The following is a 144,179-nucleotide window of genomic DNA, read 5'->3' as shown; positions in this document are numbered from 1 at the left end:
CACCGGTCTAATGTCCTTTGCTCGTGTTTCTTGGCCCAAGCAAGTCTCTTCTTCTTATTGGTGTTCCTTAGAAGTGGTTTCTTTGCAGCAATTAGACCATGAAGGCCTGATTCACACAGTCTCTTCTGAACAGTTGATGTTGAGATGTGTCTGTTACTTGAACTCTGTGAAGCATTTATTTGGGCTGCAATCCAAGGTGCAGTTAACTCTAATGAACTTATCCTCTGCAACAGAGGTAACTCTGGGTCTTGCGTTCCTGTGGCGGTCCTCATGAGAGCCAGTTTAATCATAGCGCTTGATGCTTTTTGCAACTGCAGTTCTTGAAATTTTCCGGATTGACTGGCCTTCATGTCTTAAAGTGATCATGGACTGTCGTTTCTCTTTGCTTATGTGAGCTGTTCTTGCCATAATATGGACTTGGTCTTTTACCAAATAGGACTATATACTCTATACTAACCCTACCTTTCCACAACACAACTGATTGGCTCAAACAAAATAACTTTTACAAGGCACAACTGTTAATTGAAATGCATTCCAGGTGACTACCTCGTGAAGCTGGATGAGAGAATGCCAAGAGTGTACAAAGCTGTCATCAATGCAAAGGGTGGCTACTTTGAAGAATCTCAAATAAAAAATATATTTTGATTTGTTTAACACTTTTTTGGTTACTACGTGATTCCATATGTGTTTCATAGTTTTGATGTCTTCACTATTATTCTACAATATAGAAAATAGTTTTAAAAATAAAGCAGAATACTAAAACAAATAATAAAATAACAGAACTATGGTCAGAACGTGACACAGAACCCTTGAATGAGTAGGTGTTCAAAAACTTTTGACTGGTACTGTAATTCCACCAGCGGAAAGGTTGTGGGATAACTGGCATAAGTGTGCCAGTTCCACCTTTACAGATTGTCAGAGGTTCAGGGCAGGATGAAAACCCTCAAACCCTGAATCTGGACCTGCTATTTGAAACTATTAACCTTGTCCTTGGTGATGGTTTTCTATTGGGTCGAATAAAGGAACCTCCTTCCCTAACAAACCATAACAAGAGAGTTATCTGGCACTGTGTGTGTGTGTGTGTGTGTGTGTGTGTGTGTGTGTGTGTGTGTGTGTGTGTGTGTGTGTGTGTGTGTGTGTGTGTGTGTGTGTGTGTGTGTGTGTGTGTGTGTGTGTGTGTGTGTGTGTGTGTGTGTGTGTGTGTGTGTGTGTGTGTGTGTGTGTGTGTGTGTGTGTGTGTGTGTGTGATTATTCTTCAGCCTTAATCCATCACACAGGATTTCAAAACCTTAGACATTAGTAGAACTTAGAACAGTCATGAAGGACCAGCAAAAGCTCTGTTCAACCTCTTTATTTCTGCTTCGCCACATGCTTGGTTATCACTGCATTGGGCGAAATTATCCACCTGTTTTGACTCAATCAGATCAGAGGCAAATTGAGATCCTGCATGCTGGCTCCAACTGGTGAGGGGAACATGCTCAAACAGCCAGTGCTGTATTTGGGTATTTGACTACAGGTATGTCCCTGTAGTCAGTGGTGACCCACATTTTTTGCCCCAAAAAATACAAAATAAAATGTATATATATATATATACATAGAGTTACATTAGAAGTGCCCTTCCAAGAAGACTCAAGGTCATTGGCCACAGATAAAATTATGCCAAATCACGTTATATCTACAGTAGCTTTGATTGGACTGATCATGTCAACTTCTAACATTCGAAATCTTAGCTAGCCGTCATCATCATGAATCAAGTAGACAATCTTACCGGCAAATCCTTTTTCATCCTTGTCATACGAAGATAGATAATGAAGATAAATTATACATAAAACGTATCGGTGCTCAGCGGCCATTGGACATAAACATTTCACAACAAGTTAGAAATCGCAAATTCAACAATGAGTTGTTTGGAGGGAATGGGTGACAGTGACTTACTGCAAGCATTGCAACTGGGAAGTCAGACTGGGAAAATACGTTTTGAACGGTCATCCAACTCGGAATTGTAAATATTTTTCTTTGCTGACAAAATTTGCCAACGAAGGACCGCCGCGCACAACAAGGTGAGTCCTAAAATGTCTTACATGTTACTGCATAAATTATATAATACGCCTTGGGAGATATGGTCAGCTGAATGAATTGTTTCGCTGCCAGACAAGGCTCCGCTGATAGCCAGGTGTAGCAGTGGTAAGGATTCACTCCATGGTGCTGAAAAGAAAGCTCTGCTGTTGGGACAGCTTTATGTAGGCCCTAACAGTTTGGAGGGCACCGTTTGTCGCCGTTATAGTGCAATTAATGTATTGTTTCGTGTTGTGTTGTGGCATTGCTGGCATGCATCTAAAGAAAATTGAGGAGGAGTTTGCCCCTCCAAGATTTACATGCTAACATCGCCACTGCCTGTAGTCACCTGGAAGAGAGATCTATGGCCGCAGAGAGAACTGACGAGTCATCCCTCTCACTACTTCTCACAGTGTATTATCCATCACATGCAACAGGCCCTGCGGCGCTACACAATTTATAATGCCCTCAATCCCTCCTTAATGATTTCATCAAACAACTCTCAATGTTGCTGTGTCACTCCCGGTAGCAGTAAGCATGGCATTCTGCTACTGCTCTGCTGTCCCTGGTGAATATGTTCTACTATTTATGAGAGCTGTCTCTAAATGGGGTAGTCTCTACCGCTGTATAAATATTATGCTGCTGAGGTTCTGCCCCAGTGTTCAGATCATCCAGATATCTCACGCCGCCTCCCCCATTTCTACCACCACCACCCCCTGTCCATGGCCTCGGGATAGGATGTAATATATATATAATATAATATAATATATATATAATATATATATATGCCATTTCGCAGACGCTTTTATCCAAAGCGACTTACAGTCATGTGTGCATACATTCTACGTATGGTGTAGTTGCCCATAGATGCTGATCTTGTGTCAGTTTTGCGCTTCCCACCACTAATGGTTAAGGTTAGGATTGGGGGAGGGGAAGCTGATCCTAGATCTGTACCTAGGGGAAACTCCATCCTGGAAGCCATGGCCATGGCCACATGGTGCTGTGTCGATCCCGGAGAAGAGATGCTGGGCTGGGCTGTGTTCTTGTTGTCAGCTGTGCTTCCAGTGGACTGGTTGGTTCCCTCGGAGCCCAGGCAGCAGCACAGCCTCCTAGTCGTCTGTACAGGTTGCATTATTTATGGCCTTCAGTCTGCATTATTTACATTGCTTACCATTTTTACATGTTACACATTTACAGGGAGGCCTTTTTCTCTTCTCCTCGTGTGATTGAGGTAATGTACCCTTTTGGTTCGACGGTCGGTGGTACAAAGCGCAATGTCACGGCGTCAGCTACCAGGGTGGATGTGGTGGTGGAGTCTGAGGGTGAGGGCTTCACCTGACCTCACCAATCCCCACCACACCATGCGTCTGTCCCTGAGGTTTTGAGGTACCTGGGTGGCATCACTGGAATGCCTGCCTCGGTCTATATCTCAGAGTAATGATACCTGAACTCCTGTTCACTGCCTGTGACCTCAGCCCAAACACTGCCCTTGGTTTTGGAACGTCTTCTGCAGCTGTAGGCTCGTCCTCCCTGTGTTTACTCGGGACTTTCATGTTGACGGCTGCTGAAATGTGTCTACTGCCAAGACGACTGAGATTCTCTTGTCACTCTGCAAACAAATAACACAGAGGCATTTCAAGGATGTGCATGCGCACAGCTATACGTAGCTAATCATGTCTTTTTTTTTCTCACTCACTGAAGAGGGGGACTCTCGGTTTGACCTGGCGCTCTGCCAGTTATGCTGGTCATCTTTTGGCAAGGGCCTCATCACGTTCCTGGGCACACTAAGCGGTAGGTAGCTTCACCTGCCCTGACTGAGCTGGCATGAGCCACTGGCACATTGTTGGCAGTGCTGGAGGTCAGCCAGAGCAGGTTTTAATTAGACCTAACCCATCTCTCCTGTGGTTGGCAGGATCTCCCCCATCTCATGTGCCACACAACCGTGGTGAATGTGGGAAAAGCAAAGCACAAGCAAGACCTACAGGCCTATTCTAGCATGCAAATAAAGGTTCATCTGAACTATTCATATTTCTGCAATATCACTATGATATTGAATGTCAATGTTAACCAATAGTTCACCCTGGACACGTTATGTAATAACACAAAATATGATTTATATTTATAGACATTTGAATGAATAATCTCCAAATGATAAGTAATCCATTGTTTGTTCGACCCAAATCAGCACCTCCTTACTTAACAAAGGGTTTTGTGATAACATACAAAGCTCCTCCCAATCGACTTTTCTTCAACCAAGCCTTGGATTCTTTCTGTGTTGCTTATGTATGTAGTAATATACATATATCAGTGCAAGAAAATAATATTACCTTTATAGTGGTCATTCACCGTGGCAGTATCCTGGCAAGATTTTCAAGGCCTCTCCCAATGTTTTATATTGTGCCAGACCAGAGTGGTTCACTCATTGATACATCACAGACAAGGCTTTCATTAAGATGTACCCATAAAATAGTGATTAAAGCCATTTAAAAAGAGCACCATCTATGTGAAACTCAGATATGGTCTGCAATACAGGATCAAATTGTCACCGATGAACACTGGAGTTTTGGTCATCTCTAGAAGCATCCAATGGAAGACAACAAATCATTATCTGCAAAGGGGCCTGCTAAAAAAAAAGGCCTGGCCATGGAGGAGCAGAAGCAGAGCATTAATATGTCTCCCAAGACAAACAGCCACCATCTTTGAGAGCGGTCCTGCAAACATGTGAAGACAAGAGAAAGTAAGACAATTAACGCACATACCTCGCCTGCTGCTATGGACCAGTGAATACAGTGGTTACCATGACTTAATCTGTCAATGAAGTGGACTTTGGGGGACAAGCTTTGTGGTCTGATCCCTGGCCCAAACAGACAGCAGCACGTTTGTGTACACTTGACAAGCCAATTCCAATAACCAATGGCCCAGGATTGGAAGGAAGGAGAGGCCTGGGATAACACCCTCAGCACACCCTATGTCGTTGTCGTTGCCCCCCAAAAACATAATTCAAACCAGGACACCCTTTTGTGCCTGTCTGATTTTATCCATATGTTTTGGATTATGGTTCCATTGACTTTGGGGAATTTATTAAGATAGGCCTAAACATAATTTTATTCCATACTAGGATGTTACTAGTTTGGATTAAGGGTGAAATACGATTTTTTTTTCAACGTGTTTGTTGCTAAGGAATTCCCCTAGATCTAAGGCAAAAAATCTGAACCTGTATTTACAGGCCTACTCTTCCACACAGCGTAGGTGTACTGTAACAATGTAAATGTAATTCAACATTTGTATTAACAAGTGTGACAAAGTAAAAGAAAAGTCTTTGTTACTGTTAGAATTCGTGTGTCCACGTGGTTTGAAAGTGGCGTTCCACTTATTACTTTTTGGCGAATTTTGGAAAGGCGCACCGAGAGCGCGCATTACGCATGCAGCATTAACATACAATTAGAGTTTGAGTTAGACGTCATTGGTCAGTTTCGTCCATCTCAAATAAGCTTGCTTCTATGCGACGCTGTATCTAAAAGAACAATTGGACGGTGGCGCGAAAGCGTGACATGCATTCACATAGGCTATGTGTGCGCCATGGTATATGGCAGTGTCATGCGCATTTATATTTTTCATGTATTTTTATGCAAGAAAATAAACGCAAGGATTTTCACATCTACTGACATATCATATACGGCCATGGGATGTACTCTTTTGATGCAATCTCAGACTGAAACGCAATGTGTCCTGCTACTTTCTGTTCAGACTGAAAATTGATCTACAATACTAAAACTAGTATAACGGGTATCATGCCCGAGTCCAATTATTTATTCAACTGACATGTGGACATAGTTTAGCCTAAATTAGATTCTGTATCATCTTTTTTTCCCCTGACCCGTCCAATTTCCAATCCGTGATTCACCCATTATTTTTCCCAAAGTTCGTTTGTAGGCTATATCCAAATGCGCGGTTACGCACTGAGTAAATGATACATACGAGAAACAATAATACTGGGCTATATGGTTAACTAATTGTACAACTTTTTGACAACTTTCGGCTTATTCATGGAGCCTATCGACCCAGACGCTCTAATATAGACTCTTACACAGTGAAAAACTCCCAGTCAGAGACATGCATGTCCATGGGCATCCGTGCGCGCACACGCATTTTCATGCTATTTCCCATGAGTGTGAAGTCAATATGTACCTAAGTAATAATTCTAATAATTCTAGACACAACATTCGAATCACCCACACTAAGTCACATAACATAACAACATAAGCCTATAGGCTACGAGTTGGGTTTTTCCTCAACTGGGAATCGTTTTAGGAACAGAGAGAGAAAAGGTGTAATTTATGTTTTCCCATGGAGTGCAGTCCCTCCCCTAAACCCACCCTTCAGGTGGAAAAAATCTTTAAAGATTTTTTTTACTCTTTTGTGTGATAACATCAGATGGGTTTGTCTAGGCGAACCAATCAGGTCCCTCCCCTGCCATAGATCGGAGCTATAATACATAGCAGTAAACGCGGTCTGCTCGCACAAGCGGCTGTAGCTCGACTGCGCAGAGATTCCGTTGTTAATTTTCTCACTTTTTACCCAAGCAGCAACGTCTCTCCTTCGATGTGTTCCGTCATCATTTTGCAGAGGCGTTCATTTCCGCACCTGCCACGGTAGTGATCGGGGGGCACCGTAGCCTACAGACGAACTAGAGGAGGAGACAAGGACATTGTGGAAGCAGCGGCGCGAGAGGGAGGAGAAATATAGAAACAAACGGCCGCTGGTTGATAACACACTGAGTCTCCGAGTCATTTAGATTTTATGGACGAAATGCTGCTGTTGACGAGAATCGTTCTGGTCGGGTTGATCTGCTTGTCCTTGTCCGTGTCCTCTGGGATGGGCTGTGGACCGGGCAGGGGCTACGGTAGGAGAAGACATCCGAAGAAGCTGACACCTCTTGCGTACAAACAGTTCATCCCAAACGTCGCGGAGAAGACCCTAGGGGCCAGTGGCAGATACGAAGGGAAGATCACGCGGAACTCCGAGCGATTTAAAGAACTGACTCCCAATTACAATACTGACATTATCTTTAAGGATGAAGAGAACACCGGTGCGGACCGGCTCATGACTCAGGTAAAATGAACCTTTTTAATGCCTCGCATCTTTTAGACACTGTGTAACATAACCTTTCACATTGGATGCAGATTGCGCACCACAAACAAATTCAAATACATATTTAAGTCTCAAATCTGTTTGTTTTTTAGTAGATGTGTGAAAAGGTTCCTTTTCAATCAGAGCATTGCACTTTTGATTAGGTCCTGCATGGGTAAGGCTTTCATAATCAAACCAGAGACATGACATAGGCCTGCTGGCAGACAAGTGGGACACTCGGCCTTCATGATTATGGCAGTTTATTTGAAATATTTATGTGGTCCTCTCATCTATATTTGTATCAAGGCCTTGTGCAGACGCACATCGGTTGTCTATGCAATACTATAGCATTTGGATATTCCGCAATTGCACCTTTAAGATTTAGATTTCATCTCGTTTTAAATCTTTAATTTCAGTCATCTGATTTGGCATATGACTAAAACAGTGGCCTTTATGTATGCATGGTTGGCGCATTCAGACATTTTCTTGCATACTGTTATTCACCATCTATCAGCATAGTGTTTATCGGCCCATGAAGACATTGACATTTCTTTGAGAATGTTCTGAACACTATCACTACTTAAAAAATGGGTTGGGACGCGGCCAATTAGTGCAATGATATAGCAAGCTGCACCGACTGCGCCTCCGGTAATGCATTTGTTTTGGAAAGGCAGCATTAGTGGCAAACAAGCATTGTACTTTCTGTGAATCAGATTTCCCTCTGTCGAATCCTTGTCTGTGATTTCTTTATACGATTTTGGGTGGCTATCTTGCATGCATTGTCCATAAAAAAAATATCGGTCAGAAATGCAGTCTGGGCAGCATGGGTCTCTCACCTATGGGGTTACTTGATTTCCGCCAGCTGTTAGCCTATATTGGGTGTCTGTTGCACGTATTTTGCAAATGCTGTGTTACAATTTTAATAAGAACGTCTTTTACTTCCGTCCGGCCACCTAAAAATGCCACTGAACCTGAAGGAGTGTGATGATGGAGGCGCGCGCGCCAGACTCCCTGAACTGTATACCGCGACATGGGCACGAGCTTAGATTAAATATTCACCCTGCCCTGCGTGCAGTCTCAACATATCTCTAAACGCTCCCTTCCCTTCCTCTAATATAGCCTATACGTTATCACACTTCAAATGGAGGCTAGAGTGAGAGATATAACCTTCTACTCTGTCTATAGCCCTCCGGCCACTGCCAGTTAAAGATGTGGTTGAACAGGGAATTGTGCCAAAGACTCCACTTTTTGACACACTGTGCGCTTTCATCTCCATTACCGTCCTTCTTTATTGGGCTGAAAGTAGAGGATGTATGTTGGTTTTATGTTATCACCGCATAAAAAAATGCGCCAAACCATTTACAAAAATAACAACAAATTAATAGCAAAATAAGATCACTGTTTTATGCTTTGTGCTAGACTATAATTCATAGAAACGTGAAATATTTAAAATATTACATATTTGCTATAGATATAGACCAGGCAAGGCAAAAGGAGGCTCATAGACAAACATCCCCGTGGGAATATGCCCCCTCCCTCCATTCATTTAACACGACCTGGCATCCAGCCTACATTATGGGGGAGCATTTGAACTTATGACCTTTAGTCAATGAGAAGAGGACGCATAAACAAAGTTCAAAACATGTATTAAGTATGGAGTACTTAAAATATGTGTTATTTCGTGGCGCACTGCGTAGCCCCAACGACGAGATGCACCTGCAACCACGTCATGAGTTAGAGAGATAGTTACAGCCTACAAACGTAGTATCTGAATAATATGAAGAGCTAATTGTTATCATCTAGAATATGTTTGCCATCTTCTATATGGTATGGTTGTTGTGCGTAAAGGTCAATCCAGTGGGCTTGGGGAAGGCGCTGACGCACTGTGGGTGCACAGGTGCACTGGAAGTTGTAAACTATGGGATGGATTCGTAGCTGGAATAGAGCTCAGTCTCTCAATTGTTTAAAACAAAGTGCAATTTCAATGGAGATTAGACGTCTGTCTGTTGTGGTTCCCTAATGTAAATCATACTCCATTTAAAGTGATGACGACTATAAGAGCGTGATGTCCCCTTGGCTGTTCCAACTCATTTTGAGTAAGCGGGTTAACCAAGCAGCCCCCTAACAACTACAAAGACAGTTCGTTTCGGGGAAAGTTAACGAGGTCATCGCTTTACAGACATTTTTAGCGCAGTCCCGGACGTTTCTGTCGCGAATAAAAACGTCACATGGTCGTCTGTAGCGAGCACAGCTTAATGGGAGCTGAATATAGCCCCACAAACGAAGCGAAATTGAGACGGACCAGCGGGTTGTTTGCACTGACAGGTACATGATAAGTGTTTCCTCTAACCAATTCATTTGTGAGAAGATTAAGAGGCAGACTGCGGGCGAGGCTTGTTGAAAAACTTTTAGTCTGAGGACAAAGCGCCAGCGGAGGGATCCTGCTGGGCTTCACGGTGGTTGAACAGAATTTGGCTGGATTTGCGGCACACGACCCAATGAATTAATAAATAGTTTAGGCTTCACGGCTCTTGGCTCCGGCAGTCCTACTCAGAATGTGCAGGAAAAGGTTTTGGCATGGTCCCTTTGCATTTTTTTTACCCACTGCCTGCTACAAGTGCGAGTATATTGTTGTTGTTTTTTTTGACGTCTCGCAGGAAAGACAGGTTAGGCTAATTGCGATATCACTGGTAGGCTAGCCATATGACCAGCATCTGGGGATCCTTACCAACAAACCAAAGAGGATGGAAAGTGGTGGCCCATGCTAGGGATGTGGTGTGTGTGTGTGGTGGTGGGAGGGGGGGCTTACTTGCTCTATACAGATAGTTAGCCCTTTAGGGAAGAAAACCAAACCACCTCCAGTTGAGTAGTCCTGTCACGTCCCAAGAACTTGCCGGACAAGAATAATGAAACGTTCCCTCTGGTTGCGGTGAAAAGACTCTTTGTAATGTTTTATTTGACATATTGGTTAAGTGTCGAGAAGAGTTGTCCTGGAGAAGGCCAAGCATCTCCACTAAGGGTCCCTAGATAGGTTAGGAAGCGTGACGTTCCAATTATAAGACAACTGTTTTATAACTCAGTTATTCCTGAAGGTTATATCAGTTATTTATTCAAATAAAACACGTCTTACTAAAGACTCTAGCTTTCAATCGAGTTATTTATATATATTTTTCAATTCCGATGAATTTCAAATATGTCATTCATTCCTGCATTTTGTTTTATATGACAGGGTCTATCACGTTGTAGCATATTGGGAGAGAGTACACATAGGCCATTGAGCGGTCGCATCTTTCCAAGGACCAAATCTATATGTTTTAGGCCAGTGAAGCGAATGCAATGCCTTATCAATTTTTTATCACAAGCTTCTCTATCTGACATTGTGCCCTCTGACTCTGCTCTTCACACAGAATAGTCAAGCTTATTCAAACAAACCATTCACATTGTTGTATGTAGGCATATATCCAATCACATCCGTATTTAGACTCAGCTTCACCAGATGTAATGGGATGTGAAATGTTAACTATTTGAGTGATTTGTGTTATGTAATCCATAAACCAGTAGGGAGGTGGGGGTGTGTGTTCCTTGTTTCAGATCGTAAATCCTGGTCTCTGGTCCACAAAGTGCAGATATGAAGACGAACTATATAGTGTCAACTCTATAGGAAAACTGTTTTGGCCACCAATAATGCATCTGCAAAATCACAATACCTTCAGGCTTGTGAATTAAGTTTAAGATCAAGAGCCAATGAATGAATGAATATACGCTGTCTGGAACATAACACTTAAATATCATATATCAAATATGAGCCTAATGTCGTCTTACTACCCAGGCCTGATATAGCCTGCAGGAGGGTATTGGCATCTGGTGAGCATGATTAGTGAATTTGATCTATCTTAATAGACGACTACCTGTTCCATGTCCCTTCCCCCAGAGATGTAAAGACAAGCTGAACTCCCTGGCGATCTCTGTCATGAACCAGTGGCCAGGGGTAAAGCTCCGCGTCACCGAGGGCTGGGACGAGGATGGGCACCATTTCGAAGAGTCGCTACACTACGAGGGAAGGGCAGTGGATATCACGACCTCCGATAGAGACAAGAGCAAATACGGCACGCTGTCCAGACTAGCAGTGGAGGCTGGGTTCGACTGGGTCTACTACGAGTCCAAGGCCCACATCCACTGTTCTGTCAAAGCAGGTAGGGTGTCAAGTCAAAAATATGTTGGTAGCCATCACTGACATCAAAACGAATGTGAATACAATATCTTGGAAAACGTGATAACGTTTCCCGCCTCATATTGATTATACTTTTTTATTTTATTATTTTGTTTTACAATATAGTCTACTCCAGCTAGATAATGAATTAACATATACTATTGGGATGAAATAAACAACTATGATCTTATTTGATGCTATCTCGTTAGGCAACCCCCTTCTAGTTCAGAATTCCACACAATGTGTCCTCTCGCTATTGTCGTTAACACCCGTTATGTCGTGGTCTTTTATCCTTTCATATCCATATTTAATATATAGATGTATATGTATTTCATAGTAGTTTTCTCATTTATATGGGTATTTGCTGCTTGTTCATTGTTAATGCATATCATCTATTTTATGATCTTATATCGCCCCACACTGTCTCTTCGATGGAACCACGACCATTTATTACACAAACACATATTCCCACACTCATAAAATGTCATTGCATATATGGAAAAAAAAGTATTTTCATTAAACTGATAGGCTATGGAATTCAAAATCACTGCACGTCAATAGAAGGCCATTTGAGTTTAACTAAATACATTACATGTTTAGATGTGTTGATTTGTATTATTTGTCGATCGAAATCATCTATTCTAGGCCTATGTTTGCGTCAGTGTTGGCCGTCAAAAATGTGTAGCCTAATGAATTTGACCAAAATAGGCCTACTTTAGACAAATCTTTTGGGTTAAAATCATCTCTTGATTTTCCTAAAAACCTTATGGAAATCAACGTAGGCCTATTCTACCCGTGGAGCGCATATTCGTTTAGAATTTAATGGAAAATCTTATATTTAAAATGCAACACACACGTGTTGAGATCATATAGTCCGTGTCATTAGGGGTCATGTGACTTTACCAAAGGGATTTGGACTTAGCAACGTTGAATTCGTTAGGGGCAAATCTGGTTTTCAATTGTCACCTTATTTCATGCCTCGGAATCTTAAAAGAAGATTAGATGCATAAATTCAGAGAGGGACGGTTCTATTCTGTGGATGTGTGTGTTTACTGACTGTGATCCTGGAGATCGGAATGTGAAGAGTTCTCCCAGTCCCAAGACCCGAATTATTGTCATCAAGATTGACAACAAAGCAGGGGAGAAGTGGTAAAAAGAAGGGACATTGATGTTGGTCGACTGCAAGCATTTAGAGTCTGGGTCCTCATTTAAATTCAAATCTACATCTTGAGAGGCTTGGAAAAGTGGCTCCACTGGGTAAATAGTGTTTGCGGCGCTCTTGTTTTTTTTCTGAGTAGGCTCAGTGTGTGAATTGTCACGTAGAGGTTTCTGCACCTGAGCAAATATGGGAAGAGTAGCTGGGAAAGGCGTAAATGTTCTTTTCCAAGAGTGGCTCTGTCCACAAGCTGATTTAGAATGACAATGTCAGCTCTTTATTGGTTTTTAATTAACGTTAGAGGAGCCAGGACTCTCGGTTTTCTCATCTCACACAATGAGAAGCAACCAATACGGTTTTTTGTGAAGGAGTTCCACATTCACATTATGCCAAATGAAAGCATATTGCACCATGTTTTATATGCGGGAACATACAATGTAATATCTATGATGAAAAGTTCAAATTCGTTTTAATGAGAGATATGGACCAAAATCAGCATTTTCATTCCTCTTTTCTTTAAAACGTGTGGATATAGCCAATAAAGCTTATATGTGACAGTGGTTCATTCATAGACCTATAGGCACAAAACGTGTCCTGCTTTCACGGGGAGATAAAATAGCCTAGTATATGGATATACTGTATTTTTACAATCATATTCACCATCACTAATACAATATTTTATTTCAACAGAAAACTCAGTTGCTGCCAAATCAGGCGGCTGCTTCCCAGGCACTGCTTCGGTGACTCTCAAAGATGGAAGCAGGAAGGCAGTGAAAGACCTCAGAGTTGGCGACAAAGTGCTAGGTGCCAACAGTGATGGGGACCTCGCATACAGCGATTTCATCATGTTCATGGACCAGGACTCGTCGACTAGACGAGTATTTTATGTGATAGAGACTAAAGAACCGGCTCAGAAAATTACCCTTACTGCTGCACATCTCCTCTTCGTGGTCAACAACTCAACGGATGATCTCCACAGCATGTCAGCAGTATTTGCGAGCGAAGTCAAACCTGGACAAAAGGTGGTTGTCTTTGATGGTTTGCATAACCAACTGAAATCGGTCACCGTGGGACGGATTTACATGGAGGAGCACGAGGGGTCCTTTGCGCCCGTGACTGTTCAAGGAACCATCGTTGTTGATCAGGTGCTTGCGTCATGTTACGCGGTAATTGAAGACCACAATCTAGCGCACTGGGCGTTTGCACCTGTCAGACTGAGCTACTGGCTGTCCTCGTTGCTATCCCCGAAAGACTACTCCATGCCCAACGCCACCTTACATGAGGACGGAGTGCACTGGTACTCCAAAATTCTATATCAATTAGGAACGTGGCTCTTGGATAGCCACGCGCTTCACCCACTGGGGATGTCAATAAACTCGAGTTGAAGCAAAGCAAAATAAGACAATAAACAATAGTAGAATGAAAAATACAAAGCCCCCAGCGAAGTTGGGATATTTATTTCAGTGACTTGTACATGTGTGTCCCTTTTAAAGAATGAATGGAGCCTTAAAAGTTTTCTTTGAATAATTTATTCTCATGTGAACTGGCTGGTATCACACGGATGGATCCTAAAACGGTGTGACCAGCAAAATTGTGCAGAATCTATTTTTGTATATCTCAAAGTAAACCACAAAGAAAAAGAAGACCATGTTAAAAGGAGAAAACTTCTTGACAGGTTGCAATGTTCTGTGCATATTATGTGCAACTGACTGATATATTTTGGGGATAAACAAACTTCGTGGGGGTCCATAAATTATATTTTTATACACAGAATTGTAAATTTGATTTTGACAGATCGTTACCGAATCACATTTCGTTATTTGAAATAGTGTTAGATACGAGAATATATTTTAATTTAAATAGTTGGGAAAAGTCTTGGAAATCTTGTATTGTTTTGTTTATTAAGAATTGTATTATTTTGGAAACGTTTCATTTAAATTGTCAGATTGGGACAGATATTCTGCCTCGTATAATTATTTCTTCAGCTTTTGTTGTATTTCTTTTTTCAATTTTTCTTTTAGAAAATTTGAAATGCACATTCTGACAATTCAGTAACAGTTTAAGTAGTACAGAACAAAACGTTTCGTTGAATAAATTAAAAAAGTAACTCATGTAAATGTACTAAAATGTATTTTTCTTTTCATATTTTGTAATAGGGAAAATAGTTTTATAGAAATAATATGCGGCAGATGCACAGTTTGGATAGTATATAATAGCGTTCAAGTTAACTTTCATAACAGGACGATGTGTCAAAAATGTCTAGAGTTTATTATTTATATGTTTATTACAAAATGAGATAAAGAAAATATTCAAACCTGCAGTTGTTACATGTCTTTTTCCAGTAGCTCTTGTAAATTGACATTCTGGGTCCATAAGAGAACCTAAAGACTATCAAAATGAAATGAATATTAGTTCTACTCAAATCTAGAATTCGAAATGCTGCTTCAATTGCACAACTTTGGCGCAAATCTCATTCTGACACCAATGCATTTATACACTTCCAGTTAAGCGCATTTTTGACTCAACCCATGGAATAGTTCTATATTAGCTATGAATTACGTTGAATTTTTTCTCAAATTAAATGTGAAGTTTAACATATTGAGGTAAAAGTGCAGGGATTCCTCTGCTTTGAACGGCCCAATGTCTGCTTGCGAAATGTAGAGACTCCATGTCACATTTAACGAGGTTAGCCTTTCGCAAATAACTTCTGAAAAACGTGCAGACAGATTAAACAGAACCGTGTTTGTTAGCCCTAAAACTGCTTGCAGACTGTGAGCATAGCGGCAAATCCATTTACAGGAAACGTCGTTAAATCAGATATTTGCTCAATGACCAGACTGCTTATGAAGATTTCACTGCCACACAATACACAGATGCCTGTCAATTCAAGAAACAGCGACTGTTGTTCCCAGACAATGGCGAGTTATTGGAAATCTTTATGGCTGCAGTCTACATCGCGCCGAGGAACCTAGTCTACACTGTTTAGAATTCAAGATTTACTTTACACATGGTCATACAACTGAAAAATAAGTTGGCAAATGATTTAGTTTATATTTAAGGTAAAAGCTATCGAACACGTCAACCTTCAAAGTCTTTGTTTTCTGGTCATCATTACTCATTCGATTATCGATATTCATAAAATCGATATGATTGGGCACGACTGATAGGAATGAAATCCGCAGATTTAGACTCGACACAATAAAAACGGTCTTTTGTCAATATGTTAACGTGTACAAGCGCGACACCACGTGGTTCAGGCATTTTAAATGGTTCCGTACACAGGCGACAGACAGAGATGACGCTCGATTCCCATTGCTCTCCATGAATTCAATCTGGGGTGCAACACCATCACGATTAAAAACATCACATTGACCTTCTCAAATGTCTAAATATCCTGTATTTAATATTCCTATAAAGGAGTGAGTAGAAAAGATGGAAGGAATATAACTTTAGGTAAATTGGTAGGATGTCCCAGGAGACTAAACTGTAGGTGAGATTGCTGATGCTACATTTCTGGTTATGTTCTTTACAAGGCTCTAGCTGAGAAAGGGGTGCAATGGTAATTTGGCATGCATCACATATGATATATATTTGACACAAACTGTGCCTTCAAAGTATTTACACTCCTTGACTTTTTATAAACATTTTAATTCCAATGTGTAACAACAAAATGTAATTTTCTTTTTCCCCCAATGATCTACACAAAATACTCAGAAAAATTGTAACATTTTTTAAAGATGAATGAAAAATAAAACACTAATATGTTGATTAGATAAGTATTCAATACATGTAAGAATCACCTTTGGCAGTGATTACAGCTGTGGGTGTTTTTGGGTAAGTCTCTAAGAGCTTTGTACACCTGGATTGTACAATATTTTCCCATTATTATTTTTAAAAACTTGCCAAGTTCTGTCAAGTTGGTTGTTGATCTTTGCTAGACAGCCATTTTCAAGTCTTGCCATAGATTATCCAGCCAATTCAAGTCAAATCTGTAACTAGGCCACTCAGGAACATTCAATGTCGTCTTGGTAAGCAACTCCAGTGTATATTTGGGCTTGAGTTTTTGGTTATTGTCCTGCTGAAAGGTGAATTTGTCTCCCAGTGTCTGTTGGAAAGCGGATTGAACCAGGTTTTCCTCTAGGATTCTGCCTGCATGTGCTCAGCTCTATTCAGTTTATTTTTATCCTAAAAAACTCACAAGTCATTGCTGACAACGAGCATATCCATAACATGATGCTTGAAAACTTGAAGAGTAGGACTCAGTGTTGTTTGGTGTTGGATTTGCCCCAAACATAATGCTTTGTATTCAGGATAAAAAGTGAATTTCTTTGCCACATTTCTTTTGCAGTATTCCTTTAGTGCCCTGAGCGGTTTCCTTCCTCTCCAGCAACTGAGTTAGGAAGAACACCCGTATCTTTGTAGCGACTGGGTATATTGATACACCATCAAAAGCATAATGATTAACTTCACCATTCCCAAAGGGATATTCAGTGTCTGCTTTTTTTTGTCTTTTTTTACCCATTTGCCAATAAGTGCCCTTTTTTGTGAGACTTTGGAAAATCTCCCTGGTCTTTGTGGTTGAATCTGTGCTTGAAATTCACTAATTGACCAAGGGAGCTTGCAGATAAATTAATTGTATGTGTGGGGTACAGAGATTGGGTAATCATTCAAAAATCATGTTAACCACTATTATTGCACACAGAGTAAGTCAATGAAACTTATGTGACTTGTTAAGCACATTTCTACTCCTGAACACATTTAGCCTTGCCCGAACAAAGGGGTTGAATACTTATTGACTCAAGACATTTCAGCTTTTAAGTTGTAAATAATTTGTAAACATTTCTCAAAACAAAATTCCACCTTGACATTGTGGAATATGAATGTGTAGATCAGTATCACAACATCTAAATTGAATCAACTTTAAATTCAGGCTGTTACACAACAAAATGTGGAAAACGTCAAGGGGTGTGAATACTTACTGAAGGCAACTGAGTTTACAAAACATTAAGAACACCTGTGTTTTCCATGACAGACTAACCAGGTGAAAGCTATGATCCCTTATTGATGTCACTTGGTGAATGAGCAAGACAAAATGTTTAAGTGGCTTTGAATGGGCCATGGTAGTAGGTGCCAGGCGCACCAGTTTGTGTCAAGAACTGTAACGCTGCAGGGTTTTTCATGCTCAACAGATACCCGTGTGTATCAAGAATGGTGCACTGCCCAAAGAACAATCAGCTTGAAACAACTGTGGAAAGCATTGGCGTCAACATGGGCCAGCATCCCTGTAGAACGCTTTGGACACCTTGTAGATTCCAGGCCCCGATGAATTGAGACTGTTCTGAGGGCCAAAAAGGGGGGTGCAACTCAATATTAGGAATGCGTTCTACAAACACACCAGGTGAGGAAGGTAGGTAACACTTGTTCACATGAAGGAGGTATGCATTAAGGCATGCATAACACCTTTTACATTGCAGTTTTATTCATACAAAATTCATAATACATTTATTCAACATCATTCATAAAAGGTCTTCAAAATATTCATTCTCTTCATTAGAGTACAAAAAAGTTCCGTAAATAAAATAATCTGGTAGGATTAAGCCATACGGTTTGCTGCTGTTACTAATTTTGTTGGGTCTCTCGCGTACCGTACCACAAGACTGTGTTAGCCTGCTGAGTTCAAGGGTAGGGTGAGGCATTCATTTGTGGATCTAATATAAGGCTTCAGGTCTCAGCTAAATTTGCTTAGCACAGCATTACAACTGCAAACAATTGCTCGGGTGGCATCCAGACCTGGGATCAAATATGATTTGAAATCTTTCAACGACTGGGAGCTTTTCAATGAGCCTGCCTGAAGTGCCAGAGGGTCAGGTGGGGTTTGCACTTTAGTGACTATTCCATTGCGCAAGGCAAGCTCAATCACAAGCACAGCTAGCTTATGTATTTGAAAGATACCATACCCAGGGCTGGTGCCATCCCCTACTGCCATGTTGGCCTTGAGCACAGCATTTACCCTCTTAACTGTTATAAGGGTAATGTCTTTAAGGGATACTTCAGGATTTTGGCAATGAAGCCCCTTTATCTACATCTCCAGAGTCAGATGAACTCGTGGATACCATTTTCATGTCTGCGTGCAGTTTGAAGGAAGTTGCTAACTAATGTTAGTGCATTGACTGGAAGTCTATGGTAACTGCTGGCATTCTGGTATATACCATAGCCTTTCAGTCATTGCGCTAACATTAGTTAGCGACTTCCTTAAAACTGCACCCAAGAGACATAAAAATGGTATCAATGAGCTCATCGGATTCTGGGGAAGTAGATAAAGGGCATTATTGACAAAATCCCGAAGTACCCCTTTAAGGCTGACCCTGTGCTGCTCCTAACTGGTTATGTGAAGTGTGTCAGGAGGTTGGGTACTGTGACACTAAGAATACACATTTCAGTTGTTAAATGGATGAATAACGTTTTATTTGAGGGGACTTATGAGTTATGTTGAATTCATGTGTTATGAATGATACTTGATACTGTAACAATCAAAGGTGGTTGATATAGGTGCTATGTATACCCCCTTTATATAAAGTGTTTAACGAAATGTAACATAAAAGAAATGACTTTCAGAGGCTGATCACTAAATACTAAACTGAGGTATCAAATCCTCTTGAATAAAGTGCGGTAGGCATATTAACCTGAATCAACGCTAATAAAAAGGTATACAGTGGGGCAAAAAAGTATTTAGTCAGCCACCAATTGTGCAAGTTCTCCCACTTATAAAGATGAGAGAGGCCTGTAATTTTCATCATAGGTACACTTCAACTATGACAGACAAAATGAGAAAAGAAAATCCAGAAAATCACATTGTAGGATTTTAAAATGAATTTATTTGCAAATTATGGTGGAAAATAAGTTTATCTCAATACTTTGTTATATACACTTTGTTGGCAATGACAGAGGTCAAACGTTTTCTGTAAGTCTTCACAAGGTTTTCACACACTGTTGCTGGTATTTTGACCCATTCCTCCATGCAGATCTCCTCTAGAGCAGTGATGTTTTGGGGCTGTTGCTGGGCAACACGGACTTCAACTCCCTCCAAAGATTTTCTGTGATTTTCTGGATTTTCTCTCTCATTTTGTCTGTCATAGTTGAAGTGTACATCTGATGAAAATCACAGGCCTCTCATCTTTTTAAGTGGGATGCACAATTGGTGGCTGACTAAATACTTTTTTGCTCCACTGTATATAGCCACGATTCCCCTTTTCCACATTTGTTTTTAACATTACAGCTTTATTCTAAAATGGATTCAATTAAATGTTTTCCTCATCAGTACACACACAATACCCCATGATGACAAAGTGAAAACAGGTTATACATTTTTGCAAATGTATAAAACATAAAAAACAAATACCTTATTTACATTAAGTATTCAGACCCTTTGCTATGAGACTCTAAATTGAACTCAGGTGCATCCTGTTTCCATTGATCCTCCTTGAGATGTTTTACAACTTGGAGTCCACCTGCCCAAATTGTCTGTAAAGCTCAGAGACAGGGTTGTGTCGAGGAACAGATCTGGGGAAAGGTTCCAAAACATTTCTGCAGCATTGAAGGTATCCAAGAACACAGTGGCCTCCATCATTCTTAAATGGAAAAAGTTTGGAACCACCTAGACTCTTCCTAGAACTTGCTACCTGGCCAAACTGAGCAATCGGGGGAGAAGGGCCTTGGTCAGGCAGGTGACCAAGAAACCTCTGTGGAGATGGGTGAACCTTCCAGAAGGACAACCATCTCTGCAGCACTCCACCAATCAGGCCTTTATGTTAGAGTGGCCAGAAAGAAGGCACTACTCAGCAAAAGACACATGACAGCCCACTTGGGAGTTTGCCAAAAGTCACCTAAAGGACTCTCAGACCATTAGAAACAAGATTCTCTTGTCTGATGAAAACAAGATTGAACTCTTTGGCCTGAGTGCCAAGCATTATGTCTGGAGGAATCCTGGCACCATCCCTATGGTGAAGCATGGTGGTGGTAGCATCATGCTGTGGGGATGTTTTTCAGTGGCGGGGACTGGGAGACTAGTCAGGATCGAGGGAAAGATGAACAGCGCAACATACAGAGATCCTTGATGAAAACCTGCTCCAGAGAGCTCAGGACCTCAGACTGGGGTGAAGGTTCACCTTCCAACAGGACCAAGACCCTAAGCACACAGCCAAGACAATGCAGGAGTGGCTTCGGGACAAGTTTCTGAATGTCCTTGAGTGGCCCAGCCAGAGCCCGGACTTCAACCTGATCAAACATCTCTGGAGAGACCTGAAAATAGCTGTGCAGCGACGCTCCCCAACAGAGCGTGAGAGGATCTGCAGAAAAGAGAGAGAAACTCCCCAAATACAGGGGTGCCAAGCTTGTAGCGTAATACCCAAGGCAACAAAGTACTGAGTAAAGGGTCTGAATACTTCTGTAAATGTGATATCAGCTTTCAATTTGTGATCAATTTGCTAACATTTCTAAAAACATGTTTTTGATTTGTCATTCTTGGGTATTGTGTGTAGATTGTTGTGGGGGGGGGGAAACAATTACATTGATTTTACATTAAGGCTGTAACGTAACAAAATGTGGAAAGTCAAGGGGTCTTGAATAATCTCCAAACACACTGCATTATGGTCAATGACACGCCGACATTGCTTCTCCTGATAGTTATATATTTCTTAATTCCATAATTGTACTTTTAGATGTGTGTATTGTTTGATATTACTGCACTGTTGGAGCTAGGAACACAAACACTTTGCTACACCCGGAATGCTAAATGTGTATATATGTGACCGATCAAATTTGATTTGAAGTGTAATGCTGTACATCTTATACTGAGCAGAAAGTAAGACCAAAGGAAGACTAAAATAAAAATGGGGGATGGAGGGGGTAAAGAGTAAATGCTCCTTAAGTCTCCAAAAAGAGGTAGGGCCACTGCAAGGTTTCTGAAGTCTGAACACTGTTGCAACACGACAAGGAATTTCACTTCCTTCTCTCGAGTCACCTACATTATGTGTTGTTGTTGATATTGTGAGGTGGAAACTTGGGAGGGACAAAGTGGCACGTCTCCTCCAGAGCGTTGACCTTGGGTCTCTGGCAGATACAAAAGTTGCAGAGTGAAAGCATTCCACAGAGCAGGTAAATAAAGCACGCTAATCCCTGCGTGGGCCTCATGTCTGACTGCTGCCTGCTGCAGTTTGAACAACAGTTTCAACAATCGGTGACATTTGCAAACATGAGCAATCGTCCGGCATTTCTGAAAACACAACTTGGTTTCATAGGGGTTATGTTGCCGCAATGGCAGATTGAATTATGGCTGCTTGAAAATGGATGTTTCCATTAAAGGTATTAGTGGAAACAGTTGATGGGTTGCATCTAATGTTTCCACCAACCACTAGGTGTCTGCAACACTGTAGATGCTTGGTAGTAACTTGGAAAAAGCTACAGAGCCCCAAAAGAGCACAATGACCACAATCTTCAAAGGAAGTGGTAATAACATAGAAATATGTTTATAAGCATAACTTTAGCATATTTCTTATTGGCTTCTAGTAAGCTCTTTATACTATTACTATTATGATTATCTTCATCACTCTAGACACCCCACAGTCTTCAATCTGAAAGTTATTTCAAGAAAAACAACAGACAAAATACATTTAAAAGTGTTTATTTAGGTAAGAACCACTTAACTATTCAACCATGTACATTGTAGCTTGTATATTTTGTAAAAAATCATTTAACTGTTCAACGTGTTGCGTCAATATTCAGTGTACAAACGCATCACAGGCAAACATTTCACGGACAAACACTGAAGTTCTTAAACAACAACATTGCATCACAAACTTTGGGGTTGTACAACCTTGGCGGATCAACATGTCTTCCAACACAAATGTGAAAACATACATTTTGGTATTTTTTTCAACGATTCAAGTCCGTTTTTTTCAGTGCTTGACAATAGCACACCGCACAAGAAAATCAGTGTAGTACCTTTTCCACGATCCAACCAAACATTTGAATGCCGAGCATAGCTGGCATGAGTTGGGTGGAGTGGAAGCGAGTGGCTTTAAGTGTGTCTGATCTGTGACCCCCGGGTGTCGTCACAGAGATGTTAACCTCCATCCATTGGGCTAACAAACAAAGGTAATCCAGGCAAGGCCCCTGCTTGATACAGAGGGTTAAGAGCAGCAACAACCACCAATAACAACACACCTCAACTGAGTCAACGCCAACCTTGGAGGTGGGGTGGGGGGGGTTACAGGAAAAGAGGTTTAAATTACAGAGAAGACTGGCCACGGGTGTTTGAGGTCCAAAACCATGCTGCAAAATTGACAGAATTATCAAGATGAGGAAAAATGTGTCAATTGTGTTCTCACAGGACCTGCAAATCAAACAAATAGTGTTAGCATTGACGCAAGGTGTCAGTGGGCGGGATCCAACCTATAACGGAGAGAAGGAGTGGTTACTCAGCCGTGGTTCTGCAAAACACAAAACGGCTTTCTGGATCCCATCCAAAACACCTGAGAAGAATAACAAAATGTTAGTCGTTCCGAGATCTTTTAAACTTCAGATTGAACTTCGTCCCCAACTGTCTTGTTTTGGCCGTGGTAACATTGTAAAGCAGCATAGCAGTTCACTGGATGTTCCAGGGCGAAAACCATCGACATTTTAAAAATGAAAAATAACCAATAGCAAAAACAATAAGACAATATGAGCAGATCAGTCAATCACTAAGACACATCTCGTTTAAAATCTAAATTAGTGCAGCTTTAAAAATAAAAAAATCATCAACATTAAAACCGCTAAAGAGGAGTGCTCCAAACCTGATGACATAAAAATCATTACGTTCACCATAAAGTTCATGCAAGTACATTGGCAATAAAAACCTTAGAAAAAAGGTACAAATAGGTCCAATATGAACCTGTTCTCCGTTACCAGACATAACTTATGTCGTATACTAATGTGACTTAAATGGCATAGCCGATACTTTCTTCTTCTTCTTTTTTTTTTTTAAATCCATAGGATTCAGAATTAAAATTCAATACAGTTAGAAAAAGCAAACAAAAGGAACAAAACAAAACTAGGTCAGTTGAGTCAACGTGAAACCACGAAAGGGGAACAGCGACAAAACAAAACCACTTAAAAATTGTACTCAGCATCGTGTACCCTTCTACGTCTTGCAGAAAACCACAAGATCTGGACTTACAGTTAATACTATCGGCATTTAAAATACGTTGTAAATTATCAGTGCTGAGTGTTGGAGGGAAGAGGGTAATTCAATATATACTATGAATAAGTATACTCAAATAATTGACTACAATAGATTCCTTGCCACAAATAATGGCATATTATTGTACCAAATTGGTATGTAATGGAAATATGTAGCCTACGTTAAAAAGTACCTCGTCTTACTGATACACCTAGATCCCAAGGTTCATTACGCAACGAGCAATTGTTAAAGGATTTGGTAAAACACAGCACAGGGAGGGGAGTCAACGCATGAAACAATACCAGGGGGATAAAAACTAAACAATACCTTGAGAAAAATATTAGATCACAATGAATGACAGCTTGCATCAGAACTGAGCTTCAATCGTAAAGCACAAGACACATAGACATTAGACACACAGACAAAGTTGTGGGCTGGAGAAGTTAAATCGGCTTCACATACCCATATCTTCATGGTATATATATAGGCCATATTTTATTTATTTCCCCTTAAAAAAAAGTCTTCAAATATCTACGAACAGAAACGGGGTCTCTTCAGTTTTGGTTCAACACACAAACGAAACACTAGTAGAATAATTCAAGTCTGGACACATCAGGTTTTTTTTTTATATAGTTATATATAAAAAGTGAACTTGATACAACAAAGCACATAACGAGAACTCAAAACAGCGATAAACATTCAGTGAAAGTTCTACTTGTTTGGTGTTATGTACATTACTAATACACTGATAATGGTTGCCCCCACACCTTTCCGAAGCAGAAAATGTATTGCTCTGAACGACTTGAACGAAAACATACAAAATAACGCAATTACACTGCGACTGTTCTATTCTCATTTCTTATTACTCGAGGTTTGCCACTTTCGGAAGCAAGGAAATGTCAACAATATTTTCTAAATAAAAACTTCACTACACCTCCAGCAACACTGGAGTATGTATACGTTACGTTGTCTTCAGAAGTAAATTGGACTTTGTTGCACCAGATACCAGGTTTCCGTAAACCTGAAATGGATCAATACCAAATCAAATTAACTACTGAAGGAAGGGAACATCCTCATGACATCAAAAGACCTGTGTGTGCGTTATGTATGCATGCATGTATGTGAAAAAAAAAAAACTCAAACGTCCTCTTTCCTTTTGCGGCTTGGTGTTCTTATCAGAATGCTAAAACTACAATGAGATTGTCAAGACTGCTACTGCATTTTTAATTCTGGCCAAAAACAAAAACAACAAACCAGTATCCTTGTTTTACCATTAAATCAAAAGTGAAGTTTACTATTAAATTAAAGCTCTATATGAATATCAGCTAGTCAGAAAGTCATGCAAACCAGACCAAACCAGGCTTCCAACTGTTCCTAAATGAGCCATATCAATAGTTTTCAGAATATAAATCGGCCAACAACATTCATTGTATCAGTGATCCAACACAGATAAATATGAATTTATAGCAACTCAAACAAATCTGCTACAATGTCAAATATTGTACCCTGCAAAAATCGGGAAGCTTCATAAGGTCTTTATTTTTCCAATTAATCTGTGAAAGATATTGTCGGCATAGTTTTATAGCCTACCGGCCATACTCAGCATTTCAATCATTATCCCAAAGGACCATTATCCCAATCGAAAATCTTTAAAACAGAACTTGTAACGATAATTTATTCTGGAGCACACCCACTAAACGTGAGATGTACCAATGAAATCAGAATATGCTAAAAAAAATGCATCAGAAAAGTAAAATAATGTCTAAAACCCATTTTGAGATCGCACCAATGTAGGCGGGCCTATTCGTGTTTAACCAATTAAAAGACTAAATAAAAATCTCAATGATCAAGTAACGTTACCGGCCAAAATGGACTCTTCAGAGTGAGAAGGAAAATGAAACCAGTCTTTACCAGTGAACGTCATTTAACTTTAAAGTGCAGAAGAAAACCTAACGTATAGACACTATTATCCACGTTATCCAGTCTTAATGTTAGGAACAAGATCTTACTATATTTTGTATGGCCAGTCAATCTAGATCCTATTCGAACAACCTTGGAACCATTACCTGGTGCATGTGTACGTTTGAATCATCCCCATCATCATACCCCCAAACTGCATTTGACCAGAATTTCTATTAATGGCTTTAACACGTTCCTACATGTTCTCCACTAGGCAGTGCCATTTACCCAGAAACTAAACGCCGCTTGAGGAAGGGGTCTACCCAAAAAGCCACCCCATAGTGTACACAATCATTATCAAATGCTGCCATCTATAGGAGGAAAATGGCACTGCCAGAAGGAAAATGATGTAGTGGCAAGCCTCGCTCCTCTTCTACACCTGCTTTGTTCAAGTAGCTTTCCTCGAATCCAAAACACCTGTTCAGAAAATGAGCAAAATCTTGAGGTACAGCGTAAAACAATAGCCTATGCACAGACAGATCTCCAAAACTCTTCTCTCAAACAGTTGATATCGATGGTGTTCACAACTGAGCCGAGGATGGGAGCAACCATTACCCAGTGTCAACCACTACCTCTTGTTGTCGTTAGTGCCCGATGCACAAACCTTTTACTCAAACCTTTTCTCATATCTCACATTTCTTCTGTCACAGTTTGAACGTCACCAGCTCGGCGACCATGAACATATTGTCACATGAAACTGGCATTGAACCTCCCCCCCTTGACAGCAATTCAACTATGAGAAAAAAAACATGCTGCTTTGTGCTGAGGATTTCCACAGTAGACAGTCTGCAGGCGAGGCGGTTGGGGGTGCTTGTTGTGAGGAGGATGAGGGTACGGTGTAGGTTAGTGTTCCATAGGGACGTGGTTACATTGAGCTGAAGGAGCTGTACACGGGGGCCTCATGGTTGAATAAGCATCTGACTCGACGTCCCCGCACCGGGCGCTCGCCGCCTCCCTCTACCGCTCGCTTCAGCCGTCAATCAGTGACACGTCAATGTGCGACAAATCTATCATATGCCTGTATGGTTACAAAAGGAGGATGTCTCGTTGAGTAAGCTTTCTAATTTGGCGTTAGGTGTAGGCCCTATTTTTAGAGAGATGACCTCATTAGGATTTGTGGGTTTTAAAAAAGGGAGAGTGAAACAAAGTGGTTTATTTACCTGTTGAAGCTGACTTGGAAACTCAGGGCATGTTGGGGATTGTGAAATTTGGCAATAGCTTTCCTCTGATGGGGCAGCATTTTGAACATCTGCAGCCAAATAAGCAGAAGAAGGGAAGAGCATGCGTTTAGAACAGGGCAGCTGCTGCTACTCTCATCTCAAGCTTCTCTCATCCATATTGGGCCCTGGTTGAAAGTAACACACTAGACGTGGAGAAAAGGGTGTGTTGTTTGGGACACAGACATGGGGGGGGGGGCATACCTGGATGGGGCCGATGGAGTTGAGCAGGTTTTGGAGCTGCGTATCCGTGGTGGATGTAGACAGGCCGTCTATGGACACAGTGCAGGCCTGGCTGTCCCCCGTCCCCGCCCCTCGCTGATTCTGTCTGGTGGGCATCAGGCGCCCACACCCCAGCTGACCCGCTCCTCCTGCCACCGCTGCCCCTCTGGCTCTGCCACGCCCACACCCCAGCTGACCCGCTCCTCCGGCCCCCGCTGCTCCTCTGGCTCTGCCACGCCCAGGGACAACCACCTGTACCAGGCAGGGAGGAAAGCAAAGGGGGGCGGCTTGAACCTCTTATGCAAGCATTTTGATGTTTTAATTCCGTATCCAGACGAGTGGAGACGAGATGTCTGACACATCTACCAGGGTCTACTGTCTTTCAGCATGAGTGAAAATTCAACAACCGGATGGTTTTCCACCCTTCTATTTCCCCAAACACCTCCAGGCTGCCGAGCTGCTTTTTCTCGATTGACTCATCATATTTCTACATACGGCGTCAACGTCAAGCCATGACGACTGCTGCCTGCGCGCATCTGCTGCATCGAGGGCGAGACCCCAGAGTACAGAGAAGAGAACCAGCCAGGCATCATGGTGGCTGACTTCCCCCGGTCAGCGTCGCCGAGCTGAGGGTGTCTGCCGAGACGGCGGGCTACTGACAGGCGTGTAGAGATGCCAGGAGACGCTGTGTAGCATCTGTGTCACGCCGACTCTCAGCTTGTCAACATTACAATACCTGGCATACTAGCCTGGCACATTACTAGAGCTACTCCAAAATGGTAAACCTACTAAATGGCAGGGGAATGCCAGAGGTATAAAAAACACAGCGAGAATAGCCATGTGCTCAGAGGATTTCTTACATTTATATTTAAGATGAAAGACCTAGGTACCGCTCCTATCCCAAAACACAACACCCGTCCTTAACAAATATGACAGTATCAGACAATTTTGTATAATTTCATCAGAGGAAACGCATGTTCTGTCCAAAATGGCACCCCATATGGCTCTGGTCAAAAGTAATGCACTATGTTGGGAATAGGGTGCCATTTGGGAAATGTTACATTTTTATGTATTTTGTGTAGTGGTGGAAATGGGGCTAAGTGTGAGGAGGGAGAACAACCTACCCTGTTTCCCAGGCCCCCTCTGTCCCCCTGTGTGACCAGGCCCTGTATGGGCTGTCCTCCGGGGGGGTTGGCCAAGGTTATCTTTCTCACTGGGCCCTGGCGGAGATGGGGGGCTGGCCTGGTAGCCTGCTGCTGGATGGGGGCGCTGATACCACTCACATCTGCTCCCTGGAGATCACACAGCACAGGGAAAAATAAATAGATTGCAGGGCTGTGTCCCAAATTGCACCCTATTCCCTATATACAGTGCGTTCATAAATTATTCATACCCCTTGCCTTTTCCCGCATTTTGTTGTTACAGCCTGAATTTAAAATGGATTCAATTGACATTTGTCACTGGCCTACACCCAATACCTCATAATGTCTTTGACATTTTTACAAATTAATAAAGAATTAAAAGCCAAAATGTCTTGAGTTAGTAAGTATTCAACAACTTTGTTATGGCAAGCCTAAATAAGTTCAGGTGTAAAAATGTGCTTAACAAGTCACATAAGTTGCATGGACACACTCGGTGTGCAATAATAGTGTATCAACAAAAAAATATATTAAAAAATTATTGGATGAAACATTGAATTTGGCACTACTGCTATTAGCCAACAGAAACGCATTGAATAACAGATTCAATACATGGAGTAACATATGGTCCCAAATAATATCAAAAAGAAGTGTCTGTCAGTATCCTAGGACATCTACTTTGTACAGTTGTGGCCCACATTTTTGAGAATGACACAAATATACATTTTCACAAAGTCTGCTGCCTCAGTTTGTATGATGTCAATTTGCATATACTCCAGAATGTTATGAAGAGTGATCAGATGAATTACAATTAATTGCAAAGTCCCTCTTTGCCATGCAAAGGAACTGAATCCCCCCCAAAACATTTCCACTGCATAATTTATAAGTCGCTCTGGATAAGAGCGTCTGCTAAATGACTTAAATGTAATGTAATGTAATTTCAGCCCTGCCACAAAAGGACCAGTGATTCTCTCGTTAACACAGGTGTGAGTGTTGACGAGGACAAGGCTGGAGATCACTCTGTCATGCTAATTGAGTTTGAATAACAGACTGGAAGCTTCAAAAGGAGGGTGGTAATTGGAATCATTGTTCTTCCTCTGTCAACCATGGTTACCTGCAAGGAAACACGTGCCGTCATCATTGCTTTGCACAAAAAGGGCTTCACAGGCAAGGATATTGCTGCCAGTAAGATTGTACCTAAATCAACCATTTACCGGATCATCAAGAACTTCAAGGAGAGTGGTTCAATTGTGAAGAAGTGAAGAAGGCTTCAGGGCGCCCAAGAAAGTCCAGCAAGTGCCAGGACCGTCTCCTAAAGTTGATTCAGCTGCGGGATCGGGGCACCACCAATACAGAGCGTGCTCAGGAATGGCAGCAGGCAGGTGTGAGTGTATCTGCACGCACAGTGAGGCAAAGACTTTTGGAGGATGGCCTGGTGTCAAGAAGGGCAGCAAAGAAGACATCAGGGACAGACGGATATTCTGACTGATATTCTGCAAAAGGTACAGGGATTGGACTGCTGAGGACTGGGGTAAAGTCATTTTCTCTGATGAATCCCCTTTCTGATTGTTTGGGGCATCCAGAAAAAAGCTTGTCCGGAGAAGACAAGGTGAGCTCTACCATCAGTCCTGTGTCATGCCAACAGTAAAGCATCCTGAGACCATTCATGTGTGGGATTGCTTCTCAGCCAAGGGTGTGGGCTCACTCACCATTTTGCCTAAGAACACAGCCATGAATAAAGAATGGTACCAACACATCCTCCGAGAGCAACTTCTCCCAACCACCCAGGAACAGTTTGGTGATGAACAATGCCTTTTCCAGCATGATGGAGCACCTTGCCATTAAGGCAAAAGTGATATAACTCAGTGGCTCGGGGAACAAAACATTGATATTTTGGGTCCATGGCCAGGAAACTCCCCAGACCTTAATCCCATTGAGAACTTGTGGTCAATCCTCAAGAGGCGGGTGGACAAACAAAACCCTACATATTCTGACAAACTCCAAGCATTGATTATGCAAGAATGGCCTGCCATCAGTCAAGATGTGGCCCAGAAGTTAACTGACAGCATGCCAGGGCGGATTGCAGAGGTCTTGAAAAAGAAGGGTCAACACTGCAAATATTGACTCTTTGCATCAACTTAATGTAATTGTCAATAAAAGCCTTTGACATTTATGAAATGCTTGTAATTATACTTCAGTATTCCATAGTAACATCTGACAAAAATATATAAAGACACTGAAGCAGCAACCGTTGTGAAAATTAATATTTGTGTCACTCTCAAAACTTTTGGCCAAGACTGTATACATTACATTTAAGTCATTTAAGTCAACACAAGTCATTTTTTTCAACAATAGTTTACAGACAGATTATTTCACTGCATCACAATGCCAGTGGGTCAGAAGTTTACATACACTAAGTTGACTGAGCCTTGAAACAGCTTGGAAAACTCCAGAAAATAATGTCATGGCCTTAGAAGCTTCTGATAGGCTAATTGACATCATTTGAGTCAATTGGAGGTGTACCTGTTGATATATTTCAAGGCCTACCTTCAAACTCAGTGCCTCTTTACTTGACATCATGAGAAAATCAAAAGAAATCAGCCAAGACCTCAGAAAATATATTGGAGACCTCCGCAAGTCTGGTTCATCCTTGGGAGCAATTTCCAAACGCCTGAAGGTACCACGTTCATCTGCACAAACAATAGTACGCAAGTATAAACACCATGGGACCACTCAGCCGTCATACCGCTCAGGAAGGAGACGCGTTCCGTCTCCTAAAGATAAACGTACTTTGGTGCGAAAAGTGCAAATCAATCACAGAACAACAGCAAAGGACCCTGTGAAGATGCTGGAGGAAACAGGTACAAAAGTATCTATATCCACCGTAAAACGAGTCCTATATCAACATAACCTGAAAGACCGCTCAGCAAGGAAGAAGCCACTGCTCCGAAACCGACATAAAAAAGCCAGACTACGGTTTGCAACTGCACATGGGGACAAAGATCGTACTTTTTGGAAAAATGTTCTCTGGTCTGATGAAACAAAAACAGAACTGTTTGGCCATAATGACCATTGTTATGTTTGGAGGAAAAAGAGAGAGGCTTGCACATTCAAGCACATTGGTAGCAGCATCATGTTGTGGAGGTGCTTTGCTGCAGGATGGACTGGTGCACTTCACAAAATAGATGGCATCATGAGGTAGAAAAATGATGTGGATATATTGAAGCAACATCTCAAGACATCAGTCAGGAAGTCAACCAAAATTCACCCAACTTATTGTGGGAAGCTTGTGGAAGGCTACCTGAAACATTTGACCCAAGTTAAACAATTTAAAGGCAATGCTACCAAATACTAATTTAGTGTATGTAAACTTCTGACCCACTGGGAATGTGATGAAAGAAATAAAAGCTGAAATAAATAATTCTCTCTAGTATTATTCTGACATTTCACATTCTTAAAATAAAGTGGTGATCCTAACTGACATAAAACAGGGAATATTTACTAGGATTAAATGTCAGGAATTGTAAAACACTGAGTTTAAATGTATTTGGCTAAATTGTATGTAAACTTCCGACTTCAACTGTATATCTGAGAGATCAAAGAAATTATTTATTTATCCCTTTATTTTAGGCACTAAACTCCATATATACTTCCATTCATTTTTTAAACGAGTACCAGGGACCTTATGATAAGTCTTAGGAGTGGTCATAATAGTTTGCAGCCCAAACCGTTAGATGTTTTTGTAAGAAGAACGATTTTCGGGATGTCTCATGGTCTGACAAACATCGCTCTTAGCTCTGCCACCTTTCACCGCAGATGTGGAAATGCAATATCGGCAGATGCGGTGGATTGAAACGCAGCCCAGGCAACAAAAAAAATCAGTTATCTTTAGCTTAAACAGACAGATTTTGATAATAATGTCTTGTTATCATGTTAGATTTCTGTAGGGGCGCGGAAATTGTAGGCCAAGGGTCAACATGATTTTTTTGTGACTACCTCATCTCTGTAGACCAGGGAGGTTTTGCTATGGTTGGCTAAGAAGGGAACCTATTGGTAGATGGGAAAAATAAAAAGCAGACATTGAATATCTCTTTGAGCATGGTGAAGTTATTTATTACACTTTGTATAGTGTATCAATACACCATGTCACTACAAAGATACAGCGGTCCTTCCTAACAGAGTTGCCGGAGAGGAAGGAAACCACTTAGGGATTTCACCATGAGGCCAATGGTGACTTTAAAACAGTCACAGAGTTTAATGGCTGTGATAGAAGGAAACTGAGGATGGATCAACAACATTGTAGTTACTCCATAATACTGACCTAATTGACAGTGTGAAAAGAAAGAAGCCTGTACAGAATAAAATAAAAATGTTCCAAAACATGCATCCTGTTTGCAACAAAAGTAATACAGCAAAAAATGTGGTAAAGCTTTGTCCTGAAAACAAAGCGTTATGTTTGGGACAAATCCAATAAAAGTACTGAGTATCACTCTCCATATTTTCAAGCATATGGATGGCTGCATCATGTTATGGTTATGCTTGTAATCTTTAAGGACTGAAGAGTTTTTCAGGATAAAAAAAAGACAGAATGGAGTTAAGCATAGGCAAAATCCTAGAGGAAAACCTGGTTCAGTCTGCTTTCCACCAGACACTGGGAGACGAATTTACCTTTCAGCAGGACAATAACCTAAAACACAAGGTCACACTTACACTGGAGTTGCATACCAAGAAGATAGTGAAAGTTCCTGAGTGGCTTTGACTTAAAACTACTTGAAAATCTATGGCAATACCTGAAAATGGTTGTCTAGCAATGATCAACAACGAATGAGAGAGCTTGAAGAATTTTGAAAATAATAATGGGCAAATGTTGCACAATCCAAGTGTGGAAAGCTCTTAGAGACTTACCTATAGACTCACAGCTGTTATCGCTGGCAAAGGTGCTTCTATAAAGCATAGACTTGGGGGTGTGAATACTTCAGTAAATTATATAAATCTGTATTTCAATATCAATACATTTTCTAAAATGTAATGTTTTTACTTTGTCATTATGGGGTATTGTGTGTAGATGGGTGAACAACAATTATATATAATCCATTTTGAATTTAGGCTGAAACACAACAAAATGTGGAATAAGTCAAGTGGTATGAATACTTTGTGAAGGCACTGCACTCCTTTTGACTGTAGTGCACTACCCATAGGGGGCTCTGGTCTGAAGTTGTACACTTTGTAGGGAATAGGTTGCCATTTCGGACATATACCCTCTGATCGATTGCCTTTCCACACATTTCTTGGTTTTAACACACAGTTATACAGTGTATTGTCCGACTGGAGTCCTAAGTCCTTGAAATCAACACAAGTGCCTGGCGATGCAGAGAACACAGACCGATCACAGATTCCAAAATGGACCGCCAAAGCAATGTCTGAAGCGAGTCTGGCTTCCCCGTTCACACCTCACAATACCCATGAAGACATTAGCTTTGAGGTGGAGCAGTGTGGGCCTCATGCTGTGAATGGATACAACACGGAATGGTGGATGGACACACTCGTTATTAAATAGAGTTACAGATAGCTGGGGCTGTGCAGCCTACGATTACCATGCTTATACACACACGACACACAAACACGCACAGGCTGACACAGCTGAAAGGTCGTCTCTCGTCTCCTCTCTTATTCTAAATCGTCTCCTCTCTTATTCTAAATGTGACAGATCAATACCGGGGAGGGAGAGAACGGTGGAGAGAAAGACAGCAGTGATATATATGACTGACCCGTCTCTTGCCCCCCGGCAAATGGATTAATCCCCCTATAGAAATCTACCGCTGCTGATTGCACCCATCAGATGCTAAGCTGCATTACAACCGAGTGACATGTTCCCTGTCCCTTTACCCCTCCCCCTCTACTCCCCACCCCACTTGCTTTTGTGCCGCGTGTTGCATTGTAGGGCCCTGTTCTGTCTGATGAAAATTTAATTTCCCCCTTATCTGCACTGCCTAAGCTATACAAATCCAAATCCCTCAAAAGTGGTGACTCTTTTTTTACACACAGGTATTATGGCGCAGAGCCGCCCTGTTAAAGGAAGATTAATTGCCACGTGTCGGGGGTTGACGGTTGACGTTTCTATAGCTCACACACCTGAGAGATGGCTGATGGAGAGCGCGAGAGGGAGGGAGAGAGAAGGAGAGAGCGAGGGAAAGAACATCGTCAGGCTGCCGTCGATGACAGCGGAACAATATGGAAGAGAGAGCATCAGGAGAATCTGCTTTTCAGCACAGCTATGGGCTCCCTCCCTCTCTCTCTCTCTCGTTCTCCCTCTGAGATGCGGCACTTCAGATAGCACGGCACAGGTTTCTATTAACGCGGCTGACACCCAGTTATCTTAATCTAAGGCAGCAGAGAGAGAGAGAGAGAGAGAGAGAGAGAGAGAGAGCCTGCGATTCAGCCTTTACAGCCTTATCCTCTGGGATGGCGGCAACGCAGCTTACTCCAAAATACCATCACATCTCACAAAGGCCTCAACAACAAATATGAATGTTTGAACACAAAGCCATTTCCAGTTTACAAACGAGATGAATTCATAATTAAGGCGGCGGCAGTGACTTGATCAAATGAGAATAAAATGATTGACGCTGACAAAGGAGGGATTGAATCGGGGACACACAGTTGGCTTATAACGCTCTTTTCTGTTTTACACTTCCAAGTTCCCTTGTCTTTATCTTTTTGCCTTTAAAAGGACAGACACCAACCTTTGAGGGCAGTGGACTGGTGTCGCTACCAAATAAATGCGATAAATGTCAGATGAATGCCAGACAGTTTATTGACTGGCGCCTTTCATTGTTTAAAAGGTAAGATTGGTGTGGAAGCACCTAATCCTCAATACCACCACTCAAACAAAGGGAATCAGACACTTTGGATCCATTTTGCCAAAATGAAACCGACAGAGATATGTCATTCCGAATAGGTTACAAAAAATGAGTTCCTCCTAGGGAGTGAGTGACATTTAAAAGTATCTGGAAATTCTTGAGTTGAATTCAAGGGAACAAAGATGGAGGGTGGAGGGACAAAGGCACTAACCAAACAATAAAGATACCGTTTGTTTAAGGTTGTAAAATTCCAGTACATTTTTCCAAATGTCCATGTTTTCCAGATATAATATAATAATATAATAATATAATAATAATAATATAATATAATAATATAATATAATAATAATAATATATGCCATTTATCAGACGCTTTTATCCAAAGCGACTTACAGTCATGTGTGCATACATTCTACGTATGGGTGGTCCCGGGGATCGAACCCACTACCCTGGCGTTACAAGCGCCATGCTCTACCAACTGAGCTAAGGATTTCAGATTTCCCTTCTGATTCCATGAATCTCAGAGAATTTTGCAATCCTATATTTGTCAAGTCTAAAAACAAATGAGCAAACCAGACACTCACCCCTCCTAGAAGCTTGACAACTCTAACTTTCTGTGGGATGTGTGGCCCCGCTCTGTCTCCACTATTGGCTCGCTGCATCACAGTTCTCTTCACCCCTGACTTTGGCCCCAGAGCCTGGGCCTGGCCTGGACTCAGACCTGCCATCAGGGCTCCCTGCATGGGCATGTTCCCCAGGGCAGTGGGTCCCCCTGGTCTGATAGGGTTCAGTTGGGTAACGTTCCTCCTCTGCTGCTGATTTTGTTGCTGGGCCTGCTGGGTAGGGTTGGAACCGGGGCCCGTGTTATGCCCCTGTTGGCCCCCCTGCCAGCCTGGCACTGGGGCTTGCTGACCCGGGCCCTTGGTCATCTGCAGGCGGGTCTTCACGTTCTGGCGGAGCGCGGGGGGCGTCGGTGGAGTGCAGTTAGGAGGGAAGGCTGTAGAACCTTGCTGGGGCTGTTGGGGTTTAGGTGGAAACTGCCTCTGCTGCTGTTGTTGTGGTGGGTCACCCTGGCCGTTGATGCGCTCCAGAAGCTCCTTCTTGCGAACGCCGGCTTGCATCTGCCTCCTCATCTCCTTCCTCTTCAGGATCTCCTCCCGGAGTCGCTTCTGCTCCTCGATCTTCAGACGGTACTGCCGCGTCTCTTCGTCCTCATCAGGATCCTGCAACCAACCAAACACTATGAGAAACATCACACTCACACTCTCCATGAGCTAGTAACATGGGTAGCATCCCCACTGGCACCCTATTCCCTATATAGTGCACTACTTTTGACCAAAGTCCTATGGGCACACAGTGCCCCTCAACCTATTCCCTTTATAGTGCACTACTTTCGACTCGCGCGGGTGCACTATAGGGAATAGGGTGCAGTCACAGAGCTGTAGTGACTACCACTGGAACCGTCTAAATTGGTGTGACATTCACAGCAGTAATGAGAAGCGATACCCCAGAGAAATATACTGTGATATTGATCCCGTTTCCAATGGACTCCCCGGTGAACGAGTCTCAACTAATTTATAACCTTATGATCGGGCCATTAATAAACAGAATAGCATTCACTGCCCCATCTAACTGAACACGGCGGGCATAGCACGGCTTAATATGTCAGGTTACTGAATTTTACAGGCACAATGTGTCAAAATTCTCAAATTATCGCCACGCCTTAAATGTGATGGTAAAAAAATACAAAATGATTGGTGAAACTGAAGAAGCCACTTTCTCAACTATACTGAGTCACACATGAGAATCCAAGCCGTTTGCCTTTGTTTCCCCGTTTTGGCAATGACCTCAACGCCGTTTTATTTAGACACTAATTTTTTGTGCGTCCCAAATGGCACCCCAATTCCCTACATAGTGCACCACTTTTGACCAGAGCCCTATTTACACCATGTAGGGAATAGGGTGCCGTTTGGGGCGCACACAAAAGTAGTGTCTAAACAAAACGGTGTTGAGGTCATGGCCAAAACGGGGAAACAAACATGTGGTGCAGGACTGACCTGTACTGCTATGTTTGGCTGAGTGCCTGTGGAATCCCTGCGAACCACCGTTCTTTCAGGTGGTCCAAGTAGCTGTGCTGCAGCCTTGTTGGCAGCAGTAGGGTGGGCTCTCCCTCTGCCACCGCCGGGGACCGGCCAAGCGTTCAGGCTCGGTCGCACCCCCGCCTGCATTGCCCTGGCAACGGGCCTGATGTTGGGCGCCGAGGCGGGGCGGACATTGTTCATGTTTTGGTTGCCAGGTGCCACGGGGAGCTCGCGGAGGTTGCTGTTGCGCTGGGGAAGGACTTTCAGTGCAGGAGGGTTCTGTGGAAGTGGGGGGGGGGATTTATATTTTGTTAGTGTTTTGATCACAATCATATTCTAAAATCACTAGCCACTTCCGAACTGACATCAGCTTGATATATCTATATAACCAATGTGATTTTTCTTCTTCTGTGCACATAGTTTTTTTTATTGAAAGCAAAGCACATTGATTCCTTCGAAATCAGTTGGAACGTGTCATGAATCCAAATAGTCCTACGACCGATAGTAGCTGCTCACCATACGGGGCCTGATGGGGGCGTTCCGTTGCTGTGGGTGGGGTCCGCCAGGGTGCGTCTGTCTGGGGCTGCCGTGCTGCTGCATCTGGTGAAAGAGGGGCTGGCCCTGCCCACCGCCGTGGTGCATCATGGGGCCTTGCCGCTGCTCGTTGGGGTGGAGCTGGTGCTGTGAGTGGTGGTGGGGGGGCGGCTGAGACAGGTCCTGTCTGTGGTGCTGCTGTTGTTGTTGATGGGAGAGAGGCAAGTCGTGATGCTGGAGGTGCGAGTGGGGAGGGCCGTGCTGCATCAAGCCCTAGTTTTAATTTCAACGCAAAAGGACAAAGCGGGCAGAATGAGTGATTCTGACAGACAGGGTAAAAAATTGACTGTTTTGACTTACAACTTGAAACAATAAAAATAAATCAGCCACACTTCTAAAGTTCTCATATGCAGGCGATTGGAGCTTCTGTAAGGAGAAACGGTTACATGCATATGATTAACCTCCAATCGGTGTCCTCATATAGCCGCGGCAACAGAGGTAGAACAATGAGCCGTACACTAGAGGGCACTCTTGTCTGCGCCTCACCATTCATACCGCATGGGAAGGTCTCTCTGAGAAATATTAGCTGTTTTAATGACTTTTTCACTAAACAGGGAATATTCAACAAGCTGTTCCAATATTTTTATAACTGAGTAAAAATGGTACGAAATTCATGAATTTAGAATAAGGACCATATTTCACATTTGATATGTATCCCAACAGGTATTGTATAATTGTTTTATTTCTTTATTGAACCTTTATTTAACTAGGCTTGTCAGTTAAGAACAAATTCTTATTTACAATGACGGCCTAGGAACAGTGGGTTAACTGCCTTGTTCAGGGGCAGAACGACAGATTTTTACCTTGTCAGCTCGGGGATTCGATCTCGCAACCTTTCGGTTACTGGCCCAAAGCTCTAACCACCTGCAACCCCATAATCACTAATTGTGAAGAAGCTTGTAAAAACCCATAGTATACAATATAAACTGAAGTGATTTCCATCTATGCCCAGTAAATACTTCAGCAATAGACAACACATACCCAGTTGTGGACCAATCCCTGAATCATTCCACTCCACCTTGCACAGGCAAAGCGCAGGCCACCGCCACACACATTCATTGGTAGAAGATTCACTTACTCTCATCCGTACCTGCATCCCAAACTGGAGCTGCTGCAGGGGGAAGGGCCCGGGGGGCACCTGCTGCTGCTGAAACCCGGGCTGAATGTGGCCCATGAAGGGCCTGGTGTTGGGGGGTCCACCGAGCCCCGTCAGGCTGGCCATGCCCTGGTGGCCCTGGGGGTGGCCCTGGGGAGGCAGGTTGGGTCTGGGGGGCTCTCTCTGGAACAGCCCTAGCTGGCCCCCTGGACCCTGGCCTGGCTGGTTGAACCCTCCTAGGCCTGACTGGTTGAAGGTCATGTGGCCCTGGCTGGGGATCTGATGGTTGTTACTGTTTATGAGTAAGCCAGGGTTCTGGTGCTCGAACATGTGCTGCTGTTGCCCAGGGAACCGCCCTGGGTCTATAGAACAGGAGGGGAAGTAGGAGGGAGGAAAAATCCACAACAGAGACGTCAAGTTGTTTGCTGCGTCGCCACATTTCCCACTCACTTTTAATACATCAGACAGCGACTGCCTCGAGTCTTGGCTGCATGGACTAAGGCTGAGGGAAGCAGCACACATAGGCCTACATCTCTATCAACAGAAAATAACACAACACCAATATTTTATTCCACATAAGCAGTGATTTAGAAAATGTGTGATACGCTTGTATATTAGGAGCCCCGACTCATTCGAAAGCATGTCGGTGCACATACATACAGTTGCCTTCAGAAAGTATTCACACCCCTTGACTTATTCCACATGTTGTTGCGTTATAGCCGGAATAGAACATGTATTAAATTGAGAACCTGGCCTACACAGAATACCCCATAATGTCAAAGTGGAATTATGATTTCCGGGATTTCTACAAATGAATTAAAAATTAAAAGCTGAAGTGTCTTGAGTCCATATGTATTAAACGCCTTTGTAATGGCAAGCCTAAATAAGATTGCACACAATAAGTTGCAAAGACTGACTGTGTGCAATAATGGTGTTTAAAATGTTTTTTGAATGACTGCCTCATATCTGTACCCCACACATACAATTAGGTCCCACAGTCAAGCAGTGAATTTCAAACATAGATTCAACCACAAAGACCAGAGAGGTTTTCCAATGCCTCACAAAGAAGGGCACCTATTGGTAGATGGGGAACAAAATCTGACATTGAATATCCCTTTGAGGATGGTGAGATACAGGTGTCCTTCCTAACTCAGTTGCTGGAGAGTAAGGAAACTGCTCAGGGAATTCACCAATGGGCCAATGGTGACTATAAAACAGTTAGAGAGTACAATGGCTGTGATAGGAGAACACTTAGGATGGATCAACAACATTGTAGTTACTCCACAATATTAACCTAAGTGACAGTGAAAAGAAGGAAGCCTGTACCGAATAGAAATAGTCCAAAACCATGCATCCTGTTTGCAACAAGGCACTAAAGTAATTCTGCAAAAAATGTGGCAAAGTAATTCACTTTTTGTCCTGAATACAAAGTGTTATGTTTGGGGCAAATCCAATACAACACAATACTGACTACCACACTCCATATTTTCAAGCATAATGATGGCTGCATCATGTTATGGGTATGCTTGTAATCGTTAAGGACTGGGCAGTTTTTCAGGATAAAGAAGAAACGGAATGGAGCTAAGCATAGGCAAAATCCCAGAGGAAAACCTGGTTCAGTCTGCTCTCCACAGTGATTGTTCCTGACATAAATCTGACATAACTCTATGGCAATACCTGAAATTGGTTGTCTAGCAATGATCAACAACCAATTTGACAGAGCTTGAAGAACAAATAAAAAAATGTACTCACATCTGTAATCGCTGCCAAAGTTGATTCTAACATGTATTGACTCAGGGGGTTGAATGCTTATTCATCTAATCAAGATATACAGTATTAGTACTTTTTTAGAAAAGTACCAATTTTTCTTCCACTTTTACATTAGAGTATTTTGTGTAGGTCGTTGACAAAAAAAATCTAATTAAATTCATTTTAATCCCACTTTGTAACACAACGAAATGTGGAAAAAGTCAAAGGATGTGAATACATTCTGAAGGCACTGTATAACATGAATTTAGTTAATGGAACTCTGCAATTACGCTCGCAGCGTACCCTGAAGGTATACTGCTAGGGGTTAATGCCCAGAAGGCTTAGATATGCTAAGAGAGACGATTTAACCCCTTAAAGGCAGGGAAGGATGCGTGGGTGGGCGAGCTAGGTGTGTGTGTCTTGGTGAGGAGGTTTGCATCCCAAATGGCACCCTGTTACCTATATAGCGCACTACTTATGACGAGGGGCCCTGGTCAAAAGTAATTCACTATATAGGGAATAGGGTGAAATTTGGGACAAGAGTAGTGCACTAAATAGGAAAAAAGGGTGCCATTTGAGATGCAGGCTGTGGTCTTACCCCCGATAAAGAAGGGCTCTCTGTCCTGGGGGGCGGGGGGAGGCTGGTTCCTCCAGGGCTCCATGTGATGCGGGGGCCTCTGGCCAAAATTACCAGGCATGTGCTGCTGCTGGAAGTCCCCTGATCCCTGTGAGGGGGAGAGGTGCACACACACTCATACATTGAATTCCACATTGGGAACCACAGTAATCACAAACTAATTAAAACTAATGAAAAGGGTGCATTTCGGGTAACAATATTATACTACAAAGGGAGCGAGTGCTCGGAATTGATTCTCATTAGGCACAATGTTGACTTTGGTAAAAATGTATCAATGTTTACACCATTTTGTGAGAAATACCATTGAGAATAAGTGAGAGTAAACCTCTAAATTCACTAGTGTTCATTGGCATCCTAAGCATCATGACAAAAAAATCTGCCATCTTGGCCAGGAAAACATTCATTTGAGAAACGGCTAAAAAAATCGTAAACAATCGTATAACACAATGGATCTCTGGTAAACCTGCACTAAAGCCTGCATAGAACTTTGTTGACGGGACCTGCTCGCGTTTCGGGAACATGGACGGCAGAGCATATTGGGCTTGTGTTAGATCAGTGCTAATTTCTTTGTTTCATCTACCCATTGTGTATGTACAACAGCTTTCCACACAGCACAAAATCCCCCCACAGTGCTCTGTCTAGTCTACCTTCAAGGAAAAGCAGCAGATAACGATCCCATAATCCCTACTCGGAATAAGATCCCCAACCCCCACCCCCCCCTCCCCTCCCCCACCCATAGCCGGTCTCTCTTTTATTCGCTTAAACATCCGTCTCTGTTGACAAATTAACCTTCAACTCAAAACGTGGCAATTCCACAACTGGGTTGCTTAGGCCTCCATCCTCCTCGCTCCTTTGTAAATTACTTAAAATGCTATCTAGGCTTAATCCACCTTGATTCGCCGGTAGACTGCCGGCATTTAGAAATGGATAGAGGAGCGTTTTGAATGCTGGAAGGGAGAGAGAGTCGCCAAAGTTGCTTAACAGAAAGTTAATCAACGGGGCTTAACGAAGCAGAGGACGAGAGGGAGCGGATCATATTGTTAGTTTGGACATTATCACTCTGTTCCAAAGGTCAGTCCCGTTTGCACAATGGAGACTCGGTTGCCTACATAATACCTCTGGAAATTTGTATGAATTTGATAACGCGGCTCATCCGCACTGAGTGCTAATCCTTGATAAACAGGCTGAGAGGTGCTCAATGTGTAACTGATGCTGCAGATATCCCTCTCGGAAAGAGGAGGGCTAGCTAAAACAAACGTCATACAATGGACCGGGTCATATGTCAAACCATTCACTGAGAAATGGAAATGAAGAGGATTAGAAGTGGCATTTGTTTTGGTCGGTCCCTCTTTGGACATATTGTCTTGTACAAATTTCACATTGTTGCCACTGTTTATGGAGGAATTTCACATGTAAAGGACAATGGTACTGTTGACCAATGAGACTAAAAGATATGTTAGACAAGTGCCTCCACCATCAGAAAGAAATTTGCCCTGATGTGACTTCAATGTCACCTTTTAATGTCATCTTTGTAGCTTGGACAATGTGGAACCTAGGCTACTTTTATGTTTTCAATATCTAACCTGATGATATTACAACATATTCACATTTGGAACAAATGGCAAAATATATTATATTTTAACCAACAGTCCCTTGATATGCTGGATAATATTTTATGCTAGACTCAAGAAATGTACATTTGGGCCAAATTACAAACCTAAAAATGTATTCTTGACTAGCAGTTTCTATCGCCATAGCCCCTAATTAGCTCTTAATTGGAACCTCAGATTAATATTTCATAATACATTTTCCAAATGTTTTATAGAATGATATTACATATTGGGGGGGTAATGTATGATAATCATCCATAATCTGCTGCCCAGTGGTAAATGGATGTTGCTGGGTGTTTTGTCACCTGCATTTCAAATCGTGTCCCTGGCAACAGCAGCCTAAATGTGAATGACAGCTGGGGAATCCAACACTATGCTAGGCATCAGCCCAGCCTCTACCTCCAACTCTGATAATTGTGAAAAACAGCTCTGCTACACACTGGAGCCTCTCTGCTATCAACGTACACCACAATCACAGACAGGAAAGGAGACGAGGACGATTGTTGTTTGAAAAACACCAAAATTGTACTCAGACTCTAAACGCGAGATCCTGGCTCATTTGTTAACAAGGTTTATAAGTACACCTTTCGCCAAATGCAATTGGATGCATCCATTTGTCAATGTCTGATTTGCATTAATCCATATAAAACGCTCTTCCCGAGAAGGTGTCAGTCAGCACCAGTGCCACCTGATGCCTGGGCATCAATTAGCTTGACACCCTGTTCTCTACATCAGTGGTTCTCAAACCTCTCCTCGGAGACCCCCAGTCCTTACCACCCCTACCTTGTCACAACACAACTGTTTGGCTCAAACACATTAAGAAGGAAAGAAATTCCACAAATGAACTTTTAACAAGGCACACCTGTTCATTGAAATGGCTTCCAGGTGACTACCTCATGAAGCTGGTTGAGAGAATGCCAAGAGTGTGCAAAGCTGTCATCAAGACAAAGGGTGGCTACTTTGAAGAATCTAAAATATATTTTTATTTGTTTAACACTTTTTGGGTTACTACATGATTCCATGTGTTATTTCATAGTTTTGATCTCTTCACTGTTATTCTACAATGTAGAAAATTGTAAAAATAAAGAAAAACCCTTGAAGGAGTAGGTGTGTCCAAACTTTTGACTAGTACTGTATTTCATTTAAAAAAAAGGTTCTCTAAATATGCGTTATATACAATGAAAGGTTAAATACACTGCATTTCAAACAGTCAGCAATAATCGAATGAATTCAGGACTTGTGAAGTTATACCTAGGCTAAATATACATATTCCACAACCATAAGACCCACTAATAAATAATTACAATATTTCATGAAAATAGTTACTTGCTTTTTTTTGTTGCAATAATACTGGATCTTGCTTTCAAGTCCATCTATGAAAAGGACCTTTTTTGTTCCAAATATAACCATGCATAATGCGCATTTACCAATAATGACTTCTTGTAGCAGGTATTAGGCTATAGAAAATGAACACAGGTCTCATCAACAACCTCTCAAGCCCACGTGCTAGTGATTAGCCAGCTAATCTTTATATTTCAAGTTTAGCCAACTTGGATCTATTTGCTTGCTAACAAGGTTGAACAGTTGAATTGTTATGAACACACACTTCTGTCCATCTCCAACTGTTTTAAAAGCCTGTTAGCCTGTGCACTTTGTTCAGATGCTGAAATCAAGTGGCCTAACTTATTTCTCAGAACGACAAAGAGTTGCCAATTCCTTATATGATTGTGTTGATGCTAATTGCACATTTACAAAACACAGACTAGACAGCTAGTATAAGAGTCTATGGCTAAAATGCTGCTAACGTACCAATTCCACATGCGACAAACTGAGCATTCATTTTCCAGAATCGATGTTCAATGATACTCTCGTTTTAGTAGTGCCTGCTATGCGCGCAATTTGAGTAGATGAGACATGAAAAGGGTGAAAGGTTAACTTAGTCCGAATGTGTTATGGTGTCCATATTACCGATTATTTTGGACCAAACCTCAAATGCAAATAGCGAGTTGAAACCGCTTGCCTGAGAGGAAGATGTGATCTCAACTTTGCTGGCATGAGAGTCAGAGGGAGGGGCTTGGTGTGTGTGTAAACCATAGAGGAAGAGGCTAAGGGAGAGGTTTCAGTCTCGCTAAAAATCTGTCCAAAATAAGACCAATGTATTTCTATGGGATTATTTTGGACCAAAGCTTGTCGCCTGCCTTCCGGCCTTTGAGACAACGACTCCCATTGTTAGGGCGGTGACTTACATTTCTTAATTATATACAGATCTATGGTGTAAATTGGGAAGGTACACACAGCACAGAGGCACGAAGGAGAGGAGACCAAAAATACAACATGAGAACAAGCTGACAAACACTCATAAAAATGAAAAATAACAAAACCTCAAAACCTTCTTGCAATAGAGGCATTTGGAATATCGCGCAAAAAACATACATTTGAATTAATCTGATATAATCGCCCAGCACTAATGCAACCTGAGTAACTTGAGGCACAGTTGGCTGCCTGGCCAATTCACTTCCCCGCCAGTCCTGTAATCACTTTAAAGACATAACTTTCTCTGTAATGAGTTCTATGTTACTCTGGCTGCGTTTAGACAGGCAGCCCAATTCTAATATTTTTCTTCATGAATTGGTCTTTTGACCGATCACATCAGATCTTTTTCAGATCTGATTGGTTAAAAGATCAGATTTCAGGTGCCTGTCTAAAGGTAGCCTCAGAGGTTCTTCACTGACTCCAGTTTCCAGTTTCCTTTTTTAAACTAACTGAATACCTATTTATCCCTTAGTATTAAACCAAAATTATGCTATTGGGTTGTTTTTCTAATTCAAAACAGCCTTCTAAAGGTCTGTTCTACTTTGTGCCGCAAAATTTCCCTAAAAAGTAGTATTTTCACTGGTGGTAGTGGGCTGTATCCCGGGCTGTATCCTGGACTGTGACCCTAATGTTACCCTATCCCCAAAATTAGTCCACTATGTAGGGAAAAGGGTGCCATTTGGGACATGCCCCTGATTTCAGGATTCCATTGTGAAGCCAACCACATGGTTTGAGCCCTAGCACATCCATAAAGAGTGCTAACTAATTTAAGCCTCAGCTACCACAGCCCTCCAAGAAGGCCAGCCACGGCCAAAAGCCCCTATCAACCATTTCCAGTTGTGCAGACAGACTCGGTATGAGTGTTTACAGATTTGCTCCAACAGTATTTGGACCAGAGCGGGTATCTAATTGCGATAATGATATTTCCCTCACAGAGGCCCAGCGCTAACCGTGTGATGGGGGAGTGTGTGTAGGAGCAGCTGCTACTCACAGGGAACCTCTGAGGACTCGCAGCAGGTCTGGGCTGGCTCTGGGCAGGAGGCATCAAGGGCACTGCAATCAGAGAGAGAGAAGGAGTGGTGGTGGGGGGGAGCAAATGATGTATATGGGGCAGAGAGACCAAAGGAGGAGGGGTCAAGAGAGAAATGAGAAGAGGAAGAGAGAACGCAGGGGTGGGGAGAAGGAAGGTTAGTCCATTAGGCACCTCTGTGTGTACTAAAGGCTGATTCACAGGCACGCATCTTACATTTCACCTCCGAGATGGGCTCACATTTATACACAGCTGGACAGAGGCAAAAAGGAATGAACGAACATAGTGAAGCATTGCGGTTGAAGTTGTTTAATGGACAAGGAGGATGGGTACTTTTGGCTCTGAAAGAGGCCATTTCATCACACAGTATGAGGCTATTTGACTTCAGTAAATACTCCACGCATCTTCAATTCATAAATCAGTTTGAGTTGCAACTGGTAATGGCAATTCATTTTCCACAGGAATTGAAAAGGACAATTCGTTGCAAATATGGGTTAAGGGACATATGCCAACCTCTGGTAAACACTCCCGTTATCCTGTCCACCCCCCTCCCCTCAAAACACACACCGACTGTCTATCTCTGTTACACACACCCCTAGTCATGACTGAAGGCAATCCCTGATCTTTTCACACACAGAGACCCACACACACAAACACCGCACCAACACATTTCAGTCTGGACAGACAGGGAAGATAAACCAAACTCAAGGAATGGAATGGAGATACCGCCAAAAAACGACAAGTAAATAAACCTATTACTGGCTGAAAGCCCTATTCACTTGTCACTCAACCCAAACAACAACATGACATTCTAATCCAGACACTTTTCAAAGCAGTGCACGGATAACTGCCAACCATACGGCAACGTACGCCTTTGCTTAGAGGTAAATATTCAAAACATTCAATGGAGGTGCTATCCTTACAATAAGTCCAAAACGTAAAGAAAAAGGACCCCGTGGGCCACTCAAATGACACACTATTCCCTAAATAAAGAACTACTTTTGACCTGGGCCCAAAGGGAATATAAGGTGCCATTTATGACAACATCAAAAGTAATGCACTATATAGGGAATAGGCTGCTACTTGGAACGCAAGTGCAGACCTACCTTGTGCAGGGGAGGACGCTGGGCCCCTGAAATGGGGATTGATGTGGATGTTCTTGGGTTGCTGCTGCTGCTGCTGCTGTTGCTGGTGGGGGTGGTTGTGTGAAGGAGGGGGACTCATCATGCGGGGAGGCGGGTCCATCTGGGGCCTGACTGGTGCCCCGTGTGAGGAGGGAGAGCTACGGTGGGCCATGTGCTGGGGGATGAGGGGTTGCAGGGGCTGCTGGGCCAGCGAGCCCCCACTGTGCTCCTGGAAAAGAGGCCCTCGGGGGCCACCGGGGCCACCCTGGCGATGGTGCTGCTGATGATGAGTTTGGTGGTGAGGGGGAGGCATTCTGGCAGGAGACTGCTAATTGGAAAGAGAGAGAGAGAGAGAGAGAGAGTAATGGAGAGTGGGGGAGATAGAGGGAAGACCAATACAACAAGTCAGATGTGTTGAGTATACAAAACATTACGAACACTTGCTCTTTCCATGACAGACTGACCAGGTGAAAGCTTTGATCCCTTATTAGTGTCCCTTGTTAAATCCACCTCAATCAATGTAGATGAAGGGGAGGAGACAGCTTAAATAAGGATTTTTAAGCCTTGAGACAATTGAGACATAGATTGTATATGTGTGCCATTCAGAGGGTGAATGGGCAAGACAAAATATTTTAAGTGCCTTTGAACAGGGTATGGTAGCAGACTGGTGGGCTTTTCCCACTCAACAGTTTCCCGTGTGTATCAAGAATAGTCCACCACCCAAAGGATATCCTGCCAACTTGACACAACTGCGGGAAGCATTGGAGTCTACATGGGCCAGTATCCCTGTGGAACGCTTTCCACACCTTGTAGAGTCCATGCCCCAATGCTTTGAGGCGGTTTTGAGGGGTGGGGGGTGGGGAGGGGTGTATTGCTCAGTAAATTAGTTAAATAAAGACACCATTAATCCTTCACCAAGACCTATATGTTAACTTTAGCTCCTATTCAATTACCTGTTGGCCAGTCATATATCAATTCTAAACCAAGTTAAGATATTTTCAAAGATTTTCACTGTGAGTGCCATAGAACAAATCTACAGGCAAAACCCCTCCAGTCATTCCCCATATCATTGGAAATTTCAATGATTGACCACCATCGGCTTCTTTTGTCGGTTCAAAGTTACATCGCCACTAACACGAATGCATGAATGTCAGTTGAGCGTTCCCATACCTCTTAAAGAAGCATGTTTAAAAGGATTTTCATTTTTCATTTCATAGAGAGATATATGACAAAACACCTTGAGTGATTCAAACAACGCTGTTTCGGACGTGAGTTTTGTCTGATCGATTCTTTTGTCCGGATCTTTCAGGAAAAACTGACATCTGCTATGTAACTGAGAGTCTCCTCATTGAAACATCACTTCAAAGGTAAATTATTTTATTTGATCCCTTTGCTGGTTTTTGTGAATGTTGCGTGCTAAATGCTCTACTTCACTATCACCACTCTTACACAAATTATTGATTTTCTCTGGTTCTAAAGCATATTTTGAAAATCAGGCTTGTTAAGAAAAGGATAAGCTCTATTTATTTCATTTCATTTGCAATTTTCAGAAATGGTTGCGTTATGGTAATGAGCTTGAGGCTTAATAAAGGGGGCGGATCAAAGCTGAATCAATGTCTATATTGATAGTATTCGGCATAACAAATGCAATAGCATAGTATTACATTACTCTAAAGGCGTCTGTATACATAGGTTCGGTTTGCTCCTAGCCACCACGGCTAGGCAACGCAAACGTCTGTGCTCGCATACTCCCTAAAGACCTTCAATAAAAGCGGCAATATTAATGTTGTTCATCCCTCTTGAGCAACCGTAACAACATACGGAGTAACACTTCCTCAAAATAGCCCAAATTAATCTAAAATAAATCAAGAAATCAGTCATTTAATTTTGACATTTTTCACTGAGGAGGTCTTAGTCAAGCAATTTTTCATCTAGCTAAGCTGTTTGGTGCAGTTCTTCTCAAGTGAAACAAGTCGCATGAAAACTAGTAGTGCACTGTAGACGGTAGGGCCTAACGGCTGCTGTGCTCTCTCGTCTCTCTCGTTGAAAGACAGCAAACACTTCATTGAAAACTCCTGTCCATAGTTCCCACCCCAACTTTTGACCAATCACCAACGAATGGGCGAAGACTTTGTCTACGGACTTACAGACTTGCCTCAAGAAAAAAAGTTGCGAGAACAGCTCCCTAAAACACTGCCGAACACCAAAACGAACAAAAACCTGACAAAATATGTGCTAACTGTTTCAACTGGGAAGCATGCGACAAGCTTAAGACAAAAACACCACCGCTTTTTTTTCACTCATGTGACTCAACAGCGCACGCCACTAGACAAAATACACAAGTTGGCTATGCTGCAATTTGTTAACACCGTCTGTTCTAATATTCGCTCGCTATACATAATTCAAAAACAACACTGTGGGCAACTTCAAAACACTGTACAAACGCAAGAAAATCTAAATGCCTATCCTCATGAAACTGATTGAGAACAAATGGTTTGAATGCAGATGCTGCATGGGCGTTTCACTGTTAAAGAATTATCATTCACGATTGACAGTGAGAAATGTGAAGGGAAGGAGGCCGCAAAATGTGTGCGTAAAGTATAAAAACGTGTGCAGAAGCTTTGGGATTTTTTAATTCCGGGAAGAAGAAAAAAATGTCTGGGAAAAAGTCTTATCTGCAGACGTGGCGTGGCCTATGCAGAAATGACATCCAATGGATGAACAACTTAGATTAATGGATTATATGCTTCAAAATATATCTAATAAAAGGCCACGAGAAACTAAATCCTACGCAAAGAACTAAATTAATTTAATATAATTCTGTCTAAATGGACTTACCGCCAACGTTTTTGGTATAATCCATATATCAACATTGATAAGGGGAGCAGAGAAGCGGAATAGTTGACTTTGTTCACGCACAAGTGATCACGGTTTCAATAGGCCATGGAGAGAACGGCATATTTGCGAACAATCACAAGAAGCCTTCATGGCTGTGCCTTATTAGTTTTGCAGGTAAACATTAGGGCCGGGACGATAGCAGTACCACAATATTTTTTCCTTGGCAAAAATGAAAACATGAAGCAAACCTTTTGCATTGTGTCGGTTCATTTTGTTAAGATTTACCTGCATGCCCATATGCAGTGGCATCATTGGGAGCCGCTGGTCATTCATTCGTCCTCTTCCTCCACCAAAGTCTCCCATCCCGAATCCGGAGAACCCCCCCCGTCCTCCTCGTCCTCTGAATCCTCCTCTCTCTCCTCCTCTTCCTCCTCGGCCCCCAAAGCGGCCCTGCTTCCTCTGGCGCTCCTTCTCCTCAAACTCCATCAGGTCGGCTTTGGCCTCTTCAGAGAGCTCTGGTGGGCAAAACACATCAGGAAGTGAGCATTACAACATTCAGGGGTAATTTCCCAGACACAGATTTAAGCCTTGTCCTAGACTAAAAAGCATTTCATATGAAGAATCTCCATTGAGCATGGTTATTATTCTAAGACTAGGCTAAAAACTATGTCTGTGAAACCAGCCCTCAAATACAGCCCATACATGCTCAAAATACATGCTCAAGATGGATTTGTTGAGCATTTTCTTTTGATCCATGTTGTGTAAATACATTTTAGAGTTAAGCTTGAAATGCTCTTCAACCTTAACCAAGTCAACCAAACAAAGCCCAAACCTCTTACTTATTACAGTTAACAAATACGAAGCAAAAATAAATTGACATTTGAATTAAGAGTTTCCTGAGTGCAAGGTTGTAATTAAATGTACCTAATGTTTCAGGAATGTTTCTTCTTTTGTTTGCTGCATCTGCCAGCCGCACAATGCCAGACGTGACGTCTTTGCGCTCTGTTTTGAAACGCAACCGACCGGACTGTCCATCGTCGTCTTCCTCCTCATCCTCGTCTTCCTCCTCCTTCACTTCTTCCTCTGGCTCTGGTTCATTTTCAGCCTTTGGAAATATAGGGACCATCTTAGTCATAAATTATGAACAACCAATCAGATATATGGACAGTGTTCATCTTGTAAGCCTACAAACTGCAACCATGAACATACGAGATGTTGATTTCACATCACAAAAGATGCAGGCCTTCGGCATGGTTTAAACCATTAGAATTAGCTACGCACACATTATTGATCATTTGCACATGTTTTTACCTAGGCAACTCCAAAATCGCCACACAGCTAGTGTCAATCAGCACAACAGCCATTGACTCAATGCAACACATCAGACAAAAAGGGTCTCTGAATATTAATGTCTGCGTCCCAAATGTACCTTATTTCCTATATAGTGCATTACTTTTGACCTGAAACTCTAAGTAGTTCCTTATATAGGAATATATAGGGAATAGGGTGCCGCCTGAGACATAGCCAGTGAATGAGGGAGACTCATTCTGTTCACACCTCCTCTGCGAGCTGAGAGTCTTCCCCTTCTTCCCCCTCCGGTGCTTCCTGTTGCTCTGCCTGCTCCCCTAGATGCTCCGGTTGTTCTCCATCTCTGTAGCTTGCCGTGTAATCATCCACCTACAACAACATGGAGATTCAGAATCCATATTCTAAATACTAGTCAGTCATCAACACAGTGCCTTCAGAAAGTATTCGTAACCCTTGACTTACTCAACAGCCTGAATATCAAAATGGGAATCAAATGTATTTTTTTTCTTACCCATCTACCCACAATACCTCAAACAGGTTTTTTTTTTTTTTTTTTTTACATTTTAGCTCAATACCGCAAACATGTTGTTGTTTTTTTACATTTTAGCTCATTTATAAAACATTTTATACAGAAATATCTCATTCACATAAGTATTCACACCCGAGTCAATACTTTGCAGAAGCACCTTTGGCGCTGATTACAGCTTTGGGTCAGTCATCTTGGGTATGTCTGGATAAGGCTTTGCACATCTGGATTTGGGGATTTTTCCCCATCCTTCCTTGCAGATATTCTCTCGTAAGTTAAATCAGTCAGTAGAACGTCCTCTTTAGTGTCTTAAGTTTTCATAACTGTGACCTTAATTGCCTACCGTCTGTAAGCTATGTGTCTTAACGACCTTTCCACAGGTGCATGTTCATTAATTGTTTATGGTTCATTGAACAAGCATGGGAAACGGTGTTTAAACCCTTTACAATGAAGATCTGTGAAGTTATTTGGATTTTATGAATTATCTTTGAAAGACGGGATGGGTTTTTTTCTGAGTTGATATGCCTCATCACAAGAGATCTACGGACAGTTCCTTGGACTTCGCTGTCAACTGTGGGATCTTATATAGACACATGTGTTCATTTCTAAATCATGTCCAAACAATGGTATTGACAATGCATGGACTCCAATCAAGTTGTATTGACATTTTAAGTATGATCAAAGGAAATTGGATGCACTTGAGCTCAATTTGGAGTATCATATCAAAAGGGGTGTGAATACTTATGTAATCGGATATTTCTATATATAATTTCCAAAAATTTGCCAACATTTCTAAAAACATGTTTTCACTTCGTCATTATGGGGTATTGTGTGTAGATGGGTGAACAACAAGTATATTTCATCCATTTTGAATTCAGGTTGAAACACAACAAAATGTGGACTAAGTTAAGGGGTATGAATATTTTCTGAAGGCACTGTAGATGAAGTATATTCCTTCTTTCTCCCACCCTTGTATTGGCTCATGTTTACTATTACTATTAATATTAGGAGGATAGTATTACACTGGCTTAAGATTACAGCCTTTGTGGGTTTAGGATAACTATATCCCCATGGAACTGATGTCTAAAGGAATAACGGTAGAGCCAAAAATACTGCAGTGTTTCCCTTCAATGAAAATATTAACTGCGAGTATAAAGGGGAAAACATTGAAATGTTGTGATGGGGGTTAGCAGGGGGGTTAGAAAGGGGGAGCCTCTTTTGAATTACCATAACAGTGGGAGCAGGCTTCATTACTATTCCTGACGGCATTTGAAATTCAATGAGATGTAAATGTTTGACATGATATACAGAAATGCAGGGGGGGGGACACACTCTCCAAATCAGTGATGGTGAAAATATCATTGAGCTAACTACTGACTACTGCACAAATCGCTGCTTTATTACACTTTAGAAGATCATGACTCAATGCCATGCAGGAACATCACACACACGATACAACAGTTGTATGGTTCCGAAACCTGTGATTGCGGTAAAAAAAAAATAATGTCAACACTAAAGGCCTTCCAACTCATCTTTGATATACCACGTGGTCGCAATTCGCGTAGTTACACTATTTTCAAAGCATATTTCCATTGAGAAGCCACTAGGTGCTTCATAACTGTCAAAAGAGGTCAGTGTGTAGGTCGCAGGCCTGTGTTTGGTGTTCTGCACCATTAACCTGCCAACCCAACACATAATATTGCAGACAAATACCCTTGGCAGCAGAAGGATAGACAGACTGACTGCCCCGAAGGGACAGAAAGGGCTTAATCCTTTAAACTGTTCCACATATTACCTCTGAATAGCACTGCAAACAGAAGTGTTTAAGCCCAGACAGTCAAGTCACCTTGTAAACATAGTTATTACACACAAAAACACAACTGTGCAATACGCACTCATTGGGGTTTTTCAAAGTAAGTATGAAGTAAAACCGTGCAACCCTACTAAGGTTAAAGGCTTAATTTTCAGTGTGGAGAAAGTAATACGTCTTTGTCAGACAGGTGTCAAGCGTCGTCACACCTTGGTAAATCGGGCCATTACAGACATCACACATTAATCTAGTCTTATCTTCATCCCCTCTTCACTTCGAGGTTTGGGAAATAAATAAACGGGGAAAATCGCATCAATCATTTCAGGACTGTATGGGGTGTCGGGTTGTCCCTAGGAAGGTCAATAATCTTTTCACCTATGTGAGAGTTTATCAGATGGAGTCGAGAGCCCGAGATAAAAGCCCCTCGCGTAAACCTCCACCGATTGGCAGCGCGTCTTCCTCGCACAAAGCGGCTCTTTAACCGGACAAAGATACAGGGCCCAAGGTCACAATGGCACCGGGCGTCACAGCCGACAGACACCAGAGCATTACCTACCTACCGCCAAACAAGCTGTCAACACCAACTTTGTCAGCGAAAGGAGAAATCAACTGGCGGAGAGTGATAATGAATCTAATCCCCCCCCACACCCCTACCCAACATGCATCCCCTTTAGCGCCCCCTGAATAGATTTGATATGTGCCCCCTGAAACCCAAGACGGGGAAATCAACGTTATCTTTTCAAGATACAATGGAGTAAGACAGAAGGAGGGGAGATGGGGGGGTGACTCACTTGAAATTCATCGTCTAGAGGCTCATTGATTTGAATGTCTAACACTTCGTCCTGGTAAATCCCGTCGCCTTCGGCCTGTTCTCTTGAGTATTCCATTTGGCCGTCTGGCATCTCCATGTCATTGGGCTGGCTGTACTCATCCACGTACTCTCCCCCCTCCTGCTGGTAGCCCCTCTCTACATCTCCTAGGTCATCTGTGTAGTCTACGGGGTTCACCTGCTGGTCAAATTCGCCTAGAGTAGCATTGAGGCTAATGCCCTGGCCGCTGAAAGGCAAAAACACACAATTATATAGGGTGTTCACTCAATGCTGTACAATGTAGAGAAAAACAGGGCAATTCAAGAAAGTGCTACGAAATTAATGTCAAAACGTAGTTTTCTTTATAAATGACATAGAATGACTCATTAGATTGATTGTTCTCTACAGTGTTGATGAAGGTTAATTTGCAGTGAACGTTGCTAGTTTAGAATGCGCCCCTCTTGGTTGCATCTCTTCCATATTTGGTGTTGTGAGGTGGTTTTATTTGGAGGTGTTTCCACTGCTTGGACCAATATAAAAATCAACTTGATACCTTTGTCATTTTCACCTCCAGATCCTTGGCTTTCATTGCCTATATTGGAGATCAATCTACGCTGAGAGGGGCCATTTCTATGGCATTTTAAAGGGAAAGACTCAAGAAATACACAATGAAAACAGGAACAGATCGTCATCACGGAGGGTGGATAATGAAATTCAGTCTGTTTTGTAAAGAAATACATATTTAGTCCCTATTTGTTTTGTGTTCAGCAGATTTCAGGGGGTCGTTGTTTCCACTCACGAACCTGCAGCCACTAGTTAGCTTATCAGTTGACGTTCAAAGTTAGAGCCGTTCTGCCGCGGACAGCGACACAGAGTTCTATTGAGTAGTTACCACTTTTTGATCATGCCTGTGATAACATTCCATTCACTCTAAACATGCTACATTCTCAGAGTAAATTGTGTGTAACCATATATGGTAGAGACATGGGGTTTGGACCATTGTTTTTCTGACAGAATTTTCAAATTGTGTGGACATATTTGTATAAACCTTAAATGCATTAATCCTTTTATGGGGGAACACCATAAATTATAAACTAAGGAGACTGCAGCTCAGAAATTGTAACGTAAAGTGTCTACAGATTAAGTTTGGAAATGCAATCAGCACAATCAGACCACGTCGATACAAATTAACTTACATGTTTTGATCTTCGTCATCGCTTTGCAGAAGGTCGTCGTTCAATTCCTCATCTGACACTTCTGAGGGATTCTAAAATCAAGAAAAACAACCCAGAACAGATCAGTATGTTCTAGCTCATGTTATTCATTCCTTGCAAGCCAAGGCTTTGGATGGCAAGGTCGACTATAGTACAACTACTGAATATCAACCAAAAGTGAAGTGTTCTTTCATTTCTACAAACCACATCAGATTGAAAGTGTAGGCCTACGTATGATCGAATCAGATTGCTAATCTCACATATTTTAGGTAAATACTTGAGAATGAATAAAATAGTTCAAATAAACATGGGGATCTCCTTCAGTCCAAAAGGATGCTTTATTCTCATGTGGTGAAGGCAATCTGGGCAGGTTAAGTGTGTTCTCACATAAAGTCCTCTTTAAATAAATAAAAATTAAAACTCTGTTCTCTTTGTATTCACACTGCCCTTGCCTTTGAATGAGGACGCAACTCTTTTGCCAGTTCATTTCACCAATTTTGTGGTCCGAGTTGCTATGTTTAGAAAGGAACCAAGATATTTGTCCAACATTCACTCAGAGCACTCTGGGACAAGCCATTTCATAAGAATATGTTATTGGACAGCTAGATATACCTACTTACATTTGGGAAGCGAATAGATTGAATTTAGTAAAAAAGTTGCGACAACAATTTTAATCAGAAGAACAACTGCAGATCAAACAATGTTGTAATTGAAAATTGTACACCCAATGTAGGCTACTGCCCTTTAAAGAGCTAGAAAGGACTTTGTACCCTGTTGTGAATCTCACCAAATATGTTGTCTTCTCACACTATTCAAACCCAACAACCGAATAAACAGTTTATGAAGCTAAAGATCACATATTGCTAACAAATAATCTGAAGTAAATCCTCCACACATAGGTTATTTTGGAAATACACTATATATACACACACACAAAAGTATGTGGACACCCCTTCAAATGAGTGGATTCAGCTATTTCAGCCACACCCGTTGCTGACAGGTGGATAAAATAGAGCACACTGCCATTTAATCTCCCTAGACAAACATTGGCAGTAGAATGGCCTTACTGAAGAGCTCATTGACTTTCAACGCAGCACCGTCCTAGGATACCACCTTTCCAACCAGTTAGATCTTCACATTTCTGCCCTGCAAGAGCTGCCCCAGTCAAATGAAAGTGCTGTTATTGTGAAGTGGAAACATCTAGGACCAACAATGGCTCAGCCTCGAAGTGGTAGGCCACACAAGCGCACAGAACGGAACTGCTGAGTGCTGAAGCGCGTAGCGAATAAAAATGGTTGTCCTCGGTTGCAACACTCACTACCAAGTTCCAAACTGCCCCTTGAAGCAACGTCAGGATCTTCATGAAATGGATTACCATAGCCGAGCAGCCACACACAAGCCTAAGATTACTATGCGCAATGCCAAGGATTGGATAAAGTGGTGTAAAGCTCACTGCCATTGGACTCTGGAGCAGTGGAAACGCGTTCTCGGAGTATTGAATCACGCTTCACCATCTGGCAGTCTGACGGACAAATCTGGCAGTCTGACGGGTTGGCAGATGCCAGAAGAATGGCACCTGCCCCAATACATAGTGCCAACTGCAAAGTTTGGTGGATGAGGAATAATGGTCTGGGGCTGTTTTTCATGGTTCGGGCTAAGCCCCTTAGTTCCAGTGAAGGGAAATAACGACACAGCATACAATGACATTATTGACGATTCTGTGCTTCCAACTTTGTGGCAGCAGTTTGGGGAAGTGCCTTTCCTGTTTCAGCATGACAATGCCCTCATGCACAAAGCAAGGAGCATTCAGAAATTGTTTGTTGAGATCGGTGAGGAAGAATTTGACTGGCCTGCACAGAGCCCTGACCTCAACCCTAGGGAACACCTTTGGGATGAATTGGAATGCAGACTGAAAGCCAGGCCTAATCACTTCACATCAGTCCCGACCTCACTAATGCTTGTGGCTGATTGGAAGCAAGTCCCCGCAGAAATGTTCCAACATCTAGTGGAAAACCTTCCCAGAAGAGTGGAGGCTGTTATAGCAGCAAAGGGGGTCCAAGCCCATTTTAATGCCAATTATTTTGGAATGACATGTTTGACGAGCAGGTGTCCACATACTTTTGGTCATGTAGTGTATTTGGTGAGAATCACAACATAGGGTACAAAATAAATTATAGCTCTTAAAAGAGCAGTTGCCTACACTGGGTGTACAATTTTCAATTACAGCATAATTTAATCTGCAGTTATTCTTCTGCTATCTATTCTGTTACCAATAATATTTCTGTTAATAGTATCTTCTGATTACAATTATTATGTCTCATCTTTTAACAAATGCAATCTATTAACTTCCAAAATTTAAGTAGCTTTATCTATCTGTCCAATAACACATTCTGATTAAATGGTTTGTCCCAGGGTGCATTGAGTGAATGTTAGGAAAATACATTTGTTTCTTTCTAAACATAGCAATGTTAATGCAAAGAGGACTCAGACCACAAAATGGGTGAAGTAAAATGGCAAAAGAGATTATTTATTTTCTTCTTCAAATTTCACCTTTATTTAACCAGGTAGGCCAGTTGAGAACAAGTTCTCATTAACAACTGCGACCTGACCAAGATAAAGCAAAGCAGTGCGACACAAACAACACAGAGTTACACATGGGATACACAAAACATACAGTCAATAACACAATAGAAGAATCTATATACAGTGTGTGCAAATGTAGTAAGATTAGGGAGGTAAGGCAATAAATAGGCCATAGTGGCGAAATAATTACAACTTAGCATTAACACTGGAGTGATAGATGTGCAGAATATGAATGTGCAAGTAGAGATACTGGGGTGCAAATGAGCGCAAAAAATAAATAAAAAAATATGGGGATGAGGTAGTTGGGTAGGCTATTTACAGTTGGGCTGTGTACAGGTGCAATGATCGGTAAGCTGCTCTAACAGCTGATGCTTAAAGTTAGTGAGGTAGATATAAGATATAAGAATTGGGTCCTCATTCAAAGGCAATGTGAATACAAAGAGAACTGAGTTCTCTTATGCTTTTTTTTCCACTTTAGAGGACAGCTTTTTTCTTTCCAAAAAGGACTATATCTACAACAACAAAAAACACCCTAAGATCCTTTTTGTTGCCCACTGTACTTCCTCCTGGCTCATGTCAATAAATGCCCTTGTGGTGGAGCCACCTGGCACAAGCCTACTGCAAAATGTAACATACCTGTGAGGTCTAACATGGCTAATTCACCTTCACTACAGCTGGCAGGCTGCATTCTTAAAATGTGTCCTAGCAGAGGCACCTATGGATGCTATGAAAGTAATCACAAACACAGGAGATGGGGAGTCCTTTGTCTTACCTTTTTGGCTGTCAGCCAATCCTCATCGAGCAAATCACCATCAAATTCACTGTAAGAGAAGAGATAAACCATGACTTAAAGCAAGGCAATGTATCTAATTTTACTATGCTATGTATTGGTCTAGTCTCTATGCGGCTAGTCTAGACATGATTCTTCATTGGAGCCTAAATTATCATGAGCAAGGCCAGCTAATAGGCTAAAGTGTGCGTCAATAACACAACATCTTTAAGATAAGCAGATGCCAATGTTCCACAATATTTACACTAGACCCGTCTCTGCAAGGCCAGATTCTAGTGACACAAATGTTGTTCTCATAGGCTGCAGTCCCTATATTGTTCCTGGGTCATGTTCAGTTGGCCCCCAAACAGGAGCAAGTACTTTAAATGGAAGCTGTACCACCTCAATTTCTCTCCTACCAGGTATGCTCATAAATCTACATCACATTCAGATCATAAACTCATTATGTTGTCATACTGTTTGTCATATTGTTGTTGGGAAAATTGTTTTACAAATTACAATAGTATACTTTTGTATATACAGTATCATCCAGCTCCATTCATGAACACACTTGGTAAACTGGGGAAAATATGTATGTGGTGACATGGTGGCAAAGCCTCTGCAAAAGATAGTCTGACTAAAATCTCTTGGCCTATATTTTCTGCATGAGTTATGTGCTTCATAGTTAAGAGTAAGGAACTACTGTACTAATATTAGGCTTGGGCGGTACACTGTATATACCGTATACTGGAGTATTTGGAAATAGCCACAGGATGGTTTTTCAAGAGTCAATACCATTGAAAATATTTATTTGGAGAAACAAAAAATGGTATCAATGTGAATATTTATAACTACTTTTTAAGTAAATACCTGCAGTCAACTTGTGCAATATGTTAGGAGATAAAGATCTCACTCCTCATTTCACCTGTCACATTTTTTATTATGAAACTTACTGGTAGTCCCAAGTCAAGTGATGTTTGTGATGTTTGTTTACAAGCACGGAACGATGAGAGACCAGAGACCAGAGCCTTGTGAGTCACTCACTGTTGTGCAGCCAGGTAATCTAGTTACAGTATGGAATTCACAACTACAGTTGAAGTCGGAAGTTTACAAACACTTAGGTTGGAGTCAGTCATTAAAACTCGTTTTTCAACCACTCCACACATTTCTTGTTAACAAACTACGGTTTTGGCAAGTTGGTTAGGACATCTACTTTGTGCATGACAAGTCATTTTTCCAACAATTGTTTACAAACAGATTACTTCACTTATAATTCACTGTATCACAATTCCAGTGGGTCAGAAGTTTACATACACTAAGTTGACTGTGCCTTTAAAAAGCTTGGAAAATTACAGAAAAGGATGTCATGGCTTTAGAAGCTTCTGTTAGGCTAATTGACATCATTTGAATCAATTGGAGGTGTACCTGTGGATGTATTTCAAGGCCTACCTTCAAAACCAGTGCCTCTTTGCTTGACATCATGGGAAAATCAAAACAAATCAGTCAAGACCTCAGGAAAAAAATGTGTAGACCTCCACGAGTCTGGTTCATCCTTGGGAGCAATTTCCAAACGCCTGAAGGTACCATGTTCATCTGTACAAACAATAGTACGCAAGTATAAACAGCATGGGACCACGCAGCCGTCATACCGCTCAGGAAGAAGACGAGGTTCTGTCTCCTAAAGATAAACGTACTTTGGTGCGAAGTGTGCAAATCAATCTCAGAACAACAGCAAAGGACCTCGAAGATGCTGGAGGAAACAGGTACAAGAGTATCTATATCCACAGTAAAACGACTCCTATATCAACATAACCTGAAAGGCCGCCCAGCAAGGAAGAAACCACTGCTCCAAAACCGCCATAAAAAGCCAGACTACGGTTTGCAACTGCACATGGGGACAATGATCGTACTTTTTGGAGAAATGTCCTCTGGTCTGATGAAAAAAAATAGAATGTTTGGCCATCCCATTGTTATGTTTGGAGGAAAAAGGGGGAAGAACACCATCCCAACCGTCAAGTACGGGGGTGGCAGCATCATGTTGTGGGGGTGCTTTCCTGCGGGAGGGACTGGTGCACAAAATAGATGGCATCATGAGGTAGGAAAATTATGTGGATATATTGAAGCAACACCAAATTTATTGTGGGAAGCTTGTGGAAGGCTCCCAAAATGTTTGACCCAAGTTAAGCAATTTAAAAGGCAACGCTACCAAACACTCAATAAGTTTATGTAAACGTCTGACCCACTGGGAACGTGATGAAAGAAATAAAAGCTTAAATAAATCACTCTCTCTACTATTATTCTGACATTTCGCATTCTTAAAAGAAAGTGGTGATCCTAACTGACCTAAGACGGGGAATTTTTACTAGGATTAAATGTCAGGAATTGTGAAAAACTGAGTTTAAATGTATTTGGCTACGGTGTATGTAAACTTCCGACTTCAAATGTAAATGTTTGCCAGCTATTAAGTTAACTGTCTAAAATGTGCTAAATGCTTTGCAGTTGTGCATTTGGTTTGCTAATTTAGTAGCTAGTTAACTAAGTGGTTAAGTCCAGCCCAAATTAAATACATAAATATCTTTCAAAAAATCTTGTTTCGTTTGGATCAATAGTCTTTCTGTCTAAAAAATGTTTTGTGTGTGCAGCAAACTGAGTAGCATTTTTTTGTTACTTGTATAACTTTTAGCTGGGATGTCTGTCATGCAAATACTTTAGGTAAGAGATGCAATGCACTCGTTAGCATTCTCTATGGGATTGCACATGTACTTGTTAGCATTACTAACCTTCAAATTACAATAGCGCCCCCTTTGTTCAGTGCCGGAATTATTGAATATCTCGGAATGGCACAACCTGGTATTAAAGTATGACAATCTGGATACCGCCCAAGCCTAACTAAAATAGCCTAATGTTAGAGGCCAATCCTAAAACTGCCGGCAGTAAAATGGAAAAGGCTGAACATGGGGAATGCTTGAATCTTCATGACAGTCATGTTACAGCAATCAGCAGATATACCTGTCTAAATCATCATCTTCGCCTCTCCTCCTGCGTGATCTCTCTGCACCTGGTTTATCATAATCTTCAAAGTCATCATCTGAAAACAAAGAAACAGGGTTGTTAAGTCTGTTTGCTGTCAGGGTCTTCAACACCAGTCCTTGAGGGCCACAAAGTTAGCACATTGTTGCTTTCTATTTGGCAAATTAAAACATGGGAAACCAGGTGTGAAGACTCTCTGGTCAATCAATAACCGGGCAGGGCACCCGGGTCTTGCACCGGGTGAAAGTTGAATGCGTTTGTTTTAGAAACCGGGCAAAATCCCGGGCGAGGGCCAGGTGCCCCGTTCAAAGCCCATGTCGGCATTTAAAAAGAAAACGTAATTAAGCACATGGAGTAATGAGTAGGATTCTGTGTTCACATGCGAAAGTGATTGTTTTTGATGAAAACGCTTTATCTGCCTTCTCAATGAAAACTAGTTTTAAAATGTAAACATATTTTTTTCTGGAAAAGAGACATGTTTCTGGACGAAGCACCATGCTGCCTTGTTGACAACATGATCGAGCAGTGCAGAATACTGTTCGATTTGTAAGTCGCTCTGGATAAGAGCGTCTGCTAAATGACTTAAATGTAATGTAAATGAGAAGGGCACTCCTTCCTCACCGCTTTGCCCTTTCACATCATGGGCCATAGACTGTCGCCCTGCGGCTCAGCATAATCTAATCCGCCCATTGATAGCCCTAGTTGTTTCATTGATCAGTGCATTCCCTTGCTCAGAAGTTGCATGCATCATCCCATGGTTGCGTGCCATGTCATTGACTATGAAGTCGGGTACCAGATTGCGATTGGTCCTTTAATGACGTGTTCAAAACAACTGGGATCTCAGAAATCAGTGATCCGACATCAGTGCGTTCAAGACAATTTGGGAACTCTGGCCTCTTTCTAGAGCTTCAACTTTCCGACCAGAAGTTCACTGAAGTCATGAGTTGACCCCCCCCCCCCCCCGATGGCGACATCAGTGATCTTCAGGTCGGAAAGATGGAGATCTAGAAAGATGCCCGAGTTTCCGAGTTGGGTGACCGTTCAAAAGAGTTCCCAGTTGTCTTGAACGCACTGGAGTTAGTCAGAGATGTCTGGATCCATGTGTTTTTGAACACTGCATACATAGCCTATAACATGTGTTGCAATCTACTGCAAAGATAGCCTGCAGAGTTCTGTCCTACTATCCAGGTCTGTACCCAAACAATTTGAACTTCTACTTTTAAAAATCCACCTCTCTAAAAACAAGTCTCTCACTGTTGCCACCTGCTATAGACCACCCTCTGCCCCCAGCTGTGCTCTGGACACTATGTGAACTGATTGCCCCCCATCTATCTTCAGAGCTCGTGCTGCTAGGCGACCTAAACTGGAACATGCTTAACACCCCAGCCATCCTACAATCTAAGCTTGATGCCCTCAATCTCACACAAATTATCAATGAACCTACCAGGTACCTCCCCAAAGCATTAAACACGGGCACCCTCATAGATATCATCCTAACCAACTTGCCCTCTAAATACACCTCTGCTGTCTTCAACCAAGATCTCAGCGATCACTGCCTCATTGCCTGCATCCGTAATGGGTCCACTCATCACTGTCAAACTCTCCCTGAAACACTTCAGCGAGCAGGCCTTTCTAATCGACCTGGCCCGGGTATCCTGGAAGGATATTGACCTCTTTCCGTCAGTAGAGGATGCCTCGTTATTTTTTTTAAATGCCGTCCTAACCATCTTAAATAAGCATGCCCCATTCAAGAAATTTAGAACCAGGAACAGATATAGCCCTTGGTTCTCCCCAGACCTGACTGCCCTTAACCAACACAAAAACATCCTATGGCGTTCTGCATTAGCATCGAACAGCCCCCGTGATATGCAGCTGTTCAGGGAAGCTAGAAACCATTATACACAGGCAGTTAGAAAAGCCAAGGCTAGCTTTTTCAAGCAGAAATTTGCTTCCTGCGACACTAACTCAAAAAAGTTCTGGGACACTAAAGTCCATGGAGAATAAGAACACCTCCTCCCAGCTGCCCACTGCACTAAAGATAGGAAACACTGTCACCACTGATAAATCCACTATAATTGAGAATTTCAATAAGCATTTTTCTACAGCTGGCCATGCTTTCCACCTGGCTACTCCTACCCCGGTCAACAGCACTGCACCCCCCACAGCAACTCGCTCAAGCCTTCCCCATTTCTCCTTCTCCCAAATCCAGTTAGCTGATGTTCTGAAAGAGCTGCAAAATCTGGACCCCTACAAATCAGCCGGGCTAGACAATCTGGACCCTTTCTTTCTAAAATTATCTGCCGAAATTGTTGCCACCCCTATTACTAGCCTGTTCAACCTCTCTCTCTCGTCTGAGATTCCCAAAGATTGGAAAGCAGCTGCGGTCATCCTCCTCTTCAAAGGGGGGGAAACACTCTTGACCCAAACTGCTACAGACCTATATCTATCCTATCCTGCCTTTCTAAGGTCTTTGAAAGCCAAGTCAAAAAACAGATTACCGACCATTTCGAATCTCACCATACCTTCTCTGCTATGCAATCTGGTTTCAGAGCTGGTCATGGGTGCACCTCAGCCACGCTCAAGGTCCTAAACGATATCTTAACCGTCATCGATAAGAAACATTACTGGTCCAAGGCTTTCGACTCTGTCAATCACCACATCCTCATCAGCAGACTCGACAGCCTTGGTTTCTCAAATGATTGCCTCGCCTGGTTCACTAACTACTTCTCTGATAGAGTTCAGTGTGTCAAATCGGAGGGTCTGCTGTCCGGACCTCTGGCAGTCTATGGGGGTGCCACAGGGTTCAATTATTGGACCGACTCTCTTCTCTGTACACATCAATGATGTCGCTCTTGCTGCTGGTGAGTCTCTGATCCACCTCTACGCAGACGACACCATTTTGTATACTTCTGGCCCTTCTTTGGACACTGTGTTAACAACTTTCCAGGCAAGCTTCAATGCCATACAACTCTCCTTCCGTGGCCTCCAATTGCTCTTAAATACAAGTAAAACTAAATGCTTGCTCTTCAACCGATCGCTGCCTGCACCTGCCCGCATGTCCAACATCACTACTCTGGACCGCTCTGACTTAGAATATGTGGACAACTACAAATACCTAGGTGTCTGGTTAGACTGTAAACTCTCCTTCCAGACCCACATCAAACATCTCCAATCCTAAGTTAAATCTAGAATTGGCTTCCTATTTCGCAACAAAGCATCCTTCACTCATGCTGCCAAACATACCCTTGTAAAACTGACCATCCTAACAATCCTCGACTTCGGCGATGTCATTTACAAAATAGCCTGCAATCCGTTTTGTCACCAAAGCCCTATATACTACCCACCATTGCGACCTGTACGCTCTCGTTGGCTGACCCTCGCTTCATACTCGTCGCCAAACCCACTGGCTCCATGTCATCTACAAGTCTCTGCTAGGTAAAGCCCCGCCTTATCTCAGCTCACTGGTCACCATAGCATCACCCACCTGTAGCACGCGCTCCAGCAGGTATATCTCTCTGGTCACCCCCAAAACCAATTCTTTCTTTGGACGCCTCTCCTTACAGTTCTCTGCTGCCAATGACTGAAACGAACTACAAAAATCTCTGAAACTGGAAACACTTACCTCCCTCACAAGCTTTAAGCACCAACTGTCAGAGCAGCTCACAGATTACTGCACCTGTACATAGCCCACCTATAATTTAGCCCAAACAACTACCTCTTTCCCTACTGTATTTATTTTGCTCCCCATTATTTTTATTTCTACTTTGCACATTCTTCCACTGCAAATCTACCATTCCAGTGTTTTACTTGCTATATTGTATTTACTTTGCCCACCATGGCCTTTTCTTTTGCCTTTACCTCCCTTATCTCATTGCTCACATCATATATATTTTATACTGTATTATTGACTGTATGTTTGTTTTACTCCATGTGTAACTCTGTGTCGTTGTGTGTCAAACTGCTTTGCTTTATCTTGGCCAGGTCGCAATTGTAAATGAGAACTTGTTCTCAACTTGCCTACCTGGTTAAATAAAGGTGAAATAATGTAAAATAATTTAAAAAACATGGCTCACATCCCCTGCATGCATCAACCAATGGTTGAGTGCCACGTCACACTCACCGACTGACAGATTTCTATTACATATGTGGTTTGCTGATACATATGCCGAGTTCAAAACAACTGGGAGCTCGGAACTCTGAAATCTCTGCCTTCCGTGTATTCAAACCAACTGGAAATAAAACAACAACAAAAAACTTGCTCCTACTGGGAAAAATCGATTTGAACGGTCATCCAACTCGAGAACTCGTATTTTTCCGAGTTCCCAGTTGTTTTGAACGCGGCAGTAAAATACCTATCCTGGTGTAAGATCCGGCAGAGGAACGCGCCCAATGAATTAATGATTTTGTGTGGTTAGCAAGCTACAACATTTTACTAACCAACAATGGTTTGTTTTAATAGTTAAAAGTAAGTTACTGTAAGACACCATTTTAGCGCGACACACTTACCATGCCTGCTCGCTAACCAGCCAGGCAGCGGAGCCTGCGTCATACAGTTAGATAGCTACCGTTAGCATTTATTTGAATCAGGAACAGAACATAGCTATTATTAACTTCCCCAGTTATGCATCTAGTTATCACATGCAGACACAGTAGCAAATTAACTTACAATTAGGTTATCAAAACAACAACAAAACACAAGCATTTCGCTACTCCCATTAAATATGTGACCATTAAAATGTGACATGGCGCAGCGAACTTGCTTTCTAGCAAATACGCTATCTAGGCATGTTTTGACGTTATCTGGCTAGCTTACTGTGGGCTTTACACTTGGTTATAATGGCTCCAAATATCCACATGCACTTTTGACCAACACACTCACTACACAGCATGAACTTGTATCGTGATATACAGTTACCTATAGATATGTTTCTGTGAATTATTGTGCGTTAGGCCAACGATGCGGCCTTTCTCTTGCAAGCCCAAAGTCTACCGAAATAATGATAGTTAACATACCTCGGGGGCTGGCCGCCATGACGCAATAATGTTCCCCGTGTAAGTGCAATTCTATATAATTGCAGAATACATTGAAATGTTTACACTTTTGTATTTAAATAAAGCTAATGCTACAGCTAACGTTGTTTACCACCATCGGCAGAGAATCAGAACATAAACATGGCGGAGGGAATGAGCGCTGATGCATTCTGGGAAAGCATACATGTTTCCCTAAAACCTGATCCGAAGTCAGATTATATTACCTCATATTTATCAAACCAATGTTGGATATTTGATAATAAACGGATCCTAAATCTGCTCTTTTGGTTAACTTCTCTCTGCAGTTCATGAGACCCAACAACAAGTATGTATGCATGATATCTAATTATATTTTTACATATTGCATGAAACGGAGTAAAAATAGTTTGGAGTACTCCTTAAGTAATTTTTTGGGGGTATCTGTACTTTACTTTACTATTTATATTTTTGACAACTTCTACTTTTACCCCACTTTTACTTATCAAGAGAACAACTGGTCATGCAGACTGCCTCTGATTTGGTGGACTCACTAAACACATGCTTTGTTTGTAAATTATGTCTGAGTGTTGGAGTGTGCCTATGGCTATCCTTAAATACATATATTAACATTGTGCTTTCTGGTTTGCTTAATATAAGGAATTAGAAATTATTTATAGCATTTTCTTTTACTTTTGATACTTAAGTATATTTAACCAGATTATAGACTTTTACAAAAGTATTATTCTACTGGGTGACCTTTACTTGAGTAATTTTCTAGGTATCTTTTCTTTTGCTCAAGTAGTGCGAATTGTGTACTTTTTCCACCACTGCATAAAACTATGAAAGTATACATATTTTCTCAATAAGAGTAGGCGATAACATGAAATATGCAATACATAGCTAGCTATACAATGTCAGTCATTTGTCACACATACTGGGCCAATTTATCCCGTTCTTCATAGAGACCATCCTCTGGGATTTTAACTTGGATAGGAAACGGACGATGCTTATCAGTCTCACTGGCAGCTATAGGAATTAACAGAGGGGAAATGTCACAAAAATAATTTGTGGATAATGGGCGTGTCACAATGATGTCACAGTGGATTGTGAATAAAAAGTGAACTATCCTTAACAAAGGACTCAGTCCCTTGGGAATAACTTGAGGTTATCAATCACTCTCAGATCTATTCTTTAGGCCAGAAACTGACTGGTGTAAACATGACCGATGTAAATCTTTTGTATTCTACTTGATGTTTTAAGATCAACAAATGCATATTTACATTTAGATCTAGTCATTATGCAATTCCAGAACTGGAGTTAATCTTATTAAAGTTATTCAAGTCCCTCCTTTGATTTTTTTTTTTTTTTTTTTTGGGGGACAAAGCCTTTCCAGTTAACGTAACAAAGGTTTTGGCATAGCATTTTTTTTTCTGGTGTCCATTCTAAAGTCTGGAGTCCATTAAGCTCTGAAGTAGGAATCCAAGCAGTTGTCTCTCAGACTCTACAGCCAGACTTTGGAGCTACTGGTAAAGTCTAACCCCCAAATTCTTCTTTGGCTGACAAACGTCAACAAAGACCCCTAGAGACACCAAAGAGAGGTGAGCAGTGAAGTGAAGCCTCATTGTATTGGCTCATTATGGGATCCTGCAGTGAGGAAGAAGCCATTTTGTAGCACCACAAGGTCAATATCTGAAAGCCAGAGCGATGGAGGGGATCAGCCATGAGATTTTTAATTTCAGAAGGTGCAAAGGGACTTTCCTGTGAGGATTGGGAGGATAAGATGTTGAGCTGGTGAATATTTTCCTGGTTTCTTATGGAGTTGTGTATACAAATATACAATATTTTCCCTATTTTTCAATTACTATGTCATTTCCCTTAGCATTGCATGCCATTTATTTTGATGTTTGGAAGGTAGACTTTCCTTCTGACACACATTTTTGGAAACATATCTGTAAATAAAGTCTTTATGCATGCAAGTACAAAAGGAAATCCTTAAGCAGTGAACAATTGAACTCTTGATGGTTGTTATCAAGGATAAGGTTGTTATACAGTAAATAAGAAAATAACTTTCAGGGTGTCCAATGAACACAGAACAACATTAGCCGTCAGCAGTAACATTGACCAAATATGGTAAAGATCCTGCTGTAAAAACATGACTTGAAAAGATGAAAGATAGCCCATATTTACACATTTCAGTTAATAATACAATTATTTAACTAATAAGTACTTTCATCATGCTCCAATCATTACATGTTTTACCATGTTTTTCTTATGATGATCAACATTATTGCTATGCATATTGATATTCATAATTGGGATACCATCTTATGAAATATTAACAACTGAACAGCTGCTTTTAAGATGCTGAGAGGTTGTATATCATTATCTCTCGATCCTGATTCTTTTTTTCCCCAAGAATTTGGGGGTTATTTCCAATAACAAGTTCTGAGGATAGCTGTCACATTCTATTACCGTGCCCTGAATGATTCTGTGCTCTTTTCCCAATCCAGCGGTTTTCCATAACAATGCAATTTAAAGGGTGGAAAGCCTGAGGCGACAAGAATTTATCCTCTTCAGTTAATAACGGACAAAAGTTCTTCCCACAACAAACCTGCCCATATGCCTTGTGTAGACCCACTTGACAAAGCCACAGCCTCATCTTCTTTGTTTTTGCATGTAAGCCATTTGTATCTACAAAGATCTAATCATTGTCAAAATAATATAAACCATCCTGAGAAAGCCCAATAGCATTGCAAAGAGACATGGAAAGAAACGATTCATTGTAACAGAACATTTCTCTATTGCGTTGTGTGAGATAACACACACACATAAACACAAAAGCATACAGTAGGACATATCTATACCATAGACATTTAATCTCATTATAGCTCTGTGTTCTACACACCGTCTACTCTGATTCCCTGAAAAATACAATCAAAGGTCCTTAATTTTGGTCCTTGTTTCCCAGGGGACCCAAAGTTGTGATGAATATGTAAAAGTGTATAAAACCACCCCTTAGACTTGAGGAAGGTGAGATCTTTTGTCCCTCAAGGGGGGGGGGGGGCTGTTCTGAAAAGACACCATGTTTATTTATTTGTATCAGTGCTTGTTTGTTTAAAGTATTCAAGTGATTGTGTGAAGTTATGGCACTGCAATAATGTATTTAGTTTTCAGTTGGTTTCATGAGTTTCGAGTGTCAGATGGGGGTCCAAGCACAGTGAATCTGACATTCCTTATGTGCATTTTTGGTAAATTGTGATCTTTGGTCAGCAACTACTGAGGTCTGAAAGCACTGCAGCCTAGTACTGAAGGAAGTGAGAGACTTCCAGTGAACGTAACAGATCCAAGCAAATTTTGATGTATACATTTAGTGTACAAAACATTAGGAACACCTTCTTAATATTGAGTTGCACCCCCTTTTGCCCTCAAAAACCGCTTCAATTCGTCGAGGCATGGACTCTACCAGGTGTAAAAATCTTTCCACACGGATGCTGGCCCATGTTTACTTCAATGCTTCCCACAATTGTGTCAAGCTGGCTGTATGTCCATTGGGTGGTGGAACATTCTTGACACACAGGAAACTGTTGAGTGTGAAAAACCCAGCAGCATTGCAGTTCTTGACACACTGAATCCAGTGTGCCTTGCACCTACTACCATACTCAGTTCAAAGGCACTTCAAAATGTTGTCCCCAGTTGCTTCAAGATGTCCACCATTGTTCCTGTAACCAAGAAAGCAAAGGACTATTGCCCCGTAGCACTCACTAATGAAGTGCTTTGAGAGGCTAGTTAAGGATCACCTCCACCTTACCTGGCCCCCTAGACCCACTTCAATTTACATACCGCCCCAATCGATCCACAGACGATGCAATCGCCGTTGCACTGCACACAGCCCTATCCCATCTGGACAAGAGGAATACCTATGTAAGAATGCTGTTCATTGACTACAGCTCAGCATTCAACACCATAGTACCATCCAAGCTCATCATTAAGCTCGGGGCCCTGGGTCTGAACCCCGCCCTTTCAAACTGGGTCCTGGACTTCCTGACGAGCCGCCCCCAAGTGGTGAAGGTAGGAAACAACACCTCCACAACGCCGATCCTCAACACAGCGGCCCCACAAGGGTGCGTGCTCAGCCCCTTCCTGTAATCCCTGTTCACCCATGACTGTGTGGATATGCACTTCTCCAACTCAATCATCAAGTTGGCAGACGACACAACGTTAGTAGGCCTGATTACCAACAATGACGAGACAGCCTACAGGGAGGAGGTGAGTGCTCTGGTGGAATGGTGCCAGGAATTAACCTCTCCCTCAACGTCAACAAAACGAAGTAGCCGATCGTGGACTTCAGGAGTCAGCAGAGGGAGCACGCCCCCATCCATATTGACAGGACCGCAGTGGAGAAGGTGAAAAGATTCAAGTTCCTCTGTGTACACATCACTGACACTCTGAAATGGTCCACCCACACAGACAGTGTGGTGAAGAAGAGGCAACAGTGCCTCTTCAACTTCAGGAGGCTGAAGAAATTCAGCTTGGCACCGAACACCCTCACAAACGTTTACAGATGCACTATTGAGAGCATCCTGTCTGGCTGTATAACCGTCTGGTATGGCAACTGCACCGCCCGCAACCGCAGGGCTCTCCAGAGGATAGTGTGTTCTGCCCAACGCATCACCACAGGCATACAGCCTGGCCTCCAGGACACCTACAGCACCCCATGGACATCAACCACCTGAGCCACAGTCTGTTCACCCCGCTATCATCCAGAAGGCGATGTCAGTACAGGTGTATCAAAGCTGGGACCGAGAGACTGAAAAACAGCTTTTATCTCAAGGCCATCAGACTGTTAAATAGCCATCACTAGCCAGCCTCCACCGAGTACCTCACCCTGAACTTAGTCACGGTCACTAGCCGGCTACCACCCGGTTACTCAATTCTCCACCTTAGAGGCTGCTTCCCTATATGCATAGACATGGAATCACTGGTCACTCTAATAATGTTTACATACTGTTTTACTCATTTCATATGTACAGTACCTTGCAAAAGTACTCATCCCCCTTGGTGTTTTTCCTATTTTGTTGCATTATAACCTGTAATTTGAATTGATTTTTATTTGGATTTAATGTAATGGACATACACAAAATAGTCCAAATTGGTGAAGTGAAAAAAAAAAAAAACTTGTTTCAAAAAATTCTAAAACATAAAAAAACGGAAAAGTGATGTGTGCATATGTATTCACCCACTTTGCTATGAAGCCCGTAAATAAGATCTGGTGCAACCAATTACCTTCAGAAGTCACATAATTAGTTAAATAAAGTCCATCTGTGTGCAATCTATGTGTCTGATGATCTGTCACATGATCTCAGTATATATAGACCTGTTCTGAAAGGCCCCAGAGTCTGCAACACTACTAAGCAAGGGGCACCACCAAGAAAGTGGCACCATGAAGACCAAGGAGCTCTCCAAACAGGTCAGGGACAAAGCTGTGGAGAGGTACAGATCAGGGTTGGGTTATAAAAAAATATCAGAAACTTTGAACATCCCACAGAGCACCATTCAAAACTGTTCGCTGCTCTGGCCCCCCAATGGTGGAACAAACTCCCTCACGACGCCAGGACAGCGGAGTCAATCACCACCTTCCGGAGACACCTGAAACCCCACCTCTTTAAGGAATACCTAGGATAGGATAAGTAATCCTTCTCACCCCCCTAAAATATTTAGATGCACTATTGTAAAGTGGCTGCTCCACTGGATGTCATAAGGTGAATGCACCAATGTGTAAGTCGCTCTGGATAAGAGCGTCTGCTAAATGACTTAAATGTAAATGTAAATGTATTAAATCCATTATTAAAAAAGGGAAAGAATATGGGACCACAACAAACCTGCCAAGAGAGGGCCGCCCACCAAAACTCACGGACCAGGCAAGGAGGGCATTAATCAGAGAGGCAACAAAGAGACCAAAGATAACCCTGAAGGAGCTGCAAAGCTCCACAGCGGAGATATGAGTATCTGTCCATAGGACCACTTTAAACCGTACACTCCACAGAGCTGAACTTTATGGAAGAGTGGCCAGAAAAAGCTATTGCTTAAAGAAAAAAACAAGCAAACACGTTTGGTATTCACCAAAAGTCATGTGGGAGATTCCCCAAACATATGGAAGAAGGTACTCTGATCAGATGACGCTGAAATTGAGCTTTTTGGCCATCAAGGAAAACACTATGTCTGGGCGCAAACCCAACACCTTTCATCACCCCCCGAGAACATCTTCCCCACAGTGAAGCATTGTGGTGGCAGCATCATGCTGTGGTTATGTTTTTCATCGGCAGGGACTGGGAAACTGGTCAGAATTAAAGGAATGATGGACTCTAAATACAGGGAAATTCTTGAGGGAAACCTGATTCAGTCTTTCAGAGATTTGAGACTGGGACAGAGGTTCACTTTCCAGCAGGACAATGACCCTAAGCATACTCCTAAAGAAACACTTGAGTGGTTTAAGGGGAAACTTTTAAATGTCTTGGAGTGGCCTAGTCAAAGCCCAGACCTCAATCAAATTGAGAATCTGTGGTATGCCTTAAAGATTGCGGTACAGTACCCATCCAACTTGAAGGAGCTGGTGCAGTATTGCCTTGAAGAATGGGCAACAATCCCACTGGCTAGATATGCCAAGCTCATACATACATGCCCCAAGAGACTTGCAGCTGTAATTGCTGCACAGGGTGGGGGAGGGGGTGAATAGTTATGCACGCTCAAGTTTTCTGTTTTTTTTGTGTCATATTTCTTGTTTGTTTCACAATAAAAATATGTTGTATCTTTAAAGTGACATGTTGTGTAAATCAAATGATACAAACCCCCCCAAAAATATATTTTAATTCCAGGTTGTAAGGCAACAAAATAGGAAAAATGCCAAGGGGGTGAATATTTTTGAAAGCCACTGTATATACTGTATTCTACTGTATTCTAGTCAATGCCACTCCGACATTGCTCATCTTAAATATCCTTCTTTAACTGGTCTCCTCCCCTTCATCTTCAATGATTGAAGTGGATTTAACAAGTGACATAAATAATGGATGGATCACCTGGATTCACTTGGTCAGTCTATGTAATGGAGTGCAGGTGTTCCTAATATTTTGTGCACTCATTGTATAAACCCTGAATTGCTGATGCTATTTTTTTTAACCTTTATTTTACTAGGCAAGTCAGTTAAGAACAAATTCTTATTTTCAATGACAGCCTAGGAACAGTGGGTTAACTGCCTGTTCAGGGGCAGAACAACAGATTTGTACCTTGTCAGCTCAGGGATTTGAACTTGCAACCTTTCAGTTACTAGTCAAACACTCTAACCACTAGGCTACCCTGCCAACGAGGGGTCTTGAAGACACAAATCAGCCATATTGGTAATCTTCAGAAGGAGCAGTCCTCCATAGGAATTAATGCAATTCTACAGTTTTTAAATTAAAACCAAGGACAAAATTACATGTATTTAAGTATTTTTGTTGTTTTAGTGGGGACAGTAAGATTAGTACTATATAAAAATATCTACTTAAAGGGAAAAAAATATATATTCATTTTTATTTTGTGTGTTTAGCTCACATACAATGTAAATGTATTCATTAAGGTGTCTGTAATAGAATATACCTGGCAAAAACGAATGTAGACATTAAAGCTGGAATATGCGAAATGTGAAACAGCACTAATGGTCGATCCATGCGCATTTGTTACAGATTTTGTTTTGTTTTTGAAAAGGATGAGCTGGTTATCCAGCAACGTAATAAAACAAAGTCGTAGTATATACTCTGCTGTTCTATCGTGCGTGCAATGATGTCAGAGGGAATAAAACAGTGTTCGTTGTTTCAAGTAATGACTTTATTGTTGTAATATTGCAAACGGACTTGGCAGTTTCAACGCAACAGATTCCAACTTTAATAAATGCATTTCTATAGCTTCCAAACTTTTTTTTTTACAATGGTGGGAGAGTACCAAAATGGAGGTGCTGTCCCTTCAAAACAGCGCCCCCCCCCATGCCGCCAGTCATCTAGTGTATGTATAATCACTGGATATTAGTCATATCTGTCAATGTGTTTTTTATATAGTCTACGTTTGACTGTTTCCCTATAAATGGGCCTAGAACCTGTGACTTTGAATAGATATTACTTACACATTGGGCCACACATATCACAAAACCATTACAGCATCAGGCAACTGTTAGTAGCCAAACAGCTTCTACAAACACAAAAACAAATCAATATGTCAGGGTCAGGATGTTCCGCGACACACTCTATTCGGTTTGTCAATATATGATAAGCTGTGTGTGAAAGTATGTTACAGAATTCACAACTGTTTTGAGAGAAATTGGTCTGTGCTGGCTGAATTATTGCATATAACATTTGCATTACGCCTACATAAACCTAACAGTTGTGGATTCATTCTGTATAGGTGCACTACATTGACAAATCTACCAAACACTTTATTTAACAAAAGATGGGCTAAATGCTTTGGCAGTTTTCACATTCATGCTATTTTCAAATTCCCAGACTATTGATTAATTTTCACCCCCAACACGCGGGTACCAGGATTTTCACTATGGCCTTTTGTCATTGGATGCCAGGTTCAGATTCACAATCCCATTGGCTCTCTGGCTGTCATTCTGAAATGTTGCTGATTTTTGCGCGGGTCGTGAACGCGCAACACAGACTGGAACGTAAAACTGCTCTGAGACTGTCTGGAGTCTGTCTGAAACTGATAAAATTGGAGAGGGAGTTAAGGCTCTAGCTATGTAAATTGATAAGAACTCATGAATTCGAAATGGGAATTTACAGTCACTCAACAATGCTAGCGATTGAATTACGACGCAATGCAAATCAATATTTAGGCTCATGCTTTGAAAGTTTTTTCAATGTTTATCACCAGACAGACAATTCATTATGCACAGGTAAGACTACCGTCTGTAGATCGCGATATAATTTTATATAAGCCTTACTAAATGCTGTTATTCATAGCTGTTGAAAAAAATATATATATGTTATTATGATAAAGATTGGTAATGCGTTATTGTAACATAAAAGTAACCAACATTACATGCTGCTAAATTGACGTCATTGGCTGTTAATTCGTTGGTATAACGCTGCGTGCGTTGTGTGATGTGAATGATGCTCTGTACAGACATACGCAATTGTTGCTTTTGGGAATATGTAGCCTATCTATCCCTCATTCTTCGTCCTTTAGCCTGCTTTGTGAATGTGCGCAGGCAACGCATCTTTGCTCTCGTGAATACCGTTATTCTTAAATAACCCTTTGAGCACCTCACGAGAGTGGCGCGCGTACCTGTTGAGCATCTTCAGTCAGAGAACGATGATAGCTTTTTTGAAAATGTTATCGGTGTGATATACCCTAATGTTACGGCAAACTAGCATATTAAACATTTGTTGTTTTTTGGATCACGAAACATTTACAACTTTGAATTAATTTGAATTCATTTAGTGTAGCTTCACTGAGCGTGTGTATATGACCACAAGAGCTGTTGTTGGCACGTAGAAAAATAGTTTACACGTAGGTATATTTGTTTTCTAGTGTGTTCTTCCCCCGCAGGTATGATCTTCGGTTCTGAAAAGAAGCCTATCAGCTGAAGTTTAAGCGTAACGTGGCATTTCAATGGAACAATTATTTGAAAGGTTGGTTCTGGTTGAAAAGTAAATAAGAGGTATGGTAAAAATGGCGTCTACCTGTTTAGGTAAGGCAGGATAGCGCCTAACCCAAAAAGTAAATTATATCTATTGCTCAAAGGACTTTTCTTTATTCACACAGTCGAGGTATATAGGTAACAAGTTGTTACTTCAGGTAGAGAGGGCCATGTAGCCCTGAAGATGTATCAAAACGTCATAAGTCTCAGGCAGTAGGTTTATTAGTCTTTTAGTCTACTGCACCTCACAAAGGTGGTTGATTACTGGTCATTCACTGGATTTGGCATAGGACACTAGAATTACTTGCATTTTTGTTGAAGAGAAGCCATTCAAAATGGTTGTATAAGACACAAAATAAATTGTGTATCCTGAAACGTTTACATGGCAAATTTTTCCATTACACATACAATTAACTTCTAAGAAATTGTCTTTAGATACAAAGGTTCTCTATCCTTTTTTTTGTTTGTTTCCTCAGTCAGAGATGAATCTTTACATGTGAAATAGACACCTTTGCTTTGTCTTGTAGTTGTATGAAGGCACTAGTCTAGTCTGACAGGGCAAGATGGCGGCTGTAGAAGTCTCAAAGCATTGTTATGTCCCTTCGCCTATTGATTCTTTGGCTAGTTGATGAATGTGATGAGACAAATCTTGGACAGACTAGAATAACACACAGTGTGGTTATCCGCGTTAGATCAGAGAAATAATTCATCTAAAGTGAGCTTTCATTGCACCAAAACTGTTTTTTGTTTATGTGTAAACACTTTTTCTGGGCATTGTTATCCAATATTTTTCCCACATCACCCTTGTTTTTGATATGCATATGATATGAATTATCTCAGTGTCAAAATATCCATAGTATTCAGTCTCACGCCTCTCGTCGTCACAGTAGAAGGGAGTGAAAGAGTTCAGAAAATGAGCAGGGCAGCCTGGAACATTGAGATCTCGCCGGCACACCCATCACAATTTTCCTCATGGCTCAAAAGGACTCATGTCATTATGGTTTGACATAACTAATGCAAGTGATAGACAAGTCTTCGATGCAGACTCTTTGACGTGCCAAATGTGCTTAATGGACACAAGATTTCATAGCCTACATTTAATACAGTAAAAACTGTACAAAAACTCCAAATGATCAGAATGAGTTCTAATGTCTAGTTAATGATGTGCGGTGGTGGGCCACTAGAGCTCTTCTTTAGACAGGCCTAATCAGAGAGATGCTGATAGATGCAAGGGCACTTTGGGTGCTGTTCAACGGCCCTCTGGGTGCAGTCTGACAGTACATGTTATTTCCGCTCGGTGGCTCTGTGATGTTTATCTGTGACTCTTATCACTGACCGGCCTGGACAGATCACTTAATTATCACCTGTTAAAGCTTGCTTTGTGTATCTGCTGTCAGACCTTGTCCTCACTGAGCCCTCATCATACTCCTTAATGGTTTTTGAAAGGTTTTAGATTGTTTTCAATGTAGCCTAACTTTGGAAGTGTGCAGCCACGCTTAAACATGCCAGCTCCTTTGATCTTTTCAGGTGTGTCCCTAACCTGACCTGTAATGGTTGACATGTACGATTTTCCAATTCCAATTAGAGAGGGAAAAAAAAATAGCAAACCGTGCCCATGGTGCTATTAGTCTGTCTGCAAGCATTTTCATGGCGGTCCACCGGAGCTGGTTTAAATTCAAAACCATACAATTTGTGTACGATGACAATGCAATAAAATAGGCCTTCTTTGGGAAATCCCTGCCATGCTCTTCAACAAACACACACACACACACACACACACACACACACACACACACACACACACACACACACACACACACACACACACACACACACACACACACACACACACACACACACACACACACACACACACACACACATATTTATTCAATTATGACTCTCAAATTGTTTTCATTTTTTCCGGTTGCACTTTAGTGAAAGCAGACCGGTACATTATGCAGTTATAATGCTTAAGAACATGTCAGTGGCACTTAAAACATGCTTTGTCCTTAATCCTATATCAAGCATGGATTATTATTTCGTTTTTCATGTTAGCAGCATATTTAGATGTTTGTTGTCTTTGTTTACAGGGGGCCCTTATGACACCTTGAACCCCGTCGATAACCCCCCCCATGTCTGTAGTGATGACACTTTTCCAGGGATGATGGTAAGATTCTTGTTGACCTGTTTTTCACTAAAGCACATTTGAGCATGTTGCAAGGAGAGAAGAGAAATGCTAGGAATGCTGTAAAGTTTTGGGTACAGAGAGAAAGTGTTATTGCCTTGGGGGAACATGAGTTTGCTGCATGGACTAATATTAACAGAAAATGAGTAGTAGCTTGCATCGTCAAATCTGATATGACGCTGAGAAATGGCACATTGCACTCAGCACTGCAGTCCATTTTCAGCAATCTTTTCTAATAAACTCATATTCTTGATCTCTTCATAAGATAATAAAAAAATGTGGATCTGAAGTCGGATAACTTTTCACCGGAGGCTTTTAAGCTGGGAAAAAATACTGGCATTTCGCTCAGAATACTTTTACTACTCTGCTATTGGTTCCCTTTTGCTTGCCTCACTCTAGTGGCCGAAGTCACGATTTATGGTCTAGCATCATGGAACTTCCTAGAGAGAATGGTGGTTCATCTTTCATGTAAAGCCGTTTGATATTTTATCTAAACATGTCTTGGGGTATCTCTGTGCTCATACAATATATTACTTTAAGTTAAGTTCGGTCATTTCATCTTTGAGCAGTGCACCACACAACAGCGACACCAGCCAATGCTGCTTTCTAAATGGCTGGTTGTTTTTCCTAATCTGACCACGTAATGACGCTGCACTCTGGAAACAGGGCGTTTCCTTTGACATTGGTCTGGCATATTTTTTAATCAAGGCTCAAGGCCTTTGCTGTATTTTAAGGGGTCTCCTGGCAGTCTGCCAGAATATGGGCCCACTTTCCTCGTCCCCCATGGCTGCACAAGATCATGAGTCTTTGCACAGCTGTACTCTTTGCTGGTCTTAGCTGTTGAAATCTCAAGGCCAGCAGCCTCCATTTTATGCTAGCGAAGAGGAAAGAGTTTGCGCTCCAGTGTAGCTACTGGAACAGGCTAAATGAAAATGCAGCACGTATAGGAATCAGGGTGATTTGTACTAAAATACGGTTTCCCGTCAATCTGCATAAAAAAAATTAATATGACAATATCCGTTTGTCAAATAAAATAAAATAAAATAGTTGACTGTCCTCAGCAGAGACTGTATATTGTTTTACATTTGACCGCGATCCAACATGTCCTATGATATTTAAAAAAATATATATATAAAATAAATGTTTATGTAAAATAAAAACATTTCACAATATAAAAAAATATATAGCGTTTTCAGTTTTCAGGTTAATTTGAACTGGTTGATCTGTTGTTTTGTCCTAAAATAAAAACGTAACCTTGATAAATACAGGTAGTGGGAAATATGTAGGCCTATATATGACCTAATTTCAAAACGTACCAAGTCGTGTTATCTTTAGTGTCAAATATTATTAGATGATGCTTATATAATACATATAAAAAATACCAAATATAATCGTAGATTTGCAAACAAATATATTATTCACTTTTTTGTGAACTTGAAGAATTGCAATCAAATTAGATTTACACAAATAAGGATACATACCACATTGTATAATATTGACTGATTATTGTAAAATATGATAGAATGACGTTACGTGACAATCGAATGTCTTGTATTTTTGTTGTTGTTTGTTTTTGCAATTTCACGTTGTTATTTGGCTGTTTTTTAAACAAAGGTTACAAAAAAAACTTTTTGTACTGTACATGGTTTGAGCTCTACTATTGTATATTTTAGCGTTCATTTTGTGTAACCCATTGAAATATTTATTGCGATTGTACACCCATCATTACTGCAAAACTCAAACGGTATATATGGGTATATTATGAATATTCTTTTGCAATAAAGGTAACTTTCAACTAACGTTTCAATCAATTATTATACTATAATAGAATGGATGTTACATGAGGAATGAATTAACACAAAAACTCACCCCCTGAAGTGGACATTTGTAACTAAACTTTTAAACCGATAAGACTATATGGCGTTGGCCTTCGAGTTGATTAGGTTTTGGAATAATATTTGATGTTTTATACTTGCCCACGTTATTTTTAAATTGCTTGAATTCACATTCACTTGTAATACGTTTTCTAAATACTATTTGTCAGCATACTTTTGAACAATCAATGAATTATCAGGTCTTTTAAAAAACGTATCCTCTGTAAGTGAGGAAAAAAATACTGTAAATGTCCTTACATTAAAATGTCTCTCTTTGTCCTGTGTATAGTCTGGATGAAAGTATTTAACATGTTCCCATATAGTAAAAACTGTAGCTACAAATTCCACGTATGACAAGTGACTTAATCTTTTGAATTGTGGGGCATAGATGACTGGTGCCTCTAACTTTAACTCTCTGAATGCTGGTCTTGGTCTACTGTAAAAAAAAAAAAAACTTTTAAAAACTTTTGTGTAGGCCGAACTGTGTTTCTATACCAAATAACACAATAAAGTCTGCCAGTGACGCGTTGAGCTGCCATGCTACTCCCTCGTCACAAAGGTAGAAAGAGAGAAAGAGGACTTTGGGTTTGTGTTGTGGTGTGGAGAGGGGTGTTGGGGGAGCTTTGAGGGCTGGTGGTGGAGTAGGAGAATCAAGCTTTAGCTTACTGTCAGGTTGTCTGCACTATAGTCCTGGATTTTCACTGTTCTCTCAAACTTCTTGACCTTCAGGCTGAGACAAAGCAAAGCCCAACACAGTTGTGCTGAGTTTTCTGCAGTGAGATTTCTGGGGTACATTGGGGTTTGGAACACATTGTATTAGATTAATCTACATGTTCTATTTGGTAATGACCCAGCAGGCATTAGAGATAATTTCACATTGATGGTTGTGGCTGAAGTATTACATAACAACCAAACACATGAAGATCTCCCACAGTTTTAAACAAGGCACTGCATAACTGAGCTTTAGTAAAATTTGTGAAAATATATATTTTTTGTACCGTACACGCCTTGTACATAGAATAAAGGCTGCTTAGTTCATAGTTAATTCTGTTTAAATACTTTATTTTGTGATAATCTTATTATTATGAATACTCTCAGGTTCTAAGTAATTTATGACAAGGTTGGCTGTGTATAAAAAAACAAACATGAGTATTACCTTCTAGGCACCTGCGATGGTCGAAAGTGTGTTTGTTTCGATAGAAGAAAATGGGTGTTGTAGTTTAAGATAACAATCTAGCTACTATTTAGCAGATGCTCTAATCCATGGTGATTTTCATTAAGTACAAGAACAGTAACTTTGTCTTTACTGTTGTCGAAAGGGCTATCCAGATAGGGCTATGGGTATGAAGACGAGACATGTCCCCTGACCTTATATTAGCATTTGTTTGTGTTTCATGTCCAAATCATCCCAACCTGTCTACAATGTATTGCGTAGCTCAATAGTTACTTTAAGATGACATGAAACGCAAATTATTTGGTGAGGGGTGCTAAAAAGTAAGCATTTGGAGACATTGGTCAGGTAAACAAAACCAAAGTAAGGATTGTGGTTTTGTCCATAGACTGCTCACATGGTAAGGAAACCGATATGTATGTTTGCCATTTGAGTGAACTATCCATTTTTAAAGTCTTGATATCTAGCACACTTTGTTACTCAATGTTTCTTCGGACATTGTAATGAAGACATTGTAATTATGCTGTATCATGTTTGCACAGTACAGTACACATTTCATGCTAGTCATCCTTTCAAGTCTGGTATGTGTGTGCCAGGATCCTGTGTGAACTTCTCAGCCTTAAAGCCTACCTTGACGAGGATTGGCTTTCTCCTCACAAACAAAGGGATCTTCAGACAGGAAAGATTAGCTGGACAACAAATATCAGTGCCAATGAAAACCTGGAGTAAAGGTGCTACCTGGGACCTAAAATGGTTCTTCGGGTGTCCCCATAGGAGAACCTTTTCAAGAACCCTTGTTGGTTCCAGAGTAGAACCCATTTGTTTCCAGGTAGAACCATTTTGGGTTCCATGTACTGTAGGACCCTTTCCACAGAGGGAATCCAAAATGGTTCTACCTGGAACCAAAAACGTTTTTACCTTGGAAACAAAAAGGGTTCTCCTATGGGAACAGCCAAATAACCATTTTGGAAGCCGTTTTTTCAAAGGGTGTACTAATAGATGTAAAGTTTTGAACATAAAGTAGGTGAATGGCTCTGTGAGCATGTCAAGTGGACTACTTGGTTTTTGTCTGGGAGCTGTTTATTTTGAATGGTAACCAAGTGAATGGTTTGTTTCAGATATTGACTGCGGCGCTCAGTCTGAATGCTAAGTGATTTCCCATGTTCCACCGTTCTAGATGCAGCTGCTGGTTTTAGGATGTGCATACACAGCATGTTCTTTTCCACCCAGCTGCGTAACAATGACAGCTCCAGCAATTTCCCCTGTTTTCATTTGACTGCAAATCCTTCAGCCACTGCCTTTTACATGGGGTTTACTCATCTATAAAACTCTCCATAACACTTATGAAAAAGCGGTAGGGGTGGGTGACCAACGTCTGACTTCTGACTGCAACCTCTAGCCTTGAAGACTGCCCTTACAGAAAATAACACGTTCATTTCAAATGATCACGTGATTTTATGAGAAGTTAATGTGATGTGATGCAATGAAACTACACATGATAACATTTGAATGTTTTTTAAGTGAAAGTGCAGATTCGATTTTCACATGTCTAATTCACATGTGAAAATGCAACATGGCGCCGTAAGGGCACTGGAGGGCTCTATCGGCTCTTAACCAACCATGCTATTGTTTTTGTGTGTGTGTTGTTCGTAACTTGTTTTGTACATAATGTTACTACTACCGTCTCTTATGACTGAAAAGAGCTTCTGGACATCAGAAATGCGATTGCTCACCTCAAACTGGAAGAAGAGTTCTTCTTCAATGAGTCGGACGGGAGGGATGTAATACAGACACCCGACTAGGCCCACATTCCAGTTATTCACTGGAGAAGGAAACGGTTTCGCGGAAGGAGATCAGGGTGCCTTGTATGGGACGAACTGAGTCATGGCTGAATGACGACATTAAGAACATACACCGGGTTATACACTCCATCAGCAGGACAGAACAGCAGCCTCTGATAAGACATGGGGCGGGGGCCTAAGCATTTATGTAAACAACAGCTGATGCACAATATCTAAGGAAGTCTCAAGGTTTTGCTCGCCTGAGGTAGTGTATCTCATAATAAGCTGTACACCACACTATCTACCTAGAGAGTTTTCATCTGTATTTTTCGTAGCTGTCTACATACCACCACAGACCAATGCTGGCACTAAAACCGCACTCAATGAGCTGTATACCGCCATAAGCAAACAGGAAAACGCTCATCCTGAGGCGGCGCTCCTAGTGGCCAGGGACTTTAATGCAGGGAAACTTAAATCCGTTTTACCTAATATCTATCAGCATGTTAAATGTGCAACCAGAGGGAAAAAAATTCTAGACCACCTTTACTCCACACACAGAGAAGCATACAAAGCTCTCCCTGGCCCTCCATTTGGAAAATCTGACCATAACTTTATCCCCCTGATTCCTGCTTACAAGTAAAAATTAAAGCAGGAAATACCAGTGACTCGGTCTATAAAAAAAGTGTTCAGGTGAAGCAGATGCTAAACTACAGAACTGTTTTGCTAGCACAGACTGGAATATGTTTCTTCCGATGGCATTGGAGGAGTACACTACATTAGTCACTGGCTTTATCAATAAGTGCATTGAGGATGTCATTCCCACAGTGACCGTATATACATACCCCAACCAGAAGCCATGGTTTACAGTAAACATTCGCAATGAGCAGGGTAGAGCTGCCGCTTTCAAGGAGCGGGACTCTAACCCGGAAGCTTATAAGAAATTCCTCTATGCCCTCTGACAAACCATCAAACAAGCTAAGCGTCAATACAGGACTAAGATCGAATAGTTCTGCACCGGCTCCGATGCTCAGCTGATGTGGCAGGGCCTGTAAACTATTACAGACTACAAAGGGAAGCACAGCCGAGGGCTGTCCAGTGACACAAGCCTACCAGACGAGCTAAATAACACTGAAACATGCATGAGAGCATCAGTTGTTCCAGATGACTGTGTGATCACGCTCTACGCAGCCGATGTGAGTAAGATCTTTAAACAGGTCAACATTCTCAAGGCCGCAGGGCCAGACAGATTACCAGGACGTGTACTCCGAGCATGAGCTGACCAACTGGCAAGTGTCTTCACTGACATTTTCAACCTCTCTCTGTCTGAGTCTATAATACCAACATGTTTCAAGCAGACCACAATAGTCCCTGTGCCCAAGAACACTAAAGTAACCTGCCTAAATGACTACCTACCCGTAGCACTCACGCCTGTAGCCATGAAATGCTTTGAAAGGCTGGTCATGGCTCACATCAACACCATTTTCCCAGAAACCCTAGACCCACTCCAATTTGCATACCACCCCAACAGATCCACAGATGATGCAATTTCTATTGCACTCCACACTGCCCTTTCACACCTGGACAAAAGGAACACCTATGTGAGAATGCTATTCATTGACTACAGCTCAGCGTTCAACACCTTAATGCCCTCAAAGCTCATCACTAAGCTAAGGACCCTGGGACTAAACACCTCCCTCTGCAACTGGATCCTGGACTTCCTGAGGGGCCTCCCCCAGGTGGTTAAGGTAGGTAACAACACATCCACTATGCTGATCCTCAACACGGGGGCCCCTCAGGGGTGCGTGCTCATTCCCCTCCTGTACTCCTCCCTGTTCACTCATGACTGTATGGCCAGGCACGACTCCAACACCATCATTAAGTTTGCTGATGACACAACAGTGGTAGGCCTGATCACCGACAACGATGAGACAGCCTATAGGAAGGGGGTCAGAGACCTGACCATGTGGTGCAAGGACAACAACCTCTCCCTCAACATGATCAAAACAAAGGAGATGATTGTGGACTACAGGAAAAGGAGGACTGCGCACGCCCCCATTCCCATCGACGGGGAGCAGGTTGAGAGCTTCAAGTTCCTTGACATCCACATCACCAATAACCTAAAATTATCCAAGCACACCAAGACAGTTGTGAAGAAGGCACAACAAAACCTATTTTGCCAAAAGATTTGGCATGGGTCCTCAGATCCTCAAAAGGTTCTACAGCTGCACCATCAAGACCATCCTGACGGGTTACATCACTGCCTGGTATGGCAACTGCTCGGCCTCCGACCACAGGGCACTACAGAGGGTAGTGTGTACGGCCCAGTACATCACTGGGGCCATCCAGGACCAGGCGGTGTCAGAGGAAGGCCCTAAAATTTGCCATAGACTCCAGCCACCCTAGACTCTTCTCTCTGCTACCACATAGGCAAGTGGTACCGGAGCACAAAGTCTAGGTCCAAGAGGCTCCTAAATAGCTTCTACCCCCAAGCCATAAGACTCCTGAAAAGCTCATCAAATGGCTACCCAGACTATGTGCAATACTCCCCCCGATGCTACTCTCTGTTATTATGAATGCATATGTAACGGATGTGAAACGGCTAGCTTAGTTAGTGGTGCGCGCTAAATAGCGTTTCAATCGGTTACGTCACTTGCTCTGAGACCTTGAAGTAGTAGTTCCCCTTGCTCTGCAGAAGCCGCGGCTTTTGTGGAGCGATGGGTAACGATGCTTCGTGGGTGACTGTTGTCGATGTGTGCAGAAGGTCCCTGGTTCGCGCCCGGGTATGGGCGAGGGGACGGTTTAAAATTATACTGTTACACATAGTCACTTAAATAACTACCTACATGTACATATTACCTCAATTACCTCAACACTGGTGCCCCCGCACATGGACTCTGTACCGGTACCCACTATTATTTAATTCTGCTCTTTAATTGTTTGTTATTATCTTTTTTGGGGGGTATTTTCTTAAAACTGCATTGTTGGTTAAGGGCTTGTAAGTAAGCATTTCACTGTACGGTCTACTACACCTGTTGTATTTGGCGCATGTGACAAATACAATTTGATTTGATATTTCACGTATTTGTTTTTGTAAGGGAAGAAATGAAATGCTATGGTGGTTTTAATGTTCAGCTAAAATACTGTAAACATCTTGAAACAATCTGATTCCATTTGACGTGATCACTTAGTGCAGACTTTTCAATTTGACCCAACCTGGAATTTGAAATTACAACCTCTGGATTTGGGGTGACCTGATCTTTCTGCTGGGCCAAAGAGTATGTAACATTTTCAGAAGGCCCCTACAATGTCATTAGCTATAATAAATCTCTGCATTTAGCAAAAGAGTTCCCTCTGGGGGCCTCCCGAGTGGCACAGCGGTCTAAGGCACTGCATCGCATTGCTAGAGGCGTCACTACAGAGCCTTGTGGCAGGTTGGGTGCCTGCAGGCTGACCGCCTGCAGGCTGACCTCGGTCATCAGTTGAACAGTGTTTCCTCTGACACATTGGTGTGGCTGGCTTCTGGGTTAAGCGGATGGGTGTTAAGAGGTGCGGTTTGGTGGGTCATGTTTCGGAGGACGCTTGACTCGACCTTCGCCTCTCAAGCCCGTTGGGGAGTTGCAGTGATGAGACAAGATTGAAATTGGGGAGAAAAATGGGGTAAAATACCCCCAAAATATATATAAAAATGTAGGTTCCCTCTGCACTGCTATTTTAGTTGTCATGTAATCTGACTATTCTCTCATCATTGATTTAATTGACTTATTTCAGCAATTTCAGGGTTTTCTGTATAGTTGTCTAATGTTGGTGGGACATATTATTCTGTTTTAATGTTACTCCTGAATCACCATGATAAATATAATAGTTTTTCTTGAGTGTATTTTTAAAAAAAAGCTGAGATTTCATTTGAATTCAGAAGAATACAGGTGAAATCAGCTATTGACACAGACATGGTGGCGTAGCAGGAAGATCAGAATGCCGTGACCCAAGAGGTTGTGAGATCAAATCCCTGCTGAGGAACATGTTGAATAATAATGATTAATAATCAATGTGCACAACATAATCATGTGTGTAAAATATGTAAGCTGAGAACACTGCGAGTGCGTGACATTCCGGAGACATTCTACACGACTCATTCTTGTTTGCATGTCACATGAAGTGTTTGGAAAAACACATGATTTCACATGTGAAAGATTGTGATCACGTGAAATATCATTACTTTTGCAAAACATGTTAACATCACACGTGAAATCATGTGTTTTCTCCATAAGGTTGTCCAGATTGAACCGTGGCTAGAAACTTTTGTCCAGGGATGGCATCTCATGTTAAACACATTTTCCTTTCCTATATTATGTATCGCTTTCATCGTAAGATACAGTATTACACATTCATGCCATGCTGCTGCCCTGGTTACTTATTTTCTCGAGTATTATTGGGATGAATTGACCAATGGTATAGATGGGCAGGTGTTGCTTCCATGCTGACCCGTTATTGTTGCTTTATTCAGAGGAAAAATGGAAGGTGTTTAATAAAAGAGGGACATTAGAGAAGTGTATTCATATCTGGAGTTGTCAGTTGGCAGAATAATGAAATGGACTGTTTATTCATCTCTTCCTCTCTCTCGTCTCTCTTCTCTCATTTATCTTAGTACACATTTGGTTGAGCGCTTCTTGTAATACCTGTACTTCTTGACTGACCATTAGTCAGCTGAGTTAATTGAGAGCTCATGACAATCTCCCTAAAGGAAATGAAATACATAGCCTAGCGTATCACCTGCATAGTTAAGATATCGACCATTCCTCCCTGCACGCTTCCTCGTGCGCATGGCAGTTTTCGTCCCGAGGGTGTGCTAGCGTTTTTCCTTGATTAGAGGCTCATTCTGTTCACCTGGAATACCTGCACTCTCTCTCCTTCAGCGCTGTGACCTTTCATGAATTAAGATGCCCAGGCAGTGGAGTTAGAACCAGTCTACCCCGCGGTCCTCATAGCTACCATGACTTATTAGTAAAGCTCACCTCTCTCAAAGGTGGAAGAAATAATTTCTTGTACAGGGAGGGTGGGGGGTTGGAGGGTAAATACTCACCTACTGCAAACCGTGAAAATCCATGTCAGTCAGGAGACCTTTAGGGTACATTTCATATCTCACTGAGTGCGAGCTAGCATGCCTTCGGCCTGTTTCATATGTTTGTCTCCACAGAAGTAAAAATGTGAAAAGGAGAAATGCAGACTGCACCATGTCTTTCCTCCTGTCACACAATGGTGTGGAAAGGTCAGGCCTAATGAAGTCAGAGGTGTGACCCCTGGTATTCAGGGATGGTGCGCTTGCCCCCACCCCACCTCACCCCACCAGCCATGTGGGTTAATCCCCATTTGATCCTAATTGATAGGCAATAACGCAATCCTTATCCAGGAGCTGTTTTGTCTTCCGCAGCCCAACGTCAGTGTCGGTGACACAAAGTGTGAAAGCGCTAAACCAAATGTGAAATTGATATTTTTCATGTTTGTGTGCTTAAAACCCGGCTGTTTAAAAAAAAAAGACATTTACAAAGTGCTGTGTTCAGTTTGTGTCATCTGAGGCTCTTAGTAGGGCTTACAACCGTGACCTCCAGGATCCCTCATTGACCTCAATGGTAACGTTTGTTTTGACTTGACCTCTTTCATCTACAACACCATTTTAAGGACGGTTGTACAGCTGTAAACTGTGGGCTAATTACTTAACATTTCCAAAATACACTGCCCCATTGCCCCTATCACTTCCATTGATTGTTAGCTAGCAGTGGCTAAAGTTAGCTGAGGTTTCTAGAGGCTATTTAGCGAACCGAACCGTGGATTACAGTTTCTCCTGGCCAGTAGACTACCTTCATGGTGATGAATCATTTAACATCCAGTTGTAAAATACTGAACTTCCCCTTTAAACAAAGTTTTTAATGAGTTGATGTCTTTGGCTGGATTTTGAGGAATCACTTAAAAATGGGGGAAGCATGAATACCATATTATATTCACAGTTACAATCATAACCTCAAACATGAATATACAGCGAATATAATTTTCATGGAATTATCCATATTTAACGGGATCTTACTGTACAATAGCATTTTGTGTCACATACAGTATGCAAATGTCCGGTGGTGAACATGCAGTGTTCCGTGACATTTGTGACTGAGCAGTATATTTGGGTGACTGTCATCTCAAATCAGGGGGCACAATTAAAGATGGGTTTATGTTCACGTCAAGTCTTGTGCATATTACAAAGAATTCTGGTTTATCAACCAGGAAAAAAATATAGTGTAAGCTCATATCAGTAGAATACTGCAGTTTGATGAGTCTAATGTGGAGTTTGTTTGCTTCCCCATTTCAAACATTTTCAGAAACATCTATCTAGTAGCTTTACTCCCTCCCCCCTTTAAGCATTTTGCATGTTTTTTTTCTTCAGGGCGCTCATTGTTAAAGACTTTGGGCACTTTCATTAACTTCAGGACTGTGGACAAACAGTGATGCCAAGGAAACCGCAAGCTATGTTTTGGGGTAGCCGTTATGCATGGGCAACTCGCATTACACCAGGCTACAATGAAGTTTAGCATATTTCAACTAGAAAGCTTTTATCACTGTTTTTACGAGTGACTTTTTATCAGAAATTGTGCAACAAAAAGAAAAGCAGTTTTCAGATGTGTTTCGTCAATAAAGCCCCAGGTTTCTTAAATGTTGTTGGGGAAAACAAAAGGGGAGATTAGACTGACATTTCTGCAAGTCTCCTTCAACTAGCACAATTAAGCAGGCTGTTTCAGCAGTGTGCTCAGCAGTGTGCAACAGCACACTTTGGCTGAGAAATGCCAGGTGCCGTGTCTGTTCTTGTTCGTTTCACACGGTGTCTCGAGTCCCTCCCTGGAACGCCATTCGCAGGTCTCTGTAGGATTGGAAGTTTTCAGTTTGTTTGTTACCAGAAGTAATGGGGAACCATAAGACTCGATAACATAATATGTTGCTCGGAAAACATTCATATGGAACAAACGCTAATTACGAAGCCAAAGTACTATGGAGTGGGACTGTGCTTATATACTCCATTTGACTGCAGACACCTGCGCTCTTCATGCCACGCTCCCTTAAGTTGTCCCAAAACAGTCGAAGTGAACTGAGTCAGTCTCAGACATCCATCTGTAGACCCCACCCTTACCCTGCAGGCAGACAGACAGACACACCCTGCAGACAGACACACACACACACACACACAATCGAGATGAAATATCACAATGCCATTTGGCCTTAAAGTATAATTTTGAGAGAAACAAGTCATTAAAAGTGATTACAGTACAGGATGAACTGATTATCATGGATTCAAAGTCTTATTGTTCGGCACACGCTCAGTTCTACCTGGAGGGTTATTTGAACCATGTCAAAAATCATTGTCTAAATATTGCTTGTGTATAATCTTAGCATGATGCCTGTAGATGCCTGATGATAGTTAATGTAATTGGCATGTTTTGTAAAATGTCCCTCAATGGCTGGATTTGTTTTCTTTCTAGTCATGGGACAACAACATTTGATGAGTTCTCTTGAGATAATTGCAACCTGCAAGAATTTTCTGCCTCTGTAACGATAGATATAGAGACCAGTTACTGTCCAGTGTCTTTTCAAATATGGCTGTCCGTTCCTCCAGTAGGAATACAATGGATGCGGTATTGAGGGGCCTCCTCTCTTTAAGAATGGCTGGCCGGTTGGATCCTCTTGTTCTCGCATTGTACCATGTCTGGAGAGATGCCCTTCAAATCCCTCACACTGGCAAAGAAAAGACATGGGCATGTCATTGCTGAGGTAGGAGCTTTGATGAACATGTTACTATCACCTTCAGATCAACTATAGATCATTTTGACATTAACTCTCCTTTCTACACCATTTGTCAATTCAAAGTAATACATTTTTCCCCCTGATGAATTAAAATGTGTGGCTATTAACAGATGGCTTAAGAATGGTGCTCAATAACCACATTTAGATCGTTGTTGTTTTCTGCGGTTATGCAGCAAAAATCCATATTTGCATAAATCCTTCAACATGGTTATAGCCCACACTGGCTTTATTTGTAGATGCAGATTGGGTCACAATCTCTGGGCTGAATGTGTGAGGCTTTACTGTATGTTTGCTTATCTGTCCAGCCATCCAATCTATTCAAATAGGATCCCTTTAATTAAAGGGAGGCGCGGCACGCCAGGCTTATTCTCTTCCAGGGACCTTTTCTCTTATTTTGGGGACCAGATGGTGGAGGGGCACGGAAGCTCCCCTTTTGTGTGGACTGCCCCTGTGAAAAGAGCCTCTCCTCCCTAATGTAATCAGTGGCACCGGAAGGGTCCATTCTGGGCTGTGAAAGGAGACAATTGGGTCTGGACACGTCCAGATTACAGAAACGCAGAGTTCATCGGCCGACCCTGCCCCCTTTGACCAGGTCTATGGCACGGAGGAGCGTCAGCTTTGATCAGTGGAGGGTGGAGGGCACTGATCCGACCTGCCCTCTTTTACCCTGTACTTGGCTGCTGCTGACACCTTCTTCCGGAAAGAGCCAGGGGGATTGGCCTGTGGTGGTGGGGCATCATGACCTGTCTAGACACTGTCACATGTTGCTGTGGTGTTGCCAAGGGGAAATTATGAACTCTGACCTTAAATGTAGTTGGTTAATAGTTACTGGTCATCTAAAGGGATGGGTTTTTTGGGTTGGGGGGGTGATCCACATAATACACAGTCTTCTGAAAGGGCTCACTAGCTTGAATGCATTGACAAAAGTTTTCCTGAAGTTTCATTTTATTTGTCTTTATTTATTTAATTTTGTATAAGTCTGAGCAAGAACTGCTACATAACATTGAAGGGCAAAATGGCATGGCACATATGTGGCGCTAACTGCTCTGACAATCAAACGCATTTCTTTATTTCATTTGTTTGTTAGCAGATTATACCTGCTCACTTGGGGATGTTTGTGGAAGCATGATTGACTCAGCATAGCAGATGATCTACATGGGAGCATTTCTTCTGGATTTTCAGTATTTTACAGTTGGGACATCAAATTTCGTAAAGTTTTCAGTAAGTAATCTTTGAAATATTTTTTGAGATAAATGCATTATTTTGGTTATGTGTAAAATAACCCAACATATTTTATTCCAGTATTTGAGTAATTTGTGAAGTTTTTCAAACATTTTATGTACTAAGTAATACAGGGTAATAGAATGTAAAAAAAAGCTTCTTAATAGAATCAAAGCCATTGCATTGTTTTTGTGCAAATTGACTCTGAAAAGCAGTGTAACTATAGCTTGTGTGGAATATTGCAAGGCACCTTCTATTCTTATATTGAGGGACATAAATTGCTGTATCATGTCAAGAGATATCCATTTGGTTTGTTGACAGTTCTAACAGTTTAGCCACCCACTTGAGTCTATGACAACAGAATTGATCAAATCTTGTCAAATAATTAAGTTATTACAATATATTTATTGATTCAATGTATAATAGAACTGTTAATAAATGGTCAATAACACGTGTCTACGTAGTTTGTCTACTTCTGTTGTTCCTTGATAAAAAATAAAGAAATCTGCGGCACTTGCGTATTTAGGCCTACTATTCACGTTTTTCCAGTATCCAAGAAGGAAAACTCATTGTATTGTTAGTACATTTTAGTGATTTCATATACTCTCTTATCCAGAGTGAATTACAGTACTGGTTCCCCGGTGGGAATCGAACCCAAAACCCTGGCGTTGCAAGCGCCATGCTCTATCAACTGAATCACACGGGACACACATCGTACCGTTATTTTCTTTTTAGTTTGTGATGACCAGTGCCTATTCACTAGCACACATCCAGCTGCAGGAAACGGTGGTTGTTGTTCCTGTGGACCACTGGGTGTAGTGATTCTTCCATCATGGCCGCCGCTGCCACCCCGCCCTCACGTCTGCCACTCAGCAGTAAAATGGCAGCATGCAGTGGGTGAGACAAGAGAGTGATGCGCTCAACACTCCTATGTGGCTGCTGTGGTACACTCCACTGAACCATAACCCTTTGCATTCACCACACCGAGCTTAGGGGCTCTCTATACGTCTTTAGGTGGTTTTATTAAACTGTTCAAACACGGTGATGTACGAGGGCGAGTTATTATATGAGTGTGTGCGTAGGGAAATAATTATTGCATAGGACAGCACAGGTAGAAGGTGCTACTAATACAGATGATGGGTAGCCTAGCCTACCACCATTTTCTCTGTGACTGTAGCCACAGGAATGGTCGACAGTGCAAGCCGTTCAGAGATTGTCAGTGATAGAATTGATGTCGATTCGCCATGGTAATGTGTGGCAGACCACACACTAGAAGTATAAGGATCTGGATTGGCGAGTAGTGTTATTTGCAAAAAGCTCTTTACAGTGGCAGTTTTTGCATTTGTCTAGCAAGTAACTAAGTAACTAGGAACAGTGGGCAAAACTGGTTGAAATTAGGTATTTAAAACCAGTTTTGCTCACTGGGATACAGTAAACGGTACATCATGCAGTGAGGCTTATCTGTGTGCATTGCTATGTTTTTTTTTTGTTTATCAGCAGTTATCAAATGAGAGATGGAGCCAAAATCTAATGCCCAATTCCACCAGCTCCTCTACTGAGCATAGAGAAGTATTTATGGTGATCTATGCTTCATCTACCAGTCAATGTACACAGTAAAAGGGCAAACAGGGATTTAGTTGCATAATCATATCTTATTCCTCTTGCGTAACACGGCTGCGCTGTTTTTCTGCAGTATCATGTCTCCAATGATGCTTCGCGTCACCATAGAACACTGCGTCATTTGTTTCTTCCAGAATTGTACTGTACTCAGAAGTAGAATCTGTTTCTGTGGCATAGGAAGGGCATTGTGGGGTCTGAAACATGGTAACCCTTACATTTGGGTCAAATGGGTGAATATATTAGAACTTTGGTTTATTGTGGTGATTATATGCCATTGGTGCCGAATGTTGTTTTACAGAATACGATAACAAACCCCATTTGCAGTACTCTTTATCTGTTTGCTTCTGCCCCAGCAACTTTGAATGTAGCCTAATTCAGAGATCATTCTTTACAATCTGTCGATAAACCCCAATTTTGTACTTTTCCTGATAAATGAATCGTTGTGATGCGGTATACAGCGCTTTGCCATCCTATCTACGCACAACACATAAGAAAAAAACAGATTGGGTCATACAAAACAGTGGTCAAATTAGGCACCCCTGGTAAATAAGGTAATCTCATTGGTTCACAATGTATATTTGTGTCTTTTTTATTGTTGTTCTGTGTGAGAGGAGGGGGTGGCTGTGGTGTGCACCACGAAAAAGATGTCATGCTGAGGACGGGTTTCTGCACTGATGTTTTTGGTGTGATGTAGCGGCGGCTCTCTCACTGTGTCTCTGTTGCCCATGATGCGTAACCATAGAGAGTGATTGACAGCATGGTCCCTACACAGCAAAGGGGGCCTGAGGTGAGTAGGATGTACCCTTGGCCCTGCCTGTCTGGCTGCCTTTGTTTCTCCCGGCAACACGGATACATATTACAAAGGACAGATATTATGGCTGTGGATGTCTGCATCAAGCCAAAAATGTTAGACAAATTCTGGTTTTTGGGGGTATAGAAAAATAAGAAAAATGAGAATGGTCAGGGTTAAAATGAATGATGTTAATATGGTATGGACTATGAGAATCCTGAACCTCTCTCGTTGCTTATTCCACGGCTTGGCCATATGAGAGATTGCTCATGACAGTACAGTATAGAAGAAAAATCATGTGCTGACTCCCATTTCCAATGTTTCTAATTTGCATGATGTTTCAGTCAGTGTTCCCAAAATGGTGGGTCAGACCCGCTCACGTGCCAGCGACCAATTCTTACTAGGGAATGTTGCTTGTGGGGTCCTGAAAAAAATATTGAATGTCTGGAATTCACAGCAAAAAAAGTTTGGGAACTGTTGTCGTGTTGCCGACCGAGTTCAACGTTTAGATTTCCACTGTGTTGAAAACTGCACCATGACCCAGTCAGTCTGTACTAATCACAATTGAGGTTTATTGGTCAATTCCAAATGATAGACTATTAGGTTTAGACATGTCTGAGGTGTAATGAAAAATCGTACAGTGGAATGATCAACCTTTCACACTCTTCAGTTCCTAATCTGTAATGTAAGTGAAATGTGAATGTGCTATTCTATTCTAGAAACCTTGACATGAAATTTAAAAATAAATCCCCTACACTGCTATTTTATTTCACTGCAGTCTTTATAAACATTTAACAGGAAGTTTTGATGTGGGCCGTTATGTCATATGTGGACTTAGAATTCACTTTCGGCATTTTAAGAAAAGTGTTTGTTCATGAAAATGAAGGAATTGAGAGGAATTGGAGCTAATGCTTTATTGATGTTATGCCTTAGAGTTGATTGAGTTGGAGTTTGAGTGAATCTGAATATAAGTCATATTTCATGAAGTTGAGTTACTGCAATGTACCACAACCCTGTCAATTCGAAAACGTAACCACCAGCACTACTTGATGATTGATTATTTTCATGCAATGTTACACCATCAGCCAAACTTCAAATTTGTAAGAATCCGCTAAAGTGATGCTCTACCATGAATTCATGTTATGAATGGTCTTTTTCACATTCATATTATCGTATGGACTTTTGCCAGAGCTTAAGTCAATTTCACTTCAGTTCTTGTCAGTTCAGGGAATTCAGTTTTAGAATAGACATCTGCATAGATAATTTGAGACCATTTTCTCTGATCCCTACTTTTTTAATGAATCACCAACAATATCGTAGCATGGTGTTACTTTGTTTTTTTTTGAGAATGAATCAAATCATCCATAAATTGAAATGAATTATATTTGGTATGCATCAATCAATCAGCAACATTATTTAATTGGTTAGTTTAGTCCAGGAAGTGTTTTCAACAAGTTTGTAGATTCTTTAAAAAAATGTTTTAAGAAAAAACTGCCTCCTAGGTGAGAGGATGGGTAGGGTGACCTACAACAGAAAGGGACATTGTATATCCTACATGGTTATAACAGCCTAATGGAAGTGGGAAAGTCCCTAAAAACGTCTAGCATTACGATGAAAATGATCCCGTGCCTCTTTTTTCAAGGGGTCACTCAAACGCAGTGTGTGAAATGAGAGTTGTCTTCTGTGTGTCTTCTTAGAATGCATCCGCTTCTCATTGTCTGCCCAGTCAACTTCTGCAGGCCCCAGTGCCCTGAGTCTCATACATGAGAGATCAAGGGTTACCAAGGTGCTATTGAGAGAGAGAAGGGCTCAATACCAGAGGGAACAAACTGCACCACAAAATACTCATTTCCTTTGCATGTTAGGTGCCCTGGTGGGGATTCAGACAGGGTCACTGACACAACTGCTGGAGTTGCTGTTTGTCTCATCATTGTTCTTAATGAAAACGGACCCAGCTCTGTGTGTGTGCGTGTGTGTGTGCACGCGCGTGTGTAGCTTGATAATGCATTGTGGTGGTTATCCAAGTTGGACCTGACTATGGTCAAGCAGTGCCAGACAGAAGTACCTAATTTAGAAAGGTAAGAGGTTCATCTGTCCACTCGGGTTCTCCCCACAAAGTCCAGTCACTGAGCTCTGGCATTAACTTGTATTCTAACAAGATTAAAATATATTTGTCCTGGGGATTAGCACAGTTAGGTGCCCTTTTGCCTTCTTTTTGCAGTGGTGCGGTGACAGTGGGCTTTGATCTGTGTTGCATGGCAAGGGTCCTGGCTTGGGCCTGGCCATTCGAGTGCCTAGTGTGAAATTGGCCTGATGTCATCCCCGTTCTCCACCTTTTACATCTTTCACCAGTTTTAATTATGTTTCCGCCACAAAGCCCGGGCACCTCGGAGCAGATTCCACTCGGGCTATAGGAAGCATTTAGAAACTATGGTTAAATGTCACAGTAGGGGAGGGGGAGGGCATAGCAGGATGGGTTCCTTTGTAGAAGAGGTAGACAAGGGGCATTAATACTTTTCTGTTCTTTTTTCTTATTCTCGCTCTCTTTCTCTATCTCTCTGCCACCTAACTGCCCGTTGGCAGTGAACTTTTGAAAAGTCCTGTGAACTTTCAAAGCGATGACTTCTATTCTCCTTTAAAAAATTGATTTTTTAAATTAAGGAAACATTTTAAGGCCCATGTGTATGTTCGTACAGAAGTTGCTCACTCTTTCAGTTAACTAACCATTCATCGCAATGGTAACCAATAATGTTTTCTTTGGATAGCTAGCTCTTAAAATGTTACCTACGAAACCCCAATGTATTGTATCATGCATTATAACTCTGGTACAGTTCTCAAGTAAAACCACTATGGTTTCTAAACCGTCTTTCATGGTTTCCTTGAAACCTTATACAACAAGCAACGATTTTAGGGCATAGCAGTTTGTTATTTATTTGAAGAGTGATGGGGTTTTGATGTTGGGTTTGAAACTTGGGAACTTTTTATGGGAGGTTCCCATCGAAATGTTGCATAAAAAGGTGCAGGAGAGAGTGTGTGTGTGAGAGAGAGAGGGGGGGGGGAACAGAGAGAGGAAGAAAGACGGGGGAGTGAGTTTGGGTGAGAAAGTACTGTGTGTAGAGAATGGGTTACTGTGGGCTGTGGGGAATTAGCCACCTGCAGCCATGACAGGAGGCTTTGACCTTCATTGGTTTCTCGCTCTCGCTCTCTCTCTCTCTCTCCATCTCTCTCTCTGTCTTTTATTCTTTCTCCTTCCCTTTCCCGCCTGGTCACAGAACCACAGACTCCTTTCAGAAGCAGTAAGGACTGACCGTGCGCGAGTGAGACACTGGCCTTTCTCCCATCATGCCAGTCAATGACTGTTATAGGCGTTGTGTTCAAAGACTAGCGGCACAAGTATGGAAATACAGAGAAAGCATTGTAAAAATAAAAAATAGGAGGAAAAAAAAGTTAAATGCCTGGAAACGGTCACCGTCCACCACTTTGCCTGCTGCATGTTCTTTTGTTTTGAAACTTTTGCTAACTTTTTTTTCGGTTGTGTATGGATCAGAGCGAAGGTATCCATCCACAGACTCAGATTATGTTGGCCCGCGATTTGAATAACAAATTTTGTTTTTATTTACACTGACTTGTCACAGTTTGCTGAATGTTCTCTTTCAGATAAACATTCTCTACACAGTTTGTAAGATATGGAATTATACAACTGCCATAAAATGTTTACAAGAAAACAATCCAAAAAGCACAAAGGAAGCTTTCCCACTGGGCACACACTGGTTGAATCAACCTTGTTTCCTCATCCTTTCAATGGAATGATGTTGAACCAACGTGGAATAGACATTGAGTTGACGTCTGTGCCCAGTGGGTTAGAATTTCTTTATTTGTTTTGCAAGCTATATGCTTTGGGTAATTCATAGAATATCTGGATGTAAAAAAAAAAAAAAAAAAAAAATCATTTTTTTTTTAGATTTGATCAATATCAATATTTTGGGGTCGAGGATGACATGAAAAAAAAAACGATCCCCCAACGGTCCAAATGGAGGAATAGTCCAGCTGTTTTGGTTATATTCTGACGATTTGACTGATTTAAGTCATAGGCTAGCTCATTTTCAGTACACATCCGTGTGATTTAAGGCCCATCTGAGTAGTATATGGGTTAATATGGAAATTTGGCAAGATTTGTCTCTGTTTGTCTTAGACCTTGAGAAAAGATATCCAATACATTTGATGTGTCTTTATTTTGTTCTATTTATGGGTAATGTTGTGATTATTCTAATCACAATAGAAGTGAAGAAGTACTCAAATGTGATGTGTTTTAAATTAGTATGTTTGTGTCACCTGTATTGACAAACCTATGTGATTACAACTCAAACCTCTGGGAACGTAAAGATATTGGATGAAATGAACTTTTTTCACAATTTTTCATGAGAAAACATAAGACCTACTTGGAACTTACACTGAGTGTACAAAACATTACGAACAACTTCCTAATATTGAGTTGCACCCCCTTTTTGCCCTCAGAACAGTCTCAATTCATCGGGGCCTGGACTCTACAAGGTGTCGAAAGCGTTCCACAGGGATGCTGGCCCATGTTGACTCCAATGCTTTCCACAGTTGTGTCATGTTGGCTGGATGACCTTTTGGTAGTGGAAGAATCTTGATACACACGACAATCTGTTGAGTGTATAAAACCCAGCAGCGTTGCAGTTCTTGACACACTAAACCGGTGCACCTGGCACCTATATCATACCCTGTTCAAAAGCTCTTGAATCGTTTGTCATGGCCATTCACCCTCTGAATGGCACACATACACAATCCATGTCTCAATTGTGTCAAGGTTTAAAAATCCTTCTTTAACCTGTCTCCTCCCCTTCATCTACACTGATTTGAAGTGGATTTAACAGGTGGCCAATATGGGATCATAGCTTTCACCTGGATTCACCTGGTCAGTCTATATCATGAAAGGGGAAGGTATTCCTAATGTTTTGAACCAGCAAAGGTTGACATTTACGCATTCAGCTTTGTGGTGATATTTCTATTTTATTGTAGGCCTTGTGTCACATGAAACCAATATTTATTTAGTCATTATTTATTTGTATTTATGTAGTAGTCTTATTGGTAAGGTAACTGTAACGTCAATGGTCTTCAGAAGGGAGTGTCATTTTGGGTGTTACACCAAATAATAGGGCACGGCTCATTTACCTTTCTGGGCTGGACCTAAACACTCAGGGGTAGTAATAGTACCAACACATGGTGGACACTTTCAAATCATGTATATATACTTTTTTTGTTGCATTTTGTCATTGACCTTTTTGGTCGAAAGGTTATTACAAATTCCTCTTTGGTCAGCGTTGTGGCCAAACCAGTGACATCATCCACAGGGATCCACTCCTATTTTGGCAATGGAGGATCACATTTTCTTTCCGATCTTTCTGTGTTTACATAGAAATGCCCATGTCTCATAGACGTTCAATTATCCTTGACTGTGGATTATAGAAAAAGGATGATGCTAGATACGTTTTTTAAGTGTATCTTCGAGGTTTATTGACTTTTCTTTTCCAGTTTTTCATGAGGCAGTTAATTACACAATTAATACATACATGAAAGTTATGTACATTATACCAAAGAATATGTTGAACATAAAATAAAAATAGCATTGTATAATAATACAACTCCGTGTTGTAATTTCATTTAAACATATTCATCTATAGATAGATATTCGCTGATGAGGAAATTCAATATGTCACACCAGCAGTTTTCATGAAGGCAATAATCTTGAATCAAATAGTCTGCATTTTGAAGTAATACTGCTTCTCTGATTCGGCACAGTTCTGTCTCATAAAAAAGTTCTCGCTTGAACTTTAAGGCAAAGTGTGTTCAGTTTGGTGGATTGTAATTCAAACACACTTTTTGCAGATACACAACAAAACAATTCAAAAGGCAAAAGTCCACAATTTGGTATGGATAGTCTAAAACTTAGCTTGATCATACTCTTGTCGACAAAGACAGAAGTTTATAAACACAGTTATTTGCCCAAGTACAACAAATTGCAGCTTTCATGCAAAGGCCCCATAAACCATTTTCAAAGAGATGTTATTGCAGGATAAACAAGCAGTGTAAATACCTCAGAAATCTACTCTAAAGCAACACCGTTCATTGGATAGATTTTATGCCCCTCAATATAATATATATAAATACACATATGAAATCCTTTCAACAACAATAAAAGAGATTTTCAACAATTGTTATACAGTCACTAATGGTTTTGTCTGTTTAAAAAAAAAGATATATATGTATATTAAATAAACATGTATATAGAGAAATAACTCCATGGGACGTATAGTTGACAGCCTACATCAGATACCTTGTGCCTACTTTTGATCAAGTAGGCCTATAATTACTCTCAGCCAAGAGTGTGTTAAAGGTTTTGTCATCATTGTCACTATGCCACAGAGTTGTCTCCCACGTTATAGGCAGCATTGAAATCATTCAAAGCAATTTGCTACAAGAGATGATTTATATTGCTCTTCAAAAACGATTTATAGAGGCCTTGGTACACTGATATAACACAGAACACGCACAATGTTTCATGGAAATGAACTTGGCTTAGATGTAGTTATGAGACAAAACTACATTTGTGTCCTACGTATTAGCAATGCGTGTATTATGTTTGCTAACCAAAACATTGCTACCCAATCACTTCTGTGGTTATATAAATTTTCCAAAAATAGTATTAAAATCCATCTACTTTTCAATTAAGTCTGCACATCACTGACACTCAAAAACCTTGCTATGTCCTTTTTACACTAAACCTCAATAAAACCATAATAACCATGGGAATAAAATATCTTGTCAGCAAATGTATTAAGATTCACAGTTGCCTGGATGCAGCAGAAAATATTCTTTGGACTTAAGCAGGTTGTTTTTCACATCACTGACAGATCTCAACGTCAAGTGCCAGATAAAAGCGCTATAATGTAAAAAATGACAATGAAAGTGTATAACAAGCATTTATACTTTTCCTGGAAGAAAAACGACACACGTTACAGGAGATTGAAAACGTACCTTTTTACAACATATTTTTATAGACATGATATTGCAGAAATATCTATATATTTATCAATTTATGCTGGTATATTCTATACACTGGCCCTTTATTCGATGAAATTATTGCATTGTAAATATACTGATCTTTATCTCGCTCGAAATCAATCGCTGTCTGATTTATCATCTTTTGACGTCGTAGCATGATTGTACAGTCCCTGTGCCATCAGGTGCAAGGCTAGGGTGTTTTTTGCGCCGGTGGCCTTCTTGATTTTTGCCCTTTTGTTCTGGAACCAGATTTTGATTTGAGATTCGTTAAGGCCGAGTTCTTGCGCCAGGGACTGTCGCCTTTGTTCGGTCAGATACCGGTTCGTTTGAAACTCGGTTTTTAGTCTTTGTAGCTGTTCCGCTGAAAAGGCCGTCCTTGGTCGCTTGTCCTCTTTCCTGGCGGTGGTTTTCTTCTTTGGTTTTCGAGATCTCGGTCCTGTGTTTTAGAAAAAATGTTATTATTAGCCAAAACCAATCGAAATATGAAATGTGAAAGCTTGGTGTAGCCTATAGGATATACATGTTCCAGTTACTACAACTGTGTACATGAATTAATTAATTAATTTAGGCCCTACTTAATTATTATTACACTGTATGCCAAGTGTCGTGCAATCGTAGAAAAAAGGGTTCCAAAAGGGTTTAGGAGAACCCTTTTTGGTTCCAGGTACAACCAAAAAGGGTTCTTCAAAGGGTTTTCCTACGGGGACAGCCCCCTTTAAAGTTTTAGATAGACCCTTTTTTCTAAGAATTTGAGTGTTCGTTTCAATGCATACCATTCCATATTACACAAGAGTTGTCAATATAGTGAGGAATAAAGATGAATATTGATAACGTAACCGTAGTTCCGCACTTCTTTACGTAGAACAATGCATTGGAAGATATGTAGAGGGTAGGTAGGCCTATACCGTTGGGGCATGTCGGTTCCGTAGTTTGTTATGGTCATTGGAGGATATGCTGAGTAGGCCTGAAATATATCAACACAACTGGACCTCCCATCTCAACTGCAACTTACTAAATAATATAAAATATGTATTTTTCGTAAACAATTGTTTATATTTAACTCTTCATTTTATATACAGTTCGGCTAATAGTCTAGGCTTGACGATGTCTAGTGGAATACATTGGCTTATATCGTAGCCTATAGGTTACTGAATTCGGTCTTTGGCTGTTGTTAATTACTTTTCCAAGTTTGCCCTTTGGTGGGTAAACATGATGGGTTGTAATTGAGTAGTAAGAAATCGTCAGGCGAAACTATTTGATAAAAAAAAAAGTGGTGACGTCTGTTTGGGCAAGTAGGCCTGGATGACTATCAAAGAGATTATTCAATACATTTGGAGCTCGCTGGAGATGATAAACCAACGTACGACGTTTTAAGATATGCAGCCCATGGGGATACCATCGAATAGTAGTCTAGTTCATGCGATCCACGTTACATAATGCATGAGAACATTGTGTACAATACGAATTTTTAGAAATGAACGAAAATGCATTCGAATATTTGAGTTTTTACACAAGTAGAATATAGAATAATGAAGTAAATGTTCATGTTTTGTGTGCTAAATATGCTAAATATTTAGAGACCCTGCCAACTCCGTTGTGAAATCTCATGCATAAACAAAAAGAGTGGATTTGCACGACAGAATTGTCGAGGAAAAATACCCTATAAAGTCCTTTAACCTATTGTATTTTTTTCTTCATAATTCTTTGAAAGACTTGGTGATATGTGCGCCGATGTTTATAGTAACCTATACTCGTAGGCTAACCTAGTATTACATTGGCTATGATCTAGCTAGCCCAAAGCAATAGCCATCGCAATGACGGTATCATATTCGTATTATGGCATTATAATTGAAATACTCGTGAAAAATACAACATTGTATGAGGCTATTCCAAAATTCGAAAAATTACTATTTATCCCGCACACTATAGGCTTTTAACATTAATGTGTAGACTTCCAATACCCCTGCGTTTGAACATTTCAGGTTTAAAGCAATGCAAGATGCTATTTTGAGCGGCTTGTTTTGTCGTGAAATTATGCCAGTATTCAAACTCGTGGCAATTCTTTAGCGTTCTAGAATATTGATAGGCTATCGGCTCTTGTGATTTTATTATTAGTATTGTGTTTCCACCGATACACTTTGAAGATTTTGCAAGGTTAGAATCTTATATTTAGCATTTTTTTCTGATCTTAAAACAGGCGAACACTATTTGCCCTCCTTTCCTGGAAGAACTCGGTCAAGGTGTTTGAGGTCAACGGGCCGGTGTATTTCAGGTTACAAAGACGAGGGAAAATAATCCTAGCCTACCTGATGAGGGCCTGTCCGAGTATCTGGTGCAGTACACCCAAGCTGGCCAGAGCATAGGCGGTTTGGATGGTGTAATTGAGCTGGCTTGAGAACTATCCGAGTCCGAGCTTAGGCACTGATCTCCATTCTCCCCCCGGGGTTTCAGGGGCTCTTCGGTCGCTATTTCTGCCTTCTTGGCCACGCCGCCTGGATGAGGAGTGGAAGTTCCCTCCGTTGGCACAGTACTCCCCACTTGCTCCGCTCTTGGAACAGCTGGGCTATGGTTCTCTCTGGTAGCGTGACTACTTTCGTCATGATTTATGTTATCTTCTTTTTTCCGCCCAAAGTCCGGCCGTAAGATATTATCGATGAAGAAATTGGTGACTCGGTGCGGGATCTGCTGCAGGTTGCCCGGCGCTTGTAATAGAGGGAGTATCACTCTGTTTGACTCGTCCGCCGACCCTTGGCGCACCGCATCTCTGTTGCTATGATCATTTTCTTCCATACTGATACACTTTCCAGTTTTCTTTCCTTAACCCCTTTATTGCTCTCCCGCACCGAAATGAGCGCAATCCACTTCTGTGGGAGGCGGAGCTTTTCAAATGTTTGAATAAAGGTTTTAAAAAAGAAAAAAGAAAGTCAAATCTTGTTGAGTGTACTGGACACCATGCAACCCTTTGCGATAGTGCCCACAGAGAAAAACATAGTTTTGGTCATATATTCCCAAACGTGGCTATCCTATATTATTGCACTGGATAGACACCATTTGTCATTTGCCCATCCAATTTGGTACTATCCGTTTTCAGTCTATCCAATACAAGCGCTTCAATTACTAAACTAAGGGTAAATAAAGAGGCTTCTGATCCTGAAATACACTCACTGGAGTTTTGTTCTTATTTTCAATACGAGCCCCCAAGTGACGTTGCAGCGGTTATCCTAGACACGTGCCTTAAACCAATAGACTGTGAGAATGTTTACCACGTGACAGTGACTCGTGAATAATCGACAAAACGCCCAATCTCGTCTTCTTAAAGGAAAGGCGTTAAGGAATAAAACGACATACCTACACTACATTTCTCTTCTGTTTGATTGACTATTATATTGGTGAATTTGTGTTGTAGTTGGAGGTTAGTGTTTTCCATTCATGCGTAATGCATGCTTAATCTGGAAATGGTCAAACGCCTTTCCATAAAAAATAATTATATTGATATAGACTAAAAATGTAATTGTAAGATTGGGCAAAATATGGAGAGTCGGTTAATAGCCTGCTGTGTGACATTCGCATGTTATAACTATTTTGTTTCGGGCATGTAACTTGTAGCCACGTATCGAAGCAGTAACCAACTACTATGGTACATTAGGGATAGCCTCTGCAACCAAAATTGGGTGGGGGATACCGGAGTCTGTATGGCTCGCATTGAAGCAGTGTTTGGGGTTTTTACATTTAGGGTTTTTAACTCGGTGCGTTTTTTTATTTGGGACATTGTGTACCTCTTATACTTTATGGAGCTTTTCATTCTGAGGAGTTATTTGTGATATTTAATATTGCGGATTTGTGTCGCATGCATCATGACATTGACAGGGCATTGACCATCCCGAGTTTCTAAAGCCCCACCATTAATGGTCAATTCATGCAATCTCTTAGCCAGTAATGCAATCTGGAAATCCTTTTCGTGTCTTCATGTGCTCTTTCATGATAATATAAAGGTTCAAAGCAAAAATGGGTCGCTAGCCCTTTAAAAAAATATGTTATGCAAACAAACTGTTGTGTTCACGGTGCACATGATATAGAGTCCCGCCAAAGACAAATTTGGGAAAAACTTTACTGACCAACTCCTTGGCTGTTTTCACTCAAATCAGGATTCAGAGCGTGCCTTGCCGTAGTGGCGAGAGATAAATTGCTATTTGATCTGAAACGTTATGTTGGCGACGTAGTGGGTAAAACGACACATGAGTGAGTGATGACCCTTGGATGATTAATTCTTGTATTTAGCATTGGACCCATAGTGTTTGTCAAATTTAGGTTAAAAAAAACTGAATTGTGGAACTGTTTTTTCAACCTCTTCTGGACCAGTGATGTAAATTATTGTCACAGTAATGGTAACGTGTCTAATTTCTAATTATTTGTAGCTAGGTAGCATATACATTTTAAACTTGTGGCATTTCACAATTAAGCGGAAAAAGGTATATTATATATATTTCCACTCAGTCTCCACAAAACGAAATGTCATTATTATTGGTCAACTCGTGCGTCGAACGTTCATGGACGGTGGAAAAACGAAGAGTTTTTAGAGAGGACGGTAGAATATTAATTTTAGAATGACAGTACCTCTTTAGTGTACTAAGACCCTATAATTAGGCCACAACTTTTTAGGCATTGTCCTGCGGTAAATGACCTAGCCTTTCACTGTTTCAAAAAACAGTTGGCTGATTGTGCCCTATTATGTGTGCGAACTATTATCTTATTTCTATTGTTTGCACTTTATGTACACGTTTAAAATGAAAGTGTGCCAGCTCTACAGATAATGCATATCAAATAGGCCTACACATTTTCTTCTACATTGTGTAGTTTTATTGGCTCATGCAAAATGGCCAAATCATGTGAGCCTCGCATAGGACTACTTGGTCAATAGCCTGGTGGTTTCTGTTAATAAATTCCTACATTTCAACCATAGAGCGATCTCCATACGTCATCCATTTTCTAGCAGTGCCTGTCTGACAATAGCCTATATGGTTGGGAGCGGCAGCGGTCCATGAACCATGCACAACCACCATGCAGTGTCCATCTTATCTCTCCAGCTGATGGAGTGAAAGTTCTGAGTAAAGGTTGTAATTAGATAGGCCACTCTCATGCTGTGATTGTTTCTCACTTGTGAGGGAGTCCCAGATTATCCCGAGCACTAATAAATGAACAGGAGACAATGGCGGCCAGACAGGCCCGCTACCCCCTCCGCCTTCTCGCTGCTCTCGCTGTCAGCCACAGCAAAACAGGGCTGGCGTGGAGGAAACCTCACGATTTCAAGTCAAGAGTCATACAGACCAGACCACAGCCAATTATAAATAGGGTACTTCAATAGGCCTATATGGTGTTATTAAAAATTGAATAAATGTAGTTTTATGCGTTTTGTTTTGCAAGCTCTTATAGACCGCATAGTCCTATTGGCCTATACATGTCAACATTGAAGGGCTACATTGGTTGTTTTTGATTGATTATATTGGACAGTATGGCATCGTATATCCCTTAATTGGTAGACTTCGTCTGTTTGTGGTGTGTCACCCTGCACCCGGTTAACAGACTTTCCTTAAAATGTTGACATAGGTTACCTCACATTTTCTTTCTACCTTTCCACCTTGCAACCTATACGGACGGGTGCACATATTCCGTTACTTGGGTTATGTTGCCTAAAAGTTAGTTGAAATGAACTCCCCAAAAATGTTAGGCTACATTTGATGTCTTGTTATTTTATAATTCCCAACATCGTTTCGTGACTATCGTTTTTTCTTGTAAAGAATGTTTACTAATTCAGTGTGGATGCGGGGATGCGTGTAGCCTATAGATCGTTTGTATTAAATGCATGGCTGAAATATACGTAATACATTTTTTTATGTAACCTTTATTTAACTAGTCAAGTCAGTTAAGAACACATATTTATTTACAATGACGGCCTACCCCGGCTAAACCCTAACCCAGACGACGCCGCCCTATGGGACTCCCAATCACGGCCGGTTGTGATACAGCCTGGAATCGAACCAGGGTATGTTGTGACGCCTCTAGCACTGAGATGCAATGCCTCAGACCGCTTCGCCACTCGGGATCCCAGATAGGCCTATAACATGATAACAAGCGTGCATTTGGCCACAGCCCTCTTAGCAGAGTCTGTACCTATCTCTGCAATATGCCCTCGTATGCATTTACGCATTGTACATATAATTTCGTTTTACGATTGAGATCGTAACCCATCTCTCGTAGCCTATGGTAGGCATACATGAGCTGTATCGGTTAGCCTTGTGTCGGTTTGGCAATAACGCCCCCTTTAAAAAGTAGTGAGATTCGTAAAGGGGTATGCCACATTGACATTTGTATTATACCTGAATGTGACATCATTCTGGTTATCATGTTTTGTTGTTGTTTGTGTTGTGCACATTGCATATAGCGTATTAGTCTGCTGGTGGTCAATGCCGCAACACGAGAGCTCACACCTGGTTTGCAAACGGTATTTGATTTACTAAAGATTTCTTGGGTATTCGCACGTCCGCACCAGTCTAATCCCCCCAGACAAAACATCGCGCCCTGACAGCAACCCTATACCTTTCCTTGAATGGACACTGGCCCGACGAAGGAAATCAGATATTTACTCAAAGCAGTCTATTTTCAACGAATTCCAAGGGATTTATTCTTTAAAACACCCATTGCAATAGTTAGCAAAAAAGAACGATGGTAATCGGCAAAGCAAAAGCCAGTGCATGTCAATTATGCCTCTTATGGGTATAGTAGGCTTTATGCCTTCATGCGTTCCGTAACCTGATAAATCTAGGCCACTTTTTCCTAAGCGGAGCCTCTTTAAACACTTCCAATTAAAAGTGTGTCACTCATAACAACAATTGAGTCGGTGTATTGTATATTAACACAAAATAACAGGTTATTATGAACATTAAAATGTAGCTGTATCCTAACCAATTTAGTTAAAATCGTAAAGAAATGTTGCTTATGTAAATTATATTAGCTAATAACTCATTTATGGTTATGTAAAATGGATGTTTTGCATTTATATATTCATGTGCTCCTTCAGGGAAGGTGGAAATATTGATAACCCTTAAGGCCATGCATGCATACAACCCAAACCTGTCACTTTTCTACAGAGCTGCTGTGTGCCTGCTAAATGACTAATAAAATGTTATGCAAATGTTTATTGTAGACTAGCCTATGGCCAACATGAACCGATAATTAACGATTCACTGAATTCAGTCCAAGACTGTCTACTTTGGAAGATGCGGTGGCCCAAAAAAATCGGTGTTGATACATTTCATATGAACTACCAATTCTGCATACATTATGTGTCTGCGTATACAAATGCGTGCGTTTTTCAGATACTTTTTTAAAATTGACATTGGTTAGGTTTGGCCTACGTGTGCGTATGCATGTACTGCAAACCATCCTGAGTACCTAACCCTATTTTTCCTGTTTTTCTTTTGCCTAGGATTTTCTGAGACGTCACAAGAAGTTACTGCCATGGATCGAGAACCTCAACTACAAAAGGTGACGATGCACAGGGAAAGATTTGTGAATGGAAGCTAGATCATAGATCACATGGGCTGTGAGACCGTTGCAGTGGTGTAAAGTACTTAAGTAAAACTACTTTAAAGTACTTAAAGTAAAGTACTACCTAAAAGTACTACTTTACTATTTATATTTTTGCCAACTTTTACTTTTACTTCACTACATTCCTAAAGAAAATAATGTACTTTTTATCCAAACATTTTCCCTGACACCCAAAAGTACTCGTAACATTTTGACAGGAAAATGGTCAAATTTACACACTTATCAAGAGAACATCCCTGGTCATCCCTACTGCCTCTTATCTGGTGGATTCACTAAACACAAATGCTTCATTTGTACGTTTTGTCAGAGTGTTGGAGTGTGCCCCTGGCTATCCATCCCCCCAAAATAACCGTGCTGTCTGTCTGGTTTGCTTAATATAAGGAATTTGAAATGGTTTATACTTTTACTTTTGATACTTAAGTATATTTAAAACCAAATACTTTTAGACTTTTACTCAAGTGGGATTTTACTTGGCGACTCACTTTTACTTGAGTCATTTTCTATTAAGGTATCTTTACTTTTACTGAAGTATGATATTTGAATACTTTTTCCACCACTGGACGGTTGCAGATGTGGATTATTCGCCACCCTCCCTCTCCCTCTCCTACCCCGGTCACCGTTCCTCCCTATGAATGGGGTCGCTAAGATATCAGCTCTGTCACCGGGGTCGGCCCAAAGCCGCCAACTTCCGGTGCCCTTTAAAACCGGAAAGCACGCCTCGCTATTTGAATAATCTGTATAATTTCTGTGGTTTGTTTCGGTGAGAGCTGTTTTTTCTTCTTCATCCTAGGTCACTCAAGAACAGAACAGTAATATCACAGTCAAATCCACACGCCATCAATCCTTCCCTAAAACATCCCCGTCTTTGTTTTAGCATATTCTTAGTAGCCTAACTGAGTTTTTCCAGATTTCTATGAAATATGACCTATAATTAATTACAACATGAGTGAAATAGTTTTCCTTCCATTTAAAAAAAAAAATTAAGTATGCAGGTTTCATGTGTTTGAATGGTGTGGGCATACCCTACCACAACAACAGAATGATTTGGGCATATAAGGCTACCCTGTCATGAAAAATATTTAATGCGAGCAGATTGCTGATTGAGCAGCTCAGCCAATGAGCAACATGAGCCGTCATGTTCTATGAGGAAGCATTTTTTAAACGTCTGTTTGAGATATTACAGGTTAGCGTTTTTCGTGGTGGATCTTGTTCTGGAGGCAGCTCTGCAGTGTGGTTACTAGCAGGCCCAACCACAAAGTAATACGATCACATTTTAAACCTAAAGTACACTGCTAACCCTAATGCCTAACCATAACCTGAAATTATGACCAAAAAGTGAAATTCTGTTTCTTGCATTTTTACAATATTGCCAATGTTGACTTTGCTGCTTGCCCATCTAGCGGGAATCGCTCAGTTCTGCCTCAAGGACAAGACTCATCCCAATAAACGTCAACCTGCGCTTGAGATACATGTTTATCTGTGGTGATGTTTTTAAAGTGTGTTTTTTTCTTCTTCAATTTATGGTTTGGTCACAAAAACTAGTATAGGACGAGTCAACAACATTATTTGGATATGAGTTCACAAAATTGTAACTTTTAAAAGTGAGATTTTCATGGGACAGTTTACTTTAACTCAAAGTTATTCAAAGGTGGAGTGTAGCCTGTGTGACGGGACCAGAGGTTATAGCATATATTAAAGCTCCAAAATCCAGCTTCGATTCTATACCCTATTGTGTAGCCTAAATTGTTAGAAGGGTGTCCCGTCCCCGTCCATTGTTTTAGGATAAATGTTTCCTCAAGCACACGGACCGCGTCACCGTCGGGGTCGTGTCAACCGAATGGAGATCATTTATAGGTTCAATAACTCTTAATCCGTCTGATCGCCCTGGTGTAGATAAGCCTCATTTGAATTGGGATTGTTCTGGAATCTTTTCGGATTTCAGCATAGTGGTCCTAATTGAGTTTACCGCAGCCTTGACTGCTGCATACCCCGAACACAATTAAGGTCTTGCTCAGATAAAAGCTAACTGAATGCCAGTCCCGTCTAGAAAGAATGCACTTTTTCAACAGTATATTCGTTAGACGTTTATCTCTTTGGGGAAGATGATGTGTAATGAAGCGTTATAATGGCGTATAGCCTATACATCAAACTATAAACCGCAATGCTATATTGACTGATGCGATCAACGCAAGTTTTATTTCATTTTTAAATTCTTCTTTACATATTTTAAAGATGTTTTTTGAGTTTAAGATGCAAACAATTTTGGGGGTAAGCAATTTCTAGCTTTGGTAAAATCAGTGTCCTCTATTTAAAGTTTAGAGCCACAAGAAACACAATAAGTATGGTGGTAATATGGCCCATATTTGAAACTTAATTCCTTCCTTAGCTGAAGTAGGCCCAAGGCTATCCTAAAAAGTGCCATGGATGTAGGTCTAAAAGCAATGCTGTGCTAGGCCTATATGTTAAGGGGGACATGTTGCTAACAGCTTTGCTTCCTTCACTGTCCGACTGCCACATACTGGTTTCGAACCAGTGATCCTCTGCTTCGCATCGCATTGACAACGTTCCAACGGGTTGAGCCGCCCAGAAGGTACCAATTAGACGGTTCCATCCGCAATATTTGTGGAGTGAGCTTAAAGTACATTCTTAACTCTGTTACACATGCCCCTCTTCCATAAGATGAATGTAAAACTGCGATCACACGCATTTTTCTTTAATTGGTGGTGAATGTTTTTCGCTGTCAATCAATACTCAACGCAAAGACAACATGCTTGTAATATATATATATATATTTTGCAAAAGCATCAGGCTATGATTTCAGGTCTAATTTGATATTTTTCTAATGTGGTCAGAAATCCTGTTAAAGTGTGTTCCAAAAGAATACAGAAGGCTGTGCTGTCATTGTCATATGCGTTTATATTTATGACAATTGAACCAATAACTTATAATAATTATTTCTAAAATAAATTGAGCTTATTTCAGTATGAACAGTGTTGTATTCAATCGAGGTATATCATACCACAAATATGCCTATGTGTACAAATATAGGATTACATTGACTAATTTAAGTTTTAATGTCAGGGTCAAATGCAGATAACACTTTACATCTTTAGTCTATTGTGTTTTTCGAGTATATATAAAACTTATATAACACTTAATAGTTTGAGTTCCACTCATAGCCTTTAAGGAAACTTTGTATGGGCCATAAATGTCTGGTGGTAAAAAGTAGTCAACCAGTCTACAGTGTAGCCTAATGGAAAGGTTTAGGATTCGCTTGAGTGCTATGTAAGTTTACTTTTAGTAACATTTGACTAAATTGCTATAATTTTTCCAATATTTTTTAAATTCAAGATTTATTGGATTTCATATTGTAGGCCGATTTCACCATCACTCTTGGAGCCTTGCCATGTTGACGTTTGCATTCTCCAATGGTAACATATAGTCTTCCTCGCCATGTTGCTGAACACCAAAGCTCGCCTACGCTCCTACACACATCTACGTTTATACAGCCGGACAGCCAGACGTTTCACGTGTCACGACGTCTTACTTGTGACAGTAAAGAATAAACGACACGTGGTGGCTTTAGACTCTGTCATATAGAACAAATATCATGCAAGGGGACGGGACACTTTATGAACTTGGTTAATGGCAATTGGCACTGAACATTTGCTCACTAATAAAACCACGTCGAGCGGAACAATATACCCGTGTAAATGTAAACATGCTGAAAGATCGACTGCACACAAGTCCAATATCAATAAAGTAGAGGTATTTTAGGTTACCTGTTTCAACTTCTATAACTTCTATGGCGGGCTACCGCCCACGCATATGGCCCTAGAATCCTTGCCTGTTATACTGCAGTAACCCAGATGCCTTGCGCGTTTTAGATGATCGAAATGCCTCGTACACCTGTCCAAGGGGGTCTGCAATTGATTACAAGGGACCACGACAAGTGGACAGCTGGGGAAGCACTTGTTACTCAAAAGCCACTTCCACAAGACTATTGACTCAATGTATTGGTAACTGCAACTGCTTAAAGTTGGTAAAATGGTGTAAAAAGTTGTAATTTTGTAAAGTAATTAGGCCTAAAGTATGCATAAAGGATTTGCGTAAACCATTTATCATAGGTTATCGATAATGGTTATGCTAAAAGTTATTGGCAACTATCGAATATGTATGTACACCGAGAGTTCGGCTATAGGCTGTTTTGCACCCGACTTGGCCATTCGACGTCATAGGTATTAAAACGTTGCCATAGTAACTCCAACACATCAACAATAAAACACTGATGTTTTTTAATATTTCCACTAGAGATATATTTTTGCTCCAAGCTCAGGTATAGCCTTATACATTTATATAGGCCTAAACTCAAATGAATTAATTAGCCTAAAGCAAGTGTAAACGTTAATGTAACAGCACTGTGGAATCAGAAAATGAAAATAGTACAAAGGGACAATTTTGTCCTAACCTTATTAGTGCGTCCTCGTCTGTTTTGGACAAGCACTCTCTCATCGAATGTCTCATCCAGTCACAAATGTGAGTGGCCAGTTGCGATATGCTTTTAAGTCCAGCTTACTTGAACTTAGGAAAGAGGTCAGTCGTTATGAGAGGCTATTCGAACCCCCTTCTTGTGTGGCATCATGCCCCTGCACTGTCCCCAGTTTTAACTGACCGAAATAGTGCTGCAGGATCTCATGAAAGCACATTGCTCGATGACGCACCTTTCACCCCTCTCTCCACCCGAATTGTTTTTACCCCCAACGGTGAAATGTGGTGATGGTGACTTTTACATCGACAGGTGTTTCTTCGTAAATGACCTCAGTTCACAACGATGTTTCATTACACTGGTGTCAGAGGTGAGATTATTATTATTGTCTGATTTATAACTCTTGAGTGACTTTAAAGATGATTTTCGTGATAATAATATATGCCTAATCCGTCTGATTTTGCAGGTGATAAACTCGGTAGCATATACTAATCTTGAATTTGACATGTGTTGCATATGTTAATACCATATGTCACACTTTAAACGAACTATAACTCAAAAAGCTTTACAGGGCTTAACTTTACAGGGCGTAACTTCTTAAGAGCACAACATACATACAAATAATACACGTTGACCTAAATTGTTTCTAAGAAATTCATGAAAAGGTAGAGATGGGATTGGAAGTTAGTTGCCAAAAATAAACCATTGTGAAGGTTTTGTTACTAACACAATCGGTGCTGAAGTAATTCTGAAACTTGTAGAAACGTTTTAGTGGTGTTTTTCACTCGAGTGAGATTTCTAATCCATTACACATGGCCAATAAATTATTACCTAACTTTCTGTACTGGTGCATGCTTTCCGAGCGTGTGTTCGTTAAATCACTGACCAATAAAGTATCACTCAATTATGAATCCATATCTTGTCCTTTTTTGTTGTAAATTTATTTTGTACATTTCTTATTTGTTTGGAGCGTGGAAGCCCTATGACATGATAATTGTGTTTGCACTTTTTTGGGGGGTGAATGATATTTAATGCCTTTTGTGGATGATATTTACATTAATATCATTGTCTGAGCATCGATCATTCAAAACCCTGCAACGAAAAGGCGCACATTGATGAATTCTATTTACCAAATGCAGCGCCACGTTTCAACGTCATTAGGTTGTAATATGCTGGGCCGGTTTACCAGACGCTAATCCGCACAGTAATATGTAGCACTGTGCATATATTCAGAAATTGAATGTGAGCTTGTGTTGTAATATGACATGTGTGTGTGCTTGGTGTTTCATTTGCACTGGAAAGGATTTGTTTGGATGAGATGCATCATGTGGCATCACCTGAGGTTTTATAATGTCAACGCGTGATTGTCCAGTAGCGGGAAGAGAAAACGTCAGAAGCAGCATACAGCATATGGGATAATCGGCAGATCAGGCAAAGAAAGCCCCTCATCTCCATTTATGCATGTTTTCTTTCCTATTCCAATTGTAAGGGATATGTTGAGTTAAAATACATGGTAGATATTTACAATTCTATTCTATTCACTTCAATCACTGCCTTTCTTGTGGCATATTCTTACATATTTGTATGGTCACAGCACTTGCTTGAGGGTTCCACTTAATTATAAAGTAGTTATATACACTGAGTGTACAAAACATTGGGAACACTTGCTCTTTCCATGACATAGACTGACCAGGTGAATCCAGGTGAAAGCTATGATCCCTTATTGATGTAATCTATTAAATAAACTTCAATCAGTGTAGCCGAAGTGGAGGAGACAGGTTTAAGAATTTTTTTTAAGCCTTGAGACAATTGAGACATGGCTTGTGTATGTGTGCCATTCAGAGGGTGAATGGGAAAGACAAACGATTTAACTGCCTTTGAACTGGGTACGGTAGTAAGTGCCAGGCGCACCGGTTTGAGTGTGTCAAGAACTTCAAAGCTGCTGGGTTTTTCACACTCAACAGTTTCCCATGTGTATCAAGATTGGTCCACCACCCAAAGGACATCCAGCCAACTTGACACAAATTTGGGAAGCATTGGCGTCATCATCAGCCCGCATCCCTGTGGAACGCTTCGACACTTCGTAGAGTCCCGGCCCTGAAGAATTGTGGCTGTTCTGAAGGCAAAAGGGGGTGCAACTCAATATTAGGAATGTGGTCCTGATGTTTTGGACACTCAGTGTATTCATCATACTTTAAATGATTAGATGTTAATTTTCTGCTTATACCATGGTATATTTTCAGATGTTTTACTTTTTTAGTTCTATTAGCTCTGCTGTTGTGATATTGCAACCAGACGTTTATACTGTAGGTGCAGTATTATACTGAATTGGCCTCCACACTGGTCTATTCAAGTTCTCAGGGTCATTGACCACCATAAGTCAACTACAACACTGTTGACAGTCACCGAACTAAATGAGTGAATAGTGAAAACTGTCAGAGTGGATCAGATATCAATCACACTTATTTGATGAAGCCCTTTTTACATCAGCAGTTGTCGCAAAGTGTGTATCACATTAAGAAGAATGTGTGGAAGATTAGAGAGGGTACAACATTAACGACACCATTTGAATGGGCTGTGAGGTCATTTGACCTAAGATGGAGTCCATTTACGGCCAGCTCAATGAGCTCCTTTGTGGCATCCACTGCAGTACATTACTCCATGCTGACACAAACAGGTAAGGAGAGATGGGACTGAGCGAGCGAGGCAGGACAGAAGTGACTCTGCTCTTGGTAGCCTCTCAAATAGCACCTATTCCCTACATAGTGCACTATTTTTGACCAAGACCTGCTCACAAAAAAAAACTATTGTTCTATATAGTGCCAAATAAGGTTTATTTGGCTTCTAACCATAGCGGATCCCTTTTTGGTGCTGTTTATAACCTTTTCATAAGGTTCTAAATGGAACCTGTATGGTGCCATAAAGAAACCTTTCAAATGATTATATAAAGATCCACTAATAAAGGGTTCTACATAGCACAAAAAAAGGGTTCTGCTATGTTTACAACCCTTTTTGGGGCTATATACAGTATAACCCTTTTTTATGGTTCTTCATATAACCTTTAATGGAGAATGGTTCTATTAAGAACCTTCCTTAATCTTCCTTGTAGATGTTTTGAAGAACCATACAGGGTTACCGTTCTGGTTATCCGTATTATATTGCTAAAATTCCTTAGGCGTTATTATGTTAATTGACAAGTTGAATTAGGTGTACTAGCTCCAGGAACAGCTGGGGGTCCCTGAGGAGAGAATTTAGAACCATTGAGTTAGACGACAGCTCTCAATTGACAAAAGGCCTTACGTGTGTCTTTCACAAGACATTGTCACTGGCCATAGTCGTATTTAACGTTTAATCGCATAACTCAACAGATTAGATAAACTGGAATGACATTCTAACTTAAGGTTGCACAAACAGAGCTGTTAGCAAACCATGTTCCAAAATATTTGAATGAGCCGACTCCCCTACATTTCAATTATCACCAAAAGAGGAAATAACTTGTTTTTGAACTGCAAGCAACCATTGAAGGACTCAAAGGGTTCATTATGATTCCACATAGAACCATCGCCGTTCCCAAAGGACCCTTACGGAACCCTCTTTTCTTAGTGTGTGGTCTGACCAAAGCCATATAGGCCAGAGTTACTGTTGCAGCGTGAGCAACTAGTGCTAGTAATTCGGTGAACAACTATTCCAAAATGGAAATACTTGACACAAATAACAAGACAACAAGCAACAGAATCGATCTCTTCAGTACCTGTTAATGAATTAAGTTGGCATCGAACCAGAATAATTATCCTACGGTATAGGGTCTTCCTCTCGTATATTGCTTGGTCTGCCGCTCCATCATTGGGGACATGACAGGTAAGCTTGCATGCATACAGGCTACTCTTTTTTGAGATAGCTCAATAAGATATTTTACTGACCGTTGAAGAATTATTCATAGCCAAGTAGTGGTATTTCACTGTGAAGCTAATATTGCGTTAAAGCTGATGTTTTTTTCTGAGTAGGCTTGCATTGTGAATAATTCATACAACTACCACACCTGTGCATATTACTAAATTACACTGATATTCAAGAATACATGGTTTTATATTTGCTGATAAATAATATTGAAAGGTGATATGATGCAATCCAACTATGTATATTTGAAGGCCTAGGCTCCATCCTAATGTAAGCTAATTGTATTGAATTTAAAAAACTACCGGCATGTGATAAAGGATAACATGTCCAATATAAATGTTTTCTTAAGTTGAACAGTTGTCCAATTTCTTTGATTTGTTAGATTTTATAGTGTAGTGTCTGTCTGTCTGTCTGTCTGTCTGTCTGTCTGTCTGTCTGTCTGTCTGTCTGTCTGTCTGTCTGTCTGTCTGTCTGTCTGTCTGTCTGTGTGTGTGTGTGTGTGTGTGTGTGTGTTTGGGCTAATGTCTTATCACACAACAAAGAAACAATTCAGTCTTTCTTGTCCAAGTTGTAATCAACCCCATCAACTATTTGTTGAGTCAGTATAGAGAAACACTCCTTGTACTTTCTCCAGCCAAGACATTTGTTGATATTATCAGTCTTACCACTAGGATATCCACAGCTGCCAAGTCTATGATGTCCAGGCAAACAGGATAAATACTGTCATCTGGTGGTAACCAAAGCAATCACCACTGAATTGTGATTGTCTTTTGCAATTTAAGGGCCACTGCGCTCTCTCACACACACATTTAATGGTCTGCTTTTCCTAGAGCAGAGGGAGAAATGTCTTCATCTCAATTTTTTAAACCTTAGGCCACAAATACACCCCTTTAATTTGAAAACATCAAAAAATTAATTTGGAGAAAAACTCCCATCTATCGGGACTAGTGTCAGTTAGAAGCACTTACAGCTTACAGAGAGAGAGGGAGCACTGAGAAGCATATCAAAGAGGGCTGTCAGTGTATATGACAGGGCCTGGGAGAGTTATATGTGTATCACAAGCTGAGCGGGCTGACAGCAGTCCCCGGGCCAGGCTCTGTTGTACAGAAGCCCCTGCAGAGAGATGGTAGGGGAGAGACAGCTAAGGCCCTACTGCCGGGCCCCACACCTGCTGAGCCAACTCCAGTTGAGGGGGCACAGCCACTCTAGTGTGCCACGGGCAAAACACACACACACACACACACACACACACACACACACACACACACACACACACACACACGCACACACACACACACACACACACACACACACACACACACACACACACACACACACACACACACACAAAGAGCATCAGCTTCCCCACTGCACCACAAATATACTTTAGCTTAAATATGAAGCAATGCCTCTTTTCAGAATCTATTCATAATATAACCTATATGTTTTGTTTTGCTTTGCTGTTATACCATCCTTCAAATCACAAAATCTTTCTGCTTTGCATAACATCTACTGGCATGAAAGTTGTAACTCAATGTGTTTGTCCAATGTCAACATAACATCCCAAAGGTCTTCATGGTGGTTTGACCTGCTAACAACCATAAACAAAATATCCTTTACAGGGGGAAGTGTGTTGATCTATCCAGTAACCCAGTTGAATTAGATATGGCTGTGGGGTGGGTACTTCCCAGTTTCAGGTTGATACATAGAATGAATTCACTAACCCCTGCTGGACTGTCTAGGGATCCTGTCTGGATTTCAGATCAAATAGGCAGCGTTTGCCAAATCTCTCAGAAGATGACTATCTACCCCTGTGGAGAATCTGTCCTGTAGAGAAAACTGTCTCTGCATCCCAAATGGCACCCTGTTTCCTACATAGAGCACTACTTTTGAGTTTTAGTGTGTTCTGAGAAATTTCTATAAAGTTAAAGCTCTTTTACTGCATTTCTATACAATTGAAAAATTCCTAAATTATATTTGGAAAATAGCAAAAACAAGCAAAAATGACACTGGCCATTAACACATCATGTCATGTCCTGACCTTCGTTCCTTTTTAATGCGTCTGTTTTAGTTTGGTCAGGGCGTAAGTTGGGGTGGGCATTCTATGTTTTGTATTTCTATGTGTTTGGCCTGGTATGGTTCCCAATCAGAGGCAGCTGATTGAGAACCATACTTAGGCAGCCTGTTTTCCCACTATGGGTGTGGGTAGTTGTTTTCTGTATTTGTGTCTGCACAAGACAGAACTGTTTTGTGTTGGTCTATTTTTGTTATTTTGGTCTTAGTGTTCTGAGTTTAATAAATATGGACACTTACCACGCTGCGTATTGGTCTGATCCTTCCTACTCCTCCTCATATGAAGAGGACAGCCATTACACATCAGTTGCTGTAAGCTTGATTCAACTCAGTCAATCTACAAACACATAGCCAATTAGCTATACAATTAACAGCTACACATTCGTTCACATTAACGCAGCACTGGGATTAAAAACTATAATTTAATACTTACAGAGCGATCTGTTAGCAGAAAAAGTATTTTATTAACAAAAGGTAACCAAATAAGTTTGCTTTACAGAATTTTTGTTGTCGCAGTTTTACAGCAATCTTCTTGCAAATCCACGCATTTTGCCATGGGTTAGGGAGAAATTGCCATGGCGCCTAGTGGCAGCCTAGGCAGAGTAAATTCTGTACATATTTAATAGTTTTTATATAAGTAGTTTGATAAATGGTTTATTTTTCAATAGCTAAATGAGTGCAGATCAAGTCTTGATATCATGAATTGGATTCCTGCCTGTAAATTGATGAAAATCCGTGTCTTTAACAAGCTAGCTAATGCTAGCTAGAAGGTGTATGTTTTCATTTGAATTACACCTGACTTTTTTTTTCTTTCCCCAACGGTGACCCAAGAGGAGGCTATGCATCTTCTGAAGTAGGGAGTGGGGTGTAGTATGTGGCGAGCTAAAACTTCATCAGAGTCCCAATACAGGGAATCGGCAGACGGCGGAGACGACCAGATGACATCAGGCTGCCTGCCTACCTGCTCTTGGACATGCTGAACTGACCGACACCTCCGCTGACCATCTAGTTATGAGCTTCCAGATCCTCTCATGATGGAGGCTTCAAGAAGCACTCAAACAGACTTGATCTAGATGATCTAGCTACTGTTGTAGCCTATATTTCATGACTTCTTGTTTATTTTGCTTAACATGTGCTTTGAGATTCTGCATGTAATGAAAAGTGCCATAAACGTTTAATAATAAATTATTAATTCATTTTAAAACAAATTTCCTGCAATTCTAGACATTTTGCCATGATCTATGCCATGTGAATATATCTCAGTGAGAGTAAATAAGAAAATCAAAGGGGGCTCCCTGGAGGTCAGTGCCCCTGGGCATGTGCCCTGCGTGCCCAGTCGATAATTTGGTCATGAATGCTACAAGTATAGATGGACTAATTTTCCAATACATTTTTTTACTGACAAGGGCTAATTGAGTGACTGTCAGTGAGTAACATATAACAAAAGGAAAACTGCTGATGCACTACCGAGTTTCGGAATGACACTACTTGTGTTTTCTACTATTGTAACTCTCAACAGTAAGTTGAGACCCCGAGTGAGTTCCTAAACATTTTTTTTTACTAGATCCGGATCTTTCTCTCCTTATATGTAGCTATGGTCCTGTGTACTGTGCATAAACAGGTACAAAATGATATCACACTCACAATTATTAGAACTAGCACAGTAAGGCTCTCTGGAGCACACTGACATGTAAACATGCGGTTGGCTTTGACTCCACTTGAGGTGGATGGAGAATAATATTGTACCATACTACGTACAGCCCAACTGTCAAGTGTTGGGTTAAGTTGGCCCTCAGGGCACTGTATCAGGACCTTTGTTGTTTTCTAACTGCTAATGTATGAGAGAATGATGTGATACAGAGGGGGGATAGAGAGGCAGAGGAGAGAGAGAGGCAGAGGAAAGAGAGAGATTTGTGTTGGCAGAGAGCGGTTGTCTATTGGAGTCCTTCAGTCAGCTCTGGGTGGAAATGAAAAGGGTTGACGCCACGCCAATTATTCTGACTGAGTGGAGGGGGAGACATTAAGAGGGGAAACGTAGCCGTGGCGTGTGGCGCTGGTTCGCTGCCCTGTCGGGAGAGACGCAACGCTCTCAGAACGAGGGCTGAATCCGGCCTGAAAATTGGCCTCACTCCCAGAAATGTCCCCAGTGCAAAAGGTTAACTGTCAGTCCCCTGCTAGGTATAAATAGAAGACTGCTCTCCAGAAAGGCGTGTCAGGAGGGGGGAGCAGATTGGGGAGGGGGTGCTCCCCCTCTTATGATAGTGATCCTAGTGACAGGCAGGGGTATATAAGTTCAGCGAGGGGGAGGGTTGACAGGGAGTGAGAGAAAAGGGGAAAAAAGCTGAGTACATTATAATGGTAGTCGAGCCTGTGACAGGGGCCTCAGACAAAAGACTGTCCTGCTCTATTCAGCTTCCCCTGCCGCAGACACAACAATAACAATCCAGGCTAATCGAGCGCTGATGCCCCAGCACTTTTGGAAACCATTGTTTTGTGGAAGCCATCTTGACACATAGTAATTAAGTGGCAGGAATAATTATTGTCATCCAGTCTTGTAAACAAACGTGGAGTACAATGCCAGATTGAGTTAGAATGGGAAGAGAAGAAATACATTCTCTGAATGATGGACAAAGTATTCTTCTTCCTCTATAATACTACAGTTTGTCCTTATAATACTCTAACTATGCTATAGTTTGTCCCTTTAATACTCCTTGCCCTTGCACAACCAGAGATAGAGATGACTCACTGGGTTACTCAGGAGCTGTTATTACACTTACAGTACCTTACGAAAGGATACGGCCCCCTTGAACTTTGCGACCTTTTGCCACATTTTAGGCTTCAAACATAAAGATATAAAACTGTATTTTTTTTGTGAAGAATCAACAACAAGTGGGACACAATCATGTAGTGGAACGACATTTATTGGATATTTCAAACTTTTTTAACAAATCAAAAACTGAAAAATTGGGTGTGCAAAATTATTCAGCCCCTTTACTTTCAGTGCAGCAAACTCTCTCCAGAAGTTCAGTGAGGATCTCTGAATGATCCAATGTTGACCTAAATGAACTAATGATGATAAATACAATCCACCTGTGTGTAATCAAGTCTCCGTATAAATGCACCTGCACTGTGATAGTCTCAGAGGTCCGTTAAAAGCGCAGAGAGCATCATGAAGAACAAGGAACACACCAGGCAGGTCCGAGATACTGTTGTGAAGGATTTGGACACAAAAAGATTTCCCAAGCTTTAAACATCCCAAGGAGCACTGTGCAAGCGATAATATTGAAATGGAAGGCGTATCAGACCACTGCAAATCTACCAAGACCTGGCCGTCCCTCTAGACTTTCAGCTCATACAAGGAGAAGACTGATCAGAGATGCAGCCAAGAGGCCCATGATCACTCTGGATGAATTGCAGAAATCTACAGCTGAGGTTGGAGACTCTGTCCATAGGACAACAATCAGTCGTATATTGCACAAATCTGGCCTTTATGGAAGAGTGGCAAGAAGAAAGCTATTTCTTAAAGATATCCATAAAAAGTGTTGTTTAAAGTTTGCCACAAGCCACCTGGGAGACACACCAAACATGTGAAAGAAGGCTTTTCTTCAACAGGGACAGGGAAGATGGTTAAAATTGATGGGAAGATGGATGGAGCCAAATACAGGACCATTCTGGAAGAAAACCTGAAGGAGTCTGCAAAAGACCTGAGACTGGGACGGAGATTTCTCTTCCAACAAGACAATGATCCAAAACATAAAGCAAAATCTACAATGGAATGGTTCAAAAATAAACATATCCAGGTGTTAGAATGGCCAAGTCAAAGTCCAGACCTGAATCCAATCGAGAATCTGTGGAAAGAACTGAAAACTGCTGTTCACAAATGCTCTCCATCCAACCTCACTGAGCTCGAGCTGTTTTGCAAGGAGGAATGGGAAAAAATGTCAGTCTCTCGATGTGCAAAACTGATAGAGACATACCCCAAGCGACTTACAGCTGTAATCGCAGCAAACGGTGGCGCTACAAAGTATTAACTTAAGGGGGCTGAATAATTTTGCACGTCCGATTTTTCAGTTTTTGATTTGTTAAAAAAGTTTGAAATATCCAATAAATGTTGTTCCACTTCATGATTGTGTCCCACTTGTTGTTGATTCTTCACAAAAAAGTTTTATATCTTTATGTTTGAAGCCTGAAATGTGGCAAAAGGTCGCAAAGTTCAAGGGGGCCGAATACTTTCGCAAGGCACTGTAAGCATCAGCTTAGCAAGTAAAGGTTGAAGGGCAGCACCATGGGAGCTATTCGTAGTATGTGTCCCAAATGACACCCCATTCCCTATATCTTGCACTACATAACACAGGGATGGGCAACTTTGATGGGGTGAGGGCCACAAAAAAAATATTTTAATCCCTACTCTTCCCAGGCCCGATTGCTTCTGCCATTTTAAGATAAAGAGATAACTGCCTTTTTACGAGCTCCTAACCAATTGTGCTATTGTGTGAGTTTTTCGCATTATTTTGAACTTACTTTGTACATAATGTTTCTGCCACCGTCTTGTGGTGGAACATTCTATTCAAGTGAGAGAGACTTTGTCATTTCTTCAAACAATCATCTTTATTCAATATCGATTAATTATTGCAATAATGAGACTAGTCAACCCAACACTCTTGACTGTTGGGCCGAGTACCCTAACCTTTACAGACAATGCGGTTTCTTATAGAGCTGACACAAAGAATGCTTAGTCATGGCTGGTTCCACCCCTCCCATGGCAGATTGGGGGCACCATAAACCACTTTGGGATTATCCTGTGGTCATCTGCACGGGGTGGGGGGGTTATCTTAACCCCACCCTGGTTTAGTCTCCCAGATGCAAGGATGATTTTGAGACAATGAGGTATTGTTCTAAACTCTTCCAGGCTATCTCTATGTTGGTTACACCCACCACATCTTGTCTATGTAATGTAGTCTTTCACTAATTTGTCAGATCAAGCCATCTCTAGTAACCATACGCCCAGATTAGCTGCAGGGAACTAGAGTGGAGACCATAAAAACACAGCATTAGTAGGGCAGAAATGTATTATTATTAGTTAAATATCAATTGTTAACCATTAATATCAAATAAATCAGGTAAAATCACAGTCTCTTATGACCGAAACCAGCTTCTGGATATCAGAACAGCGATTACTCATCTCGTACTGGACGAAGATTTTCTCTTTAACGCGTTGGACGCAAAGGATTTATTTCAGACACCCGACAAGACCCAAATCCCTGTCATTCGCATGAAGAAGAGACAGAGACATTTGGAACATAGGTTGGGGTGCCTTGTAAGGATCCGACGGCAATCCCCCTCTACCATCAGTCCTATTAGCTAACGTGCAATCATTGGATAACAAAATGGATGAGCTCTGATCAAGTCTATCCTACCAACCAGACATTAAAAACAGTAATGTCTTATGTTTCACCAAGTCGTGGCTGAACAACGACATAGATAACATACATCTGGCTGGGTTTTCGGTCCATCGGCAAGATAGAACAGCTGCCTCCGGTAAGACAAGGGGTAGTGGTCTGTGTCTATTTGTAAATAACAGCTGGCTCACGAAATCTAATATTAAGAAAGTCTTGAGATTTTGCTCACCTGAGGTAGAGTATCTCATGATAAACTGTAGACCACACTATTTACCAAGAGAGTTTTCATCTGGATTCCAGGTTCCACCTGTCACTAGAGGGCGGCAGAGACCGCCCTATATACATTAATGACACTAATAACATTATGATTTCCCTGTTAAAAGAGGTGCATTTTCTGGTTTCCTTTGCAGAAGCTTGAACTGTTTACTGTGTGCGTTTGTTTCCTGAGTGAGTTTTCTAGACTTAATGGTTGTTGTTTTTCGAGTGTACTGTGATCTTTTGGCTAGCATTTCTCAGTAAACTATTTATGTTTATCCTTAACCGCTGATTCATTGTCTGGTCTCTTCTCTGCACCTGGTTCCAACCTCACCACATCCCAGCAAGCTTCTGCCTAAACATGAACCCAACAGAGATCACCCAGATCAAGAACATTGTAACCCACCAAGGAGCACTGCTGCGATGGCAGCAAGAACAACTCTCCCAAATATTAGAGACCCTTCGGGCACTTACCGACTCCCTCCAACCACAGTCCAACCTCAACCCAGGAGGAGCCAATGTCCAAATCTCCTCGCCCAGTGGTACAGACGTCACCGAAGTTCCTCCAGGGAACCTGCACTGGGAACCCAAGATCCCAGCCCCTGAGCATTATGATGGCCACCCGGGAGGATGCAAGGGGTTCCTCACTCAGTGCTCTCTGGTTTTTGAGCTACAGTCCTCCTCATTCCACACCGATCGGGCCATGATCGCGTACATCTCTCTACTCTCGGTCAAGGCCCTGGCGTGGGCAACGGTGATGTGGGAACAACAGCCACCAACCTGCAGCTCCGTATTAGCCTTCACTATCGAGCTGCAACGAGTCTTCGACCACCCAGTCGACGGACGAGAAGTGGCCAGCCAACTGTTCAACATCTGCCAAGGGGCCAGACCAGTGGCTGACTTCACCATTGAATTCCGCAACCTCGCCATGGAATCACACGATGACATGTTGTATGGTCTTCCCACTACATCTCGGGAAAGCATACAGTTTATTAGGCTACAGATTAAATAAATTGCGAAGAACTTCACAGGGTGGTGAAAGTGCAAGGCGATGCTCCTTTCCAATAAATATAGAGGGTATATTTGGCTGCCTTTGACAAATAAAAACAATCTCGCTCTTTCATCCATAATAATCTCTTCAAGTAGGCTATAGGGAAAGGGGGATACCTAGTCAGTTGTACAACTGAATGCCTTCAGGGGCTGCCTTAACCAACATCCACGGCACCCGGGAAACAGTGCCTTGCTCAGGGGCAGAACAACAGATTTTTACCTTGTCAGCTGAGGGATTCGATCCAGCAACACTCTAACCACTAAGCTACCTGCCGCCCCATACATACAGTGGGGCAAAAAAGTATTTAGTCAGCCACCAATTGTGCAAGTTCTCCCAATTAAAATGATGAGAGAGGCCTGTAATTTTCATCATAGGTACACTTCAACTATGACAGACAAAATGAAAAAAAAAATCCAGAAAATCACATTGTAGGATTTTTTATGAATTTATTTGCAAATTATGGTGGAAAATAAGTATTTGGTCAATAACAAAAGTTTATCTCAATACTTTGTTATATACCCTTTGTTGGCAATGACAGAGGTCAAACGTTTTCTGTCAAAAGTCAAAAGTCTTCACAAGGTTTTCACACACTGTTGCTGGTATTTTGGCCCATTCCTCCATGCAGATCTCCTCTAGAGCAGTGATGTTTTGGGGCTGTTGCTGGGCAACACAGACTTTCAACTCCCTCCAAAGGTTTGGTGGCTGACTAAATACTTTTTTGCCCCACTGTACATAGATACATACATACATACATATACACACACACACACACACATACATATATATGCATACATACATGGTTATGGCAGCATCATGCTGTGGGGATGTTTTTCCATCGGCAGGGACTGGGAAACTGGTCAGGATTGAAGGAATGATGGATGGAGCTAAATACAGGAAAATTCTTGAGGGAAACCTGTTTCAGTCTTCCAGAGATTTGAGACTGGGACGGAGGTTCACCTTCCAGCAGGACAATAACTCTAAGCATACTGCTAAAGCAACACTCAAGTGGTTTAAGGGGAAACATCTAAATGTCTTGGAATGGCCGAGTCAAAGCCCAGACCTCAATCCAATTGAGAATCTGTGGTATGACTTAAAGATTGCTGTACACCAGCGGAACCCATCCAACTTGAAGGAGCTGGAGCAGTTTTGCCTTGAAGAATGGGCAAGAAATCCCAGTGGCTTGTTGTGCCAAAGTTTATAGAGACATGCCCCAAGAGACTTGCAGCTGTAATTGCTGCAAAAGGTGGCTCTACAAAGTATTTACTTTTTTATTTGGGGGGTGAATAGTTATGCACTCTCAAATTCTTTTTTGTTGTCTTATTTCTTGTTTGTTTCCCAATAAAAAATATATTTCATCTTCAAAGTGGTAGGCATGTTGTTGTACATCAAATGATAGATTCAGGGGATTGTATTTTAATTGCAGGTTGTAAGGCAACAAAATAGGGGGGTGAATACTTTCACAAAACACTGACAGAAGTGCTGATGCACAACCAAATTTCTAAATGGCACCTTGTGTATTCTACTATTCTAACTCTTAACAGTAAGTTGAGACCACGACTATGACCTGAAAAAAAATTCAGAGGGTGGAAATGGATCCACAGGCCACCAGAGGGACAAAGAGGGACAGGCCACCAGTTGCCCATGCCTAATATAGGGTAACCTTTTGGACACAGACTATCTCCACTCTACCTTCTGTATTTTCCAAGACAGAATAAAACAACTTATTAGTTATCAAAATTCAGAATAAAATAGCATCTATATTTTTGTTATGTCTCATTTGCATACCTTATATGTTTGTATCGATTACATTTTCAGATGGCAAACTTACCAGAGGGGTAAACTCTCATACAAAGACTTCATGCATTGGGCTGAAAATGTGCACACAAATCTTGTATCTGTATGGTTTCATTCTGCTAAGATGTGTGGCAGAACTATGTAGACTCAATGTAAATACACACAACGTCATTAGGAGTTCCTTTTTATTTTCCACTTGGATTCAAGGTAATAAAAATGATACACAGCTGAAAACACACTCACACTCTCTACACATTGAAATAATAGGTGTTTTAAACACCCCAATAATAAAAGCTTCCTTTTCTCCCAGCAGCACACCTGGATTGCATCCTAAATGGAACCCTATTCCCTATATAGTGCACTACTTTTGACCAGGGCCCCCAGTCAAAAGTAGTCCACTATATAGAGAATAGGGTGTCATTTGGGACAAACACCTGAAATTGAGCAAAGATTCACACCGAACCAGGCGTACCAACCAATCCCGCTGTGATCTATACATAACAAAATAAAAAATATATATAATCTGTATTCCCATTTAATAATGTTTTAACTACTAGGAGAAACAGTTTGACACAATGTTTTTTTTTCTTCTCCTCATGGAGAGAATAGTCATTGGTATACAGTCGAAGAATGCAAGTAATCTTAGACAATTTTTGTTTTTACAAAAGCTGCTGTTATTGCTTATTTGATGCTCCTTTTTTATATCCACACTGCATATGATTCCATGGAGTCTCACCTCTTAACTATTGTCAGAAATAATAAATAAGAAGAATAGTCAGCTCAGGTATATGTGATTGCACTTTTATTCCTTTAGCACCCCAACTATTGAACTGAATTAGTATAGTGTGGTAATACCTGTCTGATTATATAGGGAAGTGACTATACATGTAAGCAATATATAATTATGTACAATAAAATTGAACTGGTATAGTAGTGACAAAAGCACTCAATTCTATAATACAAAGGCAATCACAGATTGCAAATCCGCAGGCCATAGTAAAAATGTCCTGTCTCCTTCTCTTAATGTATGATCATAAACTTTAATGCCAAGTCTGGAAAATTCTAAATTGGAAATCAGCCATTCATTTGAGGGGTCATAGGTCACACCTCCAGGTTGCACACCATATCCACAAAGTCAGCCAAGAGGTGAGCTTTCACACCCGATTACATTCAGGTGCCTTTTTGTTAACATTACTGATTTCACTGAAACCATGAATATGCTTAGTGTAGTATCATGGTACATTCTTTCAAAACATGGTCGCATCATCTGTGATTTCATGTATATTTGGTTTGGAGTTATAGGGGTTGGCATTCTAATTTCTCAGATAAATATTTTTCTTGGTTAAATACAATATTGGGAACACAATACATGTCATCGGTGACATACTGTTGGTCGCCGTCTCTGTGAGTGTCAGACATTATTGCACAGCTCTAAAAGTTTCCCTATTATGGTCATTTTGTACTCAGCCATAACAGACCTGCACAAATCCACACGCACCTGCAAAAAGCTAATAGTTACACTTACACTGTAAAACTGAAACAAGTTAACTTTTCATTTCGAAGAATTTGAAGGGCAAATACTGTCCTGCCATAGTGAGGGAGGAGCTAGTGGCCATATAGCCTAATGCTATATGGACCCAAACAGGTATAGCCTAGCAGCTAACTGCTAGCACAATTTTATTTGGAACCAAACAGGGATAGCTTTGCGACTATCTTCTGGAATAATGCTATATGGATCCTAATAGAGACAGCATAGCGGCAACTGCTAGCCTAATACTGTAAGTTATTTTGGCCACCAAGAGGTGCAGACGTCATGGCACATTAGGTCAAGAGTTCTGGCTAGCTCTTTGTTATAACACACAGAAAAGTGGTAAAAAAATGAATAATTCTCTCTTTTCTGTCAAACTGTCTCTCCCCATGATGCCAGACTCGGTTCCGTTACGCCTGTTCTCCATATTGTCAGTCTTCCTTCTTTCCCCTCTTCAGCTGATCTCTGTTCAGTCGTTGTGGAGTTTCTCGACACCACCCTGAAGAGAGAGAGAGAAAGAGCCCATGTTCATATATCATGCTCAATATCAGCAAACAACAGACATCTTCCTACAGTGGTACCACAATGGGGATTGGAGAAGATCATTATTGATGACTTTAACCTAAGGCTGAGTTCTACAGTTCTTGACAGTAGACTATAGGGCTATTATACAGTGGATCATGGTGTCCTACGTATAGGTACAACTGTGCGAAGATTATCTGATGTTGGGGTTACAGTAAAATGTGATACCCCTTCCTCAAGGCATCCCCTAACCCCCCCCCCCCTAAACGGTATATGGGTCTAGAGAGTTCTCCCTCTCACTTTTACCATTTCTCTTGATTTAGAACCTTCCTTCAGAGCCTCAAGTCACATGTTAAGCATATGTAGAACATACCAGAAAATACATGTACATCCCAGAACTTAGAGCAGTGGCTCAGTTAATTTATTTGGTCTTATAGAGGAATTGTTATTGCATTCAAGAATGCTAAAGACAACATTAAACCAACATTTACAGACAAAATGACGTACATGACAACAACCACATAAAGGAGATAAAGCTACATAACAAGTTATAGGCTAGTGATGTAGGATTAAAGGAAAAGCCCTTTCAATGCTGTTAGGGCAATATTTCAGTCATTTCAAACTTCTGGAAGCACAAAAAAACAAAATCAGCAAGAAAACTAAAAACTTGAGTTAGCTTCTCAACAGTTCAATCGCTGGCCTGATTCGATACTGTATAATGAACCAAATCTCAAATTAACACATCACTAAAAATGCAGTCTAGCTGTGTAAGTCCTAACCACAACTCTTTCTTAAATGGCCCCTCTACGGGATCGGTGTCCGCCGTCTACCCCCCCCCCCGGGATGATTGAGCTAACATGCGCTAATGTGATTAGCATGAGGTTGGAAGTAACAAGAACATTTCCCAGGATATAGACATATCTGATATGGGCAGAAAGCTTACATTCTTGTTAATCTATTACAGTCTATTGTACATGCTATTGTTTGAGGACAATGCATAGTTATGAATTTGTAATATAATATATATAAATATATCAATAAACCAATTAGGCACATTTGGGCAGACTTGATACAACATATTGAACATAAATGCAATGGTTCATTGCATCAGTCTAAAGCTTTTCACATACACTGCTGCCATCTAGTGGCCAACATCTAAATTGTGCCTAAACTGGAATAATACATTGTGGCCTTTCTCTTGCATTTCAAAGATCATCAGCCATCAGATACAATAATAATGGTCATATTCATTAGTGCACACTGTAGCAAAACATTGAATATTGAACAATTATTTTCAGTCCCTCACTGTTTCAGTCCATTTTCTTTCTAGCGAATGCAACCCAGTTGACTGAACTCTAGTGCTAACGTGTTCCTGCCACACACAAGCTGGCTGCTTTGTTGAGAAACACAAGATGCAAGTTTGAAAGCATTTAAAAGGCAACTCTAAAAGACTGAATGAAAGGTAAACAGACTTAATCCATCTCAGAGAGAGAGAGAGAGAGTGAAACAGAATGAGAGAAAAATAAAAGAAAGAGCAAGCAAGGGCTTGTGCCAACTGCCAACATTTCAAACACCAGCACTGAAAAACAACAAGCAGGAAATGACCCTTTGGTACATTTGGCTCCAGGACTCGCTAGAAGACTGGCTCGCTACTGCGAAAAACAAAACAACATGCTGTTTTCACACTTTAATTGAATCAAACTGTATAATGGACGTGACTGTGAAGAACTGTACACAGAATAAGGTTCAGACTTCGGGCGTACACCGGATGAAGGCATTATAGCCGACATTGTGTTGTGTCAGGCTTTTTCTCTCACAAAAGTTCGTACCGCACGAACATGTCAAGGTGCCGTCTCAATGTGTTCCTGTGCTAACAAATCAGCAGAATTTGACTAAGAAAATAGGGGACAGGGCTTACCATGGCTAGCTGGCGTCCTATGTTCCCCACAGTCACTCCTCCTGAGAAGAATATGCATGGAAGCCAAGAGCGCACATAAAGAAAGTCTGGATACGTGTATCTACAAGAGAGGGAGAAAAATACATCTGATTAAATTAAATATCTGCCCCATTAGTCAAATCCAGCCCTAAATAAGACACATAGAAACTAGCCTTAAAATAGGAATGGCAACTTAAACACAGTTTCAAAGACAGATCTCAAAAGGGGGGAAGGCAGCATTATTAAAGTTTAATGAGGAAATATAAAATCCTCTCCCTCTCAATTTCATCTCTCTCTTCCCTTCAGTCAACAGAAGCTGCAAGGCCTTTTGAACACAGCTCTTTGTAAGCCCCTCACTGAAGCAACAGTGGTCCCTCTCCCCATGATGTTTTTGAGGAGGTGCCACAGAGGCAGGTAGGAGGGCCAATAATTGGGTGTAGAGGCATGGGGGAATCCGTATCACCAAAAAATAATTGCTTTCATTTTCATGCCTTATCTGTCAGATCCTCTTTGATGGAATCAGGTGACTGAGACCAGTTCGAGAAAGCACACTTTAATAATACATCAATCACAAGGGAAATATTTAAAAAACAAACAAACACCCATGTCTTATTTTATTCACTGGCTGTACTAAAACGTTAAGGCAAGTAATGATACCATAATATAATATCATAATATGGTGCTGTGCAGCTCAGTTGGCAGAGCATGGCACTCGCAACGTCGGCAATATGGCTTCTAATCCCACTGAGGCACAACAAAAAGTAGTCTTGCAGTACTGTAAGTCACTTTGGATAAAAAAAACTTCTCCTAAATGCATCTTATTATTATCATATATCTTGCAAATGAATTTTTGACAGTTTGTCAGCACGGTTAACCCCAATTAGTTGTCATTACGCCTCCAATATAATCTCAGTGTGCTCTGCATTTGAGTGAATTATAGAGTTATACCACCCATGGCTGTATTTGTTAGTGACAGAGACATTTGTTCATTTTCAGGCCTGTGGCCTTCACCAAGAGAGTTCCTAGGTGAATATTATAATTAAAACTCTTTATGACATTACATTTCTCATAAGTCCTCGCTTTACCCTAATACAGTGGCCTGAAACTCATGGTTTACAGGCCACATCAGGCTTTCATGTAGGGTAGCAACATTTTATTAACTTTCCCCAATTCCAAGATAGAAAAACGTTCTTGGTTGGAAGATTTCCATGAATCTTCCAACCCGGGATTTTTTTGGTGCAACCCTACCTGCAAGTCACATTTTGTTGGCTTGCGAAGTGATGCGTAATTGAAAAATAAACAGTTGAAAAATATATGGCCCATGGAAATCATAAGACGGTAGGTGGGATGGATTGAGAGTAGCTGAGGGATGGTTTAAAAGCTCATGTTCTATAATAGTTAGTACTTATACATAGTGTTTTCAGTCATATCTATCCAGAGGTAATGTATATCAAATTACTTTATTCTTGCTATGTAACTACTGTAGTAGAAAAATAAAAGTGCAATGTATGTCAAATGTGTGTATAAATACAACAAAAGAAAAAGCTGTAAAATGTTCGTTTTTTTTGTCCTCCGAAGAGGGGTGGATGGGCCAAACATTTTTAAATGTGTATATTACAAAAAAAACTACAAAAAGTGAGGTGTAATTCATATTGGAATCCAGCAAGAGTTACAATATCCAACAGTTAAAAATGTTATTCACCCATAACCTTCATACATAATAACTGCCAGGGTTAGTGAGTACACTACCTAACAGGCCAACTACACCGCTCGCATGCACGAGCATTGGAAAATAAATGTAAAAATCTATATTATTCAATATTATTCAAATATCAAGAAGTCAGTTCTATTTCCGACGCAGATCGCGCTGCAAGTCCTGCCTCTCCCATCTCCTCATTGGTTTATAGAAGCAGGTACCCACATGCCATCTCCTCTAAGGTTATACCCACGTGGGTGACTGAAAGATGAACGAGGTCGGTGGCGGTAATGCACCTAATTTATAAAAGTTGCCAATCGCAATATAAAGTCAAGAGAAGAAAAAGCCTAGAAGGAGGAGAGATGAATAGAAACGACTCGGTTGACCGTTTTATCTGTGGATTAATTGTCGGAGTAGAGGACCTTGTGCATTTCAGGTAAAATAACAACTCAATGTTTATATCCAAGGACAAATTAGCTAGCAACAGCAAGCTAGCTAAATATGACAAATTAGCTAGCAAGTGCAAGCTAACTAGCTAAATTGCCATAAAAGTTTAATGCTTTTCGACCTGTCCCCAAATTAATGTAATTGGTTCAGAGTTTGCTCAGATATTTTAACCTGCGTGTCGTGATCACGTTTGGTGTGGGGGGACAAAATAAATGTATGCACAATTGGCGTACACGCGCAGCCGGTTTGGGTTCCATGTAAGCCATTTAAACCGGAACAACCATTTCAGAAACGGGTGCATAAAAAAAAAAATCAAACTAAATTATAGGATTAATTTAGAAAAACGTATGATATTTATCTTTGTGTAGCAGAAGATTAATCAAAATCAACCTGCAGTAGAGCATGCTGGGTAAAAAGTAAATGTATCATTTACATTTTTTTTTAGTTTAAGTGACTTGTCATTTAGTTGAGTCAGTACCACAAACATTTGAAGTAATAATGACTTTTCATTGACTTTTCGTTCAACTTACTCTTAAGTATTCGAGTTCAAAATGCATTGGGGTATACAGCGTGGGCTTAACTTCTCAGTGCAACGTGGTCAAACAAAAGCACAACTTGACTTACTGATAGACGCCGTTGTAGACCAGCAGCTGTGTGATAACGGTGGCAAGGAATGCCGTCCCGATGCCCAGGCCGAAGCCACTCCTCGAGCGATCAAACATCCACCACAGTCCCAGGGACAGGGCAGCCAGGGTCAGGGACAGCTGGGCATTATTGGCAAAGTGTAGTTTCTGTGAAACGGAGCAGTTAAGGACAAAGACAGTATTTGCTTGCGCAGGCTCGAATCTGGGCCTAGTAGCCTTTGACACAACCTTTCTCCAAGGTCATCCTCTCAAAGTATCTCTTCAGTAAAAAAACAAAATCCCTCATATATATATATATATATATAGTATTTGTTTGATTGTTACATCAAAGCATTGCAGTGTGGGCGGCACAAGCAGTGTATATGTTTATAGCAACTATAGGTTCCATACATACTTGGAAAGTATGTCAATGAGTCAAAACAAGCAGGGATGCAGTGGGGAATTCAACCCACCGTCTCACTGACACTAGATTAATTGCCTTCGGGGCTGTAAAAGTAGCACAATGACAATATAATATATCAAAATAATCACAGAATGCTACTCAATTATGAATATGTTACACATTTAGTAGACCCTCATCCTTATTTATGCTCTGGATGTGATAAAATTACTTTGGTGTAAATATGCATCCATCCTTTTCCAGATTGGAGTTAGCCAACATGAGAGTGTGCACCTTGTGAAGTTGTTGATGTTTAGAAAGGATACAGCACTGGCATGGTTGATGCCAACGAACACTGCAATGCATCTCATGACACTAGCCCATTCCCTCTTGAACTTGTGGGGCTCTCCTAGATGGCTGTCGATGCAGGGGTATAGCAGGCCAACAACAGCTGCAGAAAAGACAGTTGAGTTAATACCTCACTGAATGGCATACATACAAATCAAACTGACTCATGTGGTTCGATGGTCTTGAAAATGGTGCATTTCTTTTGAGTTTCAATTTGGGATAAAAATAGACAGAAACTAAAACAAACGACAAGATCGCCTTCTACTTTCTGGCACATGATCATTTCTCGCCTATCAGTCCTTGCACAACCATGTCCGTAACTTACCGTGAGAAGACAAGTCTCGAACATTGTATCACTAAAATAAAAACGTTAGATCATTGTATCCCAATTGAATTGTAACGTTTGTATTGTTTGTTGTTGCTGCATGAATCACTAGCCTACTTCTCAACAGCATGGGGGAGGGGTTGGTGGTGAAAATGATTTATTTAAATTCTGACTGCACACGACTTCCTTGTTTCTCTTTTTCTGTAGTGGCATGTTCGAGGCAGCAGCCAATTATGGACCACCTCCACAGCTCGCCCGTTATGAAAGCAGCCAATGAAAAAGAAGCACAACCCCAATGACCCTCCATGTCCGGCTGTTTCTAGTGAAGCCTATTGGAATATTGGAGGGCAATATAAATACTAATGTATGTTTCCACCAGACAAAACGCTCACCATGGCTGAGAGAACACTTACACAATTCATATATAGAACAATAACAATGATGGAATACGCGGTAAATTATTATGTAGCCCAGGCCGTAGTTAGCTGCCTGCATATAATGGTATCATGAAACACACAAGCAGACTATCCCCATTCCACCCCCCATAAAAAGCCCAATTCACATTAACTTTATAAAAATTAATAGTACATATAGCAACCTCATTAAGTCAGGGTATAGGTTTAAAAGTGACAACTCACCCGCTGCCGTGCCGCAGCAAGGGGGTATCCACCACGCTGATGAAAACAAAGTTGCCATCACCTCTTCGGGAAACAAAGTCACATTTCTTCGTAACTGCAGCAAGTTGAGCACCAACGCAAGAACTACTCCCACGGTGAAAAGGACGAGACCCCGCCTGATCAAGTGTGCTGCTCGCACACTTTGCAGCGAGCCATATGCATTGCTGAGCACTGTTGTGACAATGGACATCATTTCTTCAGCTCTCGATGCGACCCAGTTTCCCCCAGAAAAAGTCTTAGATTCCACCCTAGATGCACAGGAGCGACCCCAACAGTGTTCTTCTAGTCTTGGCATTTGGCACTTAGAGTGCTGGAAAAAAACAAAGATGCGTTAATACATCATAGCTAACACAGATATGCATCAATACATTGTATCTCGTCTAAATGAACACTGACAACAATGGTTCAATATCACCACTGCACTAGATATCAAATAAAAGTGGTGTCTAGTCTGGCCTTTGTAGATCGTGTCTTTCTCAAACTGTTTAACCACTACAATGATTATCAATGGACAATAGCAAAGAATAATTAATTGATGTCTTCTTACCTTGGATGTCCAGACGTTCTAAGTGTATGATCTAGCGACAACCGACTATGTTCATTCGCACCTCGACAATGATGAAGCTGTGAGTTGTGCTGCTCTCTTACTGCTCAGACAGTTATCACGTAGTTAGGTCACATCATCGTTTTGGGAGGGAGAGAGAGAGGCAGAAAAAAAGCTGCTATTTCATTCCTGAGCGCAGACCTCATACCAGAGACAGGCTTCCTCTGCAGAAAACAGCCACAAGCTGTGTCGGGTGAGTCGCGTCGGCCAATGGGAGCGAGGCGAACGATATGACGGGACGCCACCCCACCGTTCTGGACAGACGACGTCACACGAGTCTGGCGCACGTTCATGCAGTCGTGGAAGGTTGAGTGGGATACGCAAACCAGTGATCATTTAAAATAAACTGAGCGAACTTCCAATTGAAAACTAAAACTTATTCAAAAGTCATTCCGATGCAGCAAGGCATACATTTGTCTACTGTAGGCCTATTATCTTACCGATAAAAATGCCAGACCAGCTGTGCTATTCTGGGCCCATAACATTAACTCTGTCCAACCCAAATATTGTAAATAGCTTACTGACTACTCGTTTTTGAGCAATTGTATATGCTTCAACAGGCAGGCCTAGTTTGATATTTCTTAAAGACAATACCCAACATAAACTATTTAATTCTGGCGGGTGCCACTCAAGCAGACACCTTCCAAGCAGGTTGGTGAAAACCTAGTCAACAGGACAGCTTCAGCCATTGACTGTCGACCCAGCCCAACCCAGCTAAAGGACATCGATAACATCACCAGAGGGAGTCAATGATTGGATAACCCCCAGGTCTCTAGGTACTGAAACTAACAACAACAAGGAAACATGTTTTGCAGGTGTGATGTGGCCTAGTATTCTGAGTGGTTACACAATTCACATGCATCAGGTTATGTGTAGATAAACAAATACTGTATGGCACACCGGCATCATTCGATACATACATGCTACATGCCTGCATGCACGCGCACTTCAAAGGGGTTGGGTTAAATGCGGAAGACACATTTCAGTTGAAGGCATTCAGTTGTACAACTGACTAGGTATCCCCCCCTTTCCCCTTTTGAAACTGCTTTCATACTGCATTTGGTATTACATCTCAAGGTTACTTGTGTAACCCATGTTCTCTGATATCTCACCTGTAGTGATTGAGTGAGATACTGTAGCTCACCTGTGGTGGCAATCATTCTACCCAAGTCAATGTTTTGTCACACATCAACGTTTTAAAATCTCAATTTACACATACAATTTCATGCCAAGTCAATTTGCATACTGGCAACAACAGGGGAAACATGACTGAGTCACCTGCATGTTTCAAGTGTGACCAATCATAATGTTTGCAACCTACTCAGTTGTTCCTTACTGAAGAATCACATGATTTCACATGGAAAATCACATGTTTTGTACTTTTTTTTTCACAAGGTGAAATTTTACATGTGAAATCATGCGAAACCATGTGGTTTTGGAACACTTCACAGGTGAGGATATTTCACATGAAGTTTCACGACATTTCACAGGTTATGTCTGCAAACAAAAGTAAGTCCTCAGGATATCCGGACCATTACCTGGTCGCAGTGTTTTCAACTTAAATATTTGACATACAGTACCTGATCACATTGTGTATGTTTATTTACTCAATTATTATTCAACATGTCCTCACCTGGGGTTTGAACTCACAACCTCTTGGTTTACGGCAGTCAAGCATCGATCGTCGTGTCACCAGAATAAGACCCTCGATATTTATTGGAAAGGAGCATCACATGCTTCACTTTGCACTTTCACCACCCAGTGAAGTTCACAACTTATTTAATCTGTAGCCTAATAAACTGCATGCTTCCCCAAAGAGTCATAGTGGGAGGACCACACAACATGTCATAGCCTGACTGCAAGTTTACTTTGATATGATGGTTGTTCTATCAATATTTGCACATAAAAGAGTTTCTATCTACTTTTCTCTGATGTGATCTTCCTGTCTGGGTTGGCGCCCCCCCCCCTCCCCCTTGGGTTGTGCCGTGGCGGAGATCTTTGTGGGCTATACTCGGACTTGTCTCAGGATGGTATGTTGGTGGATGAAGATATCCCTCTCGTGGTGTGGGGGCTGTGCTTTGGCAAAGTGGGTGGGGTTATATCCTTCCTGTTTGGCCCTGTCCGTGGGTATCATCGGATGGGGCCACAGTGTCTCCAGACCCCTCCTGTCTCAGCCTCCAATATTTATGCTGCAGTAGTTTATGTGTCGGGGGGCTAGGGTCAGTTTGTTGTATCTGGAGTACTTCTCCTGTCTTATCCGGTGTCCTGTGTGAATTTAAGTATGCTCTCTCTAATTCTCTCTTTCTTTCTCTCTCTCGGAGGACCTGAGCCCTAGGACCATGCCTCAGGACTACCTGGCATGATGACTCCTTCCTTGCTGTCCCCAGTCCACCTGGCCGTGCTGCTGCTCCAGTTTCCAGTTCTGCCTACGGCTATGGAATCCTGACCTGTTCACCGGACGTGCTACCTGTCCCAGACCTATTATTTGACCACGCTGGTCATTTATAAATATTTGAACATCTTGGCCATGTTTTGTTATAATCTCCACCCGGCACAGCCAGAAGAGGACTGGCCACCCCTCATAGCCTGGTTCCTCTCTAGGTTTCTTCCTAGGTTTTGGCCTTTCTAGGGAGTTTTTCCTAGCCAAAGTGCTTCAACACCTGCATTGCTTGCTGTTTGGGGTTTAGGCTGGGTTTCTGTACAGCACTTTGAGATATCAGCTGATGTACGAAGGGCTATATAAATTCATTTGATTTCTTGCATAATACATTTTACCTACACAAAATATTCCATCTTGACTAGCGTATTTAGTTTTGTCTACATCTGGAAAGTTTACGGGGAAAAAATGTCTGTTTCCATCAGGCCTGTCAGGACATTGTTTTGGTCAGACATTTACCTCACTCACATAAATAGGTTGGATGGAAACCTGGTTACAGCTGTCATGATACATTTTTAAAATTTTTATACTGGTATGACTGCTCGCATAAAAACTGTGGATGGAAAAGTGGTTAGTGTCAACTGATATCACCTGTATTAACACACTTTGGACTTCAAAGTCTCAGCTTTGATAAAAACACACTCAAGAAAAACTATTATATTTATCATGGTGATTCAGGAGAAACATTAAAACGTAATAACATGTCTCACCAACATTAGACAACTATACAGAAAACCTTCAAATTGCTGATATAGGTAATAAATGATGAGAGAATTAACTGACAACTAAAATAGCGGTGCCGATGGCACACTTCTGCTTAGTGCAGAGATGCATTATAGGTAATGAATCTGTAGGGGACTTCTGAGAATGCTAAAGGCTTTGTGGCCCAACAGAAAGATCAGCCTACACCAATATCCAGAGGCAGTGAGTTTCAGGTGTGGTCATATTGAAAAGTCAGCATTAAGTGTTCATGTCAAATGTAATTAAATATGTTTAGACTATTTTAGTTGAACAGCGTACCACTTTCCTTAAAACACCCATACCATTTCATTACCCCCCCCCCCCAAAAAAAACCCTCTGAAATGTGGAATTACGTTTCCACATGTCAAAATCGAATTAGCGCTTTCACATGTGAAAAACGTTCACATCTGGAAATCGAACTCTCACATGTGGAAGTGCATTTTCACATGGTCTAACTGACATGTGGAGTTGCATTTTTACATGTGAAAAACATTCACGTGAAAATCAAATGTGCAGTTTTTCAAATGTTGCCACAAGTAGTTTCATGGTATCACTTGTTGAAGTTTTGCATTCCCATGTCACATTTATTTCACATGTTCAACGTTTTCAAATGTGTAGTTTCATGTTAACACATTTTATTTATTTTATTTAATCTTTACTTAAATACCCAGGTAGGCCAGTTGAGAACAAGTTCTCATTTACAACTACGACCTGGCCAAGATAAAGAAAAGCAGCGAGACAAAAACAACAGAGTTACACAAACAAACGTACAGTCAATAACACAATAGAAAAATCTATGTACAGTGTGTGCAAATATAGAAGAGTATAGAAGAGTAGGGAGGTACAGAGTTGAAAGCCTTGGCCAGGTAGATGAAGACGGCTGCACAGTACTGCCCTTTTCCGATGGCGGTTATGATATCGTTTAGGACCGTGAGCGTGGCTAAGGTGATGACCCATGACCAGCGTGGAAACCAGATTGCATAGTGGAGAAGGTACGGTGGGATTCAAAATGGTCCGTGATCTGTCTGTTATCTTGGCTTTCCAAGATTTTACAAAGGCAGGGCAAGATGGATATAGGTCTATAGTCTATACCCAAAACAGTTTGGGTTTAGAGTGTCTCCCCCTTTGAAGAGGTGGATGACCGTAGCAGCTTTCCAATCTTTGGGGATCTCAGACAATACGAAAGAGAGGTTGAACAGGCTAGTAATAGGGGTTGCAACAATTTCAGCAGATCATTTTAGATTGGTCTAATTTACTGCATGGTGATGTCACCATGGAAAGCCAAAAACCCCATCTCACCAAAACAGGTTGAAATTTCAGGCGGTATTTTCAAACATCTTTTACACTAAACGGGCATGTTCATCCTTTACACAGTATTATTCCAACCTCATAGTGTGGGAATATATACAAAACGCAGGAAAATCTAGTGTGTGTCTGCCCGTATGTGATATGCACAATATCAATATTTTTAAGAGTCCCAAAAGGCCCCGCTACAGACAAACAGGCTACCGGATGTGTATGTAGCTTGTTTTCCATACAGTATGTGTTTATATACATTTCAGGGATGAACCAGTGAGTAGGCAATGACAGAGCTCTGAGAAACCACATGAATTTCACATGTGAAGTTAATGTGATAACGTGAAACATGTATAAGCAACATGTGTTAGAGGATGCCTGGTTGCGCTTTAAAAGTGCTTTCCTCCCCATCTTAAATAAGCATGCCCCATTAAAAAAATGTAGAACTAAGAACAGATATAGCCCTTGGTTCACCCCAGACCTGACTGCCCTTGACCAGCACAAAAACATCCTGTGGCGTACTGCATTTGCATCGAATAGCCCCCGCGATATGCAACTTTTCAGGGAAGTCAGGAACCAATATACTCAGACAGTTAGGAAAGCTAAGACTAGCTTTTTCAAACAGAAATGTGCATCCTGTAGCACTAATAACAAAAAGTTCTGGGACACTGTAAAGTCCATGGAGAATAGGAGCACCTCCTCCCAGCTGCCCACTGCACTGAGGCTAAGTAACACTGTCAACGCTGATAAATCTACGATATTCCATCATTTCAATAAGCGTTATTCTACGGCTGGCCATACTTTCCACCTGACTACCCCTACCCCGGCCAACAGCTCACCCAAATCCAGACAGCCTATGTTCTGAAAGAGCTGCAAAATCTGGATCCCTACAAATCAGCTGGGCTAGACAATCTGGGCCCTCTCTAATAAGAAAGAGAGTTCCAAACCTCTCAGTTAAAAACGGTTAATTTTCACTTTCCCCCTCCCCACTCAGACCACTCCCAGACGGTCTGAGCAAAATTCTTTCTTGAGAAATTGCTATTTGCTAAAGAAGTTTCTTTTTGACCATCTTAATTGAAAATAATCACAGTAAGGTTTTTAATTGTTACAAAGAAATGATTTGTTATTGCGATGCTGGTGAAAGTGTATTGGTTGAAATGAAGTTGTTTCGCCAGGGGATTAATATAAATCGTACAGTGGATTTATCCAAATGATCAGGCAGGAAGTTTCATAACATGTTTTTAGTGTTTATTCACTAGCTGCTGAAAACTTTGTTGGAGGCAATGCCATGGGTGAATCATCAGTTTCATGCAAATTAGCTACTGAAATTAAGAGCGTGGCTTCTTGACCTAGAGCTAGTCTGGCAGGCAGAAAAAACACACAGACTGTATTAATCAGAATTTTAAATAAATCCTTACATTTTATAAATAGACACGCCAAACCAAGGAAACATATAAAAATATTTCCATCGACCATGAGAATTTCACTCCAATAATATT

At 41.2% G+C, this 144,179-nt stretch overlaps 4 protein-coding genes and 1 long non-coding RNA gene across 11 annotated transcripts; 2 read left to right on the top strand and 3 right to left on the bottom strand.

The window, feature by feature from the left end:
* Positions 1-6,558: 6,558 nt before the first annotated feature.
* Positions 6,559-14,871, top strand: LOC118361529 (sonic hedgehog protein-like). Its single transcript, XM_035741541.2, has 3 exons — positions 6,559-7,167; positions 11,117-11,378; positions 13,242-14,871. Exons 1-3 carry the CDS (start codon positions 6,856-6,858, stop codon positions 13,934-13,936), a joined length of 1,269 nt encoding a protein of 422 aa, XP_035597434.1. The 5' UTR covers positions 6,559-6,855; the 3' UTR covers positions 13,937-14,871.
* A 10,025-nt stretch (positions 14,872-24,896) lies between these two features.
* On the bottom strand, positions 24,897-67,460 carry LOC118361527 (RNA-binding protein 33). 5 transcript variants are annotated; one of them, XM_035741536.2, is made up of 19 exons: positions 67,301-67,460; positions 62,267-62,345; positions 59,261-59,309; positions 55,888-55,958; positions 54,674-54,938; positions 51,796-51,915; positions 51,163-51,343; positions 50,524-50,753; positions 47,383-47,728; positions 46,238-46,299; positions 41,285-41,411; positions 38,920-39,299; positions 37,764-38,054; positions 37,224-37,526; positions 35,751-36,389; positions 28,292-28,459; positions 27,150-27,419; positions 26,889-26,977; positions 24,897-26,746 (listed from the first exon to the last, which is right to left on the bottom strand). In XM_035741536.2, exons 1-19 carry the CDS (start codon positions 67,317-67,319, stop codon positions 26,698-26,700), a joined length of 3,738 nt encoding a protein of 1,245 aa, XP_035597429.1. In that variant the 5' UTR covers positions 67,320-67,460; the 3' UTR covers positions 24,897-26,697. The 5 variants fall into 5 exon arrangements, with proteins under 5 accessions (XP_035597429.1, XP_035597432.1, XP_035597431.1 ...); XM_035741539.2 differs by having other exon boundaries at positions 37,764-37,979; XM_035741538.2 differs by having other exon boundaries at positions 38,932-39,299.
* Positions 67,461-76,001: 8,541 nt separating this feature from the next.
* Positions 76,002-115,535, top strand: LOC118361526 (uncharacterized). 2 transcript variants are annotated; one of them, XR_004821010.1, is made up of 5 exons: positions 76,002-76,223; positions 76,880-76,962; positions 79,064-79,140; positions 110,024-110,082; positions 110,936-115,535. It is a non-coding gene; the product is annotated as an uncharacterized LOC118361526 (long non-coding RNA). The 2 variants fall into 2 exon arrangements; XR_004821009.2 differs by having other exon boundaries at positions 110,024-115,535.
* Positions 100,983-105,675, bottom strand: LOC118361525 (homeobox protein engrailed-2a-like). Its single transcript, XM_035741535.2, has 2 exons — positions 104,847-105,675; positions 100,983-102,976 (listed from the first exon to the last, which is right to left on the bottom strand). The coding sequence occupies exons 1-2, from the start codon at positions 105,328-105,330 to the stop codon at positions 102,657-102,659; spliced, it is 804 nt and encodes a 267-aa protein (XP_035597428.1). The 5' UTR covers positions 105,331-105,675; the 3' UTR covers positions 100,983-102,656.
* Positions 115,536-129,268: 13,733 nt separating the features above from the next.
* On the bottom strand, positions 129,269-138,444 carry LOC118361524 (insulin-induced gene 1 protein-like). 2 transcript variants are annotated; one of them, XM_035741533.2, is made up of 6 exons: positions 138,150-138,444; positions 137,564-137,912; positions 136,579-136,703; positions 135,854-136,020; positions 133,069-133,168; positions 129,269-131,127 (listed from the first exon to the last, which is right to left on the bottom strand). In XM_035741533.2, the coding sequence occupies exons 2-6, from the start codon at positions 137,895-137,897 to the stop codon at positions 131,098-131,100; spliced, it is 756 nt and encodes a 251-aa protein (XP_035597426.1). In that variant the 5' UTR covers positions 137,898-137,912; positions 138,150-138,444; the 3' UTR covers positions 129,269-131,097. The 2 variants fall into 2 exon arrangements, with proteins under 2 accessions (XP_035597426.1, XP_035597427.1); XM_035741534.2 differs by lacking the exons at positions 137,564-137,912; positions 138,150-138,444 and adding an exon at positions 136,926-137,093.
* Positions 138,445-144,179: the final 5,735 nt, after the last annotated feature.

The sequence above is a fragment of the Oncorhynchus keta genome, chromosome 28 (assembly GCF_023373465.1).
Source record: "Oncorhynchus keta strain PuntledgeMale-10-30-2019 chromosome 28, Oket_V2, whole genome shotgun sequence".
NCBI classification, from domain to species: Eukaryota; Metazoa; Chordata; class Actinopteri; order Salmoniformes; family Salmonidae; genus Oncorhynchus; species Oncorhynchus keta.
This window is presented reverse-complemented; position numbering and strand designations above follow the sequence as displayed.

What these genes read in the sequence shown, in the direction of transcription:
- LOC118361529 (XM_035741541.2), top strand. Translation starts at nt 6,856, where the DNA reads ATGGACGAAATGCTGCTGTTGACGAGAATCGTTCTGGTCGGGTTGATC. An exon ending in CGGACCGGCTCATGACTCAG is followed by an intron (nt 7,168 to 11,116) that starts GTAAAATGAACC and finishes CCCTTCCCCCAG; the next exon opens with AGATGTAAAGACAAGCTGAA. An exon ending in CCACTGTTCTGTCAAAGCAG is followed by an intron (nt 11,379 to 13,241) that starts GTAGGGTGTCAA and finishes TTATTTCAACAG; the next exon opens with AAAACTCAGTTGCTGCCAAA.
- LOC118361527 (XM_035741536.2), bottom strand. An exon ending in GAAGATGATGATTTAGACAG is followed by an intron (nt 59,310 to 62,266) that starts GTATATCTGCTG and finishes CTTCTCTTACAG; the next exon opens with TGAATTTGATGGTGATTTGC. An exon ending in AGCGTCCTCCCCTGCACAAG is followed by an intron (nt 46,300 to 47,382) that starts GTAGGTCTGCAC and finishes CTCTGATTGCAG; the next exon opens with TGCCCTTGATGCCTCCTGCC.
- LOC118361525 (XM_035741535.2), bottom strand. Translation starts at nt 105,330, where the DNA reads ATGGAAGAAAATGATCATAGCAACAGAGATGCGGTGCGCCAAGGGTCG. An exon ending in CTCGGACAGGCCCTCATCAG is followed by an intron (nt 102,977 to 104,846) that starts GTAGGCTAGGAT and finishes TCTAAAACACAG; the next exon opens with GACCGAGATCTCGAAAACCA.
- LOC118361524 (XM_035741533.2), bottom strand. Translation starts at nt 137,897, where the DNA reads ATGCCAAGACTAGAAGAACACTGTTGGGGTCGCTCCTGTGCATCTAGG. An exon ending in TTGCTGCGGCACGGCAGCGG is followed by an intron (nt 136,704 to 137,563) that starts GTGAGTTGTCAC and finishes TCTTTTCTGCAG; the next exon opens with CTGTTGTTGGCCTGCTATAC. An exon ending in GCATCAACCATGCCAGTGCT is followed by an intron (nt 136,021 to 136,578) that starts GTATCCTTTCTA and finishes TCCGTTTCACAG; the next exon opens with AAACTACACTTTGCCAATAA.